A 144,179-nucleotide genomic window follows, 5' to 3' on the forward strand; every position below is an offset into this window, starting at 1 on the left:
TGACAATGGATTATATCTAAACTAAACACTATAGAATGATAAGCACTTATGTAGGAACAATAAACAGCTTACATAGCCAACTAAACTAGCAGAAATATCATATAAAGTCCTCTATTTAGATGTAATAAAAACATTTGACAAAAAATACGTTGTTGTAAGACATCAACCTTTTTGGCATAAAATCTCAAGAACAGTTTTTTGCTCAACAGACTCTGCATGCGTGTTGAAAATGCTCCAGCTTCATTATTCAGGTGAAAAAATGCTGTGTTGATTCATGCAAGCCTAACAAATTATACACCGTTGGAAACATTTCCCTCGGTATATTATCATAGCAGGCTTACAAGCCTACAAGTATGCAATCAAGTTGGTCTAAATACAATGTAGGTAAGTATAATTATTCAGTTTGAGTACAAACCGGCTAGCAATTGAGCCTTGAACATGCAAAGTTAGTAGTTCATAAATCATTAAATTGTGTTAACTAATTTATCCTCAAACAGCCTGTGAATTGTTACAACCACAATATCTGTTAATGTCACTTCATGTACATGTTAACTTACTATTGGAATATAAACAGGATATTTGTTTGTGGTTAACTAAAATTAGGAGTTTAGCCAGTTTTGATAATATATATTCATCATATCATGTACACATTAGTTCATGTGTACTATGCAGGTTTTCACCTTGAAAATATTACTCTGATACACTGTCAACCTGTGTCTGTATTCACTTCTGCCCAATACCTTGTGTTTCTATGGTCTTAGCAAGGGTCCTCGCTGCAGCCCACATTTCCATTTTGGTGCAAATGACACCCCATAACGACTTAACATAGCCACACGCGTTACCAGCTCCATTTTAACTTACTTGTCTCCAGATTAACTGCATAGCCTACCAAGCACCCAGCTTTTTACTGAAAGTTGTCCCAAGCTGCTATTAATATCACGCACCTATCATTGCCCCTTTTGCTAGTTCTTGAACACTAGCAAAAGGAATTCAACTGAAGTAGTTAACTAGACACATTTCATTGTATCTTTATTTTTGAGTGTTCATATAGCTATCATACTATTTCAGTATCTATTTGTACAGCACATTCATCAGATGTTTATTATCAAGCGCAATGTAAATGGCATCGGCATTTGTTAGATAGTTACATCAGAGGTCAGATGTCGCCAGAAAATGCATCCCACTAATGAACAAAAAGTTCCAAACTACCGTGCTTTCGCGCTCGGGAGTGTGAACTCCCGAACACTGACTGGAGTGTGGACTCAGGAGCACGGTAGTGAGGAAGTTTGTGGTTTGAGACACAGCTAATGTTTTTTATGTGTTAATATTCCATTTGTCATTTTCCCTTTTCCCTATTACGTGTCCACGCCCCGTGCACCATATATATATTTCCTCTGCTGTAATTGTCTCACCTGTTCCTCATTGTGTCGTCAGTATTCTTGCATATAAGCTCACCTGTTTCTCTGTTCTGTGCCAGATCGTCTCCGAGTTCCCATCTCCAGTCCCGCATCGTCCCGTCCTGCCTCTATTCTCCTGCCTCTATTCTCCTCCATGCCCTCCCTGTCTGTATTCAGCCCTGCTCTAGTCCACCTGCCGGCCTACCCTTCGCCCTCCTGTTCTCCTGCCCCGCTGACTGATCTCCCAGTTCTGACTCCTGGTTTTGGACTTCACCCTGCCCTCTCCATATTGCTCTGGTTGCTTGGACTTTGACCCCTGCCTGGACTTGGTTACGACTCTGCCTCAGTTGCGCTATTCTGATTGCTGGAGATTTACCTGTTTCTGTGAACCTCAAATAAAGCCTGCTATTTATTACATCCTGTTGTCTATGTGTGGTTCCAATCGTTTCTGGAGTTTCCAGATACCAATGTGTCTTGAAGAAACATAGGCTATGCCTACTTCATGCACAATTTCAATGCAGTTATTAAAAATAGATGAGATGTGGATTTTCAAGAGTAAGTTGAAGTTACTTGAAGTTACTTGAAGATAGCCTTCTCTTCAATTAACTCTGCAGGTGTGTAGCAATAGTCTATGGATTAAAAATGACATTAAGAAGTTTGTGCTATCAAATTGCACCTTCAACATAATGCAGCTATCCTCCGACAGCAACAGGTAAAAAAGATTATAAAAAACTGTACTTTTATACCCAACCCCTATCAACGCATTCCATAATTTCACATGCTATTTATAATTCAAAAGCAGGCTGACTCCTTAATTATAAGCATACTGAATAATAAGAAAATATTTTGAGATGCTCACCAATATAAAATGGGGTCACGTCACTGAAAATGCCCTCTATTGTGTTGTCAACAGTGTTTTCACTGTCTTCCTCAGAAATATTAATTCAGACATTACATTATTGGTATTTGGCAGATTCTCTTATCCAGAATGACATACAACAAAGTTCAAATTGCCTACCAGGAAAAGTGCTCTGAAAGACCCGAGAGAGAAGTACAGTTTTAAGTGCTATAAAGATAAGGACTAGGGCCCATTTGATAAATCTGACAATGGATTATATCTAAACTAAACACTATAGAATGATAAGCACTTATGTAGGAACAATAAACAGCTTACATAGCCAACTAAACTAGCAGAAATATCATATAAAGTCCTCTATTTAGATGTAATAAAAACATTTGACAAAAAATACGTTGTTGTAAGACATCAACCTTTTTGGCATAAAATCTCAAGAACAGTTTTTTGCTCAACAGACTCTGCATGCGTGTTGAAAATGCTCCAGCTTCATTATTCAGGTGAAAAAATGCTGTGTTGATTCATGCAAGCCTAACAAATTATACACCGTTGGAAACATTTCCCTCGGTATATTATCATAGCAGGCTTACAAGCCTACAAGTATGCAATCAAGTTGGTCTAAATACAATGTAGGTAAGTATAATTATTCAGTTTGAGTACAAACCGGCTAGCAATTGAGCCTTGCATTATAAAACTGGAACAAATAAAAATACGTACCTGTTATATCGCATCTAAACACATAGTAACAGGGCTAAATGTTGTGTGCATAATGACATTGAGAATTTAAACAAGAATCTGGATACAAGAGTCAAAACTATCAGTCGGCTCCACCGGGGGTCTGCTAAATATGAATGCCATTTGTTCATTTGTTCACTATTCCAGTCGGCTGTAGGGGCGATGCCGCTCCATGAGATTCCTATGAATCCTTCGAGAATACTTCACTAACGGCCTGAGACCTGAAAAGGTGTTGTGTGCCATCACGAGTGAGCTTGAGGATGGCTGGCTACACCAGGAATGCCTGGGTTCCGTCCTCGATCTGAGACAGCTGAATCTCAAGGTATTGTCTGTGTTTTTCTAAAGCAGCCTCCACAATGGTCACTAGCATAGCGGTTTTCTTCATTGTGACTTTTTCTATGCGAGTCTGGCCCAAGCGAAAGTGGAAGAACTGGATATATATCCAATATCCCGATTGATAGTACTAAAAACTATGTTGGGAGAGATCTGTTAAGTTGGCTATTTATGTCATTATCTTCTTATTTCTGTCCTTTCTAAAAAACTGAAATAATACTTGGACTCAATGTTTTAAATGACATGCAATTTGGTTTGCGGTCCAGACATAGTACTGTGACCTCCACTTTTGAGTCACCAAAACATCAAGGAGGCCTTAGGCAATAAACTTACTTGTGCTGCTTTGTTTATAGACCTTAAAAAGGCTTTTGATACTGTGGACCATCTGTTACACATTAACAATCTGCTGAGTGCTGATATCGGAAGCAAAGCAACAAAGTGCTTCCACAGCTATCTGTCTAATTGATTGTTAAACATGGCAACGTCATGTCCGACCCAATCTTTTTAACAAAGGGTGTCCCACAAGGATCGGTTCAAGGGCCTTTGCTTTTCTTAATTTATGTTAACAACATAAGCAATCAATTTAGTCCTGCAAGTACCTTATTTATGCAGATGATACAATTATGTATTCCTGTGCCCCCACTGCGGAGATGGCCATTTCAATTCTGCAGACAGATTTGCTAGCCTATTTCTGCCTCAGCTTGATTTTGGTGATACTAACTATAGGTCCGCCTCCTCCACCACTTATCCAAGCTCAACCCCCTGTATCACTCAGCCTTGAGATATATCACAAACTGTATTTTTAGGACTCATCATTGCACTCTATACGGAATGACTGGTTGGTCATCCCTTTGCGTAGGCTACAACATTCGTACATTTAAGCTTATACGATTATTTTAAACAAATTTCCTACGTACTTTATAAGTCGGAAGTTTTTATTTGTTCAAAGCAGTCATAACCTGAGATCGCACAAATGGCTTGTCCTACAGTGGTCCTTGGTTCTGGAACAATCTGCAGGCCAAGCTCAAACTTGATTCTCTTATTTCATTAAACAATTTTAAATATAGAATAATGGATGTTCTCACGGTTAGCTGCAACTGTTTTAAGTAACACTGATGTGTTTATTTCACTGTTACCATGTGTTATGTTCCGTCATACTGTATGTATTGTAATGCACTTTGAATTGTATATACCTGCATAATTATGTATAGTATTGTAATGTAATGGTCCTGTGTTAATGATTTTGTAATTTTGTGCTGCTATTTGTCCCGTCTTGGCTAGGTCTCATTTGCAAAAGAGGTTTTAATCTCAATGTGACTTCCTAGTCAAATAAAGGTTTGTATATAATCAATAAAAGAAGAGAGGGTGCAGAGGAGAAATACTAGGTAGCCATCCTCCCAGTAGGCCACATGATCTCATTCCTGACTCACTGATGTGGCTGTTCACAGCTCTGCACATTCATGTGCGACTAAATCCCTAATTAATGTTGGCTCTTGTATCCTTGCCAGAGGAAAGAAAAGTGATTTTGTATCTGGGTAACAGACAGACATTTCCAGGAAATGGAGAGATGAATAGGATAGCTGCACAAGGGGAATGATTCCTGGCTGGCAGTGGTCAGAAACCAAGGATTACATCAGAGAAGCAAGAGGACAAGAGAAGATCCAAAGCCATTATCTCTGAACCCTGCAGAACGGTCATCAGCTACACTCAGCGGCCAGCAATGCTTGGAATCTCTTGTCTCCCCACTCCCTTGCATTGAAATGAAAGGACTCTGGTAATAAGCGTGAGGTGGGAGGTTATTTTGGTCTAGGTTCACTATGTGCATCCACGGACCAGCATCTATAAAAGGCCAAGGCTATTGTCATGGGGATTGGGTGGGATCAGATGTCAGTGTGGCAGTTTCACCACCTACGTTTCTTTACATAACTGTACTATAACCAGGGAGCTGTTTGAAATTCAGCCATTTTCTTTTGTCCTAAAACTGGCACAAGAGAGCAAAGTAATTCTTATTTAATTCTGTTACAATACAAAGATTGAATTTTGCAGAACGTGCAATGGTATTGCCCCCTTTTCTTAACACAAGCTTCAAAATGACATTCCCAAAATAAAATGCTTTAACCCTTTTGACTACATGAATGACCCAGCTTTGTTTTTTTCTCACCGAAATATAATTTTAGTATATGAATTGATACAGATGCTTTTGGCTGTGCCCGGTGGGCTTAGAAACACATTTAAACCAATTTAGACTTGGGCGTTGCAAAATAATTTTTTTGGCATAAAAATCCTGAGTGTGTGTCCTGAATAACTTGCAGTTTGTTTACACAGGAAAATATGTAATACCACTGCAATACCATACTCCTAGTTGGTGGTATGCTGAGTAGAATTTATACTGTAGTTGCTTGCACACAGAGCATTACATTCTTTACTTCTCTTTGTTGAGAACTTATAATTCCTCCACAGAAATTGTTAGTAAACTATAATAAATGCTGTAACTAAGTATAAAATGTTTCTCCTTTTGGAATTAGAAACTATTATGGATTTGGTTCGCTGGACCCATATAGAATAGAACATTTATCCTGATTTGTCATCCGTGGATTTCTAAAATGCAGTCAATCCCCCCCACACTTGTTTTTCCACCCTAGATGTTACAAAATAAGGAATCGTTGTGGCAAAAGCAAAGGTATCATAAATATTTAATGAAGATAGAACCATGAGTTTTAATACTTTCAAATGATGTATCCTGAGGCCATATTTATTGAAAATTTCACTGTGGGAAAAAGGATTGAATGCTAATACACCCACTCAGTTCAGTGCTACTAATGGGGTTAAAGTACCTGAAAAAACACATTTAATGCAATCATAGTAAATACATTGAATAAATTATTGATTAATGAATTAAAAGGCATCCTGCTGAGGAAGAGTGACGTACATGGTGCTGGTAAATAGTCTAATACTTGTGGGAATGGAGGCCCTTTAAAATCCGTCCTTGCTCTGATGAAAGTTAATTGTGCTTCCGAACAAAAACAAGCAATTCACATTTAGATGAGAATCCCATTCCATACTGGATTTTAGAGAAACAATTTACTAAGGTTGTATGTTCAGGCAAAACCTGAGATAAATCATGTAAGATTCATGAGATTTGGGATCGACTCGGCAACCAAAAAATAAGGACTATTGAAGAATCTTGCAGAACTTTTCCGAACAGTTTTGGTTCATGTCCAGTCCCATTATGACTACTTTTCCATTTAAACCGTTCGTCATTCTGAAAGCCCTAACACCAGCAAGAAGTCTATGCTCACTTGTTGAATACTACATCACTACCTACTTCACCATTTGTGAGATAGAGGTGTGGCTCAGCATGAATGCCAGGCTAAAGGTCCCCGCATTCCAAGCTAAGTGCAGAATCAGTCAAACAGCACATTGAAGGCCAGACTTTATCCAGCAGCAGCTGCCACAGCATCTCCTCTCCAGGCTCAGAAGTGACTTACAACACAGGACAGCCTCACTCTGACCCTCATTCTTTCTGCAGTGTTCTTTCCATGGATCACATATTGCCCCATCTGTCCTGTCCAACCGTCTAGGTCAAGGATTCATTTCTGTTCACTTTGACTGTACATGATTTACAGTTAGCTCATTATTCACTGTGGATCTTGGGGTAACCCACAGTATTTCCAGGTAGCCGACCAGACCATCAGTGGTTGCTGTTGGTAAAGGATAAGGGTTGATATAGTTTGGGGTTTTGACTAAAGAACACATTCAAACACCAAGTGCTTCTATATTTTATTCTTTGGTTTAAACTCAATAGCTGAGTTTTACAATTCCCTGTCTGCTTGGTGTGATTGGATCCCACCCCTCCCTGTAAAGGATTATGGGGCTTACTGTAAAGTAAGCTGTTCTATGTATTGGCTTGATTCATAACATTTTATTAAGCAGATCAGATCTAACCTTTTATATACCACTGTAGATAGCTTACAATTCCTGTGGGTTCCACATTAATCCCCTAATCCTCGCGTAAAAGAGACAGATGGAGATTTGCAATACTTTCTCAGAAATTATGATTCTGTCCATTTAAAACATGGCCTGTTGCTTCCTATGGAAGGCAGGCTTGGTTAAAACACATGAGGGAATGTAAAACAAAATCTGTTACCTTTAAGGTTTATGGCTTAAGCTTTTCTTACTCTATACCAAAGCATTGTGTTCAATGTTTGCCCTACACAATTGTGTGTGTAGGGAGAACACTCTATATATCTTTATCTGTACAATACGCAAAATGATCAGTATCTGTATTTGGATAGAAGACCAGAAGTTCATGTAGCTTAGTCAGTTTTCAGGCGTACTGACATTGGCATTTCTTTCAATGTACCAAACAATGTACTAACTGTAAGTTATTTATGACATCATTAATACAGTGTGTAATGGTTATTTTTTTTATGCATTATTTCATGATCAACGCTAACTTAAATGTTCTGAATGATTACCCATTATATGCCAGTGAATTTTAAAATGGAATCTGTCTGAACAACATTTCTGCATCTGTGTTAAGGAACTCACTTGAAGCTTATATTCAAGAGCATCCCCCAATCTACTTATTTTAGAGTTTCATGGAGGGAGAAGTGCTGGCATTCTGATGAGAATACATGTGCATGTTCTCATGAGTTATGGCTTTAACAACCTGAAAGAGAAACAAACTGTTTCACCTCTAATATTATAAACAATAATCACAGAACCAAATGACAGGGAAGAACACAGAAACTATAACAGAACTGAAATTGATGTTTTATTTCAGCTGGCAAAATTAAAATACAACACAGTTAAAAAAGAGAGGAAGGACCCATACTGTGGCAATGACATTGTGGGGAATAACATGGGACACTGCAGACAGATGCTGGGTCATCAGCACAGATTGGGGCATTGTTGGGGTTCTTGAGAATGTCAGATGTTGTTCTGAGGTGATTGTGTCATAGGAACTGTTGCATCCTGGTTCCTACAACGTGAAAGGTAGCAAGGATTGAAATTTAAAAACTGAAGACCATGGTGGTGTATGCTTATAGACAGGTGACAATAAAATATTAAAGGGTTGACTGACCTGCATGTTCATCCAGCCATAATATGCTTGACAAAAGCTAGAGAAGAAGCAGAAACATGTATTTACGGTATATTGGTACATACACCTTTCCGGATTAATAATTTGTTCCACAGAATGGGGAATGGGATCTGGTTGGCTCACCTTCATAGTTGATGCAGCCATTGGTGTCCTCCTGTCCATTAAGCAGCTGTTCCACTTCTCCCTCAGACATTTTTTCGCCTGCCACGACAAATTACTGTCTTTAGTTATCTTTAGTTATCATTATGTTTGGGATACTAATCTTGCATATTGTAAGTTCTTCTCTTATTTAGTATCTTTAATCTGTATCAGTTTTTTTAAATTTCTTCAAACATTTGGCATCCCATCCAGGAGAAGCAGATCTCACCAAGCGTAGCAAGAACATGCCGCAACTCAGCTCCCATGACCGTGCCATTGCCCTCCTTGTCAAAGACACGCAGCCCCTCAACGAAGTCCTCAAAGGTGCCCCGGTCCTTGGCCTTAGTGATTTGTTGAAACATGGGAAGGAAGGTCTCAAAGTCGATCAGCTTACTGTTCATTTCTGTGTGGGAGCAGGGAAACGCAGATAAGATATTTGAGCACCGAGACCTGATAACTGTCAGTAAGCTTAACCCATTTATTATAAGTATAAAGTGATAATTACTTGAATCAGATGATGGTAAATTGTCACAGCCCTACATGTGCCAAATGTATTCCACCCACTTAATACTTAATACTGGAATTGTAAGTCAGAAATCCTATTTGTGTAAACAGTTGAACCTAACCCTTTTTTACATAGTCATTTACTTTTATAGAGTTTATAAAGTACATTTGCAAAGGCAATATACTCTAGTACTTCAGAAAATGATTTTGTGTTCCTGTTTACCTTTGAGACCAAGATTGATTATCAGAACATTTATGCGAGAAAATAAGAATAAAATAAATAAGATAAATCAGAAGAACCACTATAGAAAATCAAAGGAAAAAAACAAAACATGTTTTGGGACATGATTCTGTGCTCAGATTATGCCACCCAATCCCACCATAGTTTCACACTGACCTTCGGGTTTTGGTTTCCCCAATACATTCAGGACCTCTGCATTGGTGGGGTTCTGGCCGAGGGCCCGCATGACGTCACCACACTGGGCATAGCTGATTTTCATCTCATTTTCAGGGGTCCTGTCGAACAGCAAGAAGGCCTCCTTGAACTCTGGTATAGGGGGTGAGAAGCACATAAGTCACCTTACTTGTCAGCAACTTTAACACATGCTATAATAATCTCAAGACATTTTATGATAGTATTCTTTCAAACTGGTTGATAAAATGGCAAATCCCTCTTAAAATTCTGAATGTTCAGTGTGTTAGTTCTAAGGTTATGTACATCTTTAAGCAGTGTAAGAGGATCATGACATCAGTTAATGGAAAAATGATCCCTTTGCTTACCATCAATCTGGTCTCCATTGAAATCAGTCTGGAAGAGATACAAAGACCTGTCATGATCGCATATCATCTTTTCATCACTCAAACATGAATGAAACATAGAAAACATTGAAAAGATATACATAGGTAATTATACATGACATAGCTCTAAATTCTACAGTCTTCAGATAGGGAGCTTTCAACATTTTTAAAATTTGTACTTTTTTATTGACATACAATAGTGAAGATACATTCAGTGTTAGTCCATGTTTCATGTATCAATATTTAATCACAGATAATCTACTAATATTTTCTAAGACCGACACCCATCCTTAAGCATGCTTCAAATGAACCTATTAACGCTAACCTAAATATCTATTAAAATAACGTAGGTTTCCCAAACACATTCGTAAGGAAAGTAGCCCATATATTTTGTTCACAAGTTAAGAGAGGTCTAGATCAATGTTTCCCAATGCCACACATTTATTTTGGTCGCAAAAGGTAGTCTAAAATGATTTATCTGAGTTGTGTATAAACATAAACAAAACATAATCATGATTTAAATGTCCACGTTGTTCATTTGTTTTAAAACCAACCGCAAGCTACCTCATCTGATTCACTATAATGTGTTTTGGTAGCCATCACATATAGTGAATATCCCAATAAGGCACAGTTGTAACACTAGTTGCAACTGTTCCTCATAGTGATAGACTTGCTGTTTCATGCCAAACATGTGCGGACTTGGAGCCAGGGGATATATGATTAAAATGCTATGTGCTTTCGTTGGGGGGGGGGGGGGGGGGGCTGGGGGAATAACTCACTCAGAGTTTAATGCACAGAACTCAAACTTGCAGGCTAGTTAGATGACAGCGCAGGACATATGAACACATTTTCTCATCCGTGTTTATGTTGTTGGGTGAGAAAAATGCAATTGTGCCAGTTCTCCCATACTGTAACATATGCTGTTCGTTGGGAACATTAAAAATCATCTTTAAAATAAGTTAACACATCCTGAATCATAAAGAGCTCTATGACCCTCGGAACCAACTATATAAAGACAACATTACATAATATGTTATTTTAGTGTCATCATCGCTGCTGTAGGAGCGTCACATATTTTCATTTAAAATAAAACAAACTAACATCAAAACATAGTGCCAGATTTACGTACATGAAGCTCTCAGCACAAAACATGGCCTGACGAGGGTATGTTGGTGTGGTCGCAGTTTGCCTGAAATGAACATCTTATTTACAAAGGCTACAGTTCATTATGCAATCAGCGAATCGCACTGCCCACTAATGACATTTTGCGAATGAGGCAGATCTTAAACATTACAGTTAAAACATGAGTTGAGTGCATTGAATATCTTCACTGCATGTGACGATATCTGGTGCCACATAAAAGCGTATCCAGCACAGGACAAAATGTGTACATATTCCAACTATGGTAGCTATTGCCATTTGAATTATGAGAGATGTAACGTTGCAATGAGCTTGACTATTGCTGGGATAGAACGGGAACATTGTGTGGGAGGTTCCATGACATATTTTATTTCGATATGTATGGCTGGTTGGTTGTCACGGAAGTCCCTCCATTTATTTTCCATGATTGTTTTGGAGGATAACTAATCAAAACAAACACACAACCCTCTTTTTATTATTTTAGAAATGCCACTTGAGCATGCTCTGTTTCTAACAATGTTCTGTTAAAGGCAAAATGCATGTGTTCCCATGATGGACAAAAGCGATTAAAAGCAGCATATCAATGCATTCAGCCTACTCATATTTTTTTACAAGTGGCAACGAGTTTTTGAAACGTATAATATTTGTTACTGTCACTATGGCTGAGCACATTATCTCAGTCATTTCCCACTACTTCGAATGAGATATTGGTTAATTTCAAAAAAGATTTCTCTGCAAAATACCCAGCCTTAATTATTGCTTGGCTGCAACATTTCATATTAATAATCAGCTTGATGATTTCGTGGAGTTGAAATAGTGTGATTTTTGTTGCAAAGATGATTTCATTGCAAAGTCATTTGTTATTTAAGATGTGTGACATGTGCCAAAACTCAACACTTTGCAGGTCTACTACAATGGCAACGGACTCGTCAACTACTGATTTTGGTATTGCTACGTTGTGTTATATAAAATATTAAGACTTTTTTTGCACAAAAATAACTCAATTTAAATCCAGTGGATCCCAACACAAAACCACTCATTATGTCTGTAATTCAGAAGCATGCATGCCTTTTCTAATTTCACTGTACATTTTATTAAATTTGAATTAGACCTGAAAATTCTACATTTTGATTATTAATTATTTATAGACTTAACATAGGGAGACACAATGCTGACATAAATGAGCATGAGACTATTATGTTCAGCAACATTACCTCATGCAGGTAGTAGCTAGCTAGATGACATACATATTACATATCACACCGACAGGCTAGCAGCAGCCAGTCTCACTGACTGTCCAAAGTAGTAAGCATTGAATTTGTGAATAAGATACAGTAAAGCGAGGGCCAAAAAAGTACAGTTAGGCTGGTGTACAAAAACAGAAAACTTTCAGCTAAGTCGCCAGATATGTTACTTTATTAGGCTAGTCATAAACACTAGGCTAGCCAGTTAGCGCTAGCTAGTAGCTACACAATGAAATGGCAGTGACAGAGTTAATGCCAGCTAGTTAACTAGCTAGCTAGCCTATGGTTAGGCATTTAAGTAGTTATACCTTACTAGCTAACTAGCTGACTGACTGATATAGGACATCTCTTATTACACATGAGAGAACATACAATCTTGCTAGGAAAGGTAACTTAATATGCAAATACCGTGTTTATGGCAGACAGTTTGTATCTCCTTAAGATTTGATGGAAGAAATGTGTTTTAGACTGTGGAATTATCTAGCTAGCTATAAAAACAAAACCTTTGGTTGAGAACCAAGAAAAAATAAAAATACCACTTTTGTCAGTAGATGGCATCTGCGTAAAATAAATTGGGACAGTTACAGTTAAACAGTTAGCTATTGGGCAAGTTATCAGCCATTTTTAATACATATTTATAATAACCTATGTTTTAAGTGAAATGTTTACATTTGCTGTAAGCCTCAAAAAGCAGGACTAGCTCTAATGCTAACATCAGCCTGCTCTCCATCAAGTGTATCTGCACAGATCTTTGACAACATGCTCCAGCCCTGTAGTTTATATTCAGTTTGTATTATTTGTATAAACTCAACAGATACAAAATAAATTGTATATATTACATACAACATTATAACATTTATTCCCTCAGAATCAAAGTGATTTGTGGGTGACACTATCATTGAGTGACTGTGCATGCACTGTAGTTTGTCATCACTTTGTTTAATTGGTAAATTAATCGACAATTAATAATTATGTATTGGCCTATATTGATACATATACTGTATACTGTATTTCTGCTTCTACACTTTTATCCAGAATGACATATAGTAGGCCTATATGAATTAGATCATAATATACACTCTACACTGTACAAAATATACTTTAATGCATGATCGATCAATTCATCACACTATTTTAAAAACTGCATGCTACTTACCAATACACTTTGTGGACAAGATACAATATATCTGGTCCCAAATAGGACATGTTGCTAATAAAGCATGCTTAGAAAAGTGCAAAATAAATAGATTACCTCTCACTTTAATATGAAATTTTGCCAATACACTTTACAGGGCACTTCTTTACTGTGCACATTTTTAATTATTTGAGAGGTTTGAATGTTAAACAATCTGCCCAGCAAATGTTGTTTGATGTACAGTAGACATTATACATGGCTGTAGCAGTTGTCAGAGATCTCTGCTGATACACCTTGATGGAGAGCAGGCTGATGGTAGCATTATGGCTGATTAATTACATTTTCTGTCTTTTGAGGCTTCAGCAAATGCAAACATTTAACTTCAAACATAGTTTATTTTGTCATTAATACATTATATGACCACCAATTCATTTTCATTTTGCAGTGTAAATGAATTGCTGTGATTGTATGTTTTGTATGTTTTTATCAACACATGGTTTAAAGGTAGAAAGATAATAGAAGCATTGCTCAAGTTATGCCTTTGTTTGATATCCTTACTATTGGCTTCTTGCTTCAAATATACATAGCGGCCATTCTATATTGTTCAGTATATCTGCATTAAGTCAGCTTTGAATGCTGAGTGGGGAACAAGCTCTTACAAGTTACCACTACATCAACCTTTGGTGTTGATGAAGAGTGTTGGATTGTCAAGGTCAAAACCAGACAGCAGCTACACTGCATTCCTATACATATATCTTGGTCTAAGAATATTACCCCCTGCTTACGGGGATTAGCGGGAAACCATATCTCCCTCCGTCTGTCCTGGTGGTAAGATGGAAGCTAATTTAAGAACAATGGGACTGTAAAGCTGCACACAAATACCTGTTAATAAGGCAGAAATATGGTTGGTTTGCTGCTCGGAGCTTCCATTTGCACTTATGCAATCCCAGCATGCAACTTCTTTTTATAAACTGCTATTAACTTTGCTTGATATGTGTGAATAATTAAACAGACAAGCTTGTCTATGGAATAACAAGACTGCTCACTCCCTATTTGCTACTCAAATTTGGGAACTGCAGGGGCTGGGGAACTAAGCAGGCAGAGTAATATCTAATTATGTAGTTTCAATGTGTACATTTCTAGCTGATTTGGATATGAGTGACTGTTAAATAAGTGCAATGTGATGAAATGACATAAAAAAATTATATGGATTATAAGGTTCCCCCAACACAAAAAAGACTTCAAATTATAGAATGAACAGTACAAAGCAAGCAGTGACAACAACGTCAGCATCATAGATAACCTTTTAGAATTCAATTAGCAGTTTGGGTTAGATTTCCCAAGCCCTATTGCAGCAAAAAGGAAGTCTTGTTTGTCCATCTGATGCTGGAAAAACTTGAGAGCCATCTGGCTCAAACTCTTTTCTCTTCGCGCAGGCAGCGCAGCATCTGTTATAGTGCTGCTACTGTATCCCAAACACAATGACACAGAGTCTAAGTGCAGCTTCTCATAGTGAACCAGATGATGAGGATGGCCCATTACTTCAAGACATGCAGGCATACAGACACATGCAAAGGCTGATAGCATGCAGATCCATCCCATGCAGGGACACTCACAGAGATGATCTTGGGTGGGGGTGCAGGTTCCTTAGGGGGCTCGGGTGCCGGTGCAGCTGCTGCTGCGGGTGCTGCTGCTGGTGCCGGTTCTGCTGCGGGTGCTGCTGCTGGTGCCGGTTCTGCAGCAGGAGTTGCAGCAGGTGCTGCAGCAGGCGCTGCAGCTGGTGCCGGTTCTGCTGCCGGTGCTGCTGGTGCTGCCTCTGGGGCAGGAGACGGTGCCGGTGGCGGTGCCGGTGATGTAGCAGGAGCTGCCGGGGGGGCCTCCTTCTTCCCCTCAGGCTTTTTGGGGGCCATGGCTCAGCCTATGGAAGCACAGAAGAGAAGAGCTGGCACAATGGAATATGCTGCCAAGAACAAAGGGCTGAAGTCAGTCTGGATTTATATACCCAGCCCTTATCTACTCTTCAGTGCGAGGAGGGAGGAGGGGGGGTGGGGGAGCCACCTCGACTTACTATAAAAGGAGTGAAAGCTGAACCCCAAAAAATGTCCATTGTTTAGAACCCTATTCACCATATTATCCGGCCTCTGCCCTCCATGTTCTCTTTGAGGGGATGCTGATGAAGCACTTATTTTTCTCATGATGAATTTCATTGTAAATGGTGTCTGAGCAAGTAGGGGCAAACAGAAACTTTATTGCTGTAGTGTAGGCAATACACATGGGATGTGATGGAGCTGATGGGGGAGGGTTGTTGGGGATGGGGGTACAGATTGTGCCCTGTGTCTTTTTTTAAGTGCTTCTGTTGAAATGTTAACCGTGTGCCTCTTCATATACATGCCTAAGAACTGAAATCTTTTTGTCATTTCTTTACTTAGCTGGCTATGGCTCCCTTGAGCCAGATGTTATGTACCCCTGCTTCATGAATTAGTAACCAGACAACATCGCTTTGTTTGTACTTGAAAAATGTGGGCCTGTGGATGCGGAGGCTTCTATGTACCAAATCACCTTCAGACACGGAGTGCTGACTGGGAGGGAGAGGAAAAGTTTGATTAAATTGAGTACTCGTGCGCTTCTTTCCCCTTTCCCATGTCACATACACAAAGCTCAATAGGGACAAAGTGCATATCTTTACAGATAAACTCATCTCTTCAGGCCGCACCTTTCCCTCCCTACCTGACTACTATGATTAGCCATGTGCATGCCATAGCTTATAATAGCACTTATGTAGTATTCGGGGTATTCTAGCTGCCAACCGTGGTATGCTAGTTGGTAAGTTGATGTACTCTTCAAGGGTTCAAGTTGTATCTATATGATCACTCTCAGAATTGTACTTTCCTCTAGGGTCCTCAACGCACCTGGGTGTGATTTGCACTTTATTGTACGTTGCACTGGATAAGAGAGTCTGCTAAATGCCTGTAATGTAATGTAAATGCAATGTAATGTTTTAAGACTGCACACAGTCTTGGTGTTCACAAAATACAATGTATTGAACGTTGAGTGCTTCATAGGCTTCATATAGCTTCTAATGCGTAAACACTTAAACACCCTGGAGGCAGGCTGCATTCCATGTCTTTGACCGTGTGGTCTAGTCAGAGGCCACTAGCCACCTGCTGGCCCAGCCTGTACATTCCTTCTGCTCCTCTGGGGCTAAGCTGTGCGTGGGGTGTGAAGATATCTTTCAACACCTCCCTGGAAAGTACTGTAGCTTATATAATGTACAGCAGTTACTGCTTTTGCATTCCAGCAATTACCAGAAGCTTCTATCGCTGGTCACTGCTGTGCAGCTTGGCAAAGTTCTTCTATTTCTTGTTACCATTCAGTACTTGCCAACATAAAACTTTATTTAAACAGCACCAAAGAGTGTGAACCTCCCAAAGCAACACCCCATCTCCTCAAACATACACACCATTGCAGTGAGTGTGTGCACTGTAGTTCTTAAACAGACTATTGCTCTGGGTGTGGGTACTGTACTCCTCAAACACACACACCATTGCAATGAGTGTGGGTACTGTAGTCCTTAGACATTGCAAGAGTTGGTACTGTAATTGAAACTGGTATGAAACTTGACTGGTGGCTGGCAAAATATGAGTGTTGTTGTAGTTTCAATGTAGCAACTTGTTAGCAAGTTTAAAGCACATAACAGTTTAGAAATACACAGCTGAGATATTTAATGATCTATTTCAGCGTACGTTAACCACAGACCTTGTATTCAGAAATATATTGCCATCACTGTAACACTCTATCCTCAAACACACACACCATTGCAGTGAGTGTGGGTACTGTAGTCCTTAAACAGACCATTGCAGTGTATGAGTACTGTAATCCTCAAACACACGCCATTACAGCAAGTGTGGGTACTGTAGTCCGTAAACAGACATACACTGTAGAAAAAATAGCTTTACAGGTGCTGCCACAGGTGTTGCACAATGAAACACCTGGAGTGGGCTGCAGAATTACTGGCACCCCTGGTCAGGCACCTTTTGTTGCCATGGAGCTATTTCTGAGTGGATTTTGAGGTATGCTTTGGGTAATTGCTGGAAAGTCCACTGCTAAGTCTTAGCCTTGGTGTAGAGGCAACCAGAATTTTACATTTAGATTTGAGTCATTTGGCAGACACTTTTAATCCGAAGTGATTTACAGGTGCATAGGTTCTTCCACAAGCTAAAGCATAACATCCATAACTAGTAAAAGAGCCACTACCATGCTTCACCGTGGGTATGGTGCGCATCTCCGGACACCAAACCTACCGATGCTGTATGCTGTATATTCAATTGGGTCTGATCTGGCCACTGCACCTTTGTTCAATCATACTTTAAATGACCAAAGGAGACCAAAATGTTATGTTTTGGTCAGATACAGCATCAGCATGTTTGGCATTGAAACAGAGATGCATAAAAAGAGATACCCCTCATATCCACGGTGAAATATGATGGCTATCTCAGGCACTGAATCTCAATCCAGTCAAATACATGTGGGCTGAACTAAAGAGAGCCATTGATATGCACAAACACAAGAATGTGACGAATCTGAATAGTGGAATGGTCCAAAATCCCTTCAAATGTGTTCTTTGTCAAGAATTAGAGGAAAAGACTCTCTGCTGTTATTCTTTCCAGAGGTAGATGCACCAAGGACTAAACCAAGGCGACCAATAATAATTATGGAACCGTGATTTTGGTGAAATCTATCTTTTACAAAATTTATGTTTGATTTTGGTGGGTTCCATTGAAACATTTATAAAGTACAGTATTTTTCACATGTTTTTTCACAACTGTCGTGTCACTAGTGAGCAACATGTCTCAACAAAGCCAAGAAATGAGCCTGAGATACGCAGCCCGATGTTGGCTGCTTGAAACGGGCACACCATTGCAGTATGTGGATACTGTAGTTTCTAAACAGACAGACTAATTCAGTGAGTTTGTGCATTGTAGTCTATAAACACACACCATTGTAGCGAGTGTGTGCACTGTAATCCTAACACAGAGGTAGGCTTTGCCCTCTGCTGGGCTCTGCTGAAACTCACCTCTGAAAACCACAAGCAGGTATGGCCTTATCAGTATGAGGTATGCCATTTTATTATTCACAAATTGGTTTTGACTTATCTTTATTTTTTGTTTAATGGGATATAGATAGATAATTGTAGCCCTACACAGATACAACTGTCCTTTTCCGCCTTTTCCCCATGTTACATTGTGTCCAATAGGTATTTAAGTGGAGCATTTCAAGGTTATTTTACTTATTCAATTTTCAACATATTCTCATTCATTTATTTTCCTGAAACTTAATTGAATGAATGATCCAGTCAAACTGTCGTGAGTGCAGTATTCTTTCCAAGAGGTTTTCTTACTTAAGTTAGTGTGTTCGGCCTGAAAGAGAATTTCTTCTCATTAAATGTATATTTGATTTATGTATCCAAGACAAGACTTTTCCTGTTACTGTTTTAAAATTCACAAGAGTAATTTGCTTTTAAGTCTAAAATGTAAGTGCATTCAACCTTTAAATGTGTGATTGTGTAAATATGTTACTGTTGTTCTGGAGAAAGCTTTATCTGGTCTGGTTCAGCCAGACCTGGGGACGCAGGTACAGTAGATGGATGAGAGAGATGGACCCTTGGGGCTGTGTATTTTGAAAACAAAGAAGCAATGGTGCTATGCTCTTCTTATATTTGCATGCATTTTCGTTTAGATCTACCTAACCATCTGTGAATTTTGCATCAGAACACGTACTACTACAACAATAGGAAATTAATTTAAACTGTCTCAGATGAAGAAGAATGCAGTACTGGTGTTGGTGTATGTGAAATGCTCCAGATGTTTTATGCTTTACAAATCCACCATTTATTCCCTGTCAAAGACAAGGAAACATTTGGTACACCGAGTGAAGCTGTAAAAGTGTCCCTCGGGTCTCAGCAGAAAGTCAGTTTATGTTTCATAAATAATGCATAACAAACATCAGGTTGAGGAAGTCTCTGAGTCTAAGTCAGCCAAAATGGCCTTTTATTTCATTTTGTGGTATTCATATTTCGTATCATACCTGTCTCTGTTTAACATGTGACTAACATGATCTTTCTGAGTGTTATGCTTGCTCTGTGTTTTTTTGGAGAAGACTCATTTGTGTGTCTATATGGAAATATTATGTAAGTTAATAACATTATATAAAATAATTTCAGATGTATCACAAGTATCAGGGATTCCAGTGAAAAAATATAAATAAACTGAGCATCTATCATCGAGAGACATACCCTGTACCAGTGAAAGTAGACTACACCCTTGGGGATGTTGACGTCAGTGTTTGCTTTGTGAACAGAAGTATATTCTATAACAGGAATGAAAAGACTGTATGGGACATTTCCTGTTTACTTTTTATTTTCCGTGAAGATACAGAGATTGTACATGCATGTCATCATTGTCTATTGGATATTTTTTCACATATTGACTGTCCATCCATCCATCCATTATCTGAACCCGCTTATCCTGAACAGGGTCGCAGGGGGCTGGAGCCTATCCCAGCATACATTGGGCGAAAGGCAGGAATACACCCTGGACAGGTCGCCAGTCCATCGCAGGGCACACACACCATTCACTCAAACACTCATACCTACGGGCAATTTAGACTCTCCAATCAGCCTAACCTGCATGTCTTTGGACTGTGGGAGGAAACCGGAGTACCCGGAGGAAACCCACGCAGACACGGGGAGAACATGCAAACTCCGCACAGAGAGGCCCCGGCCGACAGGGATTCGAACCCAAGACCTCCTTGCTGTGAGGCGGCAGTGCTACCCACTGCGCCATCCGTGCCGCCCATATTGACTGTGGTAAATAAAAAAAGAAATGAAGACCCCTTTGTTTTTTCTAGTAAGCTCAGGTTGATCTTTATAGTGTACTGCGATAATAACATAGCGATGCTCATTGTTGGGCAAAATGTTCATTTTCACATCACAAACTACACATTGAAATTTAGTTTAATTAATTTAATTTTTATTGATAAATTATTTGTCAGATTATCATCTTTAAGCAATATAAATATACAAAATATTTTAGCCTATTGAGCTGAAGATATTTTTGTGTTTTTGGAAGTTAAAATATATAATTTCATGAATGGTAAATGGTTGGCATTTATATAGCGCCTTTATCCAAAGCGCGGTACAATTGCTGCTTCTCATTCACCCATTCATACACACACTCACACACTCACACACTCACACACCAACAGCGGTTGGCTGCCATGCAAGGCACCGACCAGCTCATCAGGAGCATTTGGGGGTTGGGTGTCTTGCTCAGCCCAGGTGGGGGATTGAACCAGCAACCAACCCTCCGACTGCCAGACGACAGCTCTTACTGCCTGAGCCATGTCACCCCTTGATGGGAATCTATGAAATACATTGAAACATTCAGCAAAGTAATAACACATTGATTGCTAATGTTTTTTTATTTTCAGTATAGCAGTTTTATTTACTGATGCACCCCACAAATTCCCTCAGATACAATCCCATTAGAAAAAAACAACAATACGGTTTGTTTCTTTTTTGGCTTTTTTATTTTTGGGGAGGGGGCGGGTTAAAGCAAAGGTCACGAGCAAGCACCTCAATTCTGAGCCATGAAAAAGCCATAAAACGTTGTACTGTAGTGGAGAGGGCATTGCTTAGTGAACGTTCACTGTTATGTGCTGCGTCAATCAGTAGGCAATGTCCTTTGTTGCGGCTTGCCTCAGGTTGTGATGCACAGTGCAATGATTTTGCATGCAATAGAGTAAACATAAAGCAGTCACACACATTTCAGTGAAATATTTCAATTAAGTGTCTTGATTAAATACTTCTTTATTGGGAGCCTGCATGTTTCATTAGGTCCAAAATAAATTAATTGGACTGTTTATCTTCATCAACAGCAAAGGTAATGGGATTGACATGTGTTGGCCTCGACCCATATGTGATTTTGTATGCATGTTTGGATACAGTAAATCAAAAGATAAATAGTAGCAAATATCAGGCTTCGCAGGCCTCACCGGTGTTAGTTATGTCTAATGTGGTATGTTCAGACAAGTTGGTGCTGAATGTTTACAAATGGATATGCAGTCGATTTTGAAATGTTCAGCATAGTTCTGTACTCTTCCAGTTCCAATTACCAGAAACTGCACCATTCATGGCTGGAGTAGGCCCAGTTTTCCATACTATGAAGCCTGCCATATAGAGGACAGAGGCAACGACACTGGGGATATAAACAAGGTATTTAAACTGAGAAAATTAAGCATCACCAAATAGTAATTTTATTACCCACACAGTACTGTGCACAAGTGTTAGACACCCAAGATTTTTAAGAAAGTGAGAGAGCCAAAGTGTGCAGAAGAACTGTGGCAAGTTCTCTGATGTGCTGTGAGCACTCTCTACAATATACGCCATATATATACGTGCACGTTCACGCCTGTTTTCCGTTCCGGTTCCTCAGTGGTGGAATGACTTGCCTACCACTGTCAGGACAGCAGAATCCCTCCCCCTATTTCGACACAGACTAAAAACGCACCTTTTCAAGCTGTACCTTAGTCGTACCTCCTGTTCCCAGCCCCCCCCCCCCCCCCCCCCCTTTCCGATATCCCTATCCCTCTTGTCTAACCCTAAAAATAAAACAAAATAAAAAATAGAATTGCACTTATGATGACTATATGTTTAGAACAGCACTTCATGTGTATTTTACTAGCTATGGATGTTGCTTTAACTTGTGGAAGAACCTATGCACTTGTAAATCGCTTTGGATTAAAAGCGTCTGCCAAATGACTAAAATGTAAAATGTAAATGTAAATGTGTTTGGAATGACCTGCCATCTGATTTTCTTATAAAACTACAGTACTGTTTACTGTACCTAAGAGAATTGATGCAGTTTTAAAGGTGAAGGGTGGTCACAACATATATTGATTTGATTCAGTTTTTTACTGCTCTTTACAAATTTTGCGATATTTAGACATTTTTCATTTCATTATTTAGAAAAGCTTTGCTTTACAGAATTTTTGTACACGTGTCTAAGACTTTTGCACAGTACTATATATTCCTTTTAATACTGTAAATGGAGAAGTTTCTTATTCTGCTCTTGTGTACAAAACATCTTAGAAACTGTGTTGATTTTAATCCAAATCTATATATCTTGCTTGAAGCAAAGGTACTTTGCTACAGTGAAGCTATTATATACCATTGGATATGGAGTGTCTCTGGTCTCCTTGATCGCTGCTATGCTGGTTTTCTGCACCTTCAGGTAATGTGCTGTTGTTTCTGTTTGGGAACTCAAATTCATTATGCTGTTGTCCGTACCATATTTAACTCATTATTGACTAACCTAACTAAACAAATACGTAAATCCTGTGCCTGAGAACTGTGGCAGCTGTGCCAGTCATGCAGTTCTATGTGACAGTTACTGCACAGCTTAGCTGGTTTTGGAGAATTCCCATGCTAGTGTGGGCCTCTCCCTGTTAGAGGAATGGAAAAGGCCTACACATTAAGAATTTGGGGCGGTAGTTTCAATTATTAGACAATCTTCATGATATGGCTGCATAGTTCTTTAACATTGTATTTCATCTGTAAATTACTTAAGTCCCAATTAGTAAGGCTATAGTCAAGAAGTCAAAGCAACAGCTGGTGAAAGATCAGTGGAAGTGTTACAATTTCTCTCAATCCTTCAGGAACCTGCTGTGCACACGGACCTACATTCATTTCAAACCTGCGTGGGGTGGCAGTGTTTGTGAAGGATGTGGTGCTGTTTGCCGATGAGAGCACCAACCACTGCACTGTGTCTACTGTAAGAGCACTTGCCACGGAGCCACTGCTTTCTTTGTGAGCCCTGGTAGGGCTCCATCAACTACAGGTCACTGATTCTTCTGTGCTGTTCTAACTCTGCCTTTGTGAATATGCAGTACCCTTATGTGAAATATGGGCAGGCATTGATTGTGGTATGACTGCATTTGAGCATTTTAGTTATTCATGATACCCCTATAAGGTCACTTCTTAAAAATAGACTCCATTATAGTATGTATAAAACAGCACAAATATTGTCTGAAATATAAAATAGAAATATAAAATATTGTCTGAAGAGATTCAACAGCTCTGTGTGATGGGTTGGTTTTCCCAGAGTATAGTAAATCATTGTCACTGTCTGGCCTCCACCTTTCCTCCAGGTTGGCTGTGGCTCTCTTCCAGTACTGTGTCCTGGCTAACTTCTTCTGGCTGCTGGTGGAGGGGCTCTACCTGCAGACCCTGCTGGCTTTCACTTTTACCCAGGACAAGAGATTCTTCTGGTGGTACACCCTCATTGGCTGGGGTAGGGGCCAGCTCACAGCTGGAGTCCCAGGTCTCCTGGCTTGACTCTAAACTGGAGTGCCAAATTAGCCTTTACATATGTAATAAGGGCAAAATCATGCAATGGGTAACAAATTACTGCTTGGACAAAGAGAGAATGTAAGTGGGTAGGAGAGGTTGGTACTTGGTAATTCTAGCATACATATCATGGAATGTCATTTGTTTACATTTATAATCTATATTTTCTGTATTTTCCCTGTCCTGTGAGACGTTTCTTCCGACCCTGTTACCACCTGAGCACATAACAAGAATATACTCTGAATTATTGGGCATAATCAAACAAAACACAGACAAGTTCAATGTCAGGGTATTAGCAGAGTATTTGTTTATTAGGAAAGAAGGCATCAAGCGAATAAAGGCATTCAGAGATCATCTATGATTTTTTCAATTCTTAAAAAAGGATTATCATGTACTGAAATTGCACTCTGTTGTGCGCACATGCGTGCATGCATGTATGTCTGTCTTTGTTTTAGGGTCTCCCTCTGTAACCATTGTCATCTGGGCAGTGTTCAGGGTAGAATTCAGCATGACAACCAAGGGTGACAAATCAGGCAAATAACTGAAAATTATTCTGCAATTCATCAGTTTCATTTAATGCTTTACATTTAATTCATAATAACTATTAGATTTTCTTCCACAATTATTTTCTCCCATAGACATTTCGCCTGGGATTTTTTATTACGGCAACTATATTTCAGTTGTTATTAAATGTATGGCCATGCATTATATCTTCCTGATGTTTTCAAATATACATTTTATATTTCATTTCATAATGTACATTGGTGATTGCTCAGGTTTTTTATAATAGAGGATAAGTGCAGCAGCGTATGACATATTTTTAAAAAAGGATACAAAGAACCCACTGTCTGGAATACTGGTTGCCATAGTAACAGTTGTTGTCCCTGTTCATGGCAGGTGTTGGGATGACCTAGAAAGCGCCCTCTGGTGGATCATTAAAGCACCCATCCTGTTCTCTGTCTTCATAAGATCTGTGCTTAAAAAGCACTTCTTCACAACCTATGGCATTACTATGAACCATAAGAACCAACCTACTATCCATAATATCGCATTTGTCTACGAGAGCCCTCAGTAGTGGGTATTCATTTAAAGTACATTAAAAGCAAAGCATGTTTCTGAATGTGACTTGTCAAGTTAATGAGAATGCTGTCCATGCAAATGCATTCAAGTGTACACAAAATAAAGCAATAATCCCTGATGTTTTGTTATGTCCAGGTGAACTTTGTAGTGTTTGTGAACATCATCAGGATCATTGTTCAGAAGATGAAGATGCCAGTTGTAGAGGGAAGTGAGCATCCACACTACAGGTGAGCGTCAAGCATTCAGAAAGGCTTCGGAAAGACACTGCCCATGTCATTCTGTAGGCAGAATCCTGTTTGGGAAAATCGCTAGATGAATGTAAACCCAAATATTATTAGATGTCTGCTTGGATGAAAGTAACTAGCCTTTATAGTACATTTAAGTCGCAACAGAGACAAGGAACTTCTCTGAAGTGGAGTCAAATTTTCACTGAAAACCATTAAAATATTCCAAGTCAATCTCTGAAGGACCCAAGTCAATCTCTGAAATTTGAAATGTGAAACAGCAACAGCAGGTGCCAACAATGATGTATTGACCGATGTGCACACGGTGAGACCTTGTGGCAGGCAACAAGAGTTTTGACGTCATTCTAATACATCTTCATGGAGTCCCACAGGGGATGCCTCATGGCAAATAATAACAGGAATTCTATACATTATATAACATAATACTTACATCTGAGTATGGTATTCGGGTTACCTGCAAGCAGTTATTACTCAGAACTGCCCAGGGATACGTGATTTACTGTTCATGTGTATATTTTTGCACAATTGTATCTGTCTGTGACAATTCAAGGAAGGAAACTAAAAAAGACAATTGAGTTGAGCACAAAATAGCACTGTGTGTATTATAATGTGAAATATTGCATGCCCTTCACTATAACATGATATTTCATGGGAAACTTTACAGTAATTCAACAGTTACTGTTGTTTACTATCCACAACCGTGCTTTCCCTATGCAAGTTGAGCCCACAGAATGACATCATGATCTGCTTGTGGGCACATCTATGTGGACAGTCTTGCCAAGCATACTAATTGTAACTGACTTTTGGATTTTATTCTTTTCATGTCACTTCATGAAAATGAAGCAAAACCGATGGCTTGTTCGTGAAACAGTGCCCAGGAAGGCAAATTGCAGTATATTTGAATGGTTTTAAAAGAAAATTCAGTCCAAAAGTCCTGTCTCAGGTCCCATTCATGGAAAAACACACCATGGCTTCACATTATCCACAGACACCAAAGTATCAATGCAAGCTGAAGCAACTGTGTGTTGTTGCTTCCATTTTGGTTCTTATACCTCCTTACTAGCATATGCTGGCACAGAATTATAGGGGCTAAGGTTCTCATCCAACTGACAAAAGGCATTAAGAGACCGATTTGACCTTGGCAAGTTTCACCAGCGATGATTGGCAACACAAACTATTCAATTACAATATGTAATTTCATTCCCCTTTTATACTGGTTATTAATTTAATTGTGTGTTTGCTTGTACTGATTCCTGGTTAGGAGGCTTGCAAAAATCCACTTTGCTGCTCATCCCCCTTTTTGGGGTACACTACACAGTGTTTGCGCTCTTCCCGGAGAACGTGGGCTTGGAGCCAAGGCTCTGCCTAGAGCTGGTTCTGGGATCCTTCCAGGTACAGACCTCTTGGACTGCCCCCTACCACTGCTTGGCACTTGCTAGAGGTTCCTCAAACATAGACACAGCTGTAAACCTGCAGAGCAGGTTAAAACCATGCAATTAGGTGCAATTATGTATATGTTCATGTTTTTTTCTTCTTCAAAATCAGATCAATATCTTTCCCTCTGTGTATAATATAGCATTGCCATCTATAAAGAATAGGCTGTAGAGCTTTGGAACATAGCTGCATTCAAAGAGTAAATATTTTTTCATATTTCTTTTGCAGTTTCTCTCAGTATTGTGACATCAGTGTGTAGAAATAATACCCTCTTTGATTGTCCTCTTCAACCAGTCATTGCGTACTTGCAATTTGCTTCACAGAGACTATTTTTGTCAAGAGAACTGGACAATATGGATATTAGATATGCAAGTAATGAATATTCTCTGCTTTATTGCAGGGGTTTATTGTTGCATTTCTCTACTGCTTCTTAAATGGGGAGGTAAGATATATTACTTAAGATTTTTTCAAATGAGGAGATGTCGGCCTACTAGCGAAAACAATGCATTCAATTTGGTGACCCAGGATTACACAGCCTAGCATAGAATCTCAGCTCACTGCACAATTAGTCCGTTTCTCATTGTCTTGTTTCCATTGTGTGATGAATTTAAAAAATGTATCTGCGTAGTAATTAGCAAATGTATCTGCATAGTACTAGTAATTTACTCAATTACTACTGTTATTGTTATTATTTTTTATTTACAACAGGTTTGTTCCAAGATTGCACTTAGAAAAACACATTTGGTACTTGGTATTGATGACACATGCACTTAGCACAAACTAGCATGAAGTTGAGCAGCACACAGCCATGTAGACAGTTTGCAGTTAAACCATTGTTTGTGATATTCACCATAACATATTTTTTTAGAATTCATGGGGATATTTCACAGAACCTAAAATAGTCTTTGTTCATGGTGTGATAGGCAGGAATTAAAGGCATACAAACCCTGGTCCTCGATGTGCAACAAGGTCCAATCAAGGTCCGACACCTTAATCTTGCGCCACCATGGCAACTTTGTACTTTCTTTTAGGTGGAATTTCTAATTGTAATGTCACTGTCACTGTTTTTTATTTTATTTATTTGTTTTGCTCGGTGAATTTTGCCCAAAGTACACCAGGTGTTTGAGCTGCACATTCACGCCTGTTTCCCATTCCTCACCTTTTGAGACTATACCTTAGTCCTCCCTCCTGATTAACCTGATGAATATCCCTAATGTGCACCCTATATTACAAAAATTAAGGGTAAAAAAATAAAAATAACGATTGCTTTTCATGCTTGTATTCCTATTTATGAATTTGATGTTTTAACTTGTTGAAGAACCTATGCACTTGTAAATTGCTTTGGATTAAAAGTGTCTTCTAAATGACTAAAATGTATGTAAATGTAAATGTAAGGACACCCTGATTGTGGCCACCTCTGCAGAATATTGTCAGTTTCAGTGCTAAAACATGTCAGCAGATGGCGATGGTGAGATGATGATGGTGACTTGTGGGACAGACTGAGGACTTCATAATGGTTGAGACAACATTGTGTAGCACTCTGGTTCTCTTTAATTTAACTACATGCATGATTTATTTTGATACATACATTTATGTTACAATTAAATGCTGTACAAAGTGTTTCAGTGTTAATTTGTATGACAAATATATAGCGCACTCCAATAGGAACTAGTGTATATATATATATATATATATATACACTAGATTCAGTTTGAATCAATTTTATTTTCTTGTTTAAACAAGAAAATAAAATTGATTCAAACTGAATTATCTGTTATTAATCTCAGAGCTTAGTTTGTGTTATCTCCTAGTGCTTTCACATTGCTTGTGGGGCTTGTATCCTAATTTAACATGTCACTACCAGCTGGTAAGCACAAGCTTTATGCAACAAGTGAGGGAGAGTTAGCAACTGACCAAGCAGAGCTGCTGCCTTCCAAGAAAAGTCTGGCCATTAGAATATGGCAACATTATCAGAGGGAATCATCAGGGCCAGGATTAAATATCTCCTCAGCTGCTTTATCTAGATCAACACGGGCTGCAGAGAACATGCAGGAGAAGAGTCTTCATCTATGAGCAGAGGAGCAGAGGGAGAGAGGAAGGGGGGGGGGCAGAAAAGTATCACCGATTTTTATAGAAATTTTAATATTGATATGTGCACAGTTAAACGCTACTTCTACAGCCAAACACAAGCTTGCGTAGTTGTAAATAAGTTACACTTTTTAAAATAAATATTCCACTTTATTATAAAGCGAGAAAGGGCTCATTGTCATGGGTAAGAAAGCCATTTTTAGAGTCGGAAAAAGCATCTCAGTCAATATAACCATCTGTAAAATCATTTAGTATACTAGGTGTCGTTTTCCTTGGATCGCATAAAATAGCATCCACCAAAAAACTTGATATCCTATTTCAATTGATGGGATTCTTCCCATGGCTATGTAGGCTATATGCCTACCGTTGTCCCCGTTACAGTACATGCTTAACTGTGTTATTATACCGGTGAGAAAATTACAGGGAAAAAGCTGACAGGCTCATTGCTCAGATACCCGTGCTGCCAAGGAGTCTTTAGCCGTGCAATCACAAGTGCGCCCAGCTCCCTGGTTTCGCTGAGTAAATAAATAGTTGCGCTTCTGTCTAATTTGTAAAGGATTACTATCAATGCGCGAGCTGTAGTGGTTCTTAACCTAAACTGAAATGCTGAAACATTGCTAAAACGGCGTTAGAAAATCCAAAGACTACATTTCTGACCAATGTCACACGAAACACATTCGCTTGATCATGCTATGAAAGACAGAACATACTGCATACAATAAAACCAAATAATATGCACATCAATGAATTAGTTTCTAATTTAATTAAATAAGTTAAAAGCAGATTAGAAAAACTAACACACACGTGCGCGCGTTTCACTCTTCTCTCGAAAAGCTGACAGCAGTGAGTTAAATTGACCACGATTTATTATGGTATTAAAATTCTTATTGCATAAACAAAAACTTTTCGAATACCTGGAACAAATGTCTACATGTTGCACACTGTACTTGATTACGTTTTCTTTTGGAGACCGAATCCTCGTTGCGCGATAACCTAGTCGCCGTGTAAGTGTCAAAAAGTTTCGACTAAGTGATGATCCTACCTGAAGCAACGCTCAGGTTTCATTCAAGACACCCCCGCGTCAGCAACAGCTGCCTTGGAGCGTGAACTGGCTAGGAGAAGGGGAAAATAACGTTCTCAGCGAAAGGCTTGAAGAAGGACATAATTAACGGGCTACTTTTTGGGTTCTGTGGAAATATATACATTTTCTCTGCGAAAGGTAAAACATTCGAATGTATTTTTTAATCTTTTATGTTGCAATGGTAGTTGAAATAGACATTTGCACAGCGTTCTTATTTTTTTTTGCCGTCAGAAAATACTCCTGGAATTCATGTTATGTCCCAGCTTTATTCATGGAATATTTTTGTTGAATAGGCCTATCAGTTCGTGAAATGTTCGTAGTCAGGTGAATTCATGTGATCTCTCAGTCTTATTTACACATTTTAAATATGACCCCTAATTAGTTCCCTTTCTGGATCCTTCTGGATTTGTTTTAGATGTATTATTTGTTTTTACTTATTTACTTGAATGTATATGTTTAGATAAGAATGCTTCAGATACACCTGTCATTGCTTATACTTGCCAGCGGTGATCACACCTGCAGTTTCACAGTTGTATTGTTGCGTCTATGAATTCACTCAAATGGTAAATAATTTTCTTATACTCCAATTTATATACAGATTATCTGCATGTTTGTATTTTTTAAGTGGTGTAACTGGAGCCTGATTGTTTAAGTACATATGGGCCGGTGAGCAGATATTAGTTTTATTAAAATCTAAAAGACAGCAGTAACCTACTGAACGGATGTGTTTCATTATAATCCTTCAAATTTTGGATACCGCTGTTGCGACACATAATGGTGTAGAAACGGAATTTATACTTTTGTTTTTATTTTAAGAAGAATTTGCCAATATTTGCTACATATGTATGCCAAAGAAAGTTCTAATCACAAGTTCGCCACATTCTAAAAAATAATGAAATTCTCTATATTCCATATTGAATTCCAACCTCATCATGGTCACACATCAACTTGATGGGTAGGGCATAAGACCATGTTTACAATTCTGCAGTATGATTGACAATTAAACATTAAGGGCTGGTATCCCAAGCATAGATGAAGCTTAGTCCTCCAAATAATTATTTTAAATCAGATAAAATTAAAATATTATTTTAGTATATTAAATTCCATAAAAAATATTTTAGTCTAGGCTTAACTTTAATGTTCAAATGACCATTTATTAAGTGAAGTGAAGTGAAGTGAAGTTTGAATTACTTATTGATATTGATATTTTAATTTTTAATTATTTAAAATTTTAGGGAGAGAGGGTGAGCACTAGCATATGAATAGCATCAGTTAGATCATCTTTGAAACTGAAGACAGTAAGCTGGACAAGCACCCATCATGACAATAGGCTGATGTCTAGCCATACTGATGCCAGTGGTTGAGACTGATTGATTAATTAATTGATTTTCTCTTTAACATATTCCCCGCAACACTCGGGAGTACATACTGATTGTTGTTACATGAATGAGAAAAAGCAGATGTGCACTGTGTATCATGGTAAATGGTAAATTTTGTTGGTTGGCATTTATATAGCACCTTTATAAAGCGCTGTACAATTGATGCTTCTCATTCACCCATTCATTCACACACTCAAACACTCATACACCAACAGCAATGGCTGCCATGCGAGGCACCAACCAGCTCATCAGGAGCATTTTGGGGTTAGGCGCCTTGCTCAGGGACACTTCGACACACCCAGGGCGGGATCGAACCAGCAACCCTCCCACTGCCAGATGACTGCTCTTACCGCCTGAGCCAATATCCCCCCTGTCGCCCAATGGCGTATCAAAGAGGGAGACAGCAGGTGGGCAGCCCAGTAGCCTCGCCGTGTACCTGCAGAGGTCAAGTCCGTAGCGGCACAGAGTCCTGCACCTGTTTCCCGGCACGGCCACTTTCACCTGACCCTCCTCCGAGACTCGGCCTTATTTTTAGCTCCGGGCTTCATTTCCAGCTCCCAGGATGCTGCATGCGCTTCGTGCTGCCCCTGCCCCCTCCACTCCTCCAACGCCACTAATCCAAGCAAATGAGAGCTGTGGGGTGATGGGGAGCTCCCACAAGCTCGTATCTGATGCGAATATCGGGTTGTAGCCTTCTCTTCACATTAGAACCTGTCGGCAGCATGCCTCCTTTATTTAACCTGACCGTCTCTCCATCAAGGCCCAGGGCTTCTCTGTGCAGTTTTGCTGTGTTTAAAAACACTGTTGTCTTTAACTTCAGTCTGTGTGTTGACCGCATTGTCTTACTGGCAATCTACCAGTACTGTATTTGCAAGTAGTTTGGCCTTTCCAAAAGAGCATTTTTATTTTCTGGGACTACTCAAAGAAAGGAACTGTAGCAGCTTACAGGATGTAGGGAATTGCACCTTTTCAGACTATTCACATGTTTTGTTGTTAAGTGGTAAATAGTTTCGTGCTATTTGTGTCTATTTTGTATTCATAGTTTCTGTTGAATATTGTTCCGAAGGGTTCTGATGCAGGGTGCTGATACAGACCAGCCCTGGGAGTGGCTCTGTAATGGGGTGTGGCTGACATGCTGCAAGCCTCATACCACAGCTCTATCGTATACTGTAGTGGCATATGGGAACAGATATGTAATCATGCCATTGGGGGCAATTTGCCACATTATGCTGGGTGTGCAGGGCTGTTCAGTCTGTGAGTGGCAGGGAATCACATGTACTTGGATGCAGAAGCTGTTGGTTTTGGATTTCTTTCACTCAGGGAGGCCATGTGATTGCTTCGCCTGTCCTCCTCTCTTCTTAGTGGGCAGAAGGTGAAATAAGTTGAAGTGAAGGCAACTATAAATGTAGTGAGGCAGATTTTTCCAGTTGTGCATTTTGATCCCACTGGGTTTAATACGTAGCCTCAAACTGCCAACACCAGAAGTGTTTGCCTCCTCAAACTACCTTTGATCAGATTATAGTTTCATTAGAAGCCCAGTATTAAATTCATAATGGAATATAACAAATACATCATGTGCAAATACCACTTTAAACAACATAATGGTATTAGCTTTGTAAACAAATAAAATTAGTTTAGCTGCAATTTCAGTCAGAATACAGTCTAGTTCAAATGATGAGCTAGACACTTCTTTTGACACAACTGACTCTGTCTGCAGAGATTCAGAGCTAAGTATATATACTGTGGCTCAGTGACACCTGCAGGATTCTCTCCCAAGTTACACCAATGTGATAGATAACATGAAATCATTTGCAATAGAATAGTTTGCAATTAAGTGAATATGGCTGGGTCATTTGCTTCAGATTCAGTTCAAAGTGTGTTTCCAAACTGAAACTTGTGTTTGAAAATCAATGGCTGTATTATGTATTCACTAAAACTTATTTTTATAGACTTCATCATTTGAGTGGAGAAAGACTGGAATTTTGTGTTGGTGATCATTCATAACATCATGTTTATTCTGACTTTTCTTAAAACTATACATAAACCGTAAAATATCTGAATGTAATACTTTGTGTGCATGTCAATAGGATTATGGAGTCATTGCTGTGTTTCTGGTTTTCATTTACAGTTAGCACTTAATAAATAAGTGATACAACCGAGGGGGTAATGACAGATTATCTGCACTACATGCTAATTTACTCAGCAAGTAAATAGTATTTTTGGTATTAAAAATCACATACTTTTGTCTGTTGAAGTGCAAGTCACAAAATATTAATTTCTAATTGATTATTTAGTTGTGGGAGAATTAATGTTATATGCCTGCTAAATCTAAGCAATTCACTGTAGCTTGTATCCAAGATACATTGCGATTAACATTTTCATATAGATCAAAACAATGAATTTATACAATCTATTTTCAAGAAAATATTTGATTGTATTGTATTCAAAGACAATGTGTTTCAGAAATCTGGATGCTGTGTGACATTAAATCAGTCTTCAGTCCTGTGATATCTTTCTAAACATTGACAATGTCCTTCTAATGATAACTCGCCGAAGGCTGATGTTTTATGTTCTGTATGCATGATGGCATCTGGTCATCTATTATCTTTGTACATATGCCAAAAACCAAAAGCTGTGCAAGTTTGCAGAGAGGAATATTGTTGCTCACAGTCCATAACAGGCTAGTGTGACAGTGTTACACTCTGTCCCGTGTTGGAGTGGTCTGGTCGCCTGGACTGACGTGTAGGCTGCATGGATCCGAGCTGCAGTTCTTCCCTGGGTCTGTCTGGCGGACACGTGGCACGTAGCTGTCTGTTCCCATATGCAAAAGATTTGTACAAATCATACATGCTGAAAAGTATTTTGTCGAAAATATAAACATACATAAAACATGTATATTATATTTTAATATTTCCATGTTTTTTTTAACAGAATTTGAACATGGGTATATATAAAAGGGACCATACTCATGTAAAATGAATAGATCGATAAATTTCAAGTATAAGAGGACATATGCTGATAAGTAGGCTGAAAATATTTAAGGCTGAAAATGTCAGTGGGTGATTATCCTAAAGGGCCTTATTGATTTTATTTTATGAATGATTTTATCCTTATTTTAAAAAATTACATAATGTTCTAACATATTTTGTTCAAACATTTACCATTTAATTTGAGGGTATTTATAGCCACATCGGGTGACCCATGTAGGAATTGCATCCCTTTTTATACAACGTCCCTCCATTTTAGAGGGCCAAAAGTAAATATAGTTGGCTTCTCAACTATTTCTGATTAGGTAGGTGCATTCCATCACTTCCATAGTGCAGGTATAAGTAAGCTGTCAGTACCTAGTCTTGATTCTAGGATTTTGATAACCTTTACCTCTTTATTGGCGTTTGTCAACATGAGGACCAGAGTGCCAATGACAGTTAAGTAAGCCATTATGAGGCAAAAAAAACCCCAAAAAACATTGCAGACCTATGTGGCAGACACACACCAAACAATATTCTTACCAAAATAAATTCATTATGAACATTGTTAAGATGAAAAACAGCACTGATGATCTCAGTAATTGCAATGGACATGATAGGCCAAGGAAGACAGTTGATGGACAAAGAATTCTTGCCATAATGTAGCAAAACCCACAAACACCTGTCCAAGTGATTGGAAACTCTTCAGGGGGCAAATTTGACGTGTCAGTAACTACTGTCCACAGAAGACATCACAAACAGAACTACAGAGGCTACACTGCAAGATGCAAAACCACTAATTATCTGCATAAACTGGATGGCCAGGTTACAGCTTGCTAGGAAGTATCTAAAAGAGCCTGCACAGACAGAGGAGACCAAGATTGACTTTAATCTGAGTGATGGCAAGAGCAAAGAGGCTAAAAGGACCTGCCAAAGAACCAAAGCACCCCCCTCATCTGTGAAACATGGAGTTGGGGAGTGTTATAGTTTGGACATGTATGGCTGCCACAAACAGGCTCTTGCCTTCATTGAAAATGTAACTGCTGATGTAACAGCAATGGAATTAATTATGAAGTGTACAGAAGGATCTTAACAGATCAAATTAAATCAAATGCCTCCGAACTCAATGGATGGTGCTTCATCCCAGTGCTCTTTCTTATTCTTAATGATGTTCCAAACAATTGGAATGGCTTATGTCTCTGACTATTTCTTATTTCTCTACCTCATAATGGCTTCCTTGACTTTCATTGGCACAACTCTAGCTCTCATATTGATAAATACCAATAACTCTAGAATCAATAAAAACAATAGAATCAAGACTAGATACTAAAAGCTTTCTTATACCTTTACAAAGAAAGTGATTTAATACACTCGACTAACCAGAAACAGCTGGGAGGCCAACTGTCAATGTATAAAAAGGGATGGAATTCCAACACAAATCACCCAATATGGATGTAAATACCCTCAAAGTAAAGGTGACAGTCAGCACTTTGACCTCATATTCATTGTTTCATTTCAAATCCGATGTGCTGGAGAAGGACAGAAATTATACCACTGTTCAAATACGTACTTTAGACAGAACTGCTTAGGAATACGTATTATTCTTTCATGAGTACAGGTGCATCTAAAAAAATTTAATATCTTGGAAAAATTCTTTTTTTTCAAAAAGTGAAACTATTTTTATTTCTTTATTCAAAAAGTGAAACTTTCATATATTCTAGATTCATTACACATAAAGTGAAAATTCCAGTATCTGGAAATATTAGATTATTACACAAGACCAATCAAAAAAAGGATTTATAATACAAAAATGTCAAGTATGTTCATACACTCTATACTTGGTCGAGCAATCATGGTCAAGCACTGCAGACTTGACAGTTGTCCAGAAGACACTCATTGAGACCCTCCACAAGGAGGGTAAGCCACAGAAGGTCATTGCTGAAAGGGCTGGCTGTTCACAGAGCGCTGTATCAAAGCATATTCATGGAAAGTTGGCTTGAAATATTTCACTTTATGTGTAATTAATCTAGAATATAAGAAAGTTTCAGTTTTTGAATTAAATTACAGAAAGAAATGAATTTTTCCACAATATTCTAATTTTTTTGAGATGCACCTGTAATCTCTTAGGCTTTTCGTACACTTCACTATAGATATATTGTGTATAGGAGTTGTCAATTACTAATCCAGAAACCATACTCCCCTGAAAAAGATCAGGGACCTGGAATGATAGAATTACTCTCATTTCATATATTGACATATGTTTGTATAAATGTTGGTATTTGTGTGCAGTGGATTTTCTCAAGTTCTAGTCTGACATTTCCTTAGCCTTTGCTATGTTCATAATATGCCTCCTCTCAGTCATAGCAATATACATTTTATTTACACATGAAACAATGGCAGTCTCCATGAAACAGAGAATAATATTATATTTGAATTGTCAGGCAAACACTACTTAGTGTACACACAAAATTATTACCTGTTCCCATGAGCATTCCACTGGGTGTATTCACATGCACATTAATACTCTGATCTGACACCAATTATTGCAATCCGAACATCCACACATTTTCTCACAAATTGCACAAATTTGCAGTGAAAAATAATATATTTTTATTTAGCTAATACCTTTATCTATGCGACTTACAGTTGATTAGACTAAGCAGGGGCAATCCTCCCTGGAGAGATGTGGTGCTAAGGGCCTTACTCAAGGGCCTAACAGCTGTGTGGATCTTATCATGGCTACCAGTGGGGGCTGGTGGCCATTTACCCGGGTGGGGCGCCATACATTTGCAAGCTCGCATACAGACACATACCAGTACTAGGAATACTTGCACACAGTTTTTGAAGGAACTCAGTAGGTAGGTTGTTCCAAACATCTTTGAGAACTAGCTACAGTTCTTCTGTGGATTTAGGCAGCCTCAAATGCTTCTGTCTCTTCATGTAATCCCAGACAGACTCCATGTTGTTGAGATCAGGGCTCTGTGGGGGCCATACCATCACTTCCAGGACTCCTTGTTCTTCTTTATGCTGAAGATAGTTCTTAATGACATTGGCTGTATGTTTGGGGTCGTTGTCATGCTGCAGAATAAATTTGGGGCCAATCAGATGCCTCCTGGACGGTATTGCATGATGGAAAAGTATCTGCCTGTACTTCTCGGCATTGAAGAGACCATTCGTTCTGACCAAATCCCAAACTCCAGAAATGCAGCCCCAAACATGCAAGGAACCTCCACCATGCTTCACTGTTGCCTGCAGACACTCATTCTTGTACTGCTCTCCAGCCCTTTGGCGAACAAACTGCCTTCTGCCACAGTCAAATATTTAAAATTTTACATAAGCTATAAATATTTAAATATCCAGAGAACCTGCTGCCATTTTTCTCCACCCCAGTTCCTGTGTTTTTGTGCATAGTTGAGTCGCTTGGCCTTGTTTCCACGTCGGAGGTATGGCTTTTTGGCCGCAATTCTTCCATGAAGACCACTTCTGACCAGGGGTGCGTTTCCCGAAGCCTTCGTAACGCCACGTCGTTCGTAAGTTGTACCTTAAGCTCTAGCTTAACGTTTCAGCGTGTTTCCCAAAACGTTCTTTCCTAAGGTTGGTCTGGACCACTCTTAAGTATACCTTAGCGATGTTGTCAGCTCATTCCACTAGTGGCCACCACTGTTATGACCGCAAGCCTCTGAAATCAGCTGTTGCTCTTAGTTAAATCTCAATCTGTTAAGCAATATGTACACTAATAATATAACACTATGGTTTTAGTTGGCTAATAATTTTACTAAAATACCACATTAATGGCACTGTTTTCATATGCGATGTTTAACCATAGTTCTTTCTTGGTTTTGTTGGACACCGTAGTCCTAAAACTGGATTATTCAGTGCCACGTCTAACAATATCTCAATTTTTTTTGCTGTGAAGCTGTAGGACCGCTTATTTCTTAGTTTTTTATATCTTATGTAAAAAAATAAAATAATTTTGGTGCGTTTTGCTTGTTCAATGTTCAATGCTTTTATTGAAAATGTCAGCTAATCAGAGAAAATAGTGAATTACACCAGTAATGTGATGGTGCTTCTGCCAAAACAACTCTGATTGCAAAGTCATTTAAGGCACTATGACAAAGATATTAAAATAAATAAAACATGGCATGCCAAAGGCGTATTGCTAGATGGCGTAGCCACAAACCGTATCACTAACCATACATATAATTTGGTGAAAATTTTATATATACGGTTGGATAATTTCATTTGTAAGTTTTTTATTCTATTAATATCTTCAAAACAGTCATGATAAATGCAATATTTTTAAGTATTCCTGCAGTGTTTTATTCATAAATCACACTACTTTCTCTCATAACGCAGTCAAACGGTCAATGCATGGAGTGCATAATCGATCTTAGAGCCAGATGGGCCTAGTAACGTCTCACGTAGAAGCATTAACCCTAACCCTATCCCTTAAGCAACTGCCTAAGTGATAGTTTGGGGAACACACATAGAAAAGTAAACAACTTTAGTAAGGTATACCTTAGAGAGTCTTCGTAAAGCGCTAAGAGACACCATTATCAGGAAATGCACCCCAGACTAGTAGATGGGTGTACCTGGGTCCCACTGGTTTCTGCAAATTCTGAGCTGATGGCACTGCGGGACATCTTCCAATTGCAAAGGGAAGTAAGCATGATGTGTCTTTCATCTGCTGCATAAGTTTCCTTGGCCGACCGCTGCATTTCTTTGAGCTTCTTCAACAGGCAGCTTCTTCTTGGACTGCACATCTGGAAACCTCTGTCTGCCTTGACATTTCTGCCCAAGAGAGACCTTGCTGATGCAGTATAACTACCTTGTGTCTTGTTGCTGTACTCTGTCTTGCCATGGTGTATGACTTGTGACATTAAACTATCTTCAGCAACCTCACCTTGGAAGCACAGTTTGGCTGTTCCTCACCCAGTTTTAACCCTCCTACACAGCTGTTTCTGTTTCAGTTAATGATTGTGTTTCAACCTGTTTGGTATAATTGGCTAATCACGCACCTGACTATATACCTACAAAATCCCTGACTTTGTGCTAGTGTACCTAGAAGAATGTATGCTGGTTTGAAGGCAAAGGGTGGTCACACCAAATATTGATTTGATTTTGATTTTTCTTCCGTTCTCTCACTTTGCATTTTGTCAATTGATAAAAATATAAATATAAATAACTATTAATATTTCTATTTTTGCAAGCATTCTTACTTTACAGCATTTTTTCACACCTGCCTAAAACTTTTGCACAGTACTGTATATACATTGAATGATTCCTCAGTTTTAAATCAGTCGCATAAGATTCAATGTACAAAAACATTAAAATGATTATAATTAAGCTGAAGATTGTGGGATATTTTGGTGATCCTTGACAATGAAGGTTAAAATTAGGCTGAAAGAGAAACTGCATTAGCCCAGGTAATTGGGCTAATGCAGGGCTTGAACCCACCAACCTTCCAGGGGCCCAGTCCTGTACCTGAGCCTCTAGGCTACAGGCTGCCTTTATTTTAAATTTATTTGGGCTTTTTGAAACTGTGCATGTCAGCCAATTATGGTAAGAATCATGAAAATGCAGCTATTGGAATAATCACATTGCTTATATCCATGTGTATGCAATAACCTAAATACTGGCTTCAACTGATTACTCCAAAAGGGTATTGGTATGCATGTAAACATAGCTAATGACAAAAAAAATACATGCAATTTGCCTCTTTTAAACGTGACTATATTGCTGTGCACACAATTCGGCACGTTAATAGAATGGATTTAGTAGTTCTCATGCATTGCAATCACTGACCTGCAATGACCTTTTTCTCTGGGTGCACTTTCAGAAGTGCCGAGCCAAGAAAGTGACCTTTAATTTGCAATGTTCAGGACTGAGGTACTTCTTTCCACACACAGTGAGGGAAATGCATCATAGAGCTTATTTAGTTGTTCAGTACAAACTGCTGGTGCCTTTTGTGGAGTTGAAAAATTTTATTATTATATACACAGTAAATTTAATTCATTTTATGTTACGCAGCACAAATAGCTGGTATTTATATTCATTGATTTTTTTTCTTGATTGTTTGTTTGATTGATTTTATTTTTTGGCTGTTAACGTTGTGTCTTTCTGGTCTTTCCGGTGATGTAACTATGGGGTGCACCTGAGCCCATAACCCTACAGCATGAAATTACAGATGTTAACAACTCAGGATGATTTACTTAAACTGAACAGGGCGGCCTGTAGCGTAGTGGTTAAGGCAAATGACTGGGACACACAAGGTTGGTGGTTCTAATCCCGGTGTAGCCACAATAAGATCCGCACAGCCGTTGGGCCCTTGAGCAAGGCCCTTAACCCTGCATAGCTCCAGGGGAGGATTGTCTCCTGCGTAGTCTAATCAACTGTACGTCGCTCTGGATAAGAGCGTCTGCCAAATGCCAATAATGTAATGTAATGTAATGAACACGAGGCAGAACACTGCCGCCAACCCTCCTAAGCCTGACCAAAAGCCAATAAGAGGGAAGCATGTTACGGCATTATGATTACACACTGATTGGCTCATATTTTTTTGAGAAGGGGGGGGTTTCTGATTGGCCACTCAGTTGGACGACCCTTGGTCTGTTGCTCATCATAGCACCTTTAGGAAGCAGCTCCGGTGAGCCTGGGAGAAAAGCAGACCACAGGCTGTGTATTTTAAATGCAGCCACTCTCTGGTGGAAGAGGGCCCCAGAGAGGGTTTCCTAAAATAAGAGGAGAAAACCACCTGAGAGCTGGGAGACGGCGGGTTAAGGGGCGCTCAGAATGCCACAGTGTAGCCTTATATTTGTGGGAAAATAACGGCAGACATCCATCTTTGGCAGGAAAAATGAAAGCTTAACTGGCGGCGACATGTTGGAACGACGGGGGATGGGGGGGGGGGGGGGGGAGTGGGGGTGGGTAACAGATCACAGGACTGTGGAGGAGGGGGCCTAGGCGGAAGCTGGGAAGATTTCTGCCGGTGTAAAATAGATGGTGGAGGACTGGGAGTTGGTAAGCTAAGTTGGCATGCGGGCCTGTTTATCGGTGTGATGTGAGGGAGAGCGAGGGTTCAACGAAGCAGGAATGAGCGGAGTCATCGTGCTTTTGTAATCCGACGCCGCGCCCTGATTGCCCATGGCAGCTGCGAAGCCACCATATCTGCGTGTGTGCGCGCCTGCCCTCCGCTTTTCTCAGCCCCACTCGCTCTCATCGCCCCCCAAAAAACCCCATAATACGCACAGTCATATATCTGCCCCAGTCACCGAGTCTCAGACCATCAGATGTCCACCATGCAGGGGCTCTTAGGCTGGACTTATACGCACTTGCCTCAAAACAGCTATATTGTTTTAGTGAATAATATTTTAAGATTTTAAGATTATTTTTCATCTATAATCAGGCATGCTAGTGGCTGGTCAGTGACTTTTTTTTTAATTAGAAAGGGTTTAAAAAATGTCACTAATATGCAACTAACTAGTTCTGTAAAAAGCTTAAATTCCCTAATAAAGCTATTTGGATTTTAATAAATCACATCCAAAGTTTCTACACAGAGCCTTTTAAACCCTACCAGACAGGAGGTCTTCCTTCAATGAGAGCATGTGGCCTTCTACTGGAGGAAGAGGAGTCTGGGCTGGGGCGGAAGGGGGCAGGCGGGGGTCCAACCATGAACCATGATGATGACTGCCCTATCCCACAGCCTAGCAGTCCTGATATGATTCAGATACGTCCTGATACGATACAGATACGATCATGGTGCATTTGAATGATGGCAGTCCATTTCCATGGACTACCCAAAAGACTGTCAGTTTGCCCAGTGGGAAACTGATCCTCGGTGGAAGTACAACATCACAGAACTTGTTGTGAATGTATTTTTTTCAAGGGAGCTGTGGTGGTGCAACAGGCTAAGATGCAGCAGACTTGCGGTTGCAGTTCGCTGCAGTTGCCCACTGGGGACTGGGGTTCGATTTATAAGTTTGGCCGGCTCACGTGGAGCAGCATAATTGGCTTGCTGCTCCAGGGGGAGGGACTTGGCCGCACAGTAGATCGCCGCACAAAAAGCACCTCGGGCACCTTGGAATCATGGTTACCAGCATGTGGTGAGATGGCTTGAAGAAGGCATGTCGCTCTCGTAGGGCCGCTGAGGGACGGGGTGTGGGCGGTGTATCTAATACTAGCTCTAATTGAATTAGGCAGGGTACAATTGGCTACCAAATCGGGAGAAAAAATTATTGAAAAAAAGAGAGAATGTCTTTTTTCCAGGAGAGTCACACAGATTTATACTGTAGATATAAAACAGTGTGCGTAGACCCAGCAGAAACCTGTAGCAGCATATCTTTCTGTGTATTACAAATATTATACGTGAGTTGATGACATGCTTTAAGAATCCATGTTGTTAAAAGTATCAGGTGCTTCACCTGAATTGCTCCAGTAAAGACATTAGAGTCTCAATATGCTATGGAATACATATTATAAGATATAATATGGCCTGGATAGGGCCGTCTGTTAAGCTAATAAGTAATATGATGTGCGTGGGTAATGCCAGAGCGCTGTGGGAAAACGTTGAACTTGAACCCCCTGCGCTCGTCTCGAGTGCAGCCCGTCACTTTGTCACGACCCTGACACTTTTATGTGGGGACCTCATCCCGTCGCAGGCTTGAGCTGTCTCCTCTTGCAAAAAAATACTAGAGAGAAAGAAGGGTAGAGAGAGAGAAAGTGGGGTAGAGGGAGAGAGAGAGAGAGCACCGCCAGCTGAGCCTGGGCTTTTAACCAAATTTTTAGAAAACCGAACCTTGCCTGGTGTGTTACCTTTTTGTTTGACTCTCTGTGAGGTTCTCCTCCAATGGGATCCGACAGAGGGGGCTACAGCAAAAACAATTCAATGCCTTTTCGGCGTTCAGGTCATAACAGCTCTGAAAGGATTGATCACAATTCAATTGAATCCCACATGACAATGTGCTTTGCCAGTGTGTTGCTCGTAATACGAGGTATATAGCAACGATTCTTAACTCTCACTTGTTGCAGCACATAACATCATTTATCATCTGAGGAGTTAATTATAAGTAAAAAGGGACAAAGACAAATTTGACCCCAAAATGTGACCCCTAGGATGCAAGCTTCTACAATTAATTAGTACTATGCACCATTTACAAACAATCACTCGTGCAACCAAGATATCCAGAGGGCTGGAGTATTTTAACGAAATAAAATTTTGTCTTATTAACGTCTGACAAGGAAGACTGTTTTATTTCTTGCCGCTGATCCAGTCATTCTCAGAGGTTTAAGGTCTGACACCAATAGTTATTCCTGATTGGTTCTATAGTAGTAAACAAAACTACTTTTTTTATCTTTTAGACTTAGACATGACTGAATACTAAGTCTGAAATATCTTTTCTCACCATAAACATTTTTTGTTTATGAATGGAAGCTAAGCTGGACAAATCCCTTTCAAACATGACGACAATATCACCAATAACAACAATATCATTTTCTAAGCTATGTCTAGGCTGGTTTTTAAAAAGGCCATTTGGGGACACCAAAAGAACACATGGTAGCCAAATGATATTATTGGAGGTGTAAAATGTGATTATTGTGTACTAAATTATCCTGGAAAAAGTTTCCTGAAGTGTGAAAAGTGTTCACCCCCCCAACCCCTGTCACCACAGCCTGGTCACCTTTGCCCTGATGGGGGAAGAGACCATTCGACAGCCACTTTTGTCTTCACAGGGGAAAAAGGAGCTGGTCAATAGCCGTAGCTGAGATGGTCTCCTTCGCCCAGACAGGGGAAGGACCACTGCTCTAGTGCAGTTCCAATGAGCTGTGGCCGAGACGGTCGCTTCCACCCAAGTGTTTTACCAATAGTGAGTGAGTGACTGTATGATTACACCTGCTGACTGTAGGTGTAGGCTACTATGACACTGTTCACTAATTCTCGTGGTGTCATTGCTTTTATTTTAGTGTAAGGCTGGAAATCTGGCATTATCACTCAGGGCTGGTCAGCTTGCTGGCTTCCTCTGGTATTGTGGAAAATGTGGCTGTAAAGTAATTTAACGCAGGAGCATGCATCATTAACCCCCACTATCTCCACACCCATACGGGCAGGAGCCTGTGGGGGAAGACTCAGGCCTCCAGCCGTAAAACTCGTTAGGACGGGGCAACATCCTTTACGGCACGGGAAGGTTTCAGAGGGCACGGCCTGTTAGGCCCTGACCTTCTCCTGAACCCCCCTTTCATTGCTCTCTCCGTCTTTATTCAGTCACTAAATGATGTGTACAGCATTGGATGTTTCATGACAAAGTCAGTTTAGATAATATTCATGTTTGGTATTATTCTGATTGTTTCAGTGTGACTGGTGCAATGGTTTTATTTCTGCAACAACAAACCCTGTACATCATAACCAACCAGGAGAAGCCGTGTGGAGCTCTGCCCCAGTGAAAGCCATGTGCCTCAACCCCCCTGCGCTTCCTGGGGAGGTGTGGCTCCAAATTACAGATGGGTGACCCATTGTTAGGGTTAACATCAAAGGCCAGATTTTGGATTTAAGGACAGTAAACTAAGCAATCTGGGAGAATGCAATCAGCCTCCCGTGCACTCCGTGCACGTAATTTCTATGTACAGGGTGTCTGTAGCCAGACTCCCGTATGTAGCTTTTATTACCAGGTATGACTTTTAAGACTCTGTAATTTGGTTTGCATTGCATTGCATTGCATTGTAATTTGGAACTAGTATGCAATTACGTGTATGTAACCTGCCTGGTAAAATAAACTGTTAAAACTTGATCTGTTTGGTTTTCCTTACTGACACTCAAAGTTATACAGGGAATGCTTGGTTTACCCCCTCAAACTGGTCTAGGGAGGATGATTATTTCCACTTACTGTATCACGGCGTATAGCACCCGTAGACCTATGTTGGTAAATCCCTCGCGTCCGCATGGTAGTTCATTCATGTCGAGCACAGCCGTAGCTATGTTGGTCTGCTTGGGTCCCTAGGCTGTAAACAGATATACCCGAGAGTAGCTATTCCTGCGACCTCTGTAATGACTACAGATAGCTAGTCAGTTCGTGAGACGTGCACATTACGCGCGATGTGACATGCAGTGGTACCAGCAGAGGACTGTTCGGAGAGTAAATCTCAGTACAGGATTCCTATAGCGATCAAGTCAAAATTATAAATACGACATCCACTAAATGTGGACAACTCATCTAAATTATTATTCTAAAATGGAGTCAGATAAACGAAGGTGAATCTATTGGCCCTATTGTGGAGATTCTGGGTCAGCCCGGACCAGTAAAGAGCGGAAGGCAGAGTGGTACTACTGCCTTTGTATCGTGGTTTGTTTATTGGCTGATCTAGACTGTCTGCATAGGGGCCACTCATTTTTAACCCTATTAGTATTCTTTCAGCAACACCAGAAGGACGAGCACGCTTATACCTTCAGCCCTCGCTAAATTCCGTCGTTGGGTTAGCGTTGGGTTTTACATTAGCAATGTATACTTAGTAGGAATCAAAGTTAAAACTATGCTACGTTTGAACTGAAATACAGCTTGTGCAACCCAGTCCAACAAATGGCACGCAGTGGGTTGATGAAGAAATGATTTACTTTTAAAATGTGCACATGTTTATTTTAATTAGAAAATCAAGTCCTATGTTTATAGAAATTTTAGCAAGCCAATGTTGCAAGGACTGATCATATATTTTCTTTTGTGTTGCTAGCTAAGTTATAGTTAGCTAACGTTAATAGCGAAATGGAAGTAGCCTACAGCAATATTTTCCTTCAAAAAGGTACTTTTTACAGTAAGAAGTTGTTTTATGACAACATTACAGTAACATTGAGATGATACAGTCAGAGGAGGAATGATTTCAGGAGAGCTTTGTCAGATTCTTTGGGTTTTGCACAGTTCATTTAGCAAGTCTTGTTTGTGCAGTAACAGAGCCTTAAGCCCAACCCTGAGAAACCACAGGTTTAAACAAAGCCTGTAAGCTACATGATGAAATCACGCACTCACACCAACAACAGCTGTTTTTTTATAATGAATTCACTCTGATTTGGTTGAGAGTGAACTAATTACCTGTGTGATTTATAGAATTGCACATTACACACTCGGAGCAAAGCAAGCCCTAACAGTGATGCAGACACTGGCATCCACTTCTTCACACTGTTATATTTTTATAAGCAGTTGATATGATAATGAAAATATAATGAAAAACTATATTATATAGCCAAAGTGCTTCACATTTGAGAACAAAAAGAAAAAGAAAAAAACAGGGTGCAAGATGACACAATAAATACAGTCCTAAAATATGGAAATTACAAGAGACTTTGCTGACCCTGGCTGATGGATTACCCAGAAGTGGAATGGCTGGAGGGCCAGACATGGATGTGTTCTCTCAGGGGTGTGTCCCGGCATGTGACAGTGTGTAAACAATTGAAAAAAACTATAAAACTTTTTTTTTTACATGTATTGGTGCTGTAGTCCGTCCACTTCAAGGATCAATGTATTGTGTGTGTTGCATACCACTGTTGTAACACATGCCTATGTAAATTACTGTTTCCTTCCTGTCAGCTTGAACCAGTCTGGCCATTCTTACATTACATTACATTACATTACATTAATGGCATTTGGCAGAAGCTCTTATCCAGAGCGACGTACAGTTGATTAGATTAAGCAGGAGACAATCCTCTCCTGGGGCTGTGCAGGGTTAAGGGCCTTGCTCAAGGGCCCAACGGCTGTGCCGATCTTATTGTGGCTACACCGGGATTAGAACCACCGACCTTGTGTGTCCCAGTCATTTACCATAACCACATACAGGCCGCCCTGCTCCTCTGACCTTTCTCCTTTGACCATTCTCCTCTGACCTTTCTCACTAAGAGGACATTTTCTCCCAGAAAACCTCCACTGGATATTTTTTTTGTGTTTCGCAGTTTCATAGATACTCAAACCTCCCCCTCTGGCACCAGCAATCCTTCCACAGTCAATGTCACTTTGAGCACTCTCTTCCAGATTCAGATGTTTTGTCTGAATGACAACTAAAGCACTTGACCATGTCTGCATGCTTTTATACATTGAGTTGTGGCCCTGTGATTGGCTGATTGGATATTTGTATTAACGATTTGGTGTGTAGGGTACATTATGAAAAATATTGCTTTTGTAACATGTTACGTGATCCCACAATGGGCAGCGCAATGTCCCTTTGTGTCTGTATAAGGAGTGTGATCCTGTTTTTGGTGTTCAATTCATCTCCCCTTTATACCAGAGTGCAACTGTCCAAGATAATTAAATCCCAAGTTAACTAATCAAATTGTAATTCACGTTTGTGAAATGGAATGAAATATCAAATTATTCTGGTTTGTTTTAGAAATGTATGTGAAAAGGCCCAGAGGAGAGATTAGGAAGACTTAGATGAGCAGCTGTGTACGCCCTTGGGTGAGGAAGGGACATAGACACATTAGTTTGCATGTGAAACGGAAACATTCTCAGTACAGTAATATAAATAAAAATAATAATGCTAAAAACATAATAATAATCATAGTCATTATTATTATTATTATTAATATTATTATTCTTGTTATTAAACTCAAGAAAACACTTATCTGTTTTTTATTGTACCCAAACAAAATGTATACCATATTATTATACTATATGTGCAGAAGTAAGAAGTAAAATAGCAATTCACAATGCCAAAATTGCCATTGAAAAGAAACTGAGACCTTTAATTTCCTATGGAAATATTACCCTCCCAAAAGGTTGTTTTGTCAGACAATTAGAATAGATGTGATCAGGCAATATAAATCTTATAAAATAGTGCTCATTTTTCAATAATATCACAACAGAAAGGCCGCATATGTCTATAAAATACGATCAGCAAATCATGCCGTCCTACAATTTTGGAAGCCTATTGCTTGAGCTATGTCTCTGCCTGTTTTTTTATCATAATTGCTTTCTTGACTGTCATTGGCACAACTGTTGTCCTCATGTTGACAAAGGGCAATTTTGTCATGTTGACAAAATCCAAAGGCAATCAAAACGTTGAAATAAGACAAGACACTGAAAGGTTTCTTGTACCTGCACTAAGGAATTGATTGTATACACCTGACTTATCAGAGACAGCTGAGAAGCCAAATTACTTTACCGATTACTTTTGCTCCCTTAAAATGGAGGGACTATGGGCCAGATGTACTAAGCCTTCTGGGATGATTTTCAGTTGCACATATGATGCATTCTGCCCAGGAAACATGCGTCTTATGTATGAAACTGGTGCACGTCATCTAGGCGAGCTTCTGTCCTTAATGCATATGAATTTATGGGTGGATTGCGCAAATAAAGAGCAGAGATATTATGTATTGTGGCTGATTATGTATTGTGTTGAATTTTTCAGCCTCGCAGGCATAAACCGAGGTGCAAGCAAGACAGAGACACAGGTATTGCTTTCAACTTACACTATTTCAACTCCAAGAAACCATCACAGATTATTAATATTCAAATATTAAATCATGATTGGAGCCAAGCTGGGGGTTTTTCACAGAAAATATTTAGAAATTGTATTATTAATTTATTAAATGCAAATAACTGAAATAACATTCTCAACCTTGACAGTAACAAGTGTTTGTATTTTTTAAAAATCGTTGCCGCCAGTAAAATGCATTGATATACTGCTTTTAATCGCTTTTGTCCATTACAGAAAGACATACTTTTAGCCTTTAACAGAACATTGTAAGAAACAGAGTATGCTCAACTTGCATTGCTAAAATAATGAAAACAGGGTTGTACATTTGTTTTGATTAGTTATGCTTCTAAACAATCATGGAAAAGAAATGGGGAAAAGCTTCAGTGACAAACAACCGGCCATGAAAATAATTGTGCTTCTGGGAGAAATAAAATGTTGTAGAACCTCCCACACAAAGTTCTCATTCTATCCTGCCAATAGTCAAGCTCATTGAAATGTTACATCTCGCATTTTCGATTAATTCAAATGACAATAGCTGCTACAGCTGGAATACAGTACATTTTGTCCTGCACTGGATATGTTTTTACGTGGCACCAGATATTGTCAGGCACCAGAACAATGAACCCAATAGCGAGACCACAGATGTTCAAGTTAAAGTCTTTATTAACTTTCTCGTAGATCAAATAGGCAGGGGTCAACAACCAGCTAACAGCAATGGTATAGAATAGGCAGTTCATAATCAATAGTTCAGGTAAAGGTTCAGTATCCAGGCAAATGGTAACAATACAGGTAGTCCAAAGAATGGCCGTGGTCCTAGACAGAAGGGTGAAAACAAACAGGCAGTCCTAACAGGCGAAGTAACAGCATCAAAAACCGAAAGCAAATGTCCAAAGTCCAAAAAGGGTCAAATCAGAATAGGAGGGTAAACCAAAAAAAAGAAGTCGCAAAGAAAACAGGTTGAAACACAGGAGATCAGACAGAAATAACCGCTGGAGAGTATGGCTAAATCACATAACAATCTGGCAATGAGTGAGACAAACAGAGGGGTTTAAATATGCAGATAACAACAGGGAATAACAATCAGGTGTGTGAAAAAATCAGGAAGTGGGACACAGGTGAAAGAAAAGACAGAGAATGAATGAACTGACAGACTACGGTGAGCACAAGGTAAGGTAAAATTAAATGAAACCGCTAAAGACAGATCATAGAAAACATAGAACCTGACAGGTACATGGATATCACCATATGCAGGGAAGATATTCAATGTACTAAAAATGTGTTTAAACTGTGCTTCATGTACATAAATCTAACACTATGTATATAAAGGTATGTAATTCCTATTCCTGATATGGATGTAAATACCCTGAAATTAAAGGTGACAGTCTGCACTGTGGTGTGCTGGAGCACAGAGCCACAGGAACAGAAATTGTACCAGGGTCCAAATACTTACGGACTGCAATGTTGTTACGACCTCTGAGCTTTTGTATTGACAATTGTGCATCTTGGATGGATCTTTGTTTTACATGCGGTTTGCCTGAGATTGGCAATTTTTTCTTCTGGGTCTTTTCTTTGAAAAGGCCCCTGTTTATATTGATCTAGGTAGACTAGCTCTGAAAACCATTGCATGTGTGACTTGTGACTTAGTGATTACTTTGATTGACACATGTATGACCATATTTCTCGACTCTGAGTCTTGCCTTAGCAATTTTTGCCCCAGTGTATGACTTGTGCTCAACCCTGTTTGCCCACCCTGACTTTGACTTTTCTTCGCCCCTCTGCTGCCATACAGTGGCTTCGGTAATTTAGCGTTTCCAGCTGGATTGCATCCTTTCATCGGGACACTATTTATTAATTTGCTTTATAATTTTTCCTTTATTGTTTTTGAAGGCGATCCTGGGCCGAGATCTGATCTCCCTTGGGGGTTGGCTACACACCCGCTTCAAGCCCAGTAAACCTTCAAAGACAGAACCGGAGTTACTCATCGACCTGCAGTGTTTGTTCCCACTCCCCATTCTACACTCCATCTCCATATCCTTTACCCTGTTCCGGCCAGACCCTAGACCGGTTCGTAACACTATACAAAATTAATATGTGTGTGTCTTGAAATTGGCAGAACATTGCAAACCATGTTTAAACTGTAAGAATCATTTATATTTTTGGAAGTATACATGCATTTTTTTGTGATCACATTTTTTTCATTCAACTAAAATGTTCAGACACAATATTTGAAACATTAAAACATTAATAAATTAATTCATTCATTCATTCAAGAAGTATTAGTTCACAAACACTCATTCATTCAGTGTGAGAGTGTGTGAACTGCCAGCATGTAATGTGTACAATTCTATGTCCTGCAACATCGAGTCATTCATGCTTTTTCACAATGCGATTATGTATAAAACCATTGTTGGTTGGAGATTAGATGATCTCATTACAGAGTAGGCTAGGCTTTATTGTTTGCGAACACAGCTCCCCGAACGACTCTTTCACAGACACTCTTTCGTTCAGTGGAGTGGAGAGTAACTTTCTAGTGATAGTGCAAACTGCAAACTCTTCGCTTAATGATTGTAGCATTTCAGTAGGCTGTCAGGGAGCAATAGGCTAAACACAACAATAATTCCCATTTCAAAAACATCTATTGTGTTGTGACAATTTGGAAAAAGCTATTTACCAGGACAGACCAGGACAGGTAACTTCCATCTTTGTGCAAGCATCTTTTTATCTGCAGTATGGTCAGCCAACCATACACATTTTTGAGGTAGATATAACTAAATAAAGTCATTATGTATGCATTCATTTGAAAAAGGTGCTATTGCTTCATAGGTTTGTACGGCCCTTCATTTTTATGATTTAGTGTACTTCTTTTTCATGCTACAATTCTGTTTGTGTCACTATTATGTATCTATTGTTGGCTATATCAAATATTATGGCAATATTTATTTTGTCAATATTTCTGTAATATCACAACAGCAATGACTATTGACAGATTCAATAAAAAGCCTTGGTGATGATCTGCATTTTCACTGATTTACTTAAAATAATATTTTATTAGGACTTTACCTGCCTGTATCTGTATAAATGATGATGTATGACACAATTATTGATTAAGGTTATGGGCACGGGTGGATGCCACCAGAAGGGCTTGGGGAGTGATAAGAATAACCTGTGTAATCCCCCTCCCTCTTCCTCCCTCAGACCACTGTTGAGAGACCCCGGTGTGGTCATATTTCTTCGCAATGCGAAGATGGCCAGCCTGCTCCCTCCCACAGGCACCTATGTGTTCCGCCGCTTCACCCCGGAATCGCTGGCGGAGATTGAGAGGCGCATGGAGAAGAACAGGCTGAATGACGCGGAGGGAGTGGCCAGAGAGACTCTCAAGCCCCACAAAGACCTGGAGGCTGGCAAGAGCCTGCCCATGATCTATGGAGATCCTCCACCAGAAATGCTCAATGATCCTCTGGAGGACCCGGACCCCTACTACAAATCACAGAAAGTTAGTCTGTGATGCATATGCACATATGCTTCCTCCTGCTCCCAGTCTGCCCATAGCCCATTCAGATCCATCCATTATTTTCCTTTTTCACTTCCAATCGCATAACTGAGGTCATCTTCTAGTAAGAACATGCAACACACACCTACACACTAGCATTAAACCTGTTTCCAAATCCATTTCTGCTCCGTAAAACTGTCAAATCCACGCTATCAGGGGTTTTGAAAATATTTTAGTTTAAAACCCTTCAGAGGAAGGATCAAGAAAGTTTGGAAGCCGTCAGTGTGTACAGGACTGTTTTTCTGAACCTACCCATAGAATCTTTTTCATAAATGAATGACGTACTGTAAAGTTCCATCGGTGGTACTCGCCAGTTCTGAGGGAATTTCAAACATTGTTATTCTTTTTACTATAATAATCATATTTAATCTCTATATTATGGCTGTTGATAGCAGTTATACTTGGGTAGAGGAGGACACATTGCAAATACTTGGAAAGTGACACATCAATCCATTTTGATTTTTTTTTAAACTGAAGGTTACCATGGAACTCAAAAGATCAAATTTGCTGTCAAGGAAACATGTTGCGTGGACCGCATTAGGTTTAAAAAACCAGAGAATGCAATAAAGTAATGTGTACAGGCAAGGTAGTGAAAACATACAACTTAGTTTTTTTAAATAATCAGTGAGATGATGAATATCTCTATGTCTCTCTCTTCCTCTCTCTCCAGACATTTGTTGTTATCACGAAAGGGAATACAATCTACAGGTTCAATGCGGAGCCTGCCCTGTACATTCTCAGTCCCTTTAGCCCTCTTAGGAGAGGATCTATCAAAATTCTCATACATTCATATCCTTTCAGAAATGCCAAACTGTGTTGTAATTTGTAAACTGCATTCAACTCAGTATTTTGCATTTATGTCCAAAAAACCTTCACCACTACCTATTTAACTAATTTAAGACAAAGGAACCATTAACATGCTGCTGTTTATACAGTGCCCTGAAAAAGTATTTTCCCCTTTCCTGATCTTATCTATTATTGCATATTTTCCCCATTGAATGGTTTGAGATATCTTGACAAAATATAATTTTAGACAAAGGTAAATACAAAATACTTGAAAAATATATATTGTATTGTATTATTATGTTTTTTGTGTTTACTCAGGTTCCCTTTTTCTAATTTTACATTTTATTAAAAGATCTGAAGTGATCTTTTAATACAAAATAATATAGGAAATCAGGAAGAGAGCAAATACTTTTTCATCGCACTATGTGCTATAACAATTGTTTGCATTCTACTGAAGATATTGATGACCTGTCCTATTTACTGCATTGGAATGTCTCCCTTAACTCTAAATCAGATTATTTAGCATATTCATCATGATCACCATTCTATCAAACTGTGTGTTCATGACCATGAGCAAACCGCCACCGTGGAGTAAAACTGTTGAGTAAGTTTTTCTTTTCTATTATTAAAATGACTCTGTTTGTTCGCTTTTTAATGTTCGTCAAATATGCAGAATATATTATGTTCTAGTAATAATAATGTAGTATCACCGCTTAATGTGCTTCTCATGCTGTGGCTCATAAACAGAACATATACTACATGATATTCTAATAATTTCCAATAACAGTGTTAAGCATTTTGAAATACAGATCTGTACATAGAGTAAAGATGTGTTATGTTGTGTCTTTCTGCTTTTTAAAATTCGAAAAAATGTAATTCACACGTGGTCTGTGCTTTGAATTGTTTAATTACAAACACAGAAAATAAAATATTAAATCAGAAAAGGCACGGTTAAGTATATCAATGGAAAATGTTAGATCATTTTTAAGTGATTGTCCAGAAATGCAATACTTTATCCATGTAGGGTAAGATTAAATGCTTTAAGAATGCAGGCATCAGTTTGTTACAGTTGCACACCGAGGACCGGGGTTCGATTCCCGGTCCTGCCAAAAGCTGAGTTTGGCCGGCTCTCATGGAGTGGCATAATTGGCGCTGCTCCAAGGGAGGGACTCAGCGGGGACTAGTAGAGATCGCTGCATGCATGCACCCCGGTGCGCCTTGGAATTACGGTCTCAGCTGTGAGACGAGATGGCTTGATGAAGGCGTGTTGTTCTCCCTCTGGGCCGCCGAAGGGACGTAAGCGGTGTATCCCCAGCTAACACTAATTGGATTAGAATTGGGTACAATTGGCTACCAAATTGGGAGAAAAAAAAAGAAACAAAAAAAGAATGCAGATTACAGGTTGAATGCCAAAAGACTGAGCTGCAGCTGTGAAATGTTCTGCTTTGGAATTAATTGTGTTTGCCAGTAAAGATGTGTAGCTTAAACTTTTATCGTACTGAGACATTTAAAACATATGTTTGCCCTGGCCTCCTTTTATTTTGCAGGTATGTTTTTACTGGTATTTATACTTTTGAGGCAACAATCAAAATGCTGTCGAGAGGCTTCGTTGTCGGACCTTTTACATTCCTTCGTGATCCATGGAACTGGCTGGATTTCATGGTGATCAGCATGGCGTAAGTATTGGAGTATGGTTACTGGCGGCTATAGAAGCAGCAGGTGACAAATATAGTGCCCTTCCACAGCACACTTTTCAGTACAGTGCATATCAACAGCACATTGTTCAACACAGTGTATATCAACAGCACGATAGGTCTCATGCAAGAACGTTTTCAGATTCTTAACATAAATTTCACTTACTTGTGTAGTGTGAAGGTCTCATCTGAGTGTGCCACGTTGGATTCAACAAACACATGTAACTTCAGAAAACTGTCCTAAATGAAGCATAATACAGTATGTAGGATACTGTAGGTGTGTTCCTTCAGCCAATGGGATTAACAAGAACAAAGGACGCCTTGCATAGTTGGTACCTGCGTAAACTGCAGTTCATTTTTTTTTTGAAAAACATAATATTGGTGACCGTTGATAAATCTCTTATTCTTCCTAAACCATCCATTTAAAATAAATTTCTGAAAACCTTTGTGGTGAGAAATAAGCAATGCAGTTTCTTGATTCATATTTGATCTGCAATGCCAAGTTTGAAGTTTGATCCAAGGTTCTGCACTGCAAGCACAGTGCATAATCAACATCACGATGTTCAGCACAGTGCATAATCAACATCACGATGTTCAACCCAGTGCATACCAAAATCACAGAGCATATCAAAATCACAATATTCAGCACAGTGCATAATCAACATCACGATGTTCAGCACAGTGCATAATCAACATCGCGATGTTCAACCCAGTGCATATCAAAATCACAGTGCATATCAAAATAACAATGTTCAGCACAGTGCATAATCAAGATCACAATGTTCAGCACAGTGCATAATCAAGATCACAATGTTCAGCACAGTGCATAATCGATATCACAATGTTCAGCACAGTGCATAATCAACATTACGATGTTCAGCAAAGTGTATATCAAAATCACGGTGCTGAGTGCAGAGCATAGCAACATCAAAATGTGCAGCACAGTGCATTTCAACAAAAGTGTTCAGTCCAGTTCCATCAGGGGCACAATGTTCAACACTGTCATCAGGTCATAGGTCAAGCAGACACACCATCACCATTGTTTTCTTAACCTTTCCCTATATTACCACTCAACTGAATGAAAATGTTTATCAAAATGGGTTCACATACCCAATCTATGTATAGCCACAATCCCCACTCCCCTGTCTTGGTCCTCTTCAGCTGGGTCTTGTTTGGGGTCTAAATTGTTGATGTGCACAATGTCACTTCTAATCTCCAGACTTAGTGAGTGTGTAATTATTACTAAAAGTAGACACTTGAGCTACATCAGCAAATAATACCTCCCTGCAGCAAATGTTTTATGCATACGTGGGTGCTAAGGAAATTGACTTCCTGCAAAATAATTATTTACACTACAGAAGAACAGCAGGCCATCACTTGTGCCGTGTTGTAGTTTCTATAGATTATTACAATCTACACAGGCTAATTTTTTTGTTTGTCTCATAGGTTAATTCCCACTACGTAGCTGGATTGCGTGCCATCAGATAATGTTGCAATTTGGCTTCAGAAATGGATCATTTGCCAGAGCAAAAGCCAAATGCTAGCCTTTCTGTGATAAGTTATGTGGAGACATTAAGGGTGTGCAGTTGACCAGTTTCATAAAATAACTGCACTGATCTTGGATTTGTCCGCAGGTATATCACAGAGTTTGTTGATCTGGGAAACGTCTCAGCCCTCAGGACGTTCCGTGTGCTTCGAGCTCTAAAAACAATCACTGTTATTCCTGGTATGTACAGTGGAAATAGTTACATCCTTTAAATGCAACGACCCCTTAAGTGATTGGCTAAAAATGTGTTTTGAGGACAAATTCATGCCTGAAAACAAGCTTAATTTATGCTTAATCTAAAAGCATAACTAAATGTTAATATCTATCTGGACTTTCAGAATTTCCTTTTATACTTGGCTGTTTTCTGTGGTGGACAGGTTTGAAAACTATTGTGGGAGCTCTCATCCAGTCAGTGAAGAAGATGGTGGATGTGATGATCCTGACTGTGTTTGCCCTTGCTGTCTTCGCCCTCATTGGCCTGCAGCTCTTCATGGGAAACCTGCGCCATAAGTGTGTTCGCTGGCCCCTTGTGAATGACACTTTCATCAACGACTTCAATTCCACCATGTCCTTCAACGATACCATGGGCTTCAACGTCACCGCCAACAGCACATTCGATTTCAAAGCTTATATCAACAATGAAGGTGCCTCCAAGCTCTATGCAACTTATCAGCAAATACCATTGCACCAAACTATCATTTTAGAACAGCAGTACTGTACTGTGAAAGTCACATTTGCCTTATGATGAGTTGTACAGTATGCTAAAGTCAACCAATCATGTTTATGCTGATATAAAGTGCATACTTATTTTGGTCTGATTTTATTTCACAGAGAACTTCTACTATCACGGTGGGTTAGATCCCCTTCTTTGTGGAAACGGTTCAGATGCTGGGTAGGTCCATTCATTACCAAGGTACACAATGTCATAAGTGATCTTTTTTGGACTGCTGTCCGGTGATCGGAAAAATGAAGGACACAATACTTAAGGATTGCCCCTGTTAGGAAAAAAGCATTTCAAGCTCAGAGAAATTGCATTTTTTATTTTGAATCTTTTTCTTTTCTTTTCTCATTAGTTTTTAGTTATACATATATTTTTTAAATTGTATGTACAGGTTCAGTGAGCTCTTGGCTGTGAGAGGATGGGTTGGGACAGTAACTTATAAAACTGATTCTTTACCTTTGCTTTGTTGATAGAAAGTGCCCTGAAGGATTCACATGCATGAAGGCTGGAAGAAACCCCAACTACGGCTACACAAGCTACGACTCCTTTGGCTGGGCCTTCCTGGCTCTCTTCCGCCTCATGACTCAGGACTACTGGGAGAACCTTTTCCAGCTGGTACCTACTGACATATCAGTATCCAGTTCAATCAAGTGTTATATAATCACAAATTCATTGTTTATATGTGCTACCTCACCGGCACAAGACACACAGCTTGTGACACTGGCATTACGTTTTGAGACATTATTACTGACATTCACAACATTTTTAGACAGACAAATCAGGGTTGTGCCTGGTAAAACATCAGAAGTTGAAGAAAAGAAAATGCTGTGTGCTTGTGAGATAACAGCAATTATCTCAGAAACCTGGACAGTACAAAAACTATGCTATGCTGTAATGGAAAAGTATGGTGCATACTTTATTGTTTGTTTTTGAAACTAATGTTGCTTTCTAGCTTGTTTTTTATTCTTGTAGTAAATAGTTTTTTTGAATACTACTCTTCGTCGTGCTGTTTTCATTGTATAAAAAGAATAAAAAGGTTGTCATGTCACTTTCTGATGCCTGGAATACTATTTGTCATTTTAAAGTTCCCATTATGGATTTTACACTATACCTTACACTATACCAGCTTAACTGGTAGCTGATATCCCAATATTCATTAGTTCATTTGGAATTTGTTTAATCAAAATCAATGTCTCTAGGTATGTAACATACTTTTCTGCAACAGATATTTCGTTTTATTTCCAACTGTGGTTTATTAAAAACAGTATAGGTTTGTTATGGAGATTCCATATGCACTACATTAAAAGTTTTGTCTTCCTTTTTATGTTCATTCTTTGCATCTTATTAAAACTTACAGGAATATTCAGCTTATTTTAAATATTGTATGGTCAACGGATGGTGTTCAGTCGCATTATACCTTGCTGACCTTTCCCTCATGCAGACATTACGTGCAGCAGGGAAGACCTACATGATCTTCTTTGTGGTCGTCATCTTCTTGGGTTCCTTCTACCTCATCAACCTAATTCTTGCTGTGGTGGCCATGGCCTATGATGAACAGAATGAAGCTACGCTGGCCGAGGCCAAGGAGAAGGAGGAGGAGTTTCAAATGTTTCTGGAGCAACTGAAGCAACAAGAGACACAGGTCAGTTGAAGCTCCAAATATTAAGTAGGCACATTAACAGTATCTTTATACACATTGACAGTATCTTTATAATCCTTTATAATCACCAACCAAATAATTTGGGGTATTTTGAATTTCAGGTGAGATTAAATTCTAGACATTGTTTTCGCTTGTATTTGGGACGCCTCACATCAATATGCACAGCTTAAAGATCATGTTTTATATAAACATAAAATGGATGATAACTGCAATGATTTGTCTGTAAATTTGTAGAATGATAAGGGAAAGTGAAAAGGACAATTTATTTCTGGTTTTTAACTGGGTAATCAATTCACTGACAGGTGCACCTTAGTGACAGCAAGTTGACACTGTCCAGTAAAAAAGACAAAAAAGGGGAGGGAGGGTCAGAATATAACTTTGCTGATGACGAGCAGAGCCTTGGTGATGATGGTGATGTCATAAAAGATAGCAATGGGAGAATTGTGCCCAGATTTGTCATCAACAAAGCATCATCAGAGGAAGAGGTGAGTCACTCCCAACACCACTGTTTTACTTCCCTAAGATATAGCCATTACATTAAATTATTTAGTACAAACGCTTATCCACAGTAATTGACACGGTTTACATTTTTTATACAGTCCATTTATCCAGCCAGATATTTTACTTCAAATGCCAATATATGATTTCCTCAGTTCTTGTGGATTTAGCAGCCACCCATGGTCATAACAGGTCTATTCTACACATAGTTCTCAAGATTTCAGCCTACTTGTACTACTTGTACTTTCATCTATTGTTCTAATGTTACAGGAAGCAAAGACAACTGTGCTCAAATTACTCCTCCTCTTATGTTTATGCCACTCAAACTGTCCTGCATTTAATATATAGAAATTAGATTAAACAATGCAAATGGTCTCAATGGTCATTGCTAGAGAAATGCCATGTCTCAACTATAGTATTTGTTCATATGAAAAAATCATCATCACTGCCTAAGCATGCTACTCACTATGGCTTAGGGCAGGCTGGATGCAGATGAGCAGTTTCTGTGAACTGTAGACTTCAAATTCTCTGATTTCTTTCTGTGCTGTGTAATGCAGTCTGCAGCTGAGGAAACTGACAGCAATGCAGAAAAGTCCCACGGCTCCAAACCCAGCATGGAGTTCCTGGAACAGCCAGGCCTGACCAAGAAAACTGCTAGTGCAATAAGTGTCTTATCTACCGCCATAGAAGGTGAAAGAGCAAATAGAAGTGACACCAGAATAAAAACTGAAATAGCTTTCATAAGTTTTCACTCAGAAAACCTGCCATTCAAATGCTTCCTGTCAGATGCCCAATGCATGTAACAGAGTAGTGTACTTCTTTGCCTGTCTCTCAAACAGCAAAGCTATAAAATACACCAGGATTAACTGGGAGTTGTGGAGGAACTCCTCTAATGTGAAGTGTAATTGATAGGATTATCATGTCAAGCTAATCATACATCTCTGATCTGGGAAGAATTAGTGCTGCATTGTCTGGAGGCGAACAGACAAGATTAAGGCTGATCACATTGTGTGAAGATTAACTGCCGGTGTACATACAATTACATATTTGTTAAGCTGTTGTTGCCACCAGAGGCTAACAGGCATTTCACATCAAGATCCTGCTCTGCAGAAAATATTAATAACTCACTGGTACAGAGCCCAGTCTGTGTAACCTTCCCTGGCTGGTTACACAACATTCATAATTTTACATTTCTGGTGTAAGAACAATAGGCAAAACAAGAATGTGGTAACATAAATAACTGGTTATTCAGATAATGGCTACATTCATAAAACAGGAAGATAAAATAACATTCATTTAATGTTCATATTTCTTGGTTTCTTCATGGCCAGAATGCAACTTTCATTGTTCTATTCTGGCAGAACTCGAAGGTGCCCAGAGACCATGTCCTCCAGGATGGTACAAGTTTGCTGACACATTCCTGAAATGGGACTGCTGTCCCCTCTGGATCACCATTAAAAAATGGCTGTACTTTGTGGTGATGGATCCCTTTGTGGACTTGGGCATCACAATATGTATTGTCCTCAACACTCTCTTCATGGCTATGGAGCACTACCCAATGAGCGAACAATTTGATCATATGCTATCTGTCGGAAACCTGGTGAGACACAGACTTTGCATGTGCGCATTTACAGAAATTGGGAATGCAGAGTTTATGCTGAGTAGGTTTTAGTCAACAACCTCATTAAACAGTGCTTCTTGTGTGCCTCTTTCTTTCACTCTGCTGTAGCTACACTCGCTCTGTTGTTCCCTCCAAACTTACATAGGCACACATTGATGAACTAGTTACATGACTGAACTAGGAATTCATATACATGTTCCTTATGCCTTGTTCACCTTTAGGTTTTCACAGGGATCTTCACAGCTGAGATGGTTTTGAAACTACTTGCTATGGACCCATACTACTACTTCCAGGTTGGGTGGAATGTTTTTGACAGCATCATTGTCACGCTGAGTCTGGTGGAGCTGGGGCTAGCCAATGTCCAGGGTCTTTCTGTTTTGAGGTCTTTCCGTTTGGTAAGAGCAAACTATTCCCTCACTTCCAATTTTAAAAGTGTCTTGTCTCAAGCCTTACTATGTTACTGTTTCTACAATGGCTCAGTGGCTCTGTGTAAACAACACTTAATATTAGTAAAGGACCAACGGTTTGGACACCCAAGCCTTTGAAAATTTATTGCAGTTAGGGTCATTAATGAGTTGCGATCAGATTAAGTGTCAGTGCTCTGATTGTAGGGGGACTTTTTCAGTTTAAAGGTAGCCATGAATGAATGACCAGGCATGTTTGTTGTGTGCTATGTGTTGGAGACAGCTGCGTGTTTTCAAGCTGGCCAAGTCTTGGCCTACCCTTAACATGCTGATCAAGATCATTGGGAACTCGGTGGGCGCCCTGGGCAACCTGACCCTGGTGCTTGCTATCATCGTCTTCATCTTTGCTGTGGTGGGCATGCAGCTGTTTGGCAAGAGTTATCAGGACTGTGTGTGTAAGATCGCCGAGGACTGCGAGCTGCCCCGGTGGCACATGAACGACTTCTTCCACTCCTTCCTGATCGTGTTCCGCATCCTGTGTGGGGAGTGGATTGAGACCATGTGGGACTGCATGGAGGTGGCTGGAACGGCCATGTGTCTTATCGTATTCATGATGGTCATGGTAATTGGAAATCTGGTGGTGAGTAATGCACTATTGATTTGAAAGTGTCCATGTCTTTCTCACAGTCCGACATTGCAAGCAAAAGGAGTTCTTATACTGTCTTGGCACATTTCGATTCGCAAGCCAGCTGGGTAAAACACTGATTAAAAACAATAGACAATTTGCTCCAGAACACTGTTGTGCTTTGGTGGAAACTTCTGCTTGCTATTTTTTTTTAGCTCTGTTGATGTTTGCAAGTAACTGTGTTATTATGATGCATTCTGGTGAATTTTGGCCTCCAACGTAGTTTCTTCCTTGCAGAATTCTGTCTTCGAGCAGTAACATATAGCTGACAAATGATATAGCATTTGTCAGATTCATTGTCCCAGCAATCTAAGCTAGATTTGCCATCCCCATTCTTTACAACATATTCTGGTGTTGTGGTAAATTACATTACATTACATTACAAATGTCCACAACATCTCAACTAAAGGTCTGAAAAGTGCTTAAAAAGGTACAAATGCTTGTCACTGGGGCGGTACCCAATAGGTGCATACAATTATACCCTAACCAGCAATATATAATTAATTTTTGGTTGGAAAACATACTCATTTGTATCCTAAAAGAACATTACTGTACTTTCAGGGTACATTTGGGAAATCTGGTCCTTGAAAAACGAATGATCAACCCAGTGGTTTGAATTTTCTTTAATAATGTAAACAAATGTTGAAATTATCCATTAATTATCTTTTAATAACACAAAGTGTTAAGTGACCCTTTGTCTTGCTCACTGGTTTTAACTATACAAGCAGCTACTAATGAATACTACTAACAGACTGCTTCATCTTGTGCATGACTTTGGATAACAGCGCTATATCAATGCAGTCCATTTAGCACTTACCATGACTCTTTTCGTGTCTGATGGTAATGCACTAATACAGGTAATACAGTGTTTTTGAGCTTTTTACACCATTTTAAATATATTTTAATACCCAGAACTGAGTGTAATATTACATTTACAGAAAATATTAATCTTGCAATTAGTAAATATTATTTTTTTTTTAACCTGTGAAGAAGAAAATGGTTTTATTCACTAGGGCTTCTTGGTGACACATATAGTGAATGCTCTTGGTGTCAGTGTAGTGGTGCACAGTTTACAGATTGTTTATGTTTGCGTATGTTTGCTATGAGCGTTAAACTTCTGAGGAGGAAGTGTTGGCGTATCACCTAACAGATCCATCCCTGACATTGCATTCAGTTGGAGAACAAGGACATGCAGATGAGATGTTTGCAATAGCATATATATATTTTTAAAGTGTGACATATATTCATGGTGGGAACCACTTGCATTTCCTGTCAGGTTATTCATAGAGTAAAAAGGAAATGGCTCCTCCATTGAGCTAACAAAAGTATGACATAAAAATATGTGCCAAAACTAACACAGCTTTTTTGTCTCAAGCTCTCTCCTGAAGATAAACATTAGCATGGAGACCAGCTATTTATTCAGTGTAGGCGCTATTTAAATCGTATGACTTGAGGCAGCAACCAGTGGTTCTGACCTTGGGATATGTGCTAAGACCCATCTCAAGTCAGCGTCTGGCATGCGGGGAACACACTCGGACAGCTGAGAGCTCACAGTGAGGACCATGAGACCTGATACAAGAGGGCTGCTGCACATCAGCAGAATGCATTAATTGATAGGGATAATCAAATGTACTGTCAATCCTATGTGATGCATTTATTGCAGGGATGCTCAAGATGATTATGATTAGCTGTCATAAGCAGCAGTCACATTGCCCTTGGAGAAAAGACAGTATATCTGGTTTTTCAAACAGCTGCATTGCGATCTTTATTACAGTGGGTGGGGTGTAGGAAAATGGCCGTCTCACCATTATTTCAGTGTCTTTCATAACATGAAAGAGGCAGTGGGTGCAGTTATGCTGCTGTTCAGTTTTTATCCCCAGTAATTACAGGCTTCTTTTCTGCACCTCTCACCCCTTTTTGGATGCCCCTCTCTGATTCACAACTCCCATAGTGGAGGATCAGCCTGCTCAAACCAATGTAACCATGATCTCCATCCAACCATGGGAAATGGGAACCTAAAAACGGACTAACATCATTTTGAAACTAAAGATAGCTGCCTCGACAAGGGCGACAGACAACATAATATTTATTGATGTCTGCGTCAAGACTGAACTACATAAATTTGATATGTGTCATGCAAACCAGTCTCACTGGTTTAAGATTGAAATTATGAACTTTTGTTGCATGCGCCTCAGTTCACCCCCTTATCCACCCCAGCAGATATAATATTACCGATTTGATTAATTGTATCTTGTTCTTCAGTGTTCTTTGGTGACACTTATACTTTATACTTTCAGGTATCTTGATATTGGATCAGGATTATGTTTATGGATTTAATCCTCTTTCATCTACAAATCTATAAAGAACACCAGTTTTATCTTCTGTTTCTGTGTTTTTTATATATTCACTATATGCAGGTAATAACTGGAAACTAAGGAGTCTGTAATATGAAGGTCAATTCATGGATTTAATTTATTTCTTTGTTCATACACAAACTGTCATGATATCAAACTGCAGTACACTACTTATTACTTGATATATACTACTATATATATATATACTTTTTCTCTGGCATAAAACTCACTGTAATGTTGACTGCAAGTATGATCTCTGTCTCTCTTTGTAGGTCCTGAATCTCTTCCTGGCCTTGCTGCTGAGTTCGTTCAGCGGGGACAATTTGGCAGGGGGAGAGGACGAGGGGGAGAATAACCTGCAGATTGCCATTGGCAGGATCTCCAGGGGTATTGACTGGGTGAAGGCTTTTATCGCTGGGCAAATCAGGCGTATGCTGGGCAAGAAAGCCCCTGAGGGTGATGGTGGCAATGAAAACGATGAAAAAAAAGAGAGCTTTGTGCTGAACCACATGAATTCTGGGGAGGACAACAACACAGATTTCAAAATGGTGGATGGTGTTGCTGACATTGCCCTCAACGTTCCTATTGCTCGGGGGGAGTCTGATTTTGAGAATCCTGAGGATGACGATGAGGCCTCCTCAGAAGAAGACGAAGAAGAAGTCAGTCATCCAAAAAAGGTATAGTAAGAGGCTCCTTTTACTTCTTGTCAATTTATGAAAATGTCCTCTCGTTACAGTAATCATTAATTGTGTGCTGCGCATTGCAATACAAAGCTCTGTAGAGCTTTGTAGTGCAAAAGCACACACCTTTTTATTCTCAGCCATACTTCATAATTGTGTGCTGCGCATTGCAATACAAAGCAGAGCTTTGTAGTGCAAAAGCACACACCTTAATATTCTCAGCCATACTTCATAATTTTATTTAATTTTATTTAATTGTGTGCTGCGCATTGCAATACAAAGCTCTGTAGAGCTTTGTAGTGCAAAAGCACACACCTTAATATTCTCAGCCATACTTCATAATTTTATTTAATTGTGTGCTGCGCATTGCAATACAAAGCTCTGTAGAGCTTTGTAGTGCAAAAGCACACACCTTAATATTCTCAGCCATACTTCATAATTTTATTTAATTTTATTTAATTTTCTTCCTTCAAAAGTTCGGCATGCTACTCCTCCCACAGCTTTGAGAAATCCCAGGCAAGATATATATCAAAACGACCGGAATAGACGGAAATCGATGGGAAAGACTTTTCTCAAGTCTGCGACATCTCGTTTTCTTCCAAAATCCGAAAAACCGACCGATTTTTGCCCATAGGAATGAATGAGAATTCGCAAAAAAAAATCTCACAAATTGATCAAACCCACCCCTCTTTGGAGCCACACCACTTTGTCATACTTTGTCGCAGAAACGTGATTAAAGGTTTAAACGGGTCACAAGACTTTGAACTGTGTTGGTCTAAAGACACTTTTTGATATCTTCTACGGTTTTTACAAAATCACAGTTTATGTTTTATGAAATTTTTGAGATTTTCAGATTTTCAGCGTGGCTTTAGAGTGCAGTGACATCACCCACTCTGTGACATCACCCACTCTAGCATTCAGCCCTTCTAAATTTTATCAAAAATATTCAAGACATTCTCATCTTACTCCCACAGCTTCTACTCTACAACAACAATTTATACATCAAAATGTAGAGAAACTTGTCCTCTCTCATTCAATGTTCCATTGAGATAGGACTCACGGTTTTTTAATAAATCGCCCAAAAGTGCAGAGAGTGCCGGAGCCAGCTCTCATTGACTCCAATGTTATCTGAAGCGTCAACTGCCACGTAAAGTAGGCACAATATGGTGATTTATAAACTGTCACCGCTCCTGCATTTCAAATCCTACAGACACATCTCATAGATCGGAATCGCCATTGAAGTCTTGGGTCGCTCAAAATACAAAAATAAATTAGATCTGACTTATACTTTTGAAGATACATGGATTTGTTCGGCACCAGCGCCAGTTAGCTTCACCACTAGCATTCAGGCCGTAAGCAGTTAAACATTTACACAAAGTTGTACGCAGTTAAACATTTACACAAAGTTGGACACACAAACTGCCGCTACTCCTTCAATTTTCACAGTACCTTGACATATTATATATCGAACTGTTCATGTTTTCACCCTGTCACTCACATTCAAATATCTAAGAGATATGACGTATAGTTTTGGGAAGAGAAGCGTTTAAACCCGAGCATGTCAGAAAAAAAAGTTAGTTCCTACATCTCTAACCGACAGAGACTCACACACACACAGAACATGCACGAGCCCAGCACACTCAGCTCACTCAACCCCCCCCCCCCCCTTCTCTCTCTCTCTCTCTCTCTATCTCTGTTTACGAATCACCAGAGACACACGCGCGTGCTGGTTGCCTTAGCAACGGCCCTGACACATAGCAGGCTGCGACATGCTTGTATGTCCAGGCGAGGCTAGCCGAGGCTAGCCCTAGCTTCGACCACAACATAAATATGAAGTCTAAAACTGACACAAATAAGCACAATACATGTAGTATCACTCGTTTTAACCGCAGCATTCACAGCCTGTGACCGGAATAGAAACGGAAGTAGCCGAAGCTAGCGCTAGCCTTGGCTAGCTTCCCATGTTATCTGAGTGGTAAACTGCAGAGTAAAATAAATAAAATATGGCGATTTTTAAACTGCCACAACTCCTGCATTCTAAATCCTACCGACACATCTCATAGATCGATCTCGCCACTGAAGTCTCGGTTCACTCAAAATGATTTTTTTTTTAATGTGAGGTATAGTTTTCAAGATACAGCGATTTGTTTGACGTTAGCTTTGGTGCTAGCTTTCGTTAGCTTCGTTGCGCTAGCTTGCGTTAGCTTCGGCGCTAGCTTGCGTTAGCTTCGTCGCGCTAGTTAGCGTTAGCTTCGGCGCTAGCTAGCTTAACTAACTAACTGACGGTCTGACTAACTGATTAACTAAGTGACTGTTACTAACTGATTAACAAACTAACAAGTTAGCTGACTGACTGACTGACTGACTGACTGACTGACTGACTGACTAGCTAGCTGACTGGCTAACTAGTTAGCTGACTGACTAGCTAGCTAGCTGACTGGCTAACTAGTCAGGTGACTGGCTAACTAAGCTCAGCTCATTAGTGAACTGTCACTGTAATTTATATTTACCAAAACTAATGCAGTGTAATATTCTATAAAGTTTTTATTCTTTTAGAGAGGTGTTGATTTGGTTGTTTGTTATCTGTAGTTTGTGATGCTGTTGAACTGTATGTATGTTCTGCCTCTGCCAAATTGTGGGTTACATCTGCGTTTGTGTGAGGGATGGGCACCAGCAGCAGCACACTTAAAATTTTGAATTTGGAATTTTTTCTAGTTATAAACTTAGTAGCTATTTTATATCACTGTGTTGAAAAAACAAAATATAATTGCAAAACAATATTCAAGTGTCTCCTATCTATAGGGAGATGAAATAACCTGATTCTATGCTGAAATCCTTCACTGGCTTATACTGCTACAAGTGCTGATGCAAATGCAACTTTGCAATGACTTCTCAACCATTATTGTTGCATGTCAAATCTTTCAGGATGATCGCTTCATTTCTACTGATTTACGCTCACAAATAATAATTAGTATGTATAACTACGCTTTAACCCTTTCTACTTTGCCCCCCAAGAGGGCAATTTCCACCTCTTTTGTACCAGTCCTATAATAGTGTTGATATTAAAATGCTACTTACTGCACACACATGGTTGAAGGAAAAAAAGGGCTTGTACAATTAGCATGTACATATAGTGTACACAAAAGATAAATTTAAATACAGGAAAAAAATACAAAACGCCTTATGTTATCATTTATAGTTAAGCTCTGAATATCTCAATTTCTAAGTCAAGGACCAACCCAGAACTACTTAATATTTGTGCAGAGACTTGATGTAAACTTGTGTACAAAATTTGGTAAAGATGTAGACAAGCATTGAAATTCTACATGACTTTTCCCAAAAACTGCACCCACATTTTTTTGCCCAGTGTCCCAAAATCTCTCCAAATACAAAACAACTGCATTTTTTCTAGACATATAAATGATCATAAAAGCTTATTTTTCTTATTAAGACAGATTTTTTTGTATACAAAATGTAAAGAAAATGTACCTTCACATGTTTTATTACATATACTGTATGAGAGTATGGGCCAGATTTACTATCATTTTGCGATGATGCATTCTGCCTAGGAAACATGCGTTTCTGCAGTATGTGTGTGATCTAGGTGAGTCATGGCAAGCTGTGCTTCTCTCCTTAATGCATATGCATTTAAGGGCGGACCACACGAATAAAGGGCAGATAAACAGTACTGTGCAGAAGTCTTAGAGGCACCCTAGACTTTATTATTCATTCATTCATTATCCTAACCCGCTTATCCTGAACAGGGTCGCAGGGGGGCTGGAGCCTATCCCAGCATACATTGGGCAAAAGGCAGAAATACACACCAGTCCATCACAGGGCACATACACCATTCACTCACACACTCATACCTATGGGCAATTTAGACTCTCCAATCAGCCTAAGCTGCATGTTTTTGGACTGTGGGAGGAAACCCATGCGACATGGGGAGAACATGCAAACTCCACACAGAGAGGCCCCGGCCGACAGGAATTCAATCCCAGGACCTCCTTGCTGTGAGGCGGCAGTGCTACCCACTTCACCATCCGTACCACCCTGTAGACTTTATTATATACAGTGGTGTGAAAGTGATTGCCCCCCCTGTTAAAACATAACTTAACTGTGGTTTATCAAACTTGAGTTCAATTTCTCTAGCCACACCCAGGCCTGATTACTGCCACACCAGTTCTCAATCAAGAAATCACTTAAATAGGACCTGCCTGACAAAGTGAAGTAGACCAAATGATCCTCAAAAGCTACACATCATGCCGAGATCTAAAGAAATTCAGGAACAAATGAGAAAGAAAGTAATTGAGATCTATCAGTCTGGAAAGGGTTATAAAGCCATTTCTAAAGCTTTGGGACTCCAGCGAACCACAGTGAGAGCCATTATCCACAAATGGCGAAAACATGGAACAGTGGTGAACCTTCCCAGGAGTGGCCAGCCGACCAAAATTACCCCAAGAGAGCAGCGACGACTCATCCAAGAGGTCACAAAAGACCCCACAACAACATCCAAAGAACTGCAGGCCTCACTTGCCTCAGTTAAGGTCAGTGTTCATGACTCCACCATAAGAAAGAGACTGGGCAAAAATGGCCTGCATGGCAGAGTTCCAAGACGAAAACCACTGCTGAGCAAAAAGAACATTAAGGCTCGTCTCAATTTTGCCAGAAAACATCTTGATGATCCCCAAGACTTTTGGGAAAATACTCTGTGGCCTGACGAGACAAAAGTTGAACTTTTTGGAAGGTGTGTGTCCCATTACATCTGGCGTAAAAGTAAGACCGCATTTCAGAAAAAGGACATCATACCAACAGTAAAATATGGTGGTGGTAGTGTGATGGTCTGGGGCTGTTTTGCTGCTTCAGGACCTGGAAGACTTGCTGTGATAAATGGAACCATGAATTCTGCTGTCCACCAAAAAATCCTGAAGGAGAATGTCCGGCCATCTGTTCGTGACCTCAAGCTGAAATGAACTTGGGTTCTGCAGCAGGACAATGATCCAAAACACACCAGTAAGTCCACCTCTGAATGGCTGAAGAAAAACAAAATGAAGACTTTGGAGTGGCGTAGTCAAAGTCCTGACCTGAATCCTATTGAGATGCTGTGGCATGACCTTAAAAAGGCGGTTCATGCTCGAAAACCCTCCAATGTGGCTGAATTACAACAATTCTGCAAAGATGAGTGGGCCAAAATTCCTCCACAGTGCTGTAAGAGACTCATTGAAAGTTATCGCAAATGCTTGATTGCAGTTGTTGGTGGCCCAACCAGTTATTAGGTTTAGGGGGCAATCACTTTTTCACACAGGGCCATGTAGGTTTGGATTTTTTTTCTCCCTTAATAATAAAAACCTTCATTTAAAAACTGCATTTTGTGTTTACTTGTGTTGTCTTTGAATAATATTTAAATTTGTTTGATGATCTCAAACATTTAAGTGTGACAAACATGCAAAAAAATAAGAAATCAGGAAGGGGGCAAACACTTTTTCACACCACTGTATATGTTTATTGTTTTGTGTGTGTTTGTATACAAGAACACATTTGACATCCAAATATTCATTTTCCAAAAGATTTAATTTTACAGAGACATTTTTGTACGTAATTTAAAAAAGTTACATATTACTGTAAGCAATTGACTACGTTTTACATAAAAACTTGATCAAGGCAGTCTGAGATCAGAAGCAAGGATCCAACCAAAGCCTGCTGAAGAACTGTGGCCTGCTGAAGAACTGTGGCAGCTGATTGTCTTATAGAACTACAGGACAGCATTGGCTATCATAGAGAAGTGATGCAGTTTTGAACTATTCTGCCAAATTACTAAAATGTAATGTAAAATGTATAGTATGTTTATATAGGACATTTCATTGAATTATTTTTTAAAGAACCATATCTCTACAGAGTGTTATACAGGTGCCTAAGACTTTTGCACAGTACTGTATTATAAGTGTGGCTGATTATGTATTCTGCTGAATTAGTTCTGGCAATTAAGGAGGGTTGCGATAAATTAATCGCAGATATAAACTGAGGCGCAAGCTAGACAGAGACACAGGCTCCGAATCTCAAAATAATCGTTGCAACAATCGTTCAACTCATCATCAAACAGATTGTTAGTATTGAAAATGAATGAATGATTGCCGGCAAGCATTAATTAAGGCTGGGTGTTTGTCACAGAAAATATTTAGAAATAATTTATGAACCAATATCTCATGCGAAACAGTGGGAAATGACTGAAATAACGTGCTCAACCATAGCGACAGAAATAAGTGTTTTAAGTTTCAAAGAATTGTTGCCGCTAGTAAAAAAAAAATATATGAGTAGGCTGAACAGAACATTGTTAAAAACAGAATGCTCAACTGGCATTGCTAAAATAATAGAAATAATAATAAACAGAGTTGTATGTTTGTTTGTATTAGTTATCCTCCAAAACAATCACGGAAAATAAATTGTTAGAATAAGCCTTTTGTTATCTGTGGCAAGGTGAGGGTGAGTGTGGCGAAGAAGATTTTTAACAATCTGGCATTGCCATTTTGAGGTTTTATTTTGGTCTGATCAGTCTTGTCTCCTGTCCTCAACCCCGCCCACTCACCTCCACTGAGGGAACAAAACTCTTGAGTGCAGCAAGCATAGGTCGCTGGATAGCTAGAGGTAACTTTACCTACTGTTCCAACTGAATACACACAAGGGCCATGTTCATTTTCATGCTCTAGGTGACCTTCAGTAGTCACTTTTGAGGAAAAGCAATTCCAAGGTTGACTATGGCCCTATTGGCTTGCCACTTTGTTGTGCTTCTTCACCTCCACCATTGCTCCGCAGAGGAACAGGAAGCTGGACCTGGATCCTACCCCTCAGGCTCTGTAGCCACACCTACCCCTCCCCACACAGAAATGAGTGTGACACCCAGAAAGGTCCTGAACACTTCTTCGAAGAATCACACGAAAAAGTACAGGCAGAGGAGCAGGTGGCAGATGACATAGCAATGTAAAAAGAGACCATTTACAGAATGTTATCGTTCAGCAGCATGGATGTTCAAATCGTTATTGTTATAGTAAGAGGTTGGTAGAAACGCATTGCATTTACTCCATTACCTTAACTTTTAAAATAAATTGTACTTATAAGAGTTGTTTTATAGGTGGATGCATTTTTACTCTTACTCCAGTATATTTGTAAAGGCTACATTTCTCACATTGAATTTTTTTAACTAATTTTTATGCGATGCAAGTTCAAATATTGAAGCAGAAAGACCGTGCACAATATGAATCAGTTGTACGCCAGCACAAAGCTCTCAGGAAAGAATTCCTGCTCTTACTGGATCTCAACTCAATCATCTCTACTGTGAATAATCCCGACCTGTGTAGGACAACATTGCCATAGTTGCATTTTTTCATTTTGCTATTAACGTTAGCTAACTATAACTTTATATGTAACTTATATAGCTATAACTAGCTATATGATAGTATAACTAGCTATAAGCTAGCTTGCTATCAACACAAAATAAAATGTATGATCAGTCCTTGTTAGGTTGGTTTGAAAAAATGTCTATAAACCTTATAGGACTTGATTTTGTAAAATAAATGTCAATATTTTAATAGTAAATCAGTTATTCATCAACCCTCTGCATGCCATTTGTACGGACCTGTACAGACAGGTTCTTCTCCAGCATGGCGGATGAGACAAGGTCACATGATTTGTGACATGTATTAAGAATGAAGACTATGCAGCTGCTGAATTTATCAAACCTTCCATAAAAACAAACACTTTGAGGCACTGGAGACGGGTCTTGGAGCAGACACGGTGCAGGGGTAGGGGACAGACCCCAAGGCGGAGCCTGGGACGGCGTTAAGTGTCCTGAAGAGTGTTCAGACCAAATTGGGGACTGGGCCTGGGGCGGAGCTGGAGATGAAGCCCAGGATGAGACCTGGCTAGGCATCAGGGACAGTGTCTGGGGCAGCGCCTGGGGTGAAATGGTTGACTGGGTCTGGGGAGGCACTGGGGACAGGATCTGGGGCAGCCCGGGTAACAGAGTTCAGAGGCGTGCTGGAGACTGGGCCTGGTGTGCTGCTGGGAGCTGGGTCTGGAGCGAAGCAGGAGACTGGACCCTGGGCAGAAGACTCAATATGAGTGGCTGAAGCAATGACTTCTTCCAAGGTCTGAGGGAGATTCTCAAAAGTCAGTCCATCTTGCATTCTTTCTGACAGTCAATTCCAAAACAAGTCACAGAGGACTTTAGAGCCAAAACCAGAGGTGTGTGCCAAAGTCCGAAAACTAGCAACATAGTCTGATACAGAATCATTCCCTTGACATATGAGAAAGAGTTGCTGACCTGTAGAGAATTTCCTCATCTTAAGGCGTTTCACACCTGCCTCCTTTAGTTCGTTTGAATCGAACTCTGGTGCGTTTCCCCCCCACGGTGCGGTTATTTTGGGTAGGTGTGAAATCGAACCCTGGTGTGGACCAAAACAACTGTGCCGAGATCCTGTTGAGACAGTGGTCTCGGTCCGGTTACAAACAAACTCTGGATCATTTGTGGTGAGGACATGATCCGACCCAATTACAGGAAACATTGTGCATTTTGGATGTATGGTTGGCGTAGCGAGCTGCGCTATGCGTTATGGGATAAGGAAAAGTTTAGTTTTTCCGGTTTGTCCTACTCAACGCTACAAATTTCTATCCAATAAATGAATAAACTTGATTTTGTTTAGAAGTCAGGGTTCACTTAAATGTAACTGTACCAAACAAAAAAATTCAATTTTGTATGTGGTTCGGACCAAATGAAGCAAACTATACGTATGAAAGCGCCTTTAAAGTCCACTAGTTCCACTTTCTGGCTAGTTTGTCCTGTCAGGAACCGGACAGAGGGAACCAATCCCAGACTAGGGGATAACATGAATAAGGCAGGGTTTAATGACAAAAGGCAGATCCAAAACGTAATCCAAAAACAGCCAATGGTCATAATCCAGGCAGACAGGTACATGCAGGGCAGGCAGAGCCTAATCATGAAAGCAGGCGGAGTTCAAAAATCAAGACACACAAGAAGAGGTACAAAAACAAAATCCAACAAACAGTGTCCAAAACCAGGTGGAGATCAAAAACATCTTTAGCAGAGCAAGAGCCTGACAGAATATAACAAGGGCAAAGGCACAGGGAAGAGAAGGCTAGAATCGGGGGAAAGGAATTAAGAAGGGCAGAACTCAGAAACAGGACGAGACAAACTAGCCCTGAACAACGAAACAGACCGGTATATATATAACAGATAACAAGGGGAAACAAGAATCAGGTGTGTGAACAGATAATAAGGAACAGGTGAAATTAATGACAAGAGACAGGAAGGAAATACAAATGACACTAGATGGAGGACAGGTGAAACGAATGAATGAACTGACAGACTGAATATGGTGAGCACAGAGGGTAACATGGAATGAAAATGTAAGAACAAAAACAGATACAGAAAAACACATAACCTGACACTCTTGCTTGAGTAATTATTATTTTACAGTAACAGTACTATTTTTTCAGTTTTTGACTACTTTACTATACCCACCTCTGGTTATAGTTATAGTTCTTGGTGTGGATGGGCCTACTCATTGGCGCTTCCTCCTGCATGCAAGCTGCTTCACACTGCCAGTCTAAACCATGTTGTCCCTCGGGTTTATTAAATGATCCTTTATGGTGGTACAGTACCTGAGCCCTTCTGTGTGGAGTTTACATGTTCTCCCTGTGTCTGTTTGGGTTTCCTCCGGATACTCCGGTTTCCTCTCACACCCAAAGTTGCTGTCAACCTATCCTGTACAAATAAATCTGTCCTGTCGCTGCAGTGTACCCAGAGGTGTGGGGGGTAGGTGGTGGGGGGGGCAGCTCCTTGAATGCATTAATGTTCTTCTTATATTTATGTTCTTTCATTTAAATTAATGTAATGTATGTTACCATGCTGATGTACTGTAAATAATTATGTTAAATTGCACCTGTGGAATGCCATGGGAATGATCAAGTAACATGCTTCCCATGACTGAACTTACACTGCCTGGTATTTTAACTCTGGCCTCAGTTCCCAGGCTGAGGGAAACCGAATCACATGATACTGTAACTGTACTTTTAATATACATACATGGTCAGACATTGCAAAATGATAAATATTTACAATGAACTATTTAGCTGATTTTCACAATAGAAATGCTTCAAGGAGCATTTACAGTTTAGCAATCCCATAAAGGTTAAGGGTTGTGTGGAAACATCAGCAAGCCATCACCCTCCACAAATGTATCTGTGTCTCATATGCGCTGTCCCTAAAGATGTTTTGTGTCCCCAAGGCACAAGGCAAAGTAACCCAAAAGCAACACATACACCATTGATTAGTGTTGGTTTTGAAAATCTAATACTATATGTATCATACACTCAGTGAGCACTTTATTAGGTAGTTATTAGACTTTTTTTTAAACTTATTTTTGGACTTTTTGCAGCTGTAGCCTGTCCACTTAGGTTTGATGTGTTGTGTGTTCAAATATGCTCTTCTGCATACCACTGTTGTAATGTTTGGTTGTTCGCATTATTGTCACCTTCCTGTCAGCTTTAACCAGTCTGGCCCTTCTCGTCTCACCTTTCTCATTTACAAGGCATTTTTTGTTTTTTGTTTTTTGTACCATTCTCTTCAAACTCTAGAGACTGTTGTGCGTTAAAATCACAGGGGATCAGCAGTTTCTGAGATACTCAAACCACCCTGGCACTTAGATCACATTTCTTCCCCATTCTGACATTTGGTCTGAACAACAGTTGAACCTATTGACCACGTCTGCATGCTTTTATGTCAATTAGCATAAATAACACATTTCACTCTGCCATTCCCATATGTCTGGAGACTGCTGTATAGTTATCTTATCCATAGTGACTTAGTAAGTGAACATAAGCATATTTGCCCGAATTTGTATATAAGAAATAGTGCCAGACCTGGCTAGCAAAATTTCCTTTTGCAGCAAGTGTATTTGCAACATCACTAAAGCACTAGTAAATTTTAGATATGATAACCAAGAAAATACTCATGCTCAATGCATTACAAGCATCTGCAAAATCTGAAAAGGTGATTTAGGTCTATCATTGGGGTGCAGAGGTGTTGTCCTTCTCAGCTTCTGACCATTTCTCTCACTGTAGCATCTTGGTGCCCTTGATGATTCATCAGAATGCAGCACAGTGGACTATGTGCCTCCAGAGCCAGAGAAAGAAGAGGATGAAGAGGAGGAAGAGCAAGAGCCAGAGGATCCGCAGGCCTGTTTCACAGAGGGTACGAAGTTGGAGTCTCAGATGGATATACTATACATTCTCCACTATCCAACCTTATCTGCTTTTGCTTCGCCATTGGCTGGCCTTAGTGGTTTTTGTGCATTAGATAGGCATCAATGGGCCCGACACTTTACTGGGTGCTCTGGCACCTGCCTTTGCGTTGCGTTCTTCTAACTCTGGGGTACATGTACTGTATGTCTGTATATGTCTATAAGTGAAAAGAACAAGAAAGTTTGCCCGGATCCAGTAGAAGAGTTTTGAGGGCAAAATACACCCTTAAGGGGGGCCAGCAGACTAATAAAATTAAAAGCATGAAATTAGGGGGGCTGTTGAATGGCTCATTCAATTAAAGCATTCAATGAGCCCCACAGTGTCTGATCGAACCCAGACCATGCCAACTGTGGCTAGCAGCTCCATAGGGCAATGTGCATCTGGCAGCTGCATCACCCAGGGCATGGGAAGATTCAGTTGGTTAGCGGTCTGTGATTCATCACTCTGTAGTGACCCCTGCTGGTCAATTTGGTACCTACAGGCTGCATGTTAAAGCCGCATATGCAATGTCTTCCTCCAACTCCACTCTGAACAAGCTTAGCTGTAGTCTGCAATGTGAAAAAAACAGCTGGCAGCCCCATACATTTCGCTGGAGAACTACTCTCCTGTATTGACAGTGGGGTTTGCACATGAATTTGGCTGTGGTTGCAGACATTACTTAAAATAAATAAACAAGGAAACAAAGAAACAAAAAAACAGGTGGAAAGTGGTCAGAAAGTAGAAGTGCTTCCATGTGTTTCTTGTAAGTAAGTAAGTAAGTAAAGTGAAGTAAGTAGGGAAGTATTGTAAATATAACAAATATTGCAAATTATGGAATGAGGAGATAGATGTGTTCCCTTCAAGGTTGCATCAGGCGTTGGCCTTGCCTGGATGTGGACATCACACAGGGCAAAGGGAAGAAATGGTGGAACCTTCGGAGAACCTGTTTCACCATTGTGGAACACGACTACTTTGAGACCTTCATCATCTTCATGATTCTCCTCAGCAGCGGAGCCTTGGTATGTGTATCCAGTTATGCTTGTGTCATGTAATACCAATGCAAGGATTCAGTATTGTACAGGTACACTCTCCCCACCCCAATGTAAACATACACATTTGTCTGTTCTGGGCCCTGTTTCATATAGCATTATATCATCTCAGATAATTGCGTGCATGCTATGGCAGGGGGGACTGTAATGTACCCACGTCAAAATAGACAAAAGTAAGCTACGGAGCCCACAAAGTTCCAAAAAGTATTTTTATCTTGGACGCTGATAATCGAAGATGAAACGGTACAAAGCAATACTTTCCAAACTTTCATGATGTAACCAAAATGACAAAAAGCATTTTAACTAATGACATTTTATGCCAAAAAATGCCATCTAAATAGAGGACTTCCAATGAATCTTTCATCAGAGTGAATATTTCTGATGTTGACAACACAATAGAGGGCATTTTTAGTAATGTGTCACCATTTTATATCATTGAGCATCTAAATAAAATAATATTTGATGATTATTCAGTACGCTTATAAATAAGCCTGTTTTTGAATAGTAAATAGCATGTAAAATTATGGAATGTGTTTGAGTTGTTGATGGGGGTTGGGTATTTAACAAAAACTTGACTTCAATTAATATATTAGCAACGGGTCAGGAAGATAAAAATAAGTACATTAATCACAATAATACCAGGTCTGAGGATAGCTGCAAGGAGAGGAAGTTTGGAACGGGGAGGTATGGTGGTAACAGGCAGGGGGAAGTGCAAACAGTTTTTTTCAGGATAAGTGTTGTATAGTTCAGTAAGCAAAATGCAGTATTTTTTATTTATATCCTGCTTCCAAGTCGGCATATGTTTGACTTGTATTGCTTACTCGCATAAATTAAAAAGCAATGATACAGCAAGTCTTATTTTTTTTTTTGTTACAATTATACTGCACTCTTGTTAGAATTGTCACACACATAATCACAATTATAACAACGGACAACGTTTATGTTTATTTAAATTGTACATGAACCATTTTGATTATTTAACAGACAAGTGTATGCTCTTTGTGTGTACAATTCACCACTTTTGATTGGGTTACCTTGGAGCAATTGAGTAAAATGTTACAATTGTGCCGGTTCTCCCTAAATAGGTCTCCCTAAAATATTCTTATGTAGGATTAATTGAATTGGCCAAGTGGCTAACCTCACAGGACATTTGGGAACACTATGGATATATTCACTTGTTAGTGGTTAACTATGCACTGTATGTTGCATTTATGTATGAAACGAGTGTACAAATAGTACAGAAGTTTATTATTATACCCATATATATTAAACCCATCTGTGCGAGAGTCACAGTGCAATGTGCATTTCTATTAATTGCTGGAGGTACATAAATGAGTCCTTCATGACTTGAGTAAATCAGAGGTTCTCATAAAGATACCATTAAAGGGTCTTGCAGTTCATGAACAATCCAATCGGAAAACCTATATGAAATACAGTGGTGTGAAAAAGTGTTTGCCCCTTCCTGATTTCTTATTTTTTTGCATGTTTGTCACACTTAAATGTTTCAGATCATCAAACAAAGTCAAAGACAACACAAGTAAAAACAAAATGCAGTTTTTAAATGAAGGTTTTTATTATTAAGGGAGAAAAAAAATCCAAACCTACATGGCCCTGTGTGAAAAAGTGATTGCCCCCTAAACCTAATAACTGGTTGGGCCACCCTTAGCAGCAACAACTGCAATCAAGCATTTGCGATAACTTTCAATGAGTCTCTTACAGCACTGTGGAGGAATTTTGGCCCACTCATCTTTGCAGAATTGTTGTAATTCAGCCACATTGGAGGGTTTTCGAGCATGAACCGCCTTTTTAAGGTCATGCCACAGCATCTCAATAGGATTCAAGTCAGGACTTTGACTAGACCACTCCAAAGTCTTCATTTTGTTTTTCTTCAGCCATTCAGAGGTGGACTTACTGGTGTGTTTTGGGTCATTGTCCTGCTGCAGAACCCAAGTTCATTTCAGCTTGAGGTCACGAACAGATGGCCGGACATTCTCCTTCAGGATTTTTTGGTGGACAGCAGAATTCATGGTTCCATTTATCACAGCAAGTCTTCCAGGTCCTGAAGCAGCAAAACAGCCCCAGACCATCACACTACCACCACCATATTTTACTGTTGGTATGATGTTCTTTTTCTGAAATGCGGTCTTACTTTTACGCCAGATGTAATGGGACACACACCTTCCAAAAAGTTCAATTTGTGTCGCGTCAGACCACAGAGTATTTTCCCAAAAGTCTTGGGGAACATCAAGATGTTTTCTGGCAAAATTGAGACAAGCCTTAATGTTCTTTTTGCTCAGCAGTGGTTTTCATCTTGGAACTCTGCCATGCAGGCCATTTTTGCCCAGTCTCTTTCTTATGGTGGAGTCATGAACACTGACCTTAACTGAGGCAAGTGAGGCCTGCAGTTCTTTGGATGTTGTTGTGGGGTCTTTTGTGACCTCTTGGATGAGTCGTCGTTGCGCTCTTGGGGTAATTTTGGTCGGCCGGCCACTCCTGGGAAGGTTCACCACTGTTCCATGTTTTCGCCATTTGTGGATAATGGCTCTCACTGTGGTTCGCTGGAGTCCCAAAGCTTTAGAAATGACTTTATAACCTTCTCCAGACTGATAGATCTCAATTACTTTCTGTCTCATTTGTTCCTGAATTTCTTTAGATCTCGGCATGATGTGTAGCTTTTGAGGATCATTTGGTCTACTTATCTTTGTCAGGCAGGTCCTATTTAAGTGATTTCTTGATTGAGAACAGGTGTGGCAGTAATCAGGCCTGGGTGTGGCTAGAGAAATTTAACTCAGGTTTGATAAACCACAGTTAAGTTATGTTTTAACAGGGGGGGCAATCACTTTTTCACACAGGGCCATGTAGGTTTGGATTTTTTTTTCTCCCTTAATAATAAAAACCTTCATTTAAAAACTGCATTTTGTGTTTACTTGTGTTGTCTTTGACTAATATTTAAATTTGTTTGATGATCTGAAACATTTAAGTGTGACAAACAAATAAGAAATCACACCACTGTAGGTCCCTGGTCTGGATAAAGGTCTGGACACTATTAATTTAATTGTATGTTTGTTATCAGTTGTTATGAGTTGTTTGTGTTACATGTTATTTTGTTTGACTTCATTTTGCCCATTTCTATTTTCATAGGCATTTGAAGACATATACATAGAACGCCGCAGAAACATAAAAATCATCCTGGAATATGCAGACAAAGTCTTCACCTACGTGTTTGTTATTGAAATGCTGCTAAAATGGGTGGCTTATGGGTTTAAGACATATTTTACTAATGCTTGGTGCTGGCTGGACTTCCTGATTGTAGGTGTAAGTAGCATTCCTGGATTTATAAAGTGATATGTTCATAACTAATAACGTACTGTGTTGTTCTTTTAATTATGCTTGGACACACAATGAGAAACAGGTTTCCACCACATCATTTAATTTAATTTTTAATTTTATACTCCTTCATTAAGACATGCACCCACACATTCATTCAATCTTTTTACTCATACTTTATAGAAAAATGCAAGATATTAGAATTCCATTATTTCTTTATTTTCGGTATACAAACTTACAAGAAACTTCAACCTATATAGTGTGCCAAATATACATCGTTTTTTTATATGCATTTACAAGGACTGTAATCTTGTTTCAGGTTTCCTTAATCAGTTTGACAGCCAGTTTAATGGGATATTCTGATCTGGGACCCATCAAATCTCTGAGAACACTGAGGGCTTTGAGGCCCCTCCGAGCCCTGTCCAGATTTGAGGGGATGAGGGTAAGTCAGGCAGGATGACCTTATTACTTATAACCCTTTCTTAGAAGTGAACAGGTATCAAAATGTCCCAGGGTAATTGAGATATAAAGCAAGCCCTAAGGCATTGAAAAAAAGAAAAAAAGAACACCTGTGGTGGCAGGTTCTGTGAAGCACAGCATATATACTTATATATATACTTATATATAAGACTTATTTTGCTGTTCTTCTGTTGCTGTTGCTCATCCACTTCAAGTTTTGATGTGTTGTGTGTTTGGAGATGCTCTTCTGCATGCCACTGTTGTAACACATGGTTATTGAAGCTTCCTGTCAGCTTGAACCTGTCAACTAGCTATTCTACTCTGACCTCTCTCATTAACAAAGTGTTTTCACCGAAATAATTGCCGCTCCCTGGATGTTTCTAGTTTTGTGCATTTTTTCTTCATTCTGAAGTTGGGTCTGAACAACTGAACTTCTTTACCTTTATGTTTGCATGCTTTTATGCTTTGAGCTGCTGCCATATGATTGGCTGATATTTGCATTAACGGGCTGGTCTACAGGTCTACCTAATAGTCATTGAGTATGTAATAATAATAATAATAATAATAATAATAATAATAATAATAATAATAATAATAATACAATACATTTTAATACAATTAATCTTTTGTTCATCATTCATTTTCCTCATCATTCATTCAGGTGGTGGTGAACGCACTGGTGGGTGCGATTCCGTCCATCTTCAACGTGCTGCTGGTGTGCCTTATCTTCTGGCTTATATTCAGCATCATGGGGGTTAACCTGTTTGCTGGGAAGTTTTATCGATGCATCAACACCACCAGTGAGGAGGTCTTCCCTATCAGCATGGTCAACAACAAGAGTGACTGCATGGCGCTCATGTACACCAATGAGGTGCGCTGGGTTAATGTCAAGGTGAACTATGACAACGTGGGCCTGGGTTACCTCTCCTTGCTGCAAGTGGTGAGTGTGTGGCTCCCCAGATAGCTCTCTCGGGTAGAGTTCTCTCTGAAACATATATGGATGAACTTATGGGCAATCAGAACACTGAGTGGAAATTAAGCAATAATGCTTTTTCCATTTCATTTGCCGACACGTACTCAATCCACAAACCCAAGAGTGTGGTACAGCTTTATTCATTCATATCCAATCATATGAACTCTTTTCATTACCTTTAAGATCCATGCACATTGTGGCAGGTTGGAGTGGCAATTTCTGTAGTCTCTATGAATACAATGGAAGACGAGAATAAAGCAGATGTTAACATTTTTTTAAATGGTCTAAAAAATATCACAAATAAGAGAAATCTGTTTGAAAACAGCAGTGCCTCGGAATCACGGTCACTAGCATGAGACGGCTTTAAGAAAGTGTGTTGCTCTCCTTCGGGCCGCCGAAGCTTAAGTATTTCTTAAGTTTTACTTAACAAAATAAAACCAGGGAATATCGTAATACAGGCTATCAAGCTGTTCACATCAGTGAATGACTCGGTAGAACGGTTGCTCATACAAAATGAAAAAAATAATTAAATTAATTCATATGAATGATATGGCTTACTAAACTCAACTGAGCGAGTAACTTGGAAAATGGGTGTGCTTTGCGTATGAAACTCTCTCCTTGGTTATTTGAACAATTGAAATATCCAGGATAAATCTTTTATTTTCATTTTAAACATTGTACTTTCTTTTAACCGTAGGCTTTGTTAATAGAACTGCTCATTTAATGATGTTTGCACAGTGACATATACTAGAAATAGACCGTAATAATGACCAAGTCATTCTAATACAGAATACTTAGGACCCTTAAACCACACGGCCGGAGTGCGTTTATTTCCATTCAATCATGTTTAACAGTGAAAGCCATGAAGCTAACGGTTCTACCTGTATAAACTATTTTATGATACCATTGTTTTCGCAACAACGGTTACTTATTTTATAATATGTGCTGTGACAAAACAAGCATGGGAGGACCTCAACATTTATTTATTTTTACTTCACAGACGGCATGAATCAGGCTAAAGTTTCTATTCTTTTCACAGTTACGTTTTCCTGCTTCTGTCTCCAAACCATAGTTGGGAGACATAGGGGAATCGAACCACTGTTCTTTTCAATTCCAGGGCCAAAGCTGCTAATTATATAACACCCAACTTAACGACTTAGCTGGTTTCTGCTGTAAAAACGAAGAATCCTTTGGCATTTGCTTCCTTTATTGTACTAAAGACAATTACATAACTCCCTTGTATGACTGACTTTTCTCTGTGACCAGGCTCTCTTTCAAAACACACACAGAAACAATCCCCATGATTTCCACTCTTAAAGCTGCATGCCCTTCCATCAGCAATGAAAATGATTCAGAGAACCAAATCCATAATATATTTTAATTCCAAAAACATTTAACCAGTGAGGTTAATCAATAAGAAAAGTTGAAGAAAAAAAAAAAAGTGGGACCATGCACCAAAGTGGGAGGAGAGACATTGCTTGGGGAGTGACAGTCAAGATCGAGTAGCGCATTGCTATTTTGGTGTAGCTTATTGAAATTTTCCGGTCAGACAAATCCCCCCAAAAACAATTTGCCTCTTCGCAACACAAGGTCTAAGGAGCAGGTCACAGCACAGTATTGGGTGTATTGCTATTTCAAGGCTTTTCCATGCAATTCATGCTTGTTCAGCCTAACAACTTGACTGTAGTTAAAATTATATCTATAATACTGGCACAAATTATGCATAGACTGCATTGATGAACAGTGTTTGGCTATTAATGTGTGGTAATATGTAATATCAACTTAAAACAAATATAACGATATAATTGCTGTTTGTGCTACATACAAATAATAATCATTACACCTACCATCATGTATTGGTTCATACCAACATCATTGAGCAATCTTCTGTATCTTACTGTAAAGAGAACTAAACTGCACAATGTTTCCATGTGTCCCAGTACTGAATATGCAAGCTACATGCATTAAGTGCATGAGTTATTCTGTGAGAAGTGTATACATACAAATTCCAAAGGATTTATCTTATTTATGAGATTCCTTACAACTGAAAAAAGGGATTGCCAAACTCTGCATGTCCCACAAAAGAACATGGTTAGTAGCTATATCCATATCCTTATCCATAGTCATCCATTGCATACCTAGACAGAAATAGAAATTGACAGTACAGGCTACATACTGTGCATGGCTATAAAAGGGAATGAAAAGAGGAAATTGAATTTATGAATTCAGTTTCAGAACACGCACTGATAATATATTCAGCATAATGCAACATTTGCCATCTGCACTGCATGCTTCGAGCTGTCCACACCATGCAAAATTGATGCTGGAAAACAGAGCCCGTAGTGATTTCAGAGGATCTCAAAGCTTTTTTTCTATTTGATTATTCAGGCAACATTCAAAGGTTGGATGGACATTATGTATGCGGCTGTGGATTCACGTGAGGTAATTATTTGTCCACGGACATGACATATTAATCAGCAGCAGCCTATTTGAAACAGAGAAAGAGCTGTGAAATTATATGCAACCTTAACTTATCCAAAGATTTTATATGATTATCATAAAAAGTCTGTGTTTATCCACCCAGGTTGAAGAGCAGCCTGAATACGAGATCAATATCTATATGTACCTGTACTTTGTCATCTTCATCATCTTCGGGTCTTTCTTCACACTTAACCTTTTCATTGGTGTTATTATTGACAACTTCAATCAGCAAAAGAAAAAGATAAGTATACTTGCACACACCACACAGGATTACCATATTTATTGATTTAAAAGAAAGAATAAATAATGCAAAATGTAATAAATATTTTGTCTGGTGCTTTGTAAGCTAAATAATAAAGGTTTAGCTTCTAAAATGTGTTTAAAATGTCAAATAACATGAACATCAAGAATAATTATCTGTAACTGTGTACTTTGGAGGGAAAGACATCTTCATGACAGAGGAACAGAAGAAATACTACAATGCGATGAAGAAACTTGGCTCTAAGAAACCAGTAAAACCCATTCCAAGACCGTCGGTATGCAGTCACGCCCACAAGCACCACAGCATGATACTCCACAGTGGAATGACTGGGCACAAAGTTTTTAGAAAGCTCATATTCAGAACAATGTTACTTTGCCTTCCTATTTTAACTAACTCATGCATAATTCATAATTTATTTTAGATTCATCGGGGTACATCTAAACAAAATCTTTAAATGGGTAAACTTTAGCATCCAAAAACATTTTATTTTAACTTTACCCTTTTTTCCCCATTTTGAATCTGCAGCATTTGTTCTGGTTGATGCCATCCACATAGACTCAATAGGGGCACTGCAGCCAAAGAATTAGAATTCTTTCAGTACACTTACCTGCATGCCAGTGACCTTTTCACAGTAACAAGTCACATGGTACACTATTCCAGTTTATTATGTTTCACTTGTGAGTTTTGTGATATCTGTGCAAACTAAGATATCCCATACAGTTCCAAGTGACATGCTCTTGCTCTACACTTCTTTACCACTGGTCATCTGTTTGACCGCCCTCTCTAATTGTTGAAGGACATTATATGTATGAAACCAAAATGAACTAATTCTACCAGCAGACTCATGAATAATACAAAGAGGTCAGACAACACAAGTAGGAGCTCTGCCAGAGATTAGGCAGAGGAAAATGTTGTTTTTGCAGTTTTATGCAGCTCAAACTGGAATGCCATCATCTAGGAGGAGCTCAGGGAAATATAACTTGAACTCCATAAATATCCAATGATGCCTCATAACTCCAATGCTGTGAATGATGGCAGCTGGTTTTTTGTCCTATCAAGAGCCTCAGAATGATCTAGGTAGATGTGAAACATCAAAGCATTGCCAAGTTTTAACCAATGTATTGCACTAGACATTGCAGTTTAACCCAGGAGAGTTAGACATTCTCATTTCATTCAGTATACTGCTGAAAACAGAACTTTTATACATGATGTATGCAGGCTTTTCAGACAAATACATGGTACACATTGGTATATGTATTGATAAGCAAAGCATGAAATATGATTGATACAAACATTGAGATGGGTGCGTGGGGGGTTGGACCCAAAATGCACAACTCAGACAACAGAGGTGTAATAAAGTCCCGTCAGTGAGCGTAGTCGAAAAACAAGCAAAGTTCATACACGTGAAATCCAGCCAAAACCAAAGTACAATACCGAGGGAGAAGGCAGTCTCGTAATCGGTACACCATGCAAAAAGTCCAGTAGCCAGGAAAGCTGTCAGCGGGGCAGAAGTACCGAAGACCGAAGTCTGCTCCACGGGGCAAAAGCACAAAGACAGCAGGCAAAGTTGTGGTACAGGCAGGCAATGGTCAACAAAACAGAAGTCTTTGGTCAATAAACAGGCTTGGATCATAACGGGTAGACAATGGCTTGACAAAACCCCTAAAGCGTGCACTGACAAACAGGAGGCAACAAGACATGACATGAAACTGAGCTTTATATGCAGGTGTAGACAGGTGTAGACAATTAGCTTGAGAGCAGCATGAGAATGGAAATCAGGTGTGGAGGATTGACAGCTTAACGAGGTAATTAGTAATCGTTAGTAATAAAGTTATCCTGCCCTAGCGTTAGTAAATTAGTAAATGACATGCACAAAAAACGTAAGGGAACATGAACACATGGTTAGAATGTTAGTATTACCCAATCCTGATCTAAAGTTAGTAGATTAGTAAGAAGACAAAGGAAATTGAAACAATTAGGGTGTGAGTGACAAAAAGGGAGAGAGAGAAAGCAGGAATGCAAGGTTTGCAGAAAGACACAAAAAAGTGTATGCTAAACAATGAACAAAACCACATAACATGAAACAAACATACATCATGACATAACAAGTTTGCAACTGTGACATGAATAAACTACATAATGTGACATGACTAACAATAAAATCGTAACAACTAAACATGAAAATGAAATATAACAAGAAATAAAGCATAACAACATGGCAAGACTAGACTAACATAATACGTGACATGACAATGACTAAACATGAAACATGACGTGAGAAACATGAAACATGACATACATGTTGTCTTTGAGTTTGAACATGTACTGTATATGTATATATTCAGAACTGATTCTAGGGTTTTAGTTCTTGCTTTTTACGAATTCAAAAGTTATTTTTTGCAGTTAACCAATTAATGTAATGTTTCAGGCAAATTTTGTGAAAGCATGAACATACTAAATATCATTGAACAATTTTAATGGTTTTAATGTTTGAGTTCTTAATGTTTGATTTTCATTTACCATTTCTGTTCATTCTGTTTGTTTTTCAACTCTCAATTGAAGAATGAAATCCAGGGAAAAGTATATGACTTCATCATGCAACAGTTCTTTGACATCTTCATCATGGTGCTGATCTGCCTCAACATGGTGACCATGATGGTTGAAACAGATGACCAGAGTCAAGAGAAAGATGAAGTTCTCAATAAAATCAACTTGATATTCATTGTGATTTTCACTGGAGAGTGTACCCTGAAGATGTTCGCTCTAAGACAGTATTTCTTCACCGTTGGATGGAATATTTTTGATTTTATTGTGGTCATCCTCTCAGTAGTGGGTGTGTAGTAGCCTTTTTCTTCAAAGATTACATGACAAAATTTTTTTTTGAAAAAGCCAGGAATTGTACATGTTTCATCTTGGATAAATTTGAGCAATTTCTGAAATTAAACATAAAATCAAAATGAAAAGGCATACGAATACAGTGGGCTCCAGAATTATTGGCACCCTTGGTGAATATGCACAAGAAATGCTGTTAGAAAATAATAGTTATTGACAAAATCTTTGTTTTCTAACATGCGTAAAGTATCACGCTTTATTAATTATATAATGGAATCGACCAAAGTCTTAAATATTTGGAAATGGAAAATGTATTTCCCCAAAAAAACAGGTTCCACATTTATTGGCACCCCTGGGTTTAATGCTTTGTGCAAACACAAAGGTTCAATCTATCTATGACCAAGACTCTTCCTAGCAGAGACCAAGATTTCCTGCTACTTTGTTGAATTCATTGTGCTATTGATCTTAAATAGTGCCCCTCCCAACATCTCTAAAACATCAGTGACCCCCCACCATATTTCACAGTAGGTATGAGGTGCTTCTCCTTGTATGCATTCCATTTTGTCGCCAAAGATTTTGATCGTGTGTACGGCCAAAACGTTCAATTACATAATAATATAATAATATGCACATGCATCCTCTTCCTGGAAGGTTTGCGACCAGTCCGTATGATTTATGCCTTTTTATTACTGCCCTTACAGTGCTAAGTGGTATGTTTAACCGTTTATGTATATATTTTATCAACCCATTACCCGACTTGTAATGGTCAATTATGACCTGTGTCTTCTGAATTGACAGTTCTTTGGCTTTTCCATGCTGATGGTTGATAAAGGGGTTTTGCATGTTTGTTACCAAATTTTTTATACTCTGGTGAAATAGGAAGTGATTGAATGACACAAAATAGTTTAGACTTTAGACTGAGATCAACTAAATGAAAGTTAGATTTTATCTACAGTAAATGTTTGGGGTGCCACCAATTTGGGCACCTGTGGTTTTCAGAAAAATAGATTTCTAAATAAAAAACACTGAAACATGACAGTAAATGTATTTAAATAAAATGAAATAGTTTTCCTGTATGTTTGAACATAAAATATAGTAGATCATTATCCATAGTGTTTATTATACAGTACCAGTCAAAAGTTTGGACATACCTTGGATTTTTTGATTGTTTTATTTCCACTGTTTGTAATCAAGCAATTCATATGTGGTCAAAGTGCAGATTCACATATTTTATTAAACCATATTTTTATACATTTTGGTTGCACCATGTAGTAATTACATCACTTTTTACACCCCCCCATTTCAATGTTTGAGACAATTTAACATAATGTAAAATAAAAGAATCATGTTTTGTATTTGGTTGCATATCCATTGCATGCCATGACTTCCTGATGTCTGTCACCTCACCAGAGTCTGGATATCTTATTCTCAGGTTGTCCTATAAGCGATACTATAACTCTTCGCATTTGAATGGATCTCTATGGGAATTGGGGGTTGGGACTGGAGTCGGCTGTAAATTATGCTGATACAGTATAGAACACATTTGTTGGCTAAATGGTTTTATGTCATCAAGGGTCCAAGGTATCAGATGAGCCTCAAACCATCCTGCTGCTGCCAGATATGCTGTAGATACTACAAGGGACATTTCTCCTGACTAATTTTCCTGTTGAACTCAATGGAAGAATTATTCAGGAGAAACAACCCTTGAAGTATCTACTGTATATCTAGTAGCAGCACGGTTGTTTGAGGCTGGTTTGATACCTCGGGCCCTTGATGACTTAAAGTCATTTAGCCAACAAATGTGTTCTGTACTGTATCAGCATAATTTATAGCTGAATCTAGTCCTACCCACCAATTCTCATAGAGATCCATTAAAATGTTAAAAGTTATAGTATCGCTTGTAGGACAACCTGAGAACAAGATATCCAGACTGTGGTGAAGTTGATAAGTCACAGACATCAGGAAGTCATGCTATGCAATGGATATGCAACCAAATACAAAACATGACTATTTTATTTGACATTATGTTAAATCATCTCAAACATTGAGACAGGTGGATATGTATAAAAAGTGCTGTAATTACTACATGGTGCAACCAAAATGTATAAAAACATGGTTTAATAAAATATGAGAACCTGCACTTTGACTGCATATGAATTACTTGGAAATAAAACATTAATCAAAAAATCCTGAAAAAGGCAAGGTGTATCCAAACTTTTGACTGGTACCGTATGCAGCCTTTTTTGTCCCTACTACATTTGAATGTAAGGCCTACAGTTGTAGCTCATTCTTTCATTTCTTTTCAGGTATCATGCTATCGGACATCATAGAGAAGTACTTTGTGTCACCCACACTTTTCAGAGTCATCAGACTGGCCAGAATAGGACGTGTCCTACGTCTTATCCGGGGAGCCAAGGGTATCCGAACACTGCTGTTTGCTTTGATGATGTCACTTCCTGCCCTCTTCAACATTGGTCTCCTCCTCTTTCTAATCATGTTCATTTTTTCCATCTTTGGGATGTCCAACTTTGCATATGTCAAAAAACAGGCTGGGGTTGATGACATGTTCAGTTTTGAGACATTTGGCAGTAGCATTATCTGCCTTTTTGAGATCACCACTTCTGCTGGTTGGGATGGGCTCCTGCTTCCCATGCTGAACAGTGGGCCACCAGACTGTGATCCCGATGCAGAGAACCCAGGTTCTGATGTCAGAGGGAATTGTGGGAATCCAGGTATGGGCATCATATTCTTTTGCAGCTACATCATCATGTCCTTCCTTGTAGTGGTCAACATGTACATTGCCATCATCTTGGAGAACTTCAATGTGGCCCAAGAGGAGAGCGGGGATCCCCTCTGTGAGGATGACTTTGAGATGTTCTACGAGACTTGGGAGAAGTTTGATCTAGATGCAAGCCAGTTTCTACACTATAACCAAGTGTCAGACTTCTGTGATACCTTGTTGGATCCTCTGAGGATTCCAAAACCGAACAAGCATAAACTGATAGCCATGGACCTTCCAATGGTCTCTGGGGACAGAATTCATTGTCTGGACATACTCGTTGCCCTCACAATGGAGGTTTTGGGTGATACATTAGAGATGGTTGCCATGAAGGAGAGCATGGAGGCAAAGTTCATCATGAATAATCCCTCCAATTCATCTTTTGAGCCAGTCACCACCACTCTAAGGCGCAAGGAGGAAGAGATGGCAGCTGTTGTCATTCAAAGGGCCTATCGTGGACATCTGCTGAAGAGGTCCGTCAAACAGGCCTCTTATATGTACCGCTCCAAGGCTGCTGTGAAGAAGGATAATGATGACCCACCAGAAACAGAGGGATTAATTGCCAGAAAGATGAAGGCGCTCTATGGAAGCCAGGCTCTTGATGAAGAGCCTGATTTTCCAGGAGTTCCACGCTCCGTAGAACCTGGAGTAATGTGGCCTCCACTTTCCCCTGATGAGCCACAACATGTGGTTCCTGTGGAAGTCACCAATGAGGTGGTCTTGCACTCAGCCCCGTACCATCACACCTTAACATCAGAGAGCAACATCAGAGAGTCTATTGTATAACAGACAGCACTTGGGAAAATGCACTATGCGTTCTCCATTGGAAGACTGGCAGTAGTTAGTGAGTTGTTATGAAGAGAGCCTGCAGTGTCTCCACAACACGGCTAACACCTCGCATGGCACTAATTGGGGATTGCACATAGACAAGAGATCACATTCTTGGGAGTGTGATAAACAAAGAAACTGGGTTTGTTGACAGAGATGTGATTTTGAAGGCCTTTGTAATTTGATTAATGGGATTGGTATTTCAAAGCCAGGTTGAGAGCAATATGCTGTACCTGAAACGGACTACTAAGCCGTATAGTGTACCAAATTATCAGTGACGATATAATTTAAGGACATTGTACCTTTATTAAGCATATGTATCCAAAATGCATATATGGTAAGCTTTTACTAAATAGTTTCACAAACACATAAAGCATTATGTATCCTCAAGTGCAAATACCACCAGGTCCAGATGGCCAGAACAACATATGCACAACATGAAAAATAAGTGCTTTCTAATTTCTAAATCAGCAAAACCCACTCTGCATTCCCATAAAAATAGCACCTAAACAAAAAAAAAAACGAACAAAAACACAGGGATGTAATTGTCAACTGCATAACCTTCTTTTTGTTCCATTGTGAACTGTAACCTCAGAAGGCCTCGTTTTGTTTGCCCAAATATAAGATGAATCCCTGGACACTGTTTTCTACTTTTCTTGCTGTTTAAAACCCCAGAGATAAAACCAGTCACTGTGAAGGTCATGCCCAGGTTACATAGTTACAATGTTTTATTAATATACTATTCTGGTCCATGCTGATAGTCATACAAAGGTAGAGTATATCCTTACCTGTGCTGAATAATTGGCACTACTGTTCTGCTATTTCCTACATTGGTGGCTTCCACTTTTTCCATGGGGTATAGATTTGTACAACGGCTTTCAGAAGGAGGTAGATCCTCTGGAGTTTTAAAAAATGTCTGCATTTTGTATACAATGATTTATTGCAGAGCTAGCATACACATGCTAGGTAGATTGTCCACATCTCTGGAATTTTCCATGGTTCTTCACACACAAATGAGATGGCTCAAATCCTGGGCGCCTTCCTCTTGAGGTGTTCCAAGCATGCCCACCTGGCAGGAGACCCAGGGGCAGACCCAGGGCACTGAGTGATTATATCTCCCAGCTGGCCTGGGATTGCCTTGGGATCCCGGGATGAATTGGAGGAAATCACTGGGGTGAGGGATGTTGCCACCGTCACCCTGAATGGTTAGAAAATGGATGGATGGATGGATCATCCAGATGAAATCCAGGCTACGGCATTCCCACCTGTAACAGGGATTTGCATCGGGCAGCGCATAATTGATGGTAGAGTCACCCAACACGAAAAAGATTTAAATATAAGCGATTACAGTTTCCGGGGATATTTCCCACCTCAGTGCTCAGTAGTGTCTTCTCAGGTGGATCTCATGCCTACAACCTGCCTGCTCCAGGTTCACAGCCCCCTGTGATGTAGTTCAGCCAATGAAAAGATGTGACATCTGGCTTCATGCTTATTGAAGGGTCTGCATTCCAAGAGGGTGATGCCCCTACAGGAAGTGTATACAAATATCACTAGGCAATCCAAATTGTGGGAGAAAAGAAGTATAAAAAAATGTCTTCATATGGAGTAACACCAAGTGTGCAGATGAATAATACCCATGATCAATAAGCGATCAACCATTATTCACTATCTGCACAAAAACATCAGTCATATGTGTATTTTACAAAATGTGGTATCGTCGCCATGTCAGTTGTATAGCATTCTGATACAACAAATAATTGATCATAATGCACTGTCAATAATGTTAATATTATGCAAATATTATAACCTCCAATGAACGCATTTGCATTATAAACACCATGACTGTCTTATTGTGCTAGTATGCAGTAAAATGAAAGATATATCTGGCCTATTTTGTCTCAGCTTGCTTTGCTATGTCTAGATATGGTTCATTAAAACCATTGAAAATCCCCTGTGCCAGAAGCTGAAATATAATGTGGCACATTGCCAGATCATTTCTGGGCATTTCTCAAAGCTTTGCTGTTCTATTTATATCATACAGGTTCCTCTTTCTGCAGTTTGCAGCATTGTTGCCTGACATACACCCAGTCTTTAACACCTTTAACATAATTTAAAAGATATTTCTTTGTGTGACTTTTTTCAGGAAAAAGGTCAGCTTTTAGCTTTTACTTATTCAAACGCAATTCATGGTATGTTGTTCATAAGCTTTCCATGAAGATTTATTTGCCTTTAGTCTATGTGATTTTAGGGAATATCATTTAGATTAAAAGTTGCCACTTTTGTCAGTTGTTTTTTGTTTGTGCAGGAAAAATGATTGTTTAAGATATGTGTTATGTTTACATTTATGTTCATGCAAAATAACAAATCAGTTAAAGGCCTCCTCTTCTTATCAGTTTCCAATTGCCTTGTCAAGGAATAAATATATCCTATGTTATGTAACAACAGACATACAAGAGCACACAAACTTTTTGTTCATTTTGTGTACCCCACCGGTCCCTCCTTAAACCCAATCAAGGTAAAAGTAGTCCATTCTTTGCTTTCTGGGGTAAATATTATGTCAGATTTTGTGTATGTTTAGTACAAACTGTATTGTGGATGATGAAGGAAATTGTAGACACAGAAGGGTCTGATGACCTGCTGGCTTCACAATGGCTGGTACAGGAACATCGACTGGTACAGGAGCAAACTTGCGCAAACTTGATGTATAACTGAAGCAGCTCATACAGCAGTGTTATGCCTTCAGAGGTACATGTGTATATTACCTGGTTATTATTAGGTGTTTGAGCACAAAGTGCTGGAACCCTATTGTTTTTGTTGTTTTCTTAATAATGAATGTACAGCAAAAACTGTAAATTGTACAGCTATGAAACAGGTAGGCAGGCAGGTTCAGGTAGTCCACTGCTACTCTGGTCATTTCAATGATGCCTATTGGCCCCATGGTGTTTCTGTTTGGCAACCATTTACATTTTTGCCCATAACTCCTTAACCGTTTTGTCTAGAATCAAAATTATTTTCCCCCCAGATTCCTTGGCTTGGATTTATTTCTGATCCTCAAATAAGCTCAAGTCAAATAAGTGTGACAGTGCTTCTTTAAGGGCAAATACTTACATCACTCGATCCTTTTTTTGTTTCTTCTTCCACAATGTTCATCTAATATTCAACAAATTGCGGCTGACACAGAACATGCTAGAGGTTACCCCAATAAAATTTTTTGACTGTTTTTGGATGCTGCAAACCATGACATGCCAGTCAATTGTTGCAAGTGTGGTCATTTTTATTGAAACAGCTGTAACTTTTAATGCTGTATCTGATCATCATGCAACTTGGCGAACTCGTGCAATAGTAGCATCTGGGGCAGCATGCCAATTTAGTAGTTTCATATAGTTTCACCAATAGGTGGCAATATAAGAGGAATATAAATAAAAATGCCTCAAAATCCTAAATTATTCTACCAATCAAATTTAAACTTTAGTTGCTATGTCTTTCTATCAGCCCCCAATTGGATGTACAATGATAAAGTAATATCTGAAAAAATATAGCCAATCAAAATTCAGCAGTCATTAAAAACTTGGTGAGAATTGGCCAATTGGCAGTATAACTGTAGTATATCAACCTTTTATGTGCTTCAGCACATGTATTTCTCACTGTGTTTGCACTGTCATCAGTTTTATTTAACCATATATGTCTGGAGAACAAATGCGCTTCCATGACCCACCATGTCCTCCATATTGGATTCAGCATTTTTGAAAAATGCTTAAAATGCTTCTTCTCCTAGAAAAAATGTAACAATTTGGGGTACTGCCTCCTGAGATCAAGCTTCTTCAAAAACATTAGGCAATCCTGTTGGTGCAGTGGTCCAGTGGTTAGCACGATTGCTTCTCAGAAAGGAGGTTCTGGCTTTCCATCATTGCATTAGATGGACTTAAATCATCTTGAAAATTGGTCCATACACTGATTCATCAAACTTGGAGGAAGTTTTGTGTATTGCCTCCTGAGACCAAGCTTCTTCAAACCATTATTCAAAATTTTGATATGTTACAATGTGGCTGAATAAACAGCCAACAAAAGTAGATGTAGGCATGCCTTATCTCATGAATGCTAATAACGTCTGAAAGCAAAGTTGGATTCACGCAAAACTGGATAGACGTCTTTACCAATTTTGCCTGTATACTTTAGTTGTACTGGGTCAAAAGGGGGCGCTATTACAAGGAGATGTAGAAAAATCACCATAAATTAAATTACCAAATTACTTGAACATTTGCATGCTATGTCATGACAAAAAGTATATATACAGTATGAGAGGTTAAAAAAGGTCAGCAAGAAACCTGTCTCTGACACTTTTTTTTTTGCAACAGTTGCCTTCTAGCAAGGCAGTCCAGGGTTCAAATCCTGCCAGGGCCGTTTCTGTGTGGGTGCATGTTCTCCTGGTTCTTCTGTGGGTTCCCTTTATCACATTAAATGGACTTAACAAGCTCCAATCATCTTTGAAATGTGTTCCATGTGGATTGCTGGTCCATCAAATTCTCTTTGCTTGCTCACTGCTGCTATGCTGCTTGGATCCTTGCAGCTATATTTATCAGTATTATTATTTTGATCTTTGGTTGAAATGCTGCCTGAAACCACTGCTCATAAGGAAATAAATAGTAGGGCTTTCTATATTACATTATTGGCATTTGGCAGACACTCTTATCCAGAGCAACATACAGTTGATTAGCAGGAGACAATCTTCCCCTGGAGCAATGCAGGGTTAAGGGATCTTATTGTGGCTAAACCTGGATTCGAACCACTGACCTTGCAAGTCCCAGTCATTTACCTTAACCACTACGCTACAGGCTGCCCTTGACAGTAATGTTACTATACATATAAGTAGGAGATAAGTACCTCAAAGCTGCAACAAATTGATAACATTGAAAATGATTCCTACTTCTGCAATTCTTTAAAATAATTTATAAAAACATATTTATGTCACCTTCACCAACTATGACCTGACAACCCAGATGTCAGCATGCCAGTACAACTTTCTTCTTCAATCGCTCAGCATCTATCTGTTGCAACTGCTTATCCTCATAAATAATGTTTGCCTATGTAAATGAAACTTGTTTGTTTCCCTTTCCCTGTGTTTGACATAATTGTAGCATACATTTGAACTTTCAGAAGTTTGGCCAACAATAGGCATGCAAGAACACAGGTAAGAGCCTGTGCCGCCTGTGCCGCCTGTGAACTGAGAAGGAATACAATACAGAAACCCACAAATGTCCCATAAAGGCCATTGAAAAGCTGCCATAGACATTTTCAAGCATCTACAAACATTTTGCACAGAAAAATTAGCTAGGCCAATAATAAATACTCACCTTAAAGTGATCACTTTATTCGGTAGACCTGTACACCAGTTTTATGCAAATATTTAATCAGCCAAACATGTGGCAGCAACTAAATGCATAAAAGCATGCAGACATGGTCAAGAGCTTCAGCTGTTTTTCAGACCAAATGTCAAAATGGGGAAGAAATGTGATCGAAGTGACTTTGACTGTAGAATGACTGTTGGTGACAGACAGGGTGGTTTGAGTATCTCAGAAACTGCTGATCTCCTGGGATTTTCACACACACACTAGTCTCCAGAGTTTGCAAAGACTGGTGCAAAAAACTAAAAAGATCCAGTGAGCAGCAGTTCTGCAGACAGAAACGCCTTGTTAATGAGGGAGCTCTGAGGAGAATGGCCAGACTGGTCAGAACTGACAGTAATGCAAATAGTCACACATTACAATGGTATGCTGAAGAGCATCTCTGAACACACAACACACCATGACTCTAAGTGGATAGGATACAGTAGTATAAGTCTAAAAAAATAAGTCTAATTAATACCTAATAAAGTGCTCACAGAGTGTATATTGTTGAAAGCACTGTTTATGTCCCAAAGTTTCCCCTGGGAATAAATAAAGTTATTTAAAGTTAAAGTTAAATAAAGTTATCTCTAGGTTGTCTTCAAAAATAATAAAAAGATGACAGTGCTATTCTGTAATAATGGCTGAGCTTGCTTAAAACATGTACTCACTTAAAGCCATGTAAGTGTCTTACTTAAATTAGAAATGTCTTATTTTTATACATATTTTAAAGAACAAAATGAGCACTTTTAACAGATTTTTCTGTACCAGACATTTGTAACTATTATAATATTCATTTTCTCGCTTCTCATATTTGAAGAAAAATGGATGAGATCTATTTTAAGAAGTTTTCAGCTCAAATCCACTGCCTAGAATATGCAATCTTCACATATTTTATCGTATTATTGTTCCCTATCGTATATAGCTGAAGGAAATGATGTCCTCATTCAAATAAAAATAATGAAAACCCCTCCTATTGGTTTCTCTTTAGAAAAGATAACACAGCTTGCACTTTGTGACAACATGTAAATTATATAAATATAAATAATGCTAATGTTTACATTTCTAATGGACAGAATTACTGTGAGTGCCTGGGGCTGTACGCATATTATCAGTGTTGCCTGTACATACTTTTTGCACAGTACTCAACATTTTTTCATTCATTTTTTAGATTCCTTTGTATTATCTATATGAATGCCTTTCATGAATGTAACACTTGAACATGTCATTAGAATAAAATATATGAGAAAATAAATAAAATATGCCTTTACTTTTGTGTTATTCCACCACTATTGTTATCTAATAAATGTGAGTAGATATAGTTGGGCTCACCTCCACGCACAGTACTGGTTCTGGAACCAAACTCCTGGAGAGGGGCTGGACTCTGTTCTTTTCTGGAGTTGCTCAAGGTGAGAGGCACCGGGCGGTGTGGGGATACTCACAAGGCACCGGCTGAGCACCACTGTGTTGGAGTTCCAACTGGGGAATGAGAGGGTTGCCTCTCTGCGACTACGTGTCGCTGGGGGGAAAGCTCTTACTGTCATTTGTGCTTATGCACCAAACGGCAGTTCAGAGTATCCAGCCTTCTTGGAGTCACTGGAAAGGGTGCCACCCAGAGACTCCATATTTCTGCTGGGCGACTTTGACGCTCACCTGGGCAAGGAATGGCCTGCCTGATCTGAACCCAAGCGGTGTTTTGTTATTGGACTTCTGTGCTGGTCATGGATTGTCGATAACAAACACCATGTTCGAGCATAGGGTAGCTCATAAGTGTACTTGGTACCAGAGCACCTTAGGCCAAAGATCGATGATCGACTTTGTGGTCGTATCATCAGACTTGCGGCCGTATGTCTTGGACACTCGGGTGAAGAAAGGAGCAGAGCTGTCAACTGATCACCACCTAGTGGTGAGTTGGATCAAGTGGCCGGGGAGGCTGCCGGACAGACCCGGTAAACCCAAACGTGTTGTGAGGGTGAACTGGGAACGTCTGGCGGAGGCCCCTGTTCGCGAGGTCTTCAACTCCCACCTCTGGAGGAAATTCTCACGCATCCCGGGGGAAGCTGGGGACATGGAGTCCGAGTGGGCCATGTTCAAAGCCTCCATTGCAGAGGCGGCAAGCAGGAGCTGTGGCCAGAAGGTCATCGCTGTCTGTCGGGGCGGCAACCCAAGAACCCGCTGTGGACACCAGCAGTGAGGGAGGCCGTCAAACTGAAGAAGGAGGCCTTTTCGGGCTGGCTGGCCCGGGGGTCCCCTGAAGCAGCAGACAGGTACTGGGTAGTCAGAAGGGCTGCGGCTTCGGCAGTCGCTGAAGCAAAAACCCGGGTATGGGAGGAGTTTGGGGAGGCTATAGAGAAGGACTTTCGGTTGGCCTCGAGGAAGTTCTGGCAAACCATCCGACGACTCAGAAAGAGAAAGCAGGGCTTGTCTCAGGCTGTTTTCAGCAGGGGAGGAGAACTGCTGACCCGGACTGGGGATATTGTCGGGTGGTGGAAAGAGCACTTCGAGGAGCTCCTGAACCCGAACGACACGTCCTCTGTGGAAGAGGCAGAGCCCGAAGACTCGGGGGAATCTGTACCTATATCCCTGGCGGAAGTTGCTGAGGTAGTCAAAAAGCTCCTCAGTGGCAGGTCGCCGGGTGTGGATAAGATTTGTCCTGAGATGCTGAAGGCTCTGGCTTGGGCTGTCTTGGCTGACACGCCTCTTCAATGTTGCGTGGAGGTCAAGGACAGTACCTGCAGAGTGGCAGACCAGGGTGGTGGCCCCCATTTTCAAGAAGGGGGACCGGAGGATGTGCTCCAATTATCGGGGTATCACACTCCTCAGCCTCCCTGGGAAAGCTTACTCTAGGGTGCTGGAAAGGAGGCTCCGACCGACAATCGAACCTCAGATTCAGGAGGAGCAATGTGGCTTCCGTCCTGGTCGTGGAACAGTGGACCAGCTCTTTACCTTGGCGGGGTTGCTGGCGGGGTTATGGGAGTTTGCCCATCCAGTCCACATGTGTTTTGTGGACTTGGACAAGGCTTTCGACCGTGTCCCCCGGGTAACCCTGTGGGGTGTACTGCGGGAGTATAGGGTACCGGGGCCGTTGTTATGAGCCATCTGGTCCCTGTATAACCAAAGTGAGAGCTGTGTCCGCATTCTCGGCACAAAGTCAAGCATGTTTCCAGTGGGTGTTGGACTCCGCCAAGGTTGCCCCTTGTCGCCGGTCCTGTTTGTGGTATTCACGGACAGGATCTCAAGGCACAGCCGAGGTGAGGATAGTGTCCGGTTTGGTGACCTCAGAATCGCATCTCTGCTTTTTGCAGATGATGTGGTTCTGCTGGCTTCATCGGACCGTGACCTTCAGCACACACTGGAGCAGTTTGCAGCCGAGTGTGAAGCAGCCGGGATGAGAGTCAGCACCTCCAAGTCCGAGGCTATAGTTCGCTGTCGGAAAACGGTGGATTGCTCCCTATGGGTTGGGAACGAGTCTTTGCCCCAAGTGAAGGAGTTCAAGTATCCCGGGGTCTTGTTCACGAGTGAGGGTAGAAGGGAGCGTGAGATCGATAGGCGGATCGGTGCAGCGTCAGCAGTAATGCGGGCGTTGCACCGGACCGTCGTGATGAAGAGGGAGCGGAGCCGGAGCTGAGCCCAGGTGAAACCTGGGCTGACTGGTGGTCAGGCGGGCTGCAGCATTCTGGACCAGCAGGAGGGGCTTGATGGCACAAGCTGGGAGATTGGCCAGGAGGGAGTTGCAGTAATCCAGTGGGAGATGACAAGCACCTGGACGAGGAGCTGGGTGGCTTTCTCCGCCAGGAGATGACGGATATAGTGTATATTATAGAAGAAGAACCTGCAGGTTCTGGCAGTGGAGGATATGTGTGGAGCGAGTGTGAGGTGGTTATCAAGAGTCACCCCAAGCTTCTTGGCCGAATGGGAGGAGGATACTACAAAGTCCTTGACAATCAGTGAGAGGTCAATTGTCGGAGAGGACTTAGCAGGGATGTAGAGAAACTCAGTCTTGCCAAGGTTAAGCTTCAGGTGGTGGGAAGTCATTCACACAGAGATATCAGCCAAGCAGGCAGAGATCTGTGTCATGACCTGGGTATTGGGAAGAAAGGAAAGAAAGAGTAAAGTGTCATCGGCATAAGAATGGTAAGAAAAGCCATGGCAAGAGATAACAGAAGCAAGAGACATGGTGTATAAAGAGAATAGGAGAGGGCCAAGAACTGAGCCCTGCAGGACTCCAGTTTGTAGGGGGTGGGGGTCAGGACGAAAACCATGCCAGTGCAGATCCCGTGAAACCCATCCCAGTCAGCGATGAGAGCAGAATCTCATGGTTGACTGTATCGAAGGCCGCCGACAGGTCGAGGAAGATGGGTGGGGATTGTACCACCAACCTCAGCCGCTACACTACGCTGCCCACATCCAGGGTGCTTCACTGTGGCTGCACACTGCTGCTAAGCAACTAGGATGGTCAAATTCAGAGGATAAATTACCCCACATGGTTTAATAAAGTATATATTTTCTGATCTCACAGACAGCGTGTGTTTGTCAGATTAAGGGGTTCCTCAAAGTGTTCCTTCCACCTTCTAACAATATCCTCATTTCAGTTTCACCATCATCGTCAGACCCAGAATGTTTAATGGACATAGCAACAGTAACCATAGGGGATGGGTGTTACGGCCCAGTCTAGGGTTAGACCATAACAGGAATTTATTTCACAGATTTATGTAAATAATAAAATATATGGGAATGGCAACTGAAAGAAAATAAGTTGGGGGGTGGGGTGGGGGTGATAACTTGAAAATAATGGTTTGTGGTAATGCAAAACAAACAGAAAGTCTCTGCAAAAGCCAATGAAAATGAAGAATATTGGAAACTGGTGGGAAATCTTTCTTTCTCTCTGCTAATGGATAAGATGAGACGTGTAGTGTGTTGTGGTTAAAATCCCTGCAACGTGAAAGAAAGAGATTTCCATAGATCACTGGGTCCCAAACTTGGTCTTGGAGTACCCCTGTGTATGCTGTTTTTTTCCAACCACTTGCCATCAAATAATTTTAACTAGCTATCAATCTTTAATTAATCTTAATTAAGTTATTTTCATCTTACAGTTTTTCTCAGTCGCTTTGGTACATTTCTCAGATCAGAATTGAAATTCTTAAAACTACTTGTTCAACCTCCACATCATCCAGTCACTTCTTTTGAACAAATTGCAAATGCTTTGGCACATTCATGCAAGTGATCATGCACAATTGTCTGCTGTTTCCAACATTATCCATTACTTACGTAATGTTGGTAAAAATGTATTATACCAGTTCTCTGTTGAATAGTCTTACCCCCCAAAACATCTAGGCTGTCATGTTTCGTGCTTGTCATGTCATGTCTCATGTTTAGTTATTGTATGCTGGGATAGGCTCCAGCCCCCCTGTGGGTGAGGGTTAGTAGATGGGTTTGACTCTATGGATGGGTAGGACTGTATAGGGCTGTTCGTATTTTAACACTGCACACAATCTGGAGTGTCAGCCAGAACACTACTTCAAGGCCAGAATGTTCAGGGCAGGAGGGGCGCACGTGAGAGAGGAGACAGAATGAGGAGATGGGATCGGATGCAATCACTTGTATTATCCGCAAGATATCACAGTGCAACAAGGTGTATATTCCAGTGTGTGTTCCAGTATGTGTGTGGTTCTGAAAATAAAGACAAAGGGAAATAATAATAAGTATAGGGCTACAACGTAGCGCGCATGCATGTGTCATAGTTAACAAGCTAGTCAACTTGCAGCATCACCAAACAACAAGCAGGCAAATGACCAGCTACATAATACCAGTAAACTATGTCCCTTACACAGTACTAAGCAAACTAAGCATACAGATAAACCAAAGAACACATTTGGCATATATGCGCCGGATAAAGGTCTGTGTGCCGGCACAATACACGTAATTTAGCAGCTAATAATAACGTCAGCCAACACGATAGTAAATGCTATAAGTGCTAACATTTTTTCCCTTGCTTAAACTAGCAACAAGCAATTTACTTCTCCCAACATATTTCATAGCTTAACATACAGCATTAACTTCATATTAGAAAACTTACTTTGTTCAGACGCACACTTTGAACTACAGGGTATACTTTGCTCAGACAACACGGAGAGCAATGAAGTTACTGCTTCAACAGCGCGCCAGCCTAAAAGTACTAACTATCTAACTATTACTAATTATCTCGTTAACTTGTCAATCCACCACACCTTATTTCCATTTGCATGCTGCTCTCAAGCTAATTGTCTGCACCTGTCTACACCTGCATAAAGCTCAGTGTGCATGTCATGTCTTTGCGAACTTGTTGCTTCCTGGTTTTCTGTGCACTTTTGAGTGGTTTTCCAAGTCATTGGCTACCTGTTTTGAGCCAAGCCTGGCCTGGCCTCTCTTAATACAAACTGATAGGGAAATCTGGCCTGTTGCTTTACAATTGCAATATTGGGTTTTAGCCATGGGAAAATTTAGATTTATGAACAAAACTAAAATAATATGAATATAAAAAATAAAAAATATGTTTTTTGTTAAAATAAATAAATAAAATAAATATATTTATTGTTTTTTTTAAATCTCTCTCTTCTCTCAAATTATTGGGGAGGCCAGGCCTCCTCCACCTCTATGGAGGAGCCTCCACTGATATATATATATGGAAGAACAACAAGGAAATGAACAGGGTCAACAGTCGAGAAGGAGGCTGTGTGGTGGAAGGGAAGGGAGGCAAAACTGAGGAAGAGGTAGAAGAGGCCAAGGACATAGGCACGTTCCTGAAAATAAGGGCACGTTCCCAAAAATTGTGGACCATGTTCTCAATCATGGCCTTTACAATGGCAGAGGCTGGTCAAAGGGTGGAGCCGAATGTTGGGAGAACAACCATGTCCTCAGTACTTCAAACGTTTCGTAGACAGAACAGGTATGTAATCAAACAATGTGCACTGTACTCTAATACTCTGTACTTAATGTAATGCTTCATATTACAGTATTCCACTCACATTTTACCGTATACAGTAAATATGCTGATACAGATACATGCTGTACATATACTGTAACGCACAAACACACACCCTTATGCATAAGATATCTACAGTGTATATACACAGTGACATATGTTTTGAAATCTTACTCAAGCTTGTCTTTTGCGTTACTGTATTTTTCCCACATAGGATTGCAAGACTACCTCACAGAGGTGGCAGAGGGCCCTTTTCACACCTCAACAGGATGAGGCTATTTGCACTATGTGTAACCCTCGGTTACACTGAAAATGGCAAAGGACCAGATTACGCCACCTAAGGCCTTGCACCTTAAGACTTACAGTTCACACTCTTCAGGTTCCCCCCCCCCCCCCCCACCCAGAATCAAGCTGTACAAATAAGACAGAGACAGGTATTCCAGTTGACTAGGCAATATTTATTAAATAGATTGACTCATTAAAGAGGAACTAATCAATAGCATATCTTTATTACAAAAATAGGTCTTATAGTTAAAAGCACATGAGCCATCAGCATATAGAGAGAAAGGCAGGAAAATAGCAAGCACAGGGTACTGGCAATCCTAAAGTGAGCATAAATAAGCGATTAGTTAATTTGGCCAATGAGAGTAGTTACCTGGCATACTGGGAGAAAGAGAGAGCAGTTCAACACAGCAACCACTCCGAGTGCTCCAATATCTAAGAGTATCAAAACACACCAAAGCATACACGGCAAACCACAAGAATAATGTGAAAGTGATTATTAACTTTAAGCTTAGTTCACCTCATACAGTGCAGGAAAGGAACCACCCAATGCCCCCAATACACTGGAACCACGTTCACTGGCTTCTGTTGATAGAGAGGAGAACACAGAAAGGTCAATCCACTAAGCTAAATGCTTAAACTAGTGGACCAGCCAGTACCCGGAAGCTGAGCGTAGTGGGAAGGAAATCTTACACAAATACAAGCAGCCAAGGGCCATCAAACATTGCCCAACCAAACACCTTGTTTGTAACAAGTCAAATAAACAAAAATACATAAACTCAGGCAAAACAGCAATGGCAGACTCCTGCAAATACATACATAAAATCAGTACCCATATTCAACCATAATATAGTGCGTCATATTATAATTCAAACAATTAATGGTACCAGCAATGTTGGCGCATGTATCATACCTGTAGCATAGCACATATATACGCACACAAACCCGTTGCCTTCAGACACAGCAGCAACCTAAGAAAAAAACACATTAACATTACACTAAAAGCATTTAACCAACCAGCTCACCTACCTCTCCAGAATTCCCATCTATTCCCCGCAAATGGATTTCAGAATGAACAAAGAGCAAACCTTCCACAAGCTGCCTCTTCCTGGTTTTATCCTCATTGCTATTAGCATGATTACGAGATCAAAGCCAGCTGTGCAATGAATGAGCTTGCGCTCCCGGTAGCTACTGTGGCAAAATGTAAACAACTAATAGGGAAATAACCCGGAAGTACTATTCACAATGACCCACTGGTTACATTCGGTTATAGCAAATAATGCCATTAGACTAAGGGAGATACAGAGTGCCATTATAGAAGTCAACAATGTCTTTGAAAACATCCAAGCTGTTAGCATCTCAACTGGGTGCTGAAAAGACCCCAGAAGAGCATGAAACAGCTGTACCGTGTACTATTTGAAAGGAATGGTGACAGAGTGAAGGAGCTGTGGTACCAGTATGTACAGTGTCGTGACCACGGACCCCTTGCCGAGCTCAGACCTCACGTTCCCACGAGCAGTACCTCACCATGAGGTGTCTCGGGGACGAACTCAAGTACTCCGAACGTTCTGGAGCCCTGGTAAGTTCTACTGAACTTCCAGCCCAGTCTCGAAGTGAAGGGTGTGATGCAAATCTGGTATTCGATGTCCTGTATTCAATGTATTCCTCTAAAAGAATCTTTATCACATATGATTATAGTAAGATATACTTTATTATAATCAATCAAAAGAATAGAGTTATACAGATTACAGTGTAAATATCATCTTTCAGTTTGCTGATCACATGCAAGTTACATATACCCCTTTAGCTCCTTCTAATTTACCTTTCCACCATGATGTTTAAAAGTCAAGGTACACCCCTCAAATACCCATCCTCTTTGGCCTTAGCCTTATCCTATAGCTCCTTCTAATGGACGTTTAAAAGAAACTATTCCTAGAATATTATATTTATCTAACTATAAAAACTTCTCTACATTTTTCTACCTTATATAGTACCTTAATGAGAAATAAAAGACATAAAAATAAAAGGAAACTTATAAAGTTGAACTTCTATGTGCTACTTTTCCTACTTATATAAGTAATATAGATTATAATTACCACCCAAGCTTGATTATAGTTGTTCTCGGTTGCTCTTTCGACATCAGTCCTGTTGCCACAGCTCTTGGGCTAAGTCCGCACCGCATACATCAATCTGTTCTCCATATCCAGATCCTGGAGTGGCGCGCAGAGGGAGCGCGCCACTCCAGCTTGACTACAGCTGTCTTGCGTTGCTCTCTCTTCAACAGCCCATAGATATCTTCAACAGCGAAATTCTAAGAGGGTTTCTTCTTCTCTCCTTCTTTCTTCTTATTTTTTCTCTGCTTTTTGACGTCTTAAAGCTCACTCCTTATATATGCTTAGCTTGCATAAAAGTGTACCTTTTTTTTTTTTTTAAGAAATGTCCCCAGTATACCGAGTGGGAAGACATTTGTCTCTTATGCAACTTTTTTAATGACCATATTCATTACTTCTGTTTGTCTAACTGTCATTTTCTCATACTTCAAAGGAAATTTCCCCAATACTTTATCTCATGTGCCCCTCCGGTTGGGAGTTTCCACCATCTCAATATACGAGTGGAAAAACACTAGCTCTTATGTAATTTTTCAATGAACCTATTCATCACTGGTATTTGTCTCCCTGTCATAATCTCTCCTTGGACTCTCTCCAAACTTTGACTTCATACAAGCCAGAAGTTAGTGCCCTCCACCATGTCAACACACTCTTCAGGTGCCCCTCTCCGCGGCGCCTTAAGGGATCTACAAAGGACATCCAGCCAATAGCTGAGTGTAAATCATCCTCCAACTCCTCTGCAGTCAGTCCTTTGAATCTATCCAATAAATTATCAGATTATAATCAGGAAGGCCCTTAAAGCCTCTTAATATTCTTTCGGTATTGACATCCCTTCCGTTTTCCTTATTTTTTTTGCTTTAGCCAGGCATTGTGCCCCTCCCCTGTAGGGTTGGGGTATTCTCAGTCAGAACTTTAACCTTACTCCTTAAAACCCTAAATCTAATTCCCCCGACTTCAGACTCCTCTACTGACAAGTATGGCTGCTCATTATCTCTGAACCACATATTTTTCCTCTTACGGGCGTTCTTGCTACCACCTCAATGGAGTGTGCGAGGGGTTAACAATGCATTCCTTCCTAACCCATCCCCCGTCAATCTCTCATCAGGGGGGCCTAGGGCCGGGTCCTCGACAACACGTAAAACATCTATGTGCATACAGTAACTGTACTTTACAGTAAACAGTACAACATTGTATAGTGATACACAGTACAGTAAGTGTGACCTGTACACATTTGCTATGGCTGTAGAAAAGAACGTGCAATATGTATACACTTGATATAACTGTATCCTGTCCAAAATGAAAATACACTCATAATTCATAAACCTCATATATCTTCTGGGATATAGCATATAATGGAACTGGAAGCAAGTGAACCGCCTCACAACTTCATATACCTGGATGAGGCTGGCTTCAACCTGGCCAAAGGCAGAAGGCATGGTCGAAATGTCATCGGCCACAAAGCTACTATCGATGTGCCATGGCAACGGGGAGGGAACATTACTATGTGTGCTGCTATTTCAGAGCATGGTGTGCTAACTCGTATTCCCATTATAGGGCCATACAACACACAGCATCTCCTCACCTTCTTAGACACCGTCTACAAGGATATCATCCCTGATAATGGGAGGGGTCTGATTCTAGATGATTTACCAAAGTATGTGGTAGTTTGGGATAATGTGAGTTTCCATCGCTCAAACACCATCAGGCAATGGTTTGCGACCCAGTACAGGATGCTGATGGAATTCCTCCCACCCTATTCCCCATTCCTGGTGGTGGAAGGTTAACAATTGCCAGCCCCATACTCAGATGCCATGGATACAGCATGTGAGGACATCAGAGCACACGCCTGCAGAGGCTGGATAAGACATTCCAAAAGATTATTTCCGTGCTGCATTGCCATGGAAGATGATGTGGATGAGAATCTGTGGCCCGACAGACAGGAACGTCAGGAGGTGTAAAAAGACTGCACTGTAATTCCCCATAGAGCGCTGCATGTACAGTTCTGCTGAAGGGGTGTTTCCTATGTTTACATTTCTAATTTTTTTTCCTTTGTGCTATGCAGTGCTGTAAAACGGTCTCGTCTTTTTCTTTTATGTAGCGCATTGACTGTCAGCAAATTATAGTACAAACAGTAAAAGTGTAAATGTGAATCCTGTCTAATCTCTTGAAATCAATCTCCCACATACAGTAATGGGTAACTTTGCGCTGTTGAAATTGATATATGCCATACGGAATAAGTGCAGCTTTGTGTATTTTCAATCATTGTCATTAAAACCTCAGCCATAGTTTACATCAGAAAATACATATAATACAGTTATATTGACAACATGGTTAAGCATTTTCACTATCTTGTTTGTAAACAATGACACAAGGACCTGTCATTCTGATAGTGCTGACATGTTCATTGACATAAATATTTATTTTTGAGAGATGAACTAAGGATTTTGAGCAAGTTAGAGGCTTTTGCAGGTAATCCATTGTGTGGTACTGTTTGTATGAATTGTTTCAAGAAATGTACTTACTGTTTTGCAAATGTTAAGGATGATTCAAGAAATGTACCAAAGCGACTGAGAAAAACTGTAAAATGTTTTATTTACCTTAAACCACATTATGCCAGAAACAGCTTGGCAATGGCATGAAGAATAAAATTCCCATGTTCATATTGTGCTTATTGCACCATCTTACAAACAGTTCCATATGAAGAGATAACAAATACAAGACTGAGGTTCACTAATAGGCTCATAATTAAGTAGTTAATTCGATTTTTAAATATGTATCATTTCATTAGTCATTTTTCCCTATGTATCAACACAATTCAGGGTTGCCTTGTTTTCATTTACTTTGCCTTTGAATTCTTCATTATCTTTGAAATGGTTAGTTTTGTTCGCCAGGTGTCAACTCTTTCACCAATTCTATGGGAATTGGGGGTTGGACTAGATTCAGCTATAATCATTTTAAGTTGTTCAGTTCACTGCTCTGTTCAGTTGCTATGTTTTGTAGTGTCTATTGGTCACTTATGGTGACTCTTATTTGCTTGATAGTTTAGCTATGTACACATGATGACATAATTTATGAATTAATTATGGCTTTTTAAACACAGTCCGTTTGCATTAAGCTACCTTTTTATCTGCAAGGCAGTGGCCTCATCCTCTACCCTCCTCTTGGGTTTCAGAAACTCAGGGTTGTGGACAGAGGAACCACTTGCATACTCAGAGATGCAGTGAATACGGCAGGCTTTAAAATAGAATAGGCAGATTGAGCAGGCAAGGGTCGAATCAAGCAAACTAGTAATACAGAGGCACTGAAGTTTGTTATCTTAAAACAGGCGAGAGTCCAAAAACCCGGTGCCAAGTGCCCAGTGTTTTTTGGAAGTTTGGGAAGCCTTTTGGATTATTCTTTGTTACTTTTTAAAACTATGATTACATAGCCAGAAAGAACGAGCAGCACAAAATTACGTGTCTGAAGTATGCAAAAGAAAAGGCCTGAAGCCTTTTAGAACTTTGGACTGACTTTTTCTGGCCACCACCAAAGAATGTATGTTTGGAGAAAAAAAGGTAAAGCCCTTGTAGAGATGAACACCTTGTCAACTGTGAAGCATGGAGGTGGATCCTGTAAGGGTAATTTTCTTAATTGATTCTTAATTGACAATGTGTTAACACATTGTGTGGTGAGTCCGCGGGTTTTCTATATCGAACGACTGCAAATTCATTACTAATCTGGTAGTTAAAAGTAAATAGGCGAGCATTAGACTTTATTATAAATATGGGGGCTCTTCACTCTGTAATAACAGCAACATTGTGGGGATCAAAGCCTCCACCTTGTGGAAAAACTATGGTCAGTCAAGATGCCGGAGGAGGTAATACGACAGAAAAGTTTATAATTCCTTTACTGGTTCAGGATAACAATGCGGGTTCTACTATCATTTTAAAACATGCATTTTTATTCTCCTGTATGTCTGGTAATCGTGCTTGGTAGAGATTTATTGTGCAGATTAGGATTGGTTGTAGAGTGTACAAATGATGGTTTAACAATTGACAGAATTAACAGTGCAGAAAACCTTAAAATATACTTCTATGCCTGGGTTCTGGACAGATGCCCAGGCACAGCTAAGGCCATGTAAATATGGCAGAGATGAAAACTGCATGTAGTCGGAGTAGATATTGTGAATATGAGGAGAAATGGTACGGTGAAACAAAATTGTGTACTACATTGTTTTTGTTAGGACAAGATTTTTGCACATTGCCTGTACAATTGAGCTCAGCACAACAGTAATTTTGTAAAATTTTGGGAAGCGCACCCCATGTGTCTCTGTGAAAGCCTCAATCAAAAAATGGGAGGACACAGGACCCTGGGTTAAATTACATTTGGACTACAGACTGGGAAGAGACAGGAGATCTCACAAAATATTCTCCCTCCTGCAATTCCCTCTCAATTGTAGGCCATGCCCAAATATGATGTGGGGCTCATGACTGGGGCTACTCTACTTCAAGTTACCCCTAAGTCAGAGTACGGGACATGTAAACGCTAATATCCCCTCCGCTGAGAGGCTGAGGAAGGAATTGGCCCTGTTTTTGATGCGTTGTTCAAAGCTGGTGTTGTGGTTCCCTGCCCTAACTCTCTGTGCAATACAATTTTGCCTGTAAAAAAAAACATGATGGATCATTGTGCAAGATTTAGGAGCTGTAAACACCATGCTCCAGTTGTATCTAACCTAAACTACTAGTAGGCCCACACAGTGATCGATCTTGGTAATGTTTTAGTTTTTTTCTCAGTATACTGGTTGATATTGATTCCCAGTACTGGTTTGCTTTTACATTAAGACAAAACGATACACCTGGTCTAGACTACCACAAGGGTATTCTCTGCTGCTCTGCAGGAGAATTCGGAACAGTTCCAAATACTAATTCAGTATGTTGTTGACATTCTTGTCCACTCACCAGATAAGGACAGCTGCATTCAAGGCTCGCTCGAGCTGCTAAAATTCCTAGTTGCAGGGCCGCAAGGTCAAACATGAAAAACTCCAGTTCAGCCTGATTTAAGTTATATATCTAGGCACAAAATTTTTAAAGCAGGAAATTCTTTGGGAACTGACAGAATCCAGGCAATTCTCAATCTTCCTAAACCCAAAAGTAAAAAACAAAATTGTCTTTTCTAGACATGTAGACATTGGATCCCTGACTACTTGGCCCACAGCCTAAATCTCTCTGGTAATGATAAGGTTTGTTATGACCTAAGGCTCGATTTGGCCATAACATAAAATGGACAGCAACAACAAGGTGAAGGAATTTACAAATATTTATTAATGACCTTCTTTTATGAAGACTTATGCAAGCCTTTTAAACAAGTGTCAAAACCCACAACCAAATACGGGCCTTTTTAACAAGTGTCCAAGCCAACAACCAAATACAAAACACAATGCCAGCGCGAGGAAGGTGCATTCACCGTGCAGCCATGAGCTAACGTGAGCTGTCTCCAGAATGGTGAAGCTGTGCTTTTAAACCCCCAGCTTCCAGGTGCATCCAATCCAACAATGAGCGCTGGCTCAGTTCTCCTTAGCTCCGCCCACCTTTCCGTTCCTGCAATCAGAGAACACGAGCAAAGAGAAAAACCCAGAGCGGATCGCGAACCTGGGTCGTAACAGGTTACATGGACAGAAACTGCTGAAAGAAATTAAAACGACAACTGACATCAGCCCCGACTTTGGGCCTTCCTGACATGAACAAACCTTTTCTTTTGACTGTGGATGAGAAGGCTGGTTATATGTCTGCTGTTCTTCTGCAAAAACATGATAGAAACAGGCCGGGTGCATATTATTCTCAGAGAAGAATTCTTGATCAATTTCAGCAGCTGCTTCTGCTGTTACAGCTTCTGCATCGATTGCTGCTTCTGCTGTTACAGCTTCTGCATAAGGTAAAACTAAAATATTTTCAATGACGCAGATATGTTTTTGGGGTAGTGCGAATTCAGAACACAGAGGTTTTCTTACTTCCTCAAGAAAAGCTATTCGGTATGGACAATTGGTGCAGAGCCTCCTAGAGGCCATTCTTTTGCCTACATCAGTTGCAATATATAAATGTCCCACTCACACAGGCCAGCGAGATGCTATCTCTCAAGAAAATTCTGCTGCGAAGACCACTGCCTCAGCCCCTCCCAACACAACTCTCAGTCTGCACACACAGGCCAATTGTAAACGGGACATGGGTAAATGTGTTATTTGTGCTGTAAATAAAGCAGGGTGGAGCCAGAAGGTCCCAGACACAGGCCCTGCCAATAGGTATCCAGGGGAGGGTCCACTCCGCAACAGGGTTGGTGGCCCATGAGAACTGGATGTTACCCCCCTGGATGATGCTGGACCTGGCAGAAACTCGAGTTCAGCTAACCAATGTTCTGAGATCGGTGCATCAACAGGTTCAAGCAGCTCTCCCAGCGATCTGCAGCCAGGAGACTGGGTGGTGATAAAACACTTCCGGAGGAAGAAGTGGCACCAGCGTAGGTGGAGAGGCCCTTACCAGGTTCTGCTCACCAGGCCGTCAGCCGTGCAAGTGGTAGGCCGGGTCCACACCAGCCACTGCAAAAGGGCTCCACCAGCACCAAAGGAGGGATAAGGGTGAAAGACCCACCTCAACCAATGTGCAGGACCAGCTAGTTCTCACGGAGTTTAAAAACTTGAGAGAACCAACCCATCAAGGAGTGTGTGATAGTAATCTCAGCTCCTAACATGCCATGCCCAGACAGGAAAGCCGAGGGGTTCAATCCCTTCAGAAGAGCAGGCTGCAGTGCCGAAGTAGGCCTAGCCGTATTAAGCCTCATCTCCCTCATCATTGTTCTGTCAATCATCTTGGTCCATGAGAAATTCTGCAACAACACCTGTGGGCTCAGCATAGTGGACCATATAGCTGAACTGACGAAACGGCCCAAAAGGTATGCGACTACAGGGGATGAAGCTTGGCTGATACCAGGAACTGTATCACATCACTATGCTACTAACTCCTGGAGGCGCTATGCTAAGTGGACTGTAAAACAACACTCTAACTATTCCTGTTATGTTTGCTCTCACATGCCTCCTGTTCCATTGGTTTTGTCAAACTGATTGACTGGTTTCTCTGTTCCATTGGAATTTGTCAAACTCCCCAATAATTGATAGCAGTTGTTCTTTACTGGAGAGTGCATTCCAGTAGTGTTTAAACATAACCTGAAGTTTGGAGTCTGTGTTATAGGTAATGGCACTAATAAGATAGGACAGCTGTACTTTGGTCACTGTGAAAGTTATTTGTAGTTTTGACTATCTGTGTCGCACTTGTAGCCGCAAGATTGCCAAGGTTGTTCATGTGTGTAGAAAGGAGATGTCATGTGCAATCTTACTGTGGGATAAACAGACTTGTTCTGGTTTACCCTCCTTTTGCCTTGGTTCCCGGGTGTTATCTGATTGATATTGGCTTTTTTAGCACTGTTTATTCAGAGTTTGTGCCCTCATTGCCTTATTATATGATTCCACATTTGTAATTCCTGAGATGTCCACATATAATCACACCACACAAAGAATACACAAAGTCAAGAGGGGCCTTACAGATTGCAACCCTGTCCCTTGCGAACACCGACTTTGGTCTGGTAGGGAGAAGTTTTGTTTTGCCTCCAAGCTTTGTTTCCTGGGACAGGGGTATTGTGTCCACTAAAGAGATAGAGATCCAATTCATGAACCCCTCTCTATTGACAACAGCAGCTGTTAGAAGCAGATTTCTACTTTTGCTAATTGCTAATTTACTCAGAATCTTTTTTGCCTCTTGTTTTAATCTCGATGCTGTTTTCTTGTGGCTTGGTGGTCAGCCAGTCCATACATCTCCGCATTCCTGACCTTGAGTATGATAACCCATTTCTCCTCAAACAACTCCCTGTCCTTCCATAAAACACTCTCATACACTTATGTATACTATGACCTGATTCTCCTTTTAGATGGGTTTTTGTTTTTTTGTTTTTCCTCTTTCTTTTATGTTTCATTTATAATAATAATTTGCAATATTACTGATAGCGGTGATTTTATGTGTGTTACAATAATCAGTAAAACATTAATGATGTTACTGTCAAGTTCTATGTTTTTCTGTATCTGTTTTTATCTAAGTTCTTAGCCTTTTCATTCCTTATTTCCCTCTGTGACCACCGTAGTCTGTCTGTCTTCCCATGCATTCACCTGTTCTTCTATTAGTGTCTCCACCTCCCACTCCTTCTATGGATTTCCTTCCAGTCTTTCTAGCTTGCCTCTCACCTGTTTCTCGTTGTCTGTTCAGTTTTGTATTTATACCTGTCCCTTTCAGCTCCTCATTGCTTGGTTGTCTTCTCCAGTTTCCTTAATCTGCCCTGATTTTTTGGATCTTTTGTTCTTTTGTTTTTCGGCCTGGGTTTGACTCCATTTTGAGTCTTCCCTGTGCTTTTTGTCACCCCTGAGTCTGCGATTGGTTCCCCCTGCCCGGGTTCTTGACAGTTATAATCAGTACATTGTTAGTTGCATAATCACCTAATGGATTCATACATGATTACATGACGTTTATTGGATCTTCTTTTTATGTACAACTTATGATTTCGTTTCTCTACAATGTTTTTCTTATAAGGATCATCAATTGGTTAATGGAGTGTTGTGTGCGTGCATCTGCCAGTATCCAGAAGCGATGCTTAGCTGTTCGGAGAAAAGAAAGCTGGGAAAATGTATTTTCCCGGGAAAAAACAGGTTTTTCGATTTCCCCTGTGATACTGGAGCTCTGCACTGGACATATCCACATTGTTGTCATCCACGTTATGTTATTTTAAATCAATTATTACCTGATTGAGTAGATGTGATCAGAAAATTGTTATCATGACATGATAAAAGGAGGGAAATGTAAGGGTAATTTTCTTAATTGACAATGTGTGTTAACATAAAGACAATCACATGATTAAAAATAACCTTTTATTTTTACTATTAGTATTAGACCACTTTCTGAAGTAAGTGCTGACTAGGAGTCTTTCTCTGTCTCTCTCCCAGCAGACAGACAGCCTTTGAATGTCTCTGCTTCTCCTAGAAGGGGGTAGCTAGCACATTCCGGGCTTACAGCAAGGTCAACAAGGGGTATTCAGGAGACACAATACTGATAAATATTCATGGCCAGTTTCATGTCTGCCTGGAAAGGTGTGTATAAGAGTCTTACTATGTCTGCTTCAAATCAGAAAGCCGGTAAGTTCTCACTTTCTGTTATTTCTTTGCAAATAAATACGAAAGTTAAACTCAAGTATAGCTATCGTAGTTTTTACTGTTTCATCAGACAATGCTCACCTTAAAAAGGGCATTTTTCCCTAACAATCCATTATGCTTTGGGGTTGTGTGGCAGCTGGGGGCACAGGAAATGTGTGAGTGGAAGAAGAATGGATTCGTGTGAGTGGAAGAAGAATGGATTCCAACAAGAAATCCATCAAGAAATTCTAGAGGCCAATATTCAAAGGTCAGTCCAGACATTGAAGTTGAAGAGAGGTTGAATATTCCAGCAAGACCATGATCCAAAGCATACTTCGAAATCAATCAGGAACTACCTCTAGGAAAGACAGATGAAGGTTTTGGAATAGAATATTTTGTCAGGAATCAGAACACTGAACCCAAGAGCGAGACCACAGAAGTTAATGTTAAAGTCTTTATTAGATTCAGAACAGATCAGACAGGCAGGGGTCTATATCCAGCAAACAGTTGACAGATCAGGCAGTTCGCAAAGGAGAGTCCAGGCAAAGAGTCAGTACACAATCAAACAGGTTCAGCAGGGATAATACAATATGTGGTTGATGTCACAAGCAAAGGGTTGATAAGTCGAATAGCCAAACACAACAGGTCAAATCAGAACAAAAGGGTACATCCAGAGACAGCGGTCTAAAACAGAAGTCAGTCAGAAACTAACACAGGAGCATCAGGACACACAACAATCTAGCAACAAAAGACATAAACTAAGGGATTTAAATACACCACTAAACAAGCACAAAACTCAATGACAGGAGACAGGAAGGAAGTACATATAAGGAGTGGGGAGGCAGAGACATGAAATGGGACACAACTGAAACAAATGCATGGAGGTGAATGGAGCATGAAACAGACTACGGTGGTCACAGAAGGCAAAAGGGAAAGAAAATGCTAAATGTAGTTTTCCCATTTTGTGTTGCGACAAGCCAAGGGGTCTGCTCGTAACATATTGGGGGCTTGTCCGAGATGTATAATTTGGTTTGCTTTACCCCTAGACCATTTTTTTTCTACAAAGCTAACCATAGACTCCCCCAGTCAAACCAAAGACACTTCCAGTCAAACCAAAGACAGTCACACACACGAGTCTAAGGCAGAGTCACACATACGAGAATAAGGGCAGAGTCACACACACACAAGGCTAAGGGCAGAGTCACACACACACGAGGCTAAGGGCAGAGTCACACACACACGAGGCTAAGGGCAGAGTCACACACACGAGACTAAGGGCAGAGACACACACACACGCGAGACTAAGGGCAGAGTCAAACCAAAGACTCCCCCAGTCAAACCAAAGACTGGGTTATTGGGATTGGAGGTTGGTTGGAGTCTGGGGGTGGATGTGGCCCGCCTTGCCTGTCCCTGTCCTGAGTCTTTGGTTTGACTGGGAGAGTCTTTGGTTTGACTGGGAATACAGAAAACATAGAACCTGACAATATTATTGAAAATCTGTGGAGAGATTTCAAATTACATGCAAGGAGGTCAAAGAATATTTCTGAGCTAGCGGTGTTCTGCCTGGAAAAATGTGGAAAAAATATAAAAGCGACAATAGAAAGACTCGTAGCTGGCTACAGGAAGTGTTTACAAGAAGTTGCCTGAGGAAGTTGCCCGAGGAAGAGTTACGAAGTACGAACTGACTTTGGTACAGGGTCTTTTTCCTTTTGTATTATTTTGAAACTGTAAAAAAAAAATCTAAAATTTTAAGAAATGTGTCATGTTTAACGTTTACTATTTAGAGGCCAGGTTTGCTTCTGTTCACTTAGATATTATTTGTAAAAGGCGTTTTGACCAGGGTAATAGTAATAATTGGGAAGATAATGAAGAATTAAAAGACAAAGCAAATTACAATGAGCCAAACCTGCACTGTAAGTATTGTGAACATTTTTGAAAGAACTTAAACACGTATCTAACAACCTAATTGGGAGCCTATTGATTCATATGATTAATATCCTATTCTTATCATCCCTGCTGTATGTACAGTATGTTCCTTATCATAGTCCTGTAGACTGTCTTATGCAGCAGGCTCAACACACTTCACTGACTTCAACACCCAGTGACTGCAGTTGGTGCATTAACTATAAGTATCTCTTGGGACACATGAACACATCATTTCAATGCACCAGTTTTGGTTTAGAAAAAAAAAAAACAGTTGTTGCGTGCTTTGATATTTTTTGTTTTGTTTTTGCCCTATTTCTATTGGGTCAGCTGCAGGAGAACTTTTTTATGCTGTTTATTTTCAGTCCCCTACAAACGTATTGGAACAACAAGGTTAATTTCTTGGTTTTTGCAATACGCTGAATACATTTGGGGTCATTTTGAGATAAAAAGATGAACACGAGACAAGAGTTCAGAATTTCTGAGTTTTTATTTCCTGGTATTGACACCCAGATGTGTTAAACAACTTAAAACTTAGCACCTTTAGTATCAAGCCATCCAATTTTTAAGTATTGGGACAGAGAGTATTTAAATAAGTTAAAGTATATAACAATCAATATTTGTTAGTATATCCCTTTCTTGCAATAACTGCATCAAGCCAGCGACCCATATCCCCAAACTGTTGCATTCTTTTTTGTGATGCTTTTCCAGGCTTTTACTGCAGCCTCATTCAGGTCTTTGTTTCGGGGGGTTTCTCTTCAAGAGGTAAAATGCATGCTCAATTGGGTTAAAAAACTAAAACTCTCTCTCCCAAATGAAGTCTTTTGTTCTGTTGGCAGTGTGTTTTGTGTCATTGTCTAGATGAAGTCCCTCCTAATTAGTTTAGATGCATTTCTCTGTAAGTCGGCAATAGCATGTTTCTGAATTCATCCTACTGCTACCATCATGAGTTACATCATCAATAAAGTTAAGTGAACCCACTCCAGAAGCAGCCATGCAAGCCCAAGCCAAGTCAATTCCTCTACTGTTCTTCACAAATGAGCTTGTATGTTTTGGATCATGAGCAGATACCTTCTTTCTCCACACTTTGGCCTTTCCATCACTTTGGTAGTGAGACGGGTGCGTGGGGGTTGGACCCAAAATGCACAACTCAGAAACAATAGTAATATAAAGTCCCGTCAGGGCTTTATTCGGGACGAATCCCAGGAGCGTAGTCAAAACAAGCAAAGTCCTTACACGTAGATCCAGCCAATAAAACAATAAATAAATCGAAAACACGGTGCCGAGGGAAGAGGCGAACTCGTAGTCGGTAGACGTGCAGGGAGGTCCGGTAGCAGGAGAGCTGTCAGCGGGGCAGAAGTACAGGCGGGCGACAGGCAGGGTCGTAGTCGAGGGCGATGCGGAAGTCGAAACCATAAACAAAACAGCGAGGCAACGGTACAAAAGCAGTAGGCAAGGATGTAGTCAAAAACAAGTGATGGTCAACGAAACAGAAATCAATAAACAGTGGTCGAAAACAGGCTTGGATCTTAACGTGAAATCAATGGGATATAATGCTGAAGAGTTGCTTTGACGGACAAGAGGCAGACAATTTCGCAAAGAACCGAAGTGCGACTGGGCTATAAATGCGGGTGTAGACAGGTGTAGACAATTAGTTAGAGAGCAGCAAGGGAATGGAAAACAGGTGCGATGGATGACAAGTTTAACAAGATAATTAGTAATCGTTAGTAACAAACCTATCCTGCCCTAGCATTAGTAAATTAGTAAATTACATGCACGAGAAACGTAAGGTAACATGAACACATGATTAGTATGTTAGTATTACCCAATCCTGATCTAGCATTAGTAGATTTTAGTAAATAGACAATAGAAACAATTAGGGAGTGAGTGACAGGAAGGGAGAGAGAGAAAGCCGGAATGGAAGGTTTGCGGAAAGACATGTAGAAGTGTATGTATAACAACGACCAGTAGCGTAACAATAAACATAAATCAAAACATAACACTAAACAAATTAAGACGATAACCACTCAACATAACAAGGTAAAATAATCGTAACGAAAACATAACTGGACATGACAAGAAAATTAATCGTAACAAGAAATAAACTAAACAACATGACGAACCTAGACTAACATAATACATGATAAGACAATACGTGACTAAGACAAATGATAAAACATAAAACATGGCAAGAAAGACCTGAAACGTGACAGGTAGAGGTTAATCTTGGTAATTTCATCATTCCATATGATGATCGTCATTGTTCCAGAACTTTTGTGGCCCATCTCTGTACTTCTTTCCAAATTCTAATCTTGCCTTCCGATTCTTACTACTGATGAGTGGATTGCATCTTGTGGTATAGCCTTTGTATTGCTGCTCTATAAGTCTTCTACGGTTGATTGAGATACCTTCACCCCTGCCCTGTGGAGAGTTTTTGTGATGCCACTGATGTTTTGTGGTTTTTCAGCTCACAATGCTTCAGCTCTCAATGTTTCTGTCTTCTACTGCTTGGTCAACCTGTTCGATGTCTGTTGCTCAGTACACCAGTGGTTTCTTTCTTTTTCATGACATTCCATTGTTTTACAAGCTATCCCCAGTGCTTATGCAATTTCTCCTCTTTTCTAAGCTTCAAAATGGCTTGCTTTTCTCCCAAAGACAGCTCTCTGGTCTTTGTTGGTTTATCGGCACAAATGCAGTCTTCACAGGCAGAACCCAAGGCCAAAACCAAGAGTAGACATTCAGAACTATTTAGCGATTAACCAATCAATTTAACAGGACACATCTGGACAAAAAGAAACACCTGTCAGTCACATATTCCAATACTTTTTGAAAAACAATTGGGTGGTCTGATATGCAAAAGTTTATATGTTCTAAATTGTTTATCAAATCTAGGTAAAAATATCAGGAAATAAAAGATGAAATTCAGATCTATCATATCATGTACATCTTTTGACTTCAAACTTAATTGTATGCAATGAATATCAAAAACAAAGGAATTGACCTTGCTGTTCCAATACTTTTGGAGGGGACTGTTTTTTTAAATTCATTTCAGAATGTCTGCTGGACTTCCCACAGAAATATTCCAGTAACAGATGATTTTTAAGTATTCAACAGGTTTTATTAACAGACAACTGTTTTCTTGCAATTAATCATATGGAACAAAGCAACAATAAAGCATGGGGTTTAGATTTTTCTTTTTGTTTGTTTCTGTGCATGTTCGTGGTCATACATTGCTGAAAGCAGTTATCACATAATGCCAAGAAATGCACACAGTATATAGTAGTACTCAAAACTGTAAGCTACATACGAGTAAAGAATCCTGATTGTTATTTCATTATAATTAGTCAAAATTATGCTTTAAGATGAAAAATAACAAAATAATATTATGGGGCCTGTCATTTTATTTTACTGAAATATGATTATAGATATGAAGGGGACGTATTCCCAGCGAACATGCCCTGACCAGGAGTTAGTCAGGCTTGTTTAACTGTAATGGGACAGGGGATTTGTTAGTGTTCTTTGGTACTGTAAGTACAGTAAATTCAGGAGAGTATTTTGGTCCTTCGTCTGTAATTGAGAACTCATACTTGAAACATTATCTCCACAAGCTTTGGAATTTGGAGAGCAAAATATAAATTCATCAAGCTTGACCTTGCATTTGAAGATGACTAAAAATGAGGTTGTTGACAGTTAAGGGATGTCCTTTATCACTGTTCCAGTATCAAGTCGAAATAGTTCTTTTTTAAACTTAGGAGCAGGGACGGAAGTAATGGTTTCAAATTTTATTCAGATGTTATATGATAGGTGTAAAAAATAGTCAGTCGCTACTAAATGGGACACTATTCACGTACTTTACTCTTTCAAGAGAGGATGTGGATGTTCTTAAAACAGACCACTACACATTTTGTGCAACTGTTCACTATTCATGGGATGATGTCATGCCCCAGCCTGGAAAAGTAGCCATTCATTTTTCTGAATCACATGGTGGCTTAGAGATCATGCCACCAGAGGATGAGGAGATGTGGAAAGTGCAGCCAAAGCAACAGCTCCTAGGACTACTCCTTTTGATTCATTTGGATGAGCAAAATATGATTTCAACAAATTGATATGACATCCTCTGGGCTCCAGAATTATTGGCACCCTTCATAGAAATGCAGAAAAAAGACTGAATATAATAAACAACAGGGATAATGATAATCTATATTTTATGTTCAAACATACAAGGAAACTATATTTATATTTCAATACATTAACTCTCAAGTTTCAATGTTTGTTGTTTCCATCCCTTGCTGTTTCACTAGAGTATAACAGAGAGTATGACATTGTTATACGTAATGCCCCCAATTTTAGGGGAACAAAAGTAATTGGACAAATGGCTGCTCAAATGTTTTTAAAAAATGGTGTGTTGAGTTTCATCATTCTTGGTGTTTCTGCATTTTTCAGCTGTTGTCTCAACATGAGGATGAACAAAATGTCAATGCCAATCATTAGGCTGAAAAATCTGAATAAAATTAGACGTGTCAAAATCAACTGTTTGGTTCATTGTTAAGAAGCAAGGATACACTGCTGATCTCAGCAATGGAAAATTACCTGGTAGACCACGGACAACCTGTGTAGTGGATGACTGAATAATCCTTTGAATGGTGAAGAGAAATGCCTTTGTAACTGTTCAACAGATCAAGAAAACTCTCCAGGATGTAGGCATAGATGTGTCAAACACAGCCATTAAGAGAAGGCTACGCCAGCATAACCTCACTACAAGATGAAAACCCCTGGTAAGCCTCTAGAAAAATGGCCAAATTACAGTTTGCTAATTTTTTTATCTCTACATTTATACCTGTAGAATTGCCATTCCCTCTTGTTACCTGTATTATTTAAACCCCTCAGTTTGTATGTCTTGTCGCCAGATTGTTGCGTGTTTATGCCATACCTTCCAGCGTTTTCTGATTGATATCTGTTACGACCTGTTTCTTCCCCGACCTCGACTTTTGTTTCTGGGTAGGGTTTTTTTGTTTGATTGACCCTTCGCCTGCGACTGCTACTACTCTTTGGATATCCATTGATATGTCTGTTTGCTGGAAATCTGACCTACTGCCTGGACTATCTATCATGAACTGCCTGATCCCTGCTGTATCTGTTTGCTGGCTTTTGACCCTCACTTGTTCAACCTGCTCTAAGAAAATATAGACTTTGATGACTAAAGAACTGACATTGTGGTCTTGCTTTTGGATCCTCTGTTCTGAGAGCCTGATAGTACCAAAGTGATGGAAAGAGGAAAGTGGAGGCTAAAAGGAACTACACAAGAACCAAAGCTCCCCCCCCCCCGCATCTGAGAAACATGGTGGTTTGGGGTATTATAGTTTGCGCATGTATGGCTGCCGCAAGTGCTGGCTCACTTAATTGATGATGTCACTGATATCAGGATGATTTGCCGAAGTATACAGAAACATCTTGTCTGCATCAAAACTGATTGGGCAATGCTTCATCATGCAGCAGGACAATGATCCAAAGCATACAGCCTAAGTGGAATGTACATCACCAGGCAAGATACTCAGTATCCGGTGATGTCTACGGTGATGTTGTTGTTTGCAAAGGATTTGCAATTAAATATTGAATATGATGACTTTATTTCAGTTTGTGTTAATTTTTCCAATTTCTTTGGCCTGTGAAATTGGGGAAAACTATGTATAAAAAAGGCAGTAATTCCTCCATGGTTCACCCAATGTGGATGTTGGTTAAAACCCTCAAATTAAAGTCTGCATTTTAAACTGTTATATATATTTCAAATATGTTTGTTGGACTCCAGAGTGAAAACTACAAAAAAAGTGTTACTGTCCAAATAGCTCACTTATAGCATAGTCATGTTAACTTATAGAACTAACTCCCTGCTTTGCTGTAAATAAACACCTGCTTGCTTTTTAATACATCACTTTTGACTCAACTGGGTCTTATTTCAGGTTGTGGTGATTGGTTTTGTGTTACAACCACTAGTATAAACCTGGTTATTGTAACTTGGGTGGATTTCAGGTCAAAACAAGCATGTAACTACAAAGAAAGCCGGTATAGTAGTAGAAGCAGCCATGAGTCATCCCAGTATCATATAAAATATTTGTTATGTACGGTGCAGAGAACCCAGACGCAGACCACAGGATAATCCAAAATCGTAGTTTTAATGTTCAGTAGTCAAAAGCCAAGAGATCCAGTACACAGCCAAAAACGAAAAGCAAAAGAAAATCCAGAAAATCACAGGGTGAAGGTACAGAAGGGCAAAAACAAACTCGTAGTCAAAAGCACAAAGCAAAAATGTCGAAAAACCAGAAAATCAGAAGTGCAAACAAAAGAGGAGGGCAAGGCAGGTACGGAAGTCAAGGCAAAGGGGTGTCTATCAAGAATCTCAATAATAAGGCTTACACAAAATCGGCACTTACTATGATCAACGTTCTGACAAAGAAGCATACTGAGAATGGGGTTTAAATACAAGAGGGAAGGTGACAATCTAGGCGGGGCAGAGGAAAAGGTGGGCTAAACAAATTGAAACCAACATGTAGAAACATACAGCTCCGGATTAGGGAGTAGACATTGCACAGATTGAAGACGTAGTGATAGTTAAGAGACAGGTGCGAACACTTCGCTGAAACAAATGAGTAACAAGGGATAGCATAGGAAGGCGGAGTTATAGAACAGCGCAGAAATGCTAAGAGATTACGTTAGTGAGTTAGTAACGTGAATATTTCTAAACTACCCAATAAAAGTGATTGTTAGTTAGTTAGTTAGACAGACAGTAAGTGTATTAATCATATTGGTAGTGTACAAAACCTAGATTAGTAGTAGTTAGTAAGAATAGTGCTTTACAACTTTTAACTACCAAGACAAAGCAGGAAGTAAGAAAACGTGAGTGACGAAAATAATTGGAAACCTGAAAATACCGTAAACACCTGAATAGTCGGGCACGCAGACAGAGGGGTGACTAGACTGGCAAACATTCAGATGCAGACATAACAGGGGAGGACAATAGAGAACTGTAATGGAAAACATAAACCAGGTAACTATGAAAAATGAATAATAAACAAGAATAAACATGAAAACATACAAAACAAATACAGAAACATTACAATATTAGGACAAAAATAACAACATTTCAATGTTCAAATGTATGCCTATATTCTTACAGTTGCATAATGGTTGATGTTTGTTGCTTGTCTTATACTCTAACAACAAAACTCAACAACAGAAATGAATTTGCATATCACAGATTGTATGATTGTATGTACCACTGCAAATGGTTTCTTGTATGATACTCCTCAGCAATCAATATTCAAAAACTGAAATGGTTCTCTCTTTTCATTACATTAATCTAGCATCTATTGTAGAACCTGCATGTATATTTTTGCTACAATTGTGCTTCTTTAGGCAAAGATAACTATCACTAATATCTGGCTGCAAGCCTACAGGATGCTTTGCATGTTAGGTCTCAGCATTGCCCCGTCCCCCAGGGAATATATAGAAGGAAGTAGTAATAGAGCGTATCAAACCTAGCAACTGCCTAGTACAAATGAAGATGCATTTAATTGCATGAAGAGTTGGTGTACAGAGCACCTCTGGATCACAAACAGAATATTCTTTTGGTTGGTAGCCTGCGGTACTGTGGATGACCATGCACTTTGCTTTCATTGGATGCTGTTTACTCATGGTGAACTTTTCAGGTAAGAATCTATTAAACAGAATGAAATATTACAGATCATTATATTCCGTCCTGAAAGTTCCATCCTGAAAATGGTTTCATCTCGGAGGAATCGGTGCTTTAATTGTTCATGTAATTTTTGTTTAGGATGTTGAATTAAAGTTCAACAAAGTTGAACAAAAGTCATGCAACTCAAGTACAATTAATGTTTTTTTAATTAAGTTGCTGCTGTTAATTAAGCAGACTAATTTGCTCTTCATGAGTTCTTGTCAAACAACTGTCTTTTGAATCAGACTTGTTTTTCAGACCATCTGTCTGTGAAAGAGGAAGTGGGAGAATTTGGCCAATTTCAGTACACACACAATAATGCACATCACAAGAATATGAGAGCATTCAATTTGTACAATTGAAACATTAATCTGAATGTTGTAGGTTGTGGGCTTTGGGTGTATTGTGTGGTGGCCCATTGTTTTGGAAATAGTAGCATACAAAATGTTATATTAGCATGATACACATATAGCTTGTTATAAAATAAATTATTGAGAAATACTTGCAATGAGCATCTTCATCTGTCACTCATCTGCATAATTTTTTCCTTGGTTGTTTTTGTAGCGAGCCTGCGCATTTCCCAGAGCCCCCGATTTATTGGTGTGAACCGCCAAATTGTAGTGCCAATGCACTGTAGAGTGTATGGGGACTCTAATGTCAACAGAGTGGCAGAGTGGTTCAAGAAAAATGAAAGTATTCAAGCAAACAATGAAAGTGATCCTGTAAAGGAGAACAACCGTGTCAAGATGAGCAAGAGGGGAAACCTAGTGAATGGCCAAATGAACATCTCAAATCTGGAGCCAACTGACACTGCAGTATATTACTGCAAAGTGAATGGTAGCTGGGGGCCTGGTACTGTGCTGCAAGTACACAGTGAGTATCCATGGGTTAAGACATTACTAGAGTTTCCATGACATTATGAAAGAACATGTACCTCACAGCTTCATCTTTCACCTTCATGAAAACCCTAAAAATGTCTAATGTTTTTCTGGCATTGTTTTTAAGCAACTGGTGTAAAAATGCATCTGCCTGCTAAACAAACTTGGTGAATAATTCAGCTTTACAAAGATTCCAAGCTCAACAGTGTCCAGTGATAATTATGCAGTGGCTTTCATCCCCAGAGAAAATAAATCCAGAAAAGGCATTAATGAGAAGCAGGATTAAGGACGTCATGATCTTCATCCAGGCTCTGCTGCTTGCAGTTGTTATCGCCTCTCTGGCCCTCCATCTGAAACAAGTGAGTGGCATATGGGTATCAAATATTATCAAGGAAAATGGATAGTTTTATGTTTAGTTTTATTACAGACAGATTGTAATTATGGCTTTGCTGTTGTTAAATGGTGAGATCTTATGTCAATATTATGATAACATTTTTATTTGCCCCCAGGGAAAAAAAGATGAGGATGTAATTTATGAAGAACCTGAAGACAACCATATTTATGAGGTATGTCTGATCTTTGCTGATGGATTTTCACAGGGGGAAAAATATGTGTGTGCACACATACTGTATATATACACACCTTACACACACACATGCGCATGTGTACATGCGTGTATGCGGTGTGCATAGATACACACACACATGCATATGTGCACACACAAAATGTGTGTGTACATATACTGTTTATCGACACATACACACAGTTCTATTGAGCAACTGATGAAGATGAACAGTACAATCGACAATGAAATACAAAAGCCACAAAGAACAGGTGCCACAAAGCACTCCACGCTTGACTGGGAGTACAGAAGACTCAGTGCTTCCACAGGGGGGTAGAGGCAGAAGAGTTTGCGTAAACTCAGTCTTGCCAAGGAGGAAGAGGAAATTACCCCGCTGTGACATCGGTGCGCCTCTTCATCACAGATATGGCCTTCAGAACCTGCGCTGTTTGCTTGCTACTATCTCTCAGTTCCGCTTCTCATTCTGTACACTGGCAGATATCCTTTATCTCGAAAAGCACATATGATTAGTCACTCCAATGATTCATCAAGCAAGAGTTATTTAAAAGATATCGTTTATATTCGTAGTCAGATCATTCCAAAAACATTAGGACTGAGGCAGTACCAACTTTGATATTTGTTTAATGTAAATACTTTCAAAACTATGTGTCTTCTACTGTATATCACAACGCTGGACCAAAAATGTTCAAGGTAACCATAACCACAGCACTCCTTTCAATCAAAACAGTACATTCTATTATTCCCACCACTTGTGTCAATTGTGTATTGTTTATGCATACAGTAAGTTCACATTATATTAATTACTTTTGTTCACATCACTTATTATTTATTTTATTTATTTTATGTTTGGTACAGGGGTTGGGAATTGAACATTGTGGTTTGTATGAAGACCCAGTTCTTTGCCAGAACTCAGAAGCCACTTGGGATAAGGCAGATTCTTCATATGAAGAGTGAGGAGTTTTTTCTCTCAGAATTGGTGACTCTCATCTGCCTGCTGAACTGTGATTGTCCCTGACAGCCGCTCCCCTTCCTCTGACGTAAGGTGTGCCTAATTCTCCCTGGCGAAACTGCCATGTGAAACGCTATGAGTCCCATGGCGCTTTGCCAACACTTAAACTGATATAAAAAATTGTAATGAGTTAAGGCGCCCAGAGCAGATTTCTACCCACTTTCACCCAAAATGTCAGGTTCAATGACATTTCATGCAGTCATATGGACAGGTTTCTCAGCGCGGTGGTGAATTATAACCACCTTACTTATACAATGGCATAAACATATGGGTCAGTGACAAATAAGGGGTGCCAGTTAAGAAAAATAATTTATTTGGTTAAAAATGCAAATAAAAGCTTTTTTTTCTGTTATTAAATTTAATAAGTATATATCATTCTAAAATTGTATTTTCAGCAAATGTAATTTATATATTTTAATTTAAAATCATAAAATGACATCAGTCAGAGATGTCATACCGGATAACAGAGCTGAATTTTCAAAATATTTGCTATTCTTACCGCCCAATAACTAGTCAATATTCAAGGTGAGATATCAACAAGTATGTAGTGATCAGGAAAATTACTACTCAAGACCATTTACTACTATTTACTTTATAAAAATTACACTTGCTGTAGATTACGTGTGTTCAAGTCTCTTACACAAAACTGCTAAGAAAATGCTCCAGTGATCCAATTTGGAAAATGTCTGAAAATGCTATCTAGTACATCAATTTAATCAATTTAAATTTAAAATATGCATTTTTACTCCAAAACAAACAGTGTAATCCAGCCTTACTGAAATTGTTTCCAGGCAGCACACTCCTGTAGTGACCTACTGATTAATCCCACAATAATAGACCTCCATAGAATGATAAAATAACTACAGTATGATAAAAGAATGTTTCCTTGTCAACTGCAATTGTTACTTAGCTGATCCATTGGCTAGCTAATACAACCCTACTGATTAGTCTGGCAAAACTAGACCACCATATTATGATTTTCAATATGATAAATAAATATTATTATAGCTTAGGTTTTCTCTTAAATGAATTGCACTTCATACTTGCTGGTCCATATTAATTCCTTTCTCTCTTTTTTGCAAGAAACTCAGATTTCTAGCAAGTCTAGCAAGTAGCTTCGCTACTCTCTTTGCAGGACAGGGGCATCTAAAACAGAATTTCCCTTAAAACAATAAAGCTGTAAAGGTATTAATTCTAATGGTAAATAATGATATGAAATAATAATGCAAAATATTTTTTGAAAAACAAATGCTAATCATATATAAATTCCATAATGACAATATGCATTGTATACCTAAAAGCAATAAAGTCATAAATATGTCATTCCGGATAGCAAATCTCACTGTGGGGTAGCACAATATAAACGTTATCCCGTATGATGTAATTGTTATTTGGTAGGAAAAATGAGAACTTTAATCAATCAATTGTTTGGACTGCTTATAGGAATCTATGACCTTGATTGAATATATGAAATCATATTAAATATGTTATTTCATATCAAAGAAACATTTTTTATTTTTTACCACAGCTTGTGGGTCCTTCATAAGCTTCTGTATAATGCCACTTTTTCAATGACTTACAATGACTCAAAATAAATATGTTTGCTCCAGATTGTCTCTTATCCAGTATGACATTGTTTGAAATTCCAGCGCTGGGACAAAGGCCTTTGAAGCATAAAAATATATTGAACTTGATCATTTTTGCAACGTTGCTGTTCAACGTTAGCATGTTTTCTTGTAGCAACTTTTTTCTTTGGATCTTCTACAGCCTATGCGATTTTGGAGATTTTTTTACTGTAAAATAGTGTTGTTTGCTTCAATAAACAATGTTTTGTGTTAAACATATCATGTAAATGATCCTGACAGCAGGGGCAAAGCTCTTTGTGCAATGGCACAGTGACATTAATTAAAACTATTTTTAATCAGAAAGGGCCTTATTTGCATTATTCATATAACATGAACTGTGCTGTCAGCCACAACATGTTAATTGTAAAACAAATAACCACGCATTGCAAAAGTGGTATTCAGAAGAACATCTCTGAACACACAACGCGTCAAACCTCTAAGTGGATAGGCTACAGCAGCAAAAGAGTCTAATAAATACTGAATAAAATTTTCACTGAGTGTGTACAAGACAAAGCTACTTGGACATGAAAAGATGTAGGAAATTGATATGCAACAAGAAACCCATGTGTTTCCTGTTACATTTCCCGGTACATTTGCGTAGGAGTGGCTGGTTGTTGTTCTGAGTCTATTATATGCGTAGACACACCCACAGGAAAAGATGAGACAAAGTACAATGTGAGCATTTTATTATTAGCAGCATTCATGCTGATGGTAGCAGTACCAATGGCTTTAATACCCAGCAAAATGTTCATTGTTCAATCAACTCTTATAAACTAATACTTATACTCTTTGTGGACTATAAGAATAACATAAAAGAATAAATGTAGAATATGTTAGAAAATGCAGAATATGTTAGAAATACATAAGCTTGTTTGTGAAAATTCATTAAAATTGCCATCTTTAAAACCATTTTATTAGCATATATGAAGTGCAAAGGTTAACTTTATTTTATCTCCTACCTCTTTTAGGATTGCTAAGAAGCAGTTAAAATACAGCACATGTTATTTAATCTCTATGTCATGTGAAAAATACAATTTCTGTGATAATATTTTTTCTTTAGGTGAATTTGTAGCAGTTTTTGTGTTTGGTTTCTGTCTGTTTCAGCACGTATGTATTCTTGAGTAGTTCCTCTTTTGTTCCTCTTGGTTGATTGATCTCATCTAGTCTCCAACAGCAGAATGTGCACTCCGGTCATCCTAATTGAGTACATAAATGAACCCACGAAGACCACAGCACCAGGGTGGCCCTGCTGAAATGGTTATTAATAATAATAATAATAATAATAATAATAATAATTTACAGTGACCTGCACCAATGGGTAGCCATTTTGCAGCCAAGAATTTAGCACACATCAGCTGAGGTGGCGAGGGGGAGGATAATTTTTAGCCAATTTTAGCCAGGGGTGATCAGTTGAGAGAGCTTACCGTTTCTTTATGGGAAGTAATATGGATTTATATAAAATAGTTATTATAATTTGATTATATATCATACAATTATAATATATAATATCATTTTAGGTCAGTGTCAAGTCATTTGACTTCTGGCTATTTTCATGAATGTAATTATATGCATGCTGTAAAGATGACTGTCCAACAGCATGGCATTGATGAAAATGGCTTTATACTGGATCATTCCAGCTGCACATTTATGTATAAGCTGTGATATCACTACTGTTTGGGGTTGGATATGATAGAGGATCTAGCATAATTGTGAAAAATGTATTCCATTTCATTTCTGAAGGTAGGCTAATTTATTTTCTTCTCTCTTGGGGTGATGACTGTGATCCCATATGCACCCCATTCATTGTACGGGGTTCGTAAATGGACTTCTGATGTAAGTGTCCATGAGCATTGCTATATATTATTACAGGGCCTTCCTTTTCTGTATGCCAAATGAGCATTCTCTCATAAGAAACATGGCCATTATGTGTTATATGTATGAGTATTTCATATATTTCTGCAATATATAAAATATATTATATAAATATATTAAAGCAATATTTCTGGGCTACAGTATATTCAGGTAAAAGTCAAACATAGTGGGGCTGTGGTGGTGCAACAGGCTAAGATGCAGTGGACTTGTGGTTGCAGTTCACTGCAGTTGCACACCGGGGACTGGGGTTTGATTCCCGGTCCGGCCCAAAGCCAAGTTCGCATAATTGGCTTGCGAGGGAGCGAGGGAGGGACATGGCAGGGTTAGTAGATCGCTGCACAACAAAAAGCACCTCGGAATCACGGAAGACGAGCATCACGGAAGATGAGACGGCTTGAAGAAGGTGTGTTGCTCTCCTTTGGGCCGCTGAGGGACAGGGTGTGGGCTAGCTCTATACTAGCTCTAATTGAATCAGATGGGGTACAATCACACATTATTGCACTTAAATTGAACATGTGAAACCTAATAAATGGAATTTCCCAAAATGAGTTGTGTTGGACACTGTAGTCCTAAAACTGGAAAATAATGTTTCTTTATTCAGTCCCACCACCTCTAACAATATCTCCATTTTGTTCGTTGGGACAGTTTCTTTGTTTGTTTGTTTTTTTCCGCCATAGCTTATGTTGTTTTCATTTTCCTGCGTTTTGCGTGTTGGTGCGCTTTTATTGAAAACGACAGCCAATCAGAGAAAATAGTGAATTACACCAGTAATGTGATGGGGCAAATCAGCCCTGATTGCAAAGTCATTAAAGGCACAATGACAAAGATATAAAAAAAATTTTAAATAAAGCATGACATGCCAAAGAAGGCGTATTGCCAGGTGGTGTAGCGGGATGAGGTGTGATACCACAATCTGAGGCTCCCATTTGGCGAAAATTTTATATACGATTGCATAATTCAGTTTGAACATTTCAAATTCTATTAATAAATGCAATACTTTTAAGTATTCCTGCAGTAATCCTGGATCCTGGAGCCATTGATGGGCCTAGTCATGTTGCACATTACATTACATTATTGGCAACCTCCTAAGGGATAGTTCAGGAAACACACCTAAACAACTTTAGTAAGGTATACCTTTCCAGTCTTCATAAAATGCTAAGAGACACCATTATTGGGAAATGTGGCCCTATGCAATTTCACGTTTCAGTGTTGTGACGCATCCTATGCACTGGTATGGAATACTTACTGTCACTGTGCAAACTGTATTAATATTAATATCATTATTGCCTATATTCATGCGCAAATACAATGCCATTGCTTATGTATTACCTCCCCCTTTTATATATTGTGACATAGGAAGGGTGGTGGAGGAACATAGAGGGCTACAAATAGCCAAATTGACAAGCTATATAAAGGCCTCATTCAGACCAACAGAAAACCCTTTGGCAACAGAGCTGCTACTTGTTCCTTCTTTACAACGATTTTGTGTTTGGAGGCTGGGGCTTGGACTCTGAACAGAGATGAAGCAAGGAAATTCTAATCATCCCCTCCCACATGCACTGCTCACACACAATTACAAAAATAGTTCTATGCAAATTTACACGTTATATAGAAATGTCCATATTCCACAGTAAGGGATGATTCTTGAGCTTACATTTCATATCTTCAGCTTAAACTTGCATAAGCACCAGCTGCAACTGCAGTCTACAAGTACATCCTAAAGATTTTACTGTGCTCAAGTACAGGAGTAAACCAGTGTAGTAGTTTATAGAGCTCAGAAAGTTAAAATGAAGGTAATTGGTTGGAACAAAAACCAACATGCAGACTAGCCCTCTAGGACTGGAGTAGTGCATCCCTGCTTTAACCAGTCTAAAGTTTTGAGATAATTTGATTATTCATTTTAATTCTTATTATTTTGTGCAAAGAAAAGAAGGAATTTTTCAATGATAGATTGTCTTTCTGCCGATTTGGGATGTATTTAAGTTTGGCTTCTTGACACTTCCCTTTGTGAGAAGTGTTTTACCCGGTGGAGTAGTGTTCAGTTTACAGGTTACTCCTCTTTTTATCCTTTCGTTTTCCTGTCCCTTTGGTCTGCTTTGCCGATTTAGTGGTTGTTCGCTTGCGAATAGCTTTCAGAAACTCTAGTGTCTGTGTGCGGCATTACACCTCATGCCCCACTTCACAGTGTATTTTTGGGAAAATGAACATTAAGTTACCCACTAACTCAAACAACCCAGAATTACAACCCAGCATTTTTAGAGTGTAGTGGAACTCATGCCTCCCCTGATTCCAGTGCCCCCAGCCTGTGGGCGGGTCCTCAGTGACAACATCCCCTTTGTCCACTGTATTATGTCAAATCTCATCTGACCACAACCAAGACAATGACACAAACCATACCTCAAAATTCACAAATGGTTCCCTTAAAACAAAAATCTCCAATTGAGCATGCATTTCACTCGCTAAAGGCAAAACGAAAGGCAAAATGGACCAAGAACCAGCAGAAACTGAAGACAGTTGCTGTAAAATCCCAGCAGAGCATCACCAGGGAAGAAACCCAACATCTGGTGAGGTGTATGGGTTCCAGACTTCACAAAGTCATTGACTGCAAAGGATTTGCAACAAAGTATTAAAAATGACAATTTAATTTGTGATTATGTAATTTTGAGCCAATGAAATTGGGGGGACAAGGTACTATAATACCAATATATAAGAAAGGGGACCATACCGATCTAGGAAACTACAGGCCTGTCAGTCTAACTTGTATCACATGTAAAATACTGGAATCTATAATTAGGGACAAACTGGAATTATTTCTTGAAAAGAATAACATTCTAAGAGATAGCCAGCATGGTTTTCAAAAGGGTAGGTCGTACCTGACAAACCTTTTGGCATTCTTTGAGGAAGCTACCAAGTGTTTTGATGATAGCAGATGGCTCATTATCAAAATGACGACGGTAGGAAATGTAGGAGCCATTTCGAAGTTGGTTTGGAATTGGCTACGGGAAAGGACACAAAAGGTAGTAGTAGGAGGGGCCTTATCCGAGCAGGGCATTGAAGTCCCACAGGGATCGATGCTGGGGCCACTACTCGTCCTCATTTACAAATGACCTAGACATGATGGGCGGCATGGATGGTGCAGTGGGTAGCACTGCCGCCTCACAGCAAGTCCTGGGTTTGAATCCCCATCGGCCGGGGCCTCTCTGTGTGTAAAAGTTCTCACCGTGTTTGCGCGCATACTCCGGTTTCCTCCAACAGTCCAAAGACATGCAGGTTAGGCTGATTGGAGAGTCTAAATTGCCCATAGGTATGAGTGTGTGAGTGAATGGTGTGTGTGCGCCCTGCGATAGACATGGTCATTGAAAGTAAGTGCAGATGATACAAAACTAGGTTTTGCTAACAGTATAGACTCTACTAAAGTAATCCAGGAAGTCCAGAAGTGGGTGGAAACCTGGCAAATGAAATTCAATACAATTAAAGTCTGTATTGTGACAAATAAAAACTTCATGGGGGGCACAAAATTGGATAGTGCTCAAGTGGAAAAAGACTTGGGGGTCATAGTTGACCAAAGCCTTTTGAGTTCTAGTCAATGTGCGGTAGCAGTAAAGAAGGCCAATAGGATGTTAGGATAAATAACCAGGACTATTGATTATAAGTCCAAGGAAGTTATACTCACCTTATACGATACTCCTGTTAGACCACATTTGGAGTACCTTGTGCAGTTCTGGAGACCGCACTATAACTCTCCAATCAGCCTAACCTGCATGTCTTTGGACTGTGGGAGGAAACCCACACGAACACGGGGAGAACATGCAAACTCCACACAGAGAGGCCCCAGCCGACCGGGATTCAAACCCAGGACCTCCTTGCTATGAGGCAGCAGTGCTACCCACTGCACCATCCGTGCCATCCTTAAAACCTGGACCTTTAAGGACTATAAACACAAGCATCTTTTAACACAAAGATCTTACCTATTTTACCTTTAATGCTGTTTGATTTACAAAGTGAAATTGGCAATACAATTTCACTTAATTTAGTTAAACTCAGTCTAAAGGAACTATATCACTTTCCGTCCGGACTCTCCCCATATTAGGTCAGCTAATTCTTATAAATGTCTCAATTGGAAACTCAATGGTACAGTTGGTCACTTGACAGTGCTATTTGATCAATCAATTAATGCGATCAATTGCATTCACTGCCTCACAGAAAGCTGGTGGAATTTGTTTCAGTAAAGCTGGAGAGCGTTACATGATATGACATTACATACAGTATTGAAACAGCAAAGCCAATTCCTTTGTTTTTGCAATACACAGAATAGATTTGGGGTTGAGATGAACCACATGTGAAAAAGATTAACACGAGACAAGAGTTCAGCATTTCAGCTTTTATTTCTATTTAAACCACTTAGAACGTAGCACCTTTGGTATCAGACCACCCAATTTTTAGGTGAGCAAAACAGATTCCTTATTTCTCCACTGTAAAACCCCACAGCTAACCCAATGACGGAGGGGGTTTTGCGTGATTGTCCTTCTGGCGTTGCTGGGAGAACATTAGTTGGGTTAATTAGTATCCTCCGTACAAGAACAGAGCACAATTATGTTTAAGAATATACTGGGTCCGTTGCCATGGGTCGGATATGGATTGACCTGCCCCATATCCCGCTTATAGCTGGCCAGAAACGGATCAGTACAATTCTTAATATTCTCCGTTCTCAAACGGGGCCGTATTGTACGCTTAGTGGTTACTATAGTTTTACTTGTTTATCTGACTCCATTTAAAATATAATTTAGCAATTTGGGTTTGCAATTTACGCAGACCTCGGGAGTGATTACATTCGACTTGTACCTGCGCCACCATTACTCAATAGATGCTCCCGGGATTAGCATTACTGCTGAAATCTCAGTTCGGTGGAGAACTCAGAGGCTGAGGGTCCAATCAACACAATACATGCAAACCTGCCATGATATTTGCGAGCCCAGGTCGGCGTAGCATTGTCTGGGCTCCTTAGAGCTAATTTGGCAGGAACCGGCGCTATCGTAACGCCCATGGGTTCCCTTCGCACCAGATTACAAGAGCCTTGCGTCGCCCGACCCTTTAAGGGACAGAAATTGCTGGCCTCACAACTTAGAACTATCACAGGTGTACCGCCCCGCCGATCGGTCGGTCTTTTGGCCACCATTTCCCCCTGAGTATTTCAGTTGTAATTTAGGCTGAAAAGGTACAAGATGAATTAGAGTCATGGAGATCACGCAAGTTACAAACAAAATAGTTTATTCGCAGACAGGTAGGTTATTAGCTTTAGAATATCACAATCAAGTATAAAATACACAAATTAAGAATAGAGATAGAGTAAATAATCATACCTAGCCTGCTTGGACTACACACAAACACAGAGTATAGAATATGCCGTATGGAAAGTCGAATACGATCTTCCTGATACTTACATACATACATACATACATACACAAGACATGTTGTGTGGGAAGTCGAATACGATCTTCCCAGATTGGTCTGTCTCCCTTGCTTTTATGCCAAATCATATGTTTGGAACCAGGCGGCAGTGCCATAAATCAACCTGGAGGGGTGGTCAAATCTGGAATTTAGACCCCCACCGTTGGGGGTTGTTGAGTAGGGAAAATGAGATGATTACCAGGAGAGGACGTGTAGGTTTTCCCTTGGGATACTGAAACTATAGTTTATTAAATTCCATTTGGTATGAAATGTATCTCATCCGATTCCTTGATTTTATCAGATCACATCCATACCAAACAGATTACCCTTATGTTTTATTATGTTGCAGTTATCATGAAACTTCCCTCCTGATTATCCATTTTACATGCAATTCCTGTTACCATTACATAAGACTTAATGCAATAATACAAGGATCACATGGGCAATGTTTTCAAGGTGTTACCGGGTCTATTTACTATCTTAATAGCAGTTTTGAATATTTAATCTAAGAGAGCAGTCACCGGTGTAATGACAGCAGTGCCCAAATGAGGGCACTGTGGCATTGTCCGGAGTCTTCCCCCTTGGAAGTGACCAGGTATGGGGTCACAGGGAGGTCACCAATGTTCGGGAGGATTCTTTTCCCATGACCCAACTGGCCTTGGACCACTCATACATCTTAACTCCCCAACAGGTAGTCTAAACAACATTGGAACCCCAGCTCTCAGGCCCCTCACACATGGCAGCCCTTCCTGACCTTAACCACCATGCTACAGGCCGCCCCATCATATCTATGAATGCTGTAGTTGGGAGTTTTCATGATAACTGCATTATGCTGTAAATATGTCTTTGTGCCTCTCATGGTAATATACCTTTCGGATAAACCTGATTTGGGTGAATGAAAGGAAAGGAGACATCCCAGACTGTTTGGTTTCTTCTCCTTATCTCCAGGCCTTGACCCTAAAAGTGAGTCACCCATCTATAATTTACAGCCAGGCCCACCAGGCAGGGGGCTAAAACACATGGCTTCTGCAGAGACAGCTTTTGCCCAGTTTTCCTGAATGGTTGTGATATCAAAGGTAGACTGTTACAAAAACTAGACCATTACACCAGTCGCACTGAACCAATCAGAATAACACCAAACATCACTATATTCTGACCTGGGATTATCATGAAACATCTTTATACCATCTCCAGTACTCCTGTACTCAAATCCTGTAGGAATGTGAGAAAAGGGGGGCCCCCAGTGCCTCTAAGAATCCTTCTCTAGCTCTCCCCCACAGGCCTGTGTGCCAACGGTGGGGGCTAACAATGTATGCTCAAGGAGAGGGAAGTCAGCAAGCTGACCAGCGCATGAGACCAAATGTTACTTATGACTGGCTTACACCACACTTTGGCCTTTCCGTCACTTTGGTAGAGGTTATTCTTGGTCTCATCAGTCCATAAAACAAAAGCATAAACAAAAGACACGCAGCTGGCTGCTAGCTTTTATCAGTATTTTGTCTTCACTGTTGCCCTTCTGTAAGACTGGAATGTGCTAGAATCTGCCCCCTTCTGGGTGAAGCAGAGACACTTAGGAGAACGGCTGTCTGCCTGCTGGGAGAGAGACAAAGAAAGACTCCCTTTTAAACATTTAATACAGAAAGTAGTCTAATAGGAATAAGGATTATAATAAAAGGTTATCTTTATAATAAAAGGTTATCAATTGAGAACATTTTCCTTACAGTTAGTAATACTGTTATTGTTACTGTTTTCTTTAATGTGTTCAGACATTAATTTTGTAATATGGTAAGTTTTTATGTGTAGTTTTGAGCCTTCTTTATTTCTAAAATCATACCGGTCAGTTTTGATATTTTGTGTCACCATCCATCCATCCATCCATTATCTGAACCCGCTTATCCTGAACAGGGTCGCAGGGGGGCTGGAGCCTATCCCAGCATACATTGGGCAAAAGGCAGGAATACACCCTGGACAGGTCGCCAGTCCATCCGAGGGCACACACACCATTCACTCACACACTCACACACTCACACCTACGGGCAATTTAGTCTCTCCAATCAGCCTAACATGCATGTCTTTGGACTGTGGGAGGAAACCGGAGTACCCGGAGGAAACCCACGCAGACACGGGGAGAACATGCAAACTCCGCACAGAGAGGCCCCGGCCGACGGGGATTCGAACCCAGGACCTCCTTGCTGTGAGGCGGCAGTGCTACCCACTGCACCATCCGTTCCGCCCTATTTTGTGTCACTAACTACAAATTGTAAATGGTTTAAAAACATTTTTTTAAACAATGTCCTTCTTAAACTTGGACACAGAGTAGTCCTGGATAAATAGCACAATATATTTCATCTAAGTATTTGTTATTACATTACATTACATTAATGGCATTTGGCAGACGCTCTTATCCAGAGCGACGTACAACAAAGTGCATACGACGGGCAGTTGACGGGCCGGCACACTGTACCAAACACTGTACTAAAACATTGGATAGCAGTACAATAATTCAAGCTCATTGGTTTAAAATTGGTTCTAATGGCTACAGCCAATGGCGTTTCAACATCAGCACGTTTACAGAGAAGGGGTGGGATAACAGTGTTGTGGTTTGAGTGTATTTGTTGCTACAGTTCCTCTCGAACTATAGAAGTCTGAAATTACCGATTGTACCTTTAATGTTATTCTCATTAATTGAACATAGGAGAATTTAAGCTTGTAGCAAAGGTGAGCTCTGTAGTTAGATCTTTCACTGCAGCACTTAGCTAACCACTGGCATCTTGTTTCACATTGTTCAATCCCTCCACATGAGTCCCCTCAAAAAGTATTGAAACAGCAAGGTCAATTCCTTTGTTTTTGCTATACACTGAAGACAATAGAGTTTGAGGTCGAAAGATGTACATGAGATGACTGATCCAAGTATTTTTATCTAGATTTATTAAACAACCCATATGACATTTTGTATGAGACCACCCAATTTTTAGGTGGGCAAAAGTACTGGCAGGTGTTTCTTGTTGCCCAGATGAGTCCTGCAGCACTGGGGACCCAGACGCAGACCACGGGATAATCCAAAAATGTAAGGGTTATTCCGAGATCTAGCCAAGAGATCCAAGACAACACCAAAAACAGTAAGTGTCGGGAGCGGGAAAAGCACCAGCTGACTCCCGCCCCCTCCACGGGTTCCTATTGTTCTTATGCAGAACCCAACCACCACAAGGAGCTGAGGACAAAGCAGGTAAAGGGCAAAAAGGTTTATTTTATTTATTCAAAAAAACACAGAGCACGCCACAACTCGCATCAACCCCACCCCCCTTCGACTTCCCCACTACTCCTACACCAACACTTCCCCCCCTCCCGTACCCACTGGTAGAGCGTAAACCCGTCACACAACACACAAAGGCAATCATGGCTAAACTCCCCAGTGACCAAACAGCACTCCAGTGTCCCCCACCCAGGGCCCCCCTGCCACCCAGCCCACACCCAGGAGGGGGGGGGGGGGGGGAGAAACCCCACTCAAAGGGGAAGTCAACCAACACGGGCAGGGTCTCACACACGCACTCACACCTTTCACATCCACACACACCAACAACACAACAATATGTCATGTTTCAGGTCTGTCTTGCCATGTTTTATGTTTATTCATTTTGTCTTAGTCACGTATTGTCTTATCATGTATTATGTTAGTCTAGGTTCGTCATGTTGTTTAGTTTATTTCTTGTTACCATTTATTTTCTCGTCATGTCTAGTTATGTTTCGTTACGATTATATTACCTTGTTATGTTGAGTGGTTATCGTCTTAGTTTCGTTTTGTGTTATGTTTTGATTTATGTTTATTGTTACGTAGACTGGTTGCTGTTTAAACATACACTTTTACACGTCTTTCCGCAAACCTTGCGTTCCGCCTTTTCTCTCTCTCTCTTGCTGTCATTCACACCCTAATTGTTTCCATTTGTTTATTTACTACTAACGCTAGATCAGGATTGGGTAGAACTAACAAACTAATTATGTGTTCATGTTACCTTACGTTTCTCGTGCATGTCATTTACTAATTTACTAATGCTAGGGCAGGATAGGTTTATTACTAACGATTACTAATTACCTTGTTAAACTTGTCATCTATCGCACCTGTTTTTCATTTCCTTGCTGCTCTCTAAAATAATTTTCTACACCTGTCTACACCCGCATTTATAGCCCAGTTGCACTACGGTTCTTCGCGAAATTGTCTGCCTCTTGTTATCAACGCAACTCTTGAGCATTTACTGTTATTGATTACACGTTATGATCCAAGCCTGTTTTACCGACCATTGATTATTGATTTCTGTTTTGTTGACCATCGTTTGTTTTTGACCACGTCTTCGCCTACCGTTTTTGTACCTTTGCCTCGCTGATTGTTTCATGGTTTCGACTTCCGCATCGCCCTCGACTACGACTCTGCCTGCCGTCCGCCTGTACTTCTGCCCCGCTGACGGCTCTCCTGCTACCGGACCTTCCTTCCTTCCCTCGGCACCGTGCTTTTTGTTTGTTTAATGTTTGTTTGGCTGGATCTTTGTATATGGACTTTGCTTGTTTTGACCACTCTCCTGGGATTCGTCCCGAATAAAGCCCTGACGGGACTTTATCTACCCATTGTAGGCATGTAGTTGGCCCCCACCGCTGTGCTGGGCCTCTACATCCCAAAACAAAAAAACACAAAAAAGAAAACCCAACCCGTAAACAAATGGCTGTCTCCCGCTGCGCATTAAAGTCTGTGGACCGCTGGACTGCGTCCCGAACCACTCTGCTGTCCACTGCACGCTGGAACTGCCGCACTGTCCGCCCTCAGTGTCCTCGCTGTTCCTCCAATGGGGAGTGAGCTTGTGCTGGCTCCGGTCCTGGTCCGCCCGTTGCTTTTCCGCTGCGTGGAAGACTCACAGTTTCCTCTGCCCTCGTCAGGGTGAGTGTAGTCCCACTGCATCTTTCCTCCACCAAGTCGCGCAGTCTTTGCCACGGCACCAGTCCGGCTCCACACCGCGCTGCTACACCGGAATCGCCCAGCGCTGGTCCCACTTGCAAACAGTATCGCCCGTGTAGCGTCCACAATTTCCCGGGGCTGTCAGCCAGCTAACCACCGCCAATACGGGAGACAGCCTAAACAAGAAAAAGAAACCAAAACAGGAAAAGGAAAAAAAATCGAAGAAGAAACCCAAACCCAACAAACTGAAATGTAATCGACCAGTTAAAATTCTGTTTGCGGAACCCAACATTCAACCACGGTGTCTCTCTCGCGTCTGCCCCTTGCCTGCTTCTTTTAAACCTGTCTTATTAGTCAAACAGGATACCGCTGCGTCACTCCCCAAAACCCGACAGCCGGCACGTCACAAGGGGGTGACTTAGTGCATGCGGGTACGAGCCCGTGGAGGGTGGAGGATGTTGAAGTTTGATCAAAATGCCCTTGTTGAAAATCAGGAATGATGAAGTTTGATTTAAATACTTTCAGAATCATGTGCAAAAATACCCTTTCCTAAATGTTACTATATATCTCTATACTATATTTCAAATGCTGTTTAGTACTACAATGATAAGCCATACTGTTTGAAGAATTATTATTAATTATGTTCAAATGAATAAGTCAGTCATCTTGAGCAATTAGAACTGTGTGTCTGTTAAAACACATTGAGCTGCAAAGTACAGTCTGTTTAATGAAAGTGCAGAGAACACTTAATCAGGTGTTTACAAACCATGGCATTGGATGCGGCCTGTTTTGACTCTGTGATGCAGCCCAAGAGATGTGGGTCTTTGCAAAGAGATGTTTTGAGTTAGTGATCACCAGCTCAATTTGCCTGCATCATTATATAGGCGAAAGGTTAAGACAGCTCAGCTTTCATAGAGTGACAGAAAATATTAAGGCGGGTTAAGAGAGACAATGTGATGATTTATGACAAATGATTGGTTAGCTATAATGTATAAAGACTAGGATACTTCCTACTGTTACTTTGGAATTCTCTGATCTCTGGAAGTTCTCTGGAGTGCACAGACTCCCCAGATTAATCTGTTTTATTTTTAACTAAAGATTTATAATGAGCAACTACTGAGTCTGAATATTTTTTCAACATCATTGCTGCCAAAACAACTTCACCTACGTAAAAGGGACGAGGAGGAAAAGAGACAAAAAATATTTCCTCAACAAGGACTTACCTGAAGTGGAACCGAAAGGTCACTCACTCATGAAGGTGTCAGCAGAAAAACATACACACGCACTGTAAAGTGGTGAGATACGGACAGTGAATATAGCACAAAATATTTTACTTCTACACACACACTATAGCATGCAGTGAAAAGAATGGAACCACTTCTGACGGCACCGCAATGACCTCCATGCCAACACAGATCCCAAACCACGCACTGCAACGTAAACAGTAAGCAGCCCCAAAGCCCCAACAGTTGGTTTGTCAGTAGTTGGGACACTAAAAAATACGAATAAATACGAAACCCCAGGGAAAGGGTGGATACAACACAGTTTAAAACACAAACCGAGACCAGCGGCCGGAGCTCCATGTAGCCAGTTACCAGCATAGTAATAGAACTGGAGCCCCGCTATCCACGTTCCTTAGCTCTTTAAGGCGACTGAGAGATAAACGCAAATTACTAATATCGGCAAAACAACAGCTAGCAATGTCCTATAATGGCAGAAAATATTTGTTAGTGCACATGCAGTGTGGCATTCTTGTAAACGCATTGTTAGGGCATTTTAACCATGACATTACATTACCTTGGAAGCTAATTGTTTTCCTACTCATATTACATTACATTATTGGCATTTGGCAGACGCTCTTATCCAGAGCGACGTACAACAAAGTGCATACCCATAACCAGGGATAAGTTCGCTGAAAGACCCTAGAGGGAAGTACAATTTCAACTGCTACCTGTACAACAAAGATAAGGACGAGGGCCTTTTTTTAAAAAAAAAAATTTTTTGAACAAATAAACAAACAAACAGAGCAAAAGTGACCAAAGTGAACTATCCAAACACTGCTTACCTAGCCAACTAAAAATACCGATACACAAAGCACATCACAGAGACAGCAATTAAGGTTCACAGGGAGGTAGGGAGGGACGGGGAGAGGTGCTGCTTGAAGAGGTGTGTCTTCAGCTTGCGCTTGAAGGTGGGGAGAGATTCTACAGTTCTGACCTCAACGGGGAGTTCGTTCCACCACCGTGGAGCCAGAACAGACAGTAGTCGTGAGCGTGAGGTAGAGGTTCGGAGAGGGGGAGGTGCCAAGCGGCCTGTGGAGGCTGAACGAAGAGGTCTGGCAGGGGTGTAGGGTCTGATGATTTTTTGTAGATCAACTGGGGAAAACCCTTTAACTGCTTGGAAGGCTAGCACCAATGTTTTGAATTTGATGCAAGCCATGACAGGCAGCCAGTGGAGGGAAGTAAGCAGGGGGGTGACGTGTGAGTATTTGGGAAGGTTGAAGACCAGACGAGCTGCTGCATTCTGGATGAGTTGGAGGGGTCTGATGGCGGACGCTGGGAGGCCAGCCAAGAGGGAATTGCAGTAGTCCGGGCGGGACAGAACCATCGCTTGGACCAGGAGCTGGGTCGAGTAGGGGGTGAGAAAGGGGCGGAATCTCCGTATGTTGTATAGGAAGAAGGGTCATATCATTAACAAAATATAATGCTTAAAATAAATACCTCAATAGGCTATGCACGTGCAGTCTCAAGCTCCACCACCCCGTCTATGGTGAACTACAATAACAATTTTGTGAATCCCCAGGTACCTGGTTTCAGTGACATGGTTTCTGCTATTTTCAGACACAAAAACCTGGGGGTAGATAAGTTACTGATTACCTAAAACACCCTAACTAGGGAATAGGCAAGGTTATCATGCATTCAGGTAACTGGTTTGGTGACACGCATATCAATCATTTCTGGAGGCCTATAAATAGGGTGCCGTCACTAGGTACAAGGAAATGCCTTACCTGTTTGGGGTTCTTGTTCCTCCCTGTTCCCGTATGCAACTTCCTGTCTGACAGTTCGATGAACATGCTTCACCTGTAGCAGATTATTGAGTGGTGCGATGGTATACACGGGCCATCCATCCCTCTGCTGGTGCCTTCAGTATTCAGTTTACGGTGGAGCTCCAATAATCCTGGATTTTATTGTGATCTCTTACGCCCCATTCTTTCAGGTACACCAGCTGATTCTCTGGTAGCTGAGTAT

At 40.0% G+C, this 144,179-nt stretch overlaps 4 protein-coding genes and 1 long non-coding RNA gene across 8 annotated transcripts; 3 read left to right on the plus strand and 2 right to left on the minus strand.

Annotated features, from left to right (window-relative positions):
- Positions 1-8,184: 8,184 nt before the first annotated feature.
- On the minus strand, positions 8,185-15,291 carry zgc:163073 (uncharacterized protein LOC100037358 homolog). The gene is made up of 8 exons (XM_061229646.1): positions 15,196-15,291; positions 14,998-15,036; positions 9,845-9,872; positions 9,462-9,611; positions 8,790-8,963; positions 8,546-8,623; positions 8,405-8,441; positions 8,185-8,302 (listed from the first exon to the last, which is right to left on the minus strand). Exons 1-7 carry the CDS (start codon positions 15,289-15,291, stop codon positions 8,413-8,415), a joined length of 594 nt encoding a protein of 197 aa, XP_061085630.1. The 3' UTR covers positions 8,185-8,302; positions 8,405-8,412.
- Positions 15,292-21,444: 6,153 nt separating this feature from the next.
- Positions 21,445-27,085, plus strand: ghrhr2 (growth hormone releasing hormone receptor 2). Its single transcript, XM_061230422.1, is given in 12 exon segments — positions 21,445-21,456; positions 22,574-22,671; positions 23,096-23,131; positions 23,133-23,211; positions 23,610-23,730; positions 24,242-24,291; positions 24,294-24,307; positions 24,684-24,759; positions 25,002-25,074; positions 26,373-26,503; positions 26,946-26,993; positions 26,996-27,085. Coding segments are annotated over 12 exon segments (828 nt in total).
- A 988-nt stretch (positions 27,086-28,073) lies between these two features.
- LOC133121707 (uncharacterized) lies at positions 28,074-29,652 on the minus strand. The gene is made up of 2 exons (XR_009708041.1): positions 29,548-29,652; positions 28,074-28,612 (listed from the first exon to the last, which is right to left on the minus strand). It is a non-coding gene; the product is annotated as an uncharacterized LOC133121707 (long non-coding RNA).
- scn4aa (sodium channel, voltage-gated, type IV, alpha, a) lies at positions 29,590-93,272 on the plus strand. Of its 4 annotated transcripts, XM_061231096.1 has the most exons (28): positions 29,590-29,852; positions 48,439-48,481; positions 50,395-50,571; positions 51,703-52,000; positions 52,728-52,846; positions 53,358-53,447; positions 54,391-54,519; positions 56,172-56,263; positions 56,461-56,727; positions 56,915-56,975; positions 57,278-57,419; positions 58,246-58,446; positions 58,767-58,949; positions 59,520-59,652; positions 60,324-60,562; positions 60,805-60,978; positions 61,271-61,627; positions 64,299-64,703; positions 75,843-75,972; positions 76,866-77,020; positions 80,192-80,365; positions 80,697-80,819; positions 81,498-81,776; positions 84,198-84,251; positions 84,394-84,531; positions 84,722-84,826; positions 87,115-87,385; positions 89,691-93,272. In XM_061231096.1, exons 4-28 carry the CDS (start codon positions 51,752-51,754, stop codon positions 90,947-90,949), a joined length of 5,529 nt encoding a protein of 1,842 aa, XP_061087080.1. In that variant the 5' UTR covers positions 29,590-29,852; positions 48,439-48,481; positions 50,395-50,571; positions 51,703-51,751; the 3' UTR covers positions 90,950-93,272. The 4 variants fall into 4 exon arrangements, with proteins under 4 accessions (XP_061087080.1, XP_061087082.1, XP_061087081.1 ...); XM_061231098.1 differs by lacking the exon at positions 58,767-58,949; XM_061231097.1 differs by lacking the exon at positions 48,439-48,481.
- A 31,115-nt stretch (positions 93,273-124,387) lies between these two features.
- cd79b (CD79b molecule, immunoglobulin-associated beta) lies at positions 124,388-128,972 on the plus strand. Its single transcript, XM_061231662.1, has 5 exons — positions 124,388-124,548; positions 125,139-125,447; positions 125,696-125,811; positions 125,962-126,018; positions 126,891-128,972. Exons 1-5 carry the CDS (start codon positions 124,494-124,496, stop codon positions 126,987-126,989), a joined length of 636 nt encoding a protein of 211 aa, XP_061087646.1. The 5' UTR covers positions 124,388-124,493; the 3' UTR covers positions 126,990-128,972.
- The last annotated feature ends 15,207 nt before the right edge of the window (positions 128,973-144,179 follow it).

This window comes from Conger conger, chromosome 2 (assembly GCF_963514075.1).
Source record: "Conger conger chromosome 2, fConCon1.1, whole genome shotgun sequence".
Lineage (NCBI taxonomy): Eukaryota > Metazoa > Chordata > Actinopteri > Anguilliformes > Congridae > Conger > Conger conger.

What these genes read in the sequence shown, in the direction of transcription:
- zgc:163073 (XM_061229646.1), bottom strand. Translation starts at nt 15,291, where the DNA reads ATGGCCCCCAAAAAGCCTGAGGGGAAGAAGGAGGCCCCCCCGGCAGCT. An exon ending in CCCCACCCAAGATCATCTCT is followed by an intron (nt 9,873 to 14,997) that starts GTGAGTGTCCCT and finishes TATCTCTTCCAG; the next exon opens with ACTGATTTCAATGGAGACCA. An exon ending in GGGGAAACCAAAACCCGAAG is followed by an intron (nt 8,964 to 9,461) that starts GTCAGTGTGAAA and finishes GCTCCCACACAG; the next exon opens with AAATGAACAGTAAGCTGATC.
- scn4aa (XM_061231096.1), top strand. Translation starts at nt 51,752, where the DNA reads ATGGCCAGCCTGCTCCCTCCCACAGGCACCTATGTGTTCCGCCGCTTC. An exon ending in CCGTGGAGTAAAACTGTTGA is followed by an intron (nt 53,448 to 54,390) that starts GTAAGTTTTTCT and finishes TTTATTTTGCAG; the next exon opens with GTATGTTTTTACTGGTATTT. An exon ending in CTTATCTACCGCCATAGAAG is followed by an intron (nt 59,653 to 60,323) that starts GTGAAAGAGCAA and finishes CTATTCTGGCAG; the next exon opens with AACTCGAAGGTGCCCAGAGA.
- cd79b (XM_061231662.1), top strand. Translation starts at nt 124,494, where the DNA reads ATGACCATGCACTTTGCTTTCATTGGATGCTGTTTACTCATGGTGAAC. An exon ending in TGGCCCTCCATCTGAAACAA is followed by an intron (nt 125,812 to 125,961) that starts GTGAGTGGCATA and finishes ATTTGCCCCCAG; the next exon opens with GGAAAAAAAGATGAGGATGT. An exon ending in AAGACAACCATATTTATGAG is followed by an intron (nt 126,019 to 126,890) that starts GTATGTCTGATC and finishes TGTTTGGTACAG; the next exon opens with GGGTTGGGAATTGAACATTG.